Source organism: Myxine glutinosa, chromosome 4, assembly GCF_964187855.1.
Source record: "Myxine glutinosa chromosome 4, kmMyxGlut1.1, whole genome shotgun sequence".
Classification (NCBI taxonomy): domain Eukaryota; kingdom Metazoa; phylum Chordata; class Myxini; order Myxiniformes; family Myxinidae; genus Myxine; species Myxine glutinosa.
In genome coordinates this window covers 57,964,797-58,108,975 of record NC_136264.1, presented here as the reverse complement: position 1 = coordinate 58,108,975, position 144,179 = coordinate 57,964,797, and the positions used below count along the sequence as shown (strand labels likewise).

At 44.1% G+C, this 144,179-nt stretch overlaps 1 protein-coding gene across 1 annotated transcript; it reads left to right on the top strand.

Annotated features, from left to right (window-relative positions):
• The first annotated feature begins 25,162 nt into the window (after positions 1-25,162).
• Positions 25,163-127,633, top strand: LOC137425846 (voltage-gated potassium channel subunit beta-2-like). Its single transcript, XM_078775739.1, has 14 exons — positions 25,163-25,659; positions 57,024-57,067; positions 62,357-62,394; positions 78,557-78,636; positions 95,441-95,485; positions 95,912-95,956; positions 107,093-107,136; positions 111,014-111,100; positions 111,571-111,656; positions 113,632-113,752; positions 113,946-114,040; positions 123,032-123,152; positions 123,803-123,891; positions 124,085-127,633. Exons 1-14 carry the CDS (start codon positions 25,451-25,453, stop codon positions 124,172-124,174), a joined length of 1,194 nt encoding a protein of 397 aa, XP_078631865.1. The 5' UTR covers positions 25,163-25,450; the 3' UTR covers positions 124,175-127,633.
• The last annotated feature ends 16,546 nt before the right edge of the window (positions 127,634-144,179 follow it).

Sequence of the window (144,179 nt, the reverse complement as noted above, 5' to 3'; positions counted from 1 at the left end):
TGTTGACTTCTTGCTACGACAGACAATCAGTGACATGGTTCTTTTAACAAATAAATCACAAAATTGTAAAAGAAACTTACCAGATTGATATACTGAGTTAAGAATGTAAACCCAAGTCAAGAAAAAATAAATTCCATATTAAATGCCAAGACTGTGTATATATATATATATATATGTATGTATATATATATGTATATATATATATATATATATATGTATATATATATATATATATATATATATATATATATATATATACATATATATATATATATATATATATATATATATATATTGTTGCGGATCTCCAGGTCGGCCTTTCCCCTTACCAAGGGGGGATTAGTCCCCTTGTCTTTTACTAGCCGACGGGATCCGGGGCTATGACGTCACTTCCAGACAACGTTGAGTAGGGTCATAGGACTAATCGCTAATACCTAATTACCAACGCTGCCCAGGAAGCAAGGAAATAAACCCCGCCCGAATCACGGTTTTTAGTGGAAACGCCAAGCGATAGCGAACCGCGACCGGAGCTGTTAACAATGACTAAACCCGATCCGAGCGGTTCTAATCGTACCACGCTTACCCAATGGAGGAAAACACTGATACGGTCGAATTAGGAAAGACAGGAAGAACAGGTTGGTTTATTCACGATGTACAATGATCAAGAAGAAGAACACACAGTGCAGCCTTATTACAGTCATAACTTATCCCAGGACACAGGCCCGTTTCACACTCAGACACTCACACGGGGATTGCAGATGGTCAGGTAGATGGTCCAGGGATGATGGCGTCCAGCCAGTTCGCTCCGGTCCCCGACTCGCACCGCAAAGAGGATGGTCAGGGTGGCAGAAGCTCCCCGCAGGTCGTTGGCGCACACGGGATTAAATGCGGGGCGAAAGGTAAGCTGGCTGGGCGGTTGCTTCCGGCTCAGCTGCATACATAATAAATGAAACGGTGCTATATGCGCTCCCAATACAGTTCATATGCACCCCCAATACAAATCCGTATGCGCTCTCAATACAAGTCCCTTACAGTGCGCTCTCCCAACAAGTCCTCTTCAGTACAAAGCGCAAAACGTGCAAGTCCTCCCAGCACGGTCCTCTCGCATAAGTCCTTCGCTCATCAGTCCTGTTCAAGGGCTTTGTGCGTGCGCGTATATAGGCACGCCCTTACCACGCCCCTCACACCATGTCACCCAAGCCCTGATTGGCTGGCTCTTACCGTTGCCCGTTGCCGCTCCCCGACCTCAACGCCGGCCCCACCCTCTCTCAGGCCTACCTTGTGTCCCTTGACTTGTGAGCATCCTAATGCGAGGTGCAATAGCCAAAAATTGGCACGGGATGGATGCTGCCCAACGAGGTAGATATGGAGGGTGGAGGCAAATTGAACGGGGCATATACTTATTTCTTTTACACAACGCAGATGATACTAGGGAAATGGCCTTATACTCACATATACTATGACATAACTAATCTATCTATAATTGCAGTAATCTCTGTGTGTCTGTCTGTCTGTATGTATGTATGCGACCGCTGTTTCTCGACAACTACCAGTCCGATATACTTGAAACTTGCCAGGTATATTGCTGGGGACCCGAGGATGTGCCTTTTCAAGGTTTGAAATTAATCGGACAAGTGGTTCCCAAGGTATGGTCACCGTACTCGCAAGCCGTTCGCTTTGGCTTTGCGAATGGACCAAACCATTTCATGTAAATAGAGGGGGGGGGGGGGGGGGTTCGCAAGCCGTTCGCTTTGGCTTAGCGAATGGACCAAACCATTTCATGTAAATAGAGGGGGGGGGGGGTTCGCAAGCCGTTCGCTTTGGCTTTGCGAATGGACCAAACCATTTCATGTAAATAGAGGGGGGGGGGGGGGGGGGGGGTTCGCAAGCTGTTCGCTTTGGCTTTGCGAATGGACCAAACCATTTCATGTAAATAGAGGGGGGGGTTCTGTGGTCGTTACTGCCACGTGGTTTCAAAGTTTTTTTTTGTTGTTGTTGTTTGCACGCATGTTTTTTTGCACGCACGTACGGGCAAGCACTTACGGGCGTGCCCGTACGGGCAAGCACTTACGGGCGTGCCCGTACGTGCGGGCACGCCCTAGTATCCTAAATGGGCCTACGGGTTGCTTGTGGACTAACTATGGGGGCAAACTTTTAACCTTTAATGATGTTATATGTGTTGTGGAAATCAACCAGATTCCAAACGTGTTCCATATGTATGGTTTAATCTCAATCAGATCTGTACATCATCCTGTAAAGTACATCATGCAACATACATGTCAGGATCTAGGCATCATATGAGAAAGATTGAATATATCAGTCAATGCAAGCAAACCTAGAATATAGGCGGGTACGTACCATTCAATTCTACATGGCATTGTATAATGATGTCGCAGGAGTGGCCTCGAGTCGCGGACGTCCGAGGTCTTATAGACACCGCCCAGCGGTTTAAGGGAGCGCCACACCTGGGTTCAACTTTGGTACAATTTCACCACATTCTCCCCACCGTTAGAACTATACTGCCGCTCGGCAGGAAGCGAGTGCGCGTCAGCATTAATGGATTGAGGAAGTCATCATTTTATTATTGGGGTGTTAAAGACATATTTCCCTATAAAGTCAGTCGGTCCATCCATAGCGGTCAGGGTGGCGAAATTACCCTGCCAACACAGGGTCGGAAACTACCGGGTACGACATCCCCAAGCCCGGAGTCCCCCTGCTTCGGAGTAGCCGCTGGAGGCAGGTGTCGGAGGGGCACCTCAGTGCCTTCACTGCTTCAGGCAGGGGTGTATCAGGCGAAGGGAGGGACGGTCACGTGGATCACAATAGTCTAGTCTTACAGCGGGGTCGTCGGCACAGTAGCTAGATAGGATACGTTGTACCTTGGCGAAGAGTGAATGTCCATTCGTCGCAATGCAACACATGTGTAAATCAGTAAGCCTCTTTACAGTAAGCTGTAACCGTAAGTAAGGTTACATGACAGGAGGCCATTACAGTAAGTCCATTGCAGTCTGTACCTGCCTAGGCTCCCAAGGGTACATGATCGATCCATGTTAGGTCCATGTCATGGAATTACAGTAAGCAAGTACAGTAAAGAATTACAGTAAGCTGTAACAGTAAGTAAGATGACATGACAGGAGGCCATTACAGTAAGTCCATTGCAGTCTGTACCTGCCTAGGCTCCCAAGGGTACATGGTCGATCCATGTTAGGTCCATGTCATGGAATTGCCGAGGGAGAGAATCGATGAGAGCCATAACGAGAGTTACTCGACACCGGCAGCGGCCCTGTTGAATCACGAGACTCGAGCGTCCTCTGACGGCAGCTCATACGCATTACAAACTCTTGTTTCGGCACGTGAATCTACCGTTGGCAGCGATCCTTCGCACGAGACACGAGCGGCCTCTGAAGGCTACCTGGACGACCGGCATGGCTGATTACGACGACGCACAAAACGACCGGAACGCGCCTCCCCAGCGAAGCGTGCAGAACCTCCGCGATGCATACGGCAATCCCGTCCTGCAGTACAGCGCTCGGAGGATCGGAGAAGATCGGCTTTACCGGCTGCCGAGAGAACGTCCCGGATGGACGACAAAAACGACCGCATCCCCGCCTCTCCAGCGAAGCGCGCAGAACCTCCGGGATACATATGGCAATCCTGTCCTGCTGTACAGCGCTCAGAGGATCGGAGAAGATCGGCTATACCGGCTACCGAGAGGATGCCCCGGATGGAAGGATTGTCCCATTCAAAGCGAATTGAATTGTCCCCTTCACAAACCGAGAGAGAGTCCTGGCTGGACAAACCTTGTTTGTCTCAGCGTTGTCCCGGATGGATTGTCTAGATGTCGAGATGATTGTCATGCTAGATGTCCCGGATGGATTGGCCATCCATGGATGTCCGACCGATCCATCCATTCAACGCCTTCATTGCATGGCACGGATCCAGCCGGATCGCGGATGGATCGACCATCCACGGACACAAAGACTCAGAGACCCAAAGACAGCCATCGCCCCGGATGGACTGTCCATCCATGCTAGATGTCCCGAATGGATTGTCCATCCACTGATGTCCGACCGATCCATCCATTCAACGCCTTCATTGAATGGCTCGGATCGACCATCCATGGACTCAAAGACTCACTCAAAGACACAAAGACATCCATGGACGTCATCCTGGGTCCCCACAAGGGGCGAGGTGGGAGTCGTTATACCGAACGGCATCCGAATCGCGGATGGATTGTCCATCCTGGGTCCCCACAAGGGCGAGGTGGGAGGCGTTATACCGAACGGCATCCGGATCGCGGCATCCGGATCGCGGATGGATTGCCCAACCTCCTGGGATCCCCCCCCCCCCCACCGAGGTTGCAGCGGCGCGCTGCATACCAAAGTCAGACGACCTTCACAGTCTGGGTCAGTCTGAGGCACAGTCAGTCAGGGGCAGAGGGAAAATGGAATCAGACGAGGCGTCTCGCAGTCTCGAAATGTGCGTGGATACGAGCCAAGAGCTCTGTCCGATAAACAACAAGCCCAGAGTCAAGGGCGAGCAGGCAGTACGGTGCCCCCGTTACTTGCGCAGGAGACAAGGGAGTCGGGCGCGACGCTCAATGTCACCATTTCACGAGGTCACCGTGTACTCCCTAAACGGCGCGGGCGCACAACCTTGAGGTAGCGCCGCGTTACGTAGTTTACGTCGTTTACGTAAAGGACATTTGGTACGTAGTTTACCAAGGTACATGGAAATGTAAACGAATCCCCGATGATGAGATCGCGTGAAGCACGCAATTACGTTAATGACACCGTAGAGCAAACGCGTGATTAGTCGGTGACGTCATCAATTGGTTCGGGCGCGTGCGGTTCGTTGGCGAAACCGAAAGTCGTCCTCGGCCTGTCGAGCCAGCGTGGCATGCTGAGACGAGAGGGCGAGCATGCTGGGCCGCAATAATTTGCACGGCCTGAAGTAGCGTCTCGTTCGATGGCTTTCGGGCAGGGTTTGTCCGGGGTTGAAGCGGGGAATAGCGGCAGCAGTGCGGTAGTTATCAACGGTATCTAGCATGATACGATACATCACGCCAACACAAATCACATTTCACAAATCACATTTCACAAATCCCCGAGTGCCGTGAACCCCTTAGAACCCTTTAAGATTGTTTATTAAGGTTATGACAGCGGAAGAAGATGAAAGTTTAGGAAGACCATGCTCGGCGAGTCCCCGAGTGGAGCCAAATGAGCCTCACGCGTTGAGGCGAGTCCGGGCAGTGGTGTTCGCTGGCCTCGCTGAGAAGCCATGCGTAGGTGGGATTCCGACCAGCAGCAACGGGGCCACAGAGTAGTGCCAGCGAGGGGAATCGCATGCGCTTCGCGTGAAGAAGGGGTCCATCCAGCGAAGATGCGGCGCGCGCGACTGGCGCGTCGTGCCTAGTGAGGATGCCATCCAGCGATGGTGCAGCGCGTGATTCGTGCGTGAGGAGGTGATTCCGGCGAGCAGCGATAGGAATCGCCGGCCTCGCCGAGTAGGGCCCGCGAAGGGAGCAATGTGCGGCTTCGCGGCGAGGAGGTGATTCTGAGCAGCGATCGGAATCGTCGGCCTCCCAGAGTATTGCACGCGGTGGGTGCAGTGCACGATTCGCGCGGAGGAGGTGATGGCGCGGGCGCGCGACTGGCGCGTCATGCCTAGTGAGGATGCCATCCAGCGATGGTGCAGCGCGTGATTCGTGCGTGAGGAGGTGATTCCGGCGAGCAGCGATAGGAATCGCCGGCCTCGCCGAGTAGGGACCGCGAAGGGAGCGACGTGCGGCTTCGTGGCGAGGAGGTGATTCCGAGCAGCGATCGGAATCGTTGGCCTCCCAGAGTATTGCACGCGATGGGTGCAGTGCACGATTCGCGTGGAGGAGGTGGTTCCACCGAGCAGCGAGGGGATTCGCGTGGAGGAGGTGATTCCACCGAGCAGCCGGAGTGAGCCGGCCGTGTGAGGCACAGCGTGATTCCGACGAGCAGTGCGTGATTCGCGCGGAGGAGGTGGTTCCACCGAGCAGCGAGTGGTCAGGGAGAGCTGGCCGTGTGAGGCACGGCGTGATCCCGACGAGCAGTGCGCAATCCGCGCGGAGGAGGCGATTCCACCAAGCAGCGAGTGGTCGGAGTGTGCCATCCCGCGTGGAGGAGGCGATTCCACCGAGTAGCGAGTGGTCGGAGTGTGCCGGCCGTGTGGAGGCATGGCCGACATGGGAGTCGTGATCACTCGCGTGGGAATCTCATCTCGGGCCGAGGCATGCAAATCTAGGATGATTCTCTCGGACGGAGCCGTTAGCGTTTCGAGCAACCGAGGCTAGACTCGTACCTTCGGCGCCAAGCGGGTCCGTCGTTCCGACGGGGTTGCGGCCCAGGACATTTCCCAGTGGCCTCCTTCAGCAGGCGCCTTGCCGGAGTCCGTCACGCCTGCTCCGGCGTCCGGACCCCAGGAGAGCAGTTCGCGCTTTGACGGCGCGGTTCCGCAAAATGCTTGCGCATCCGGTCCCGTCGAGGTAGACCGGCAGCGAGAGTCGTCGGAGCTCCGTGGCTGGAGCTGGCTCGATGGGCCCTCAGCTGGTCATTCTTCTCCGAGGTGGGCCGCGCAGGATCATGGAGAATGTCGGGAAACGCTCGTCTGAGATCAGCGTTCATCCGGCCATCGCCAGACTCGTGTCCCGCCATTCCCGAAGATCTTGATTGAGATTAAGTGTTGTGGAAATCAACCAGATTCACAACGTGTTCCATATGTATGGTTTAATCTCAATCAGATCTGTACATCATCCTGTAAAGTACATCATGCAACATACATGTCAGGATCTAGGCATCATATGAGAAAGATTGAATATATCAGTCAATGCAAGCAAACCTAGAATATAGGCGGGTACGTACCATTCAATTCTACATGGCATTGCATAATGATGTCGCAGGAGTGGCCTCGAGTCGCGGACGTCCGAGGTCTTATAGACACCGCCCAGCGGTTTAAGGGAGCGCCACACCTGGGTTCAACTTTGGTACAATTTCACCACAATATGTACACTCTCAAAACTGCAACACTGCACCCCTCCTTCGCCAGGCTCATCCCCGAGCCGAACCCACACAAGTGAGTACGACTGGTTCTGATGCAAGGGTCAGGACTACTTTTTTAAACTTAGTGTGACACTTGGGTGTGGTTTCCCTCTACATTTAATCTAACACCCTGTGTGTGACAGTTTTAAACACTAGATATGTCCCACCTGCTGCATTGTGTACTAACTATCAGACTCACACCCACAATTAACCGAATTACAGAAAGAATTCTCAAACTACACATAAAGCCGGGGGGAGCATGTTATTTACAAGACTAACCTAATTATTTACAACACTACAACCCAGGACCTGTTCTTTTGTGGGACAGAATGCACTGCACTGCACCAATACACCATACACCAATATGCACAAAAATGCACAATTCAAAAATGCACCATAATCATGACACCATAAATGCACAATCATCAAAATGCACATTCGTATTTCACAATAATCAATGATGTCTTGTGCTTGGCTGCTGGGCTGCTGCATCTTGGCTGCGTCTTCTTGCTTCGTCTTCTGTGTGCCATCATAAAAAACTTAAAGTCTTCTTTCCTGACACACCAAAGGAATTAATAAAAAGGCACAAACCGTGTCTGTTTTTATTTCGGCCAGCAGGGCCAACTTAGGTGGTCAGACTGCATGGCATCGATGCCACTTAAAAACAGTGGTCCGCAGGGCACAAGGCCACGTTTGCAGCGATTGTCTGCCGCAGCAAAGGTGCCAGGCCACAGAACGTGTGGTCCATAGGTGTACCGGTGCAGGCAGCGGGTAGCAAAGTGCAGCTGCACAGGTGGAGCAAAGTGCAGCCACGCCGCTCAGGGTTCCTGCACACTCCCTTCAACAAAAGATATGGGTCCATGGGTGGGGAGAAAAGACAAAGCAGAGTGTTTAGCGGGGGCAAGGGCGCAAATGTACACACAATGCAAGGCAATGCAACATGAGGGGCACGGGAGAGCGAGCGGAGAAAGCTCGTCCCTAACCGTTCATAACCGCCCCCCCCCCCCCCATGTCAGCCTACACTACCCTTGCCCTTCACTGTATTTACACTTTACAATTCTGTCTCTACCGTCTTGTCTCCCATATCTCCCTCTAAACCAAATTCGTTTCCAATCCCTCCCAAGAAGGAAGAGATGGAATATCACAATGTCACACTTACATCGAGGTGCGTCTTACATTCCAAACATTTGCAAAATCTGGTGTGGAGTTCTGTCACCTTGGTGAGTGGATGTGGATGGTGCGAAGAGACTTCTCAATTCCTAACTATCCTCTAATGACTTTAACTCTTTTAAACTACCTGGGGTCTTGCCCTGCCAATTGGCATCTTTAAACTATGTGGTTCTAAAAATCAATTCCCATTGATCCACCCTGTGGTGCTCTTCCACATTTGGAGTCTCACTCCCCCAATTTTTCTCACTGTGCCTTCGCACAATTCCGGGGCTGGGTCATGTGGCTCTACCAGCAGGTCTACCTACCTGCGCACCTCCGTCACTGAAGTCGCCACCCGAGCTTACCATGCTCCTTCAACTACCCTAACTCGGGGAAGGCCCTCCTGGCTCTCTCACCCCTCTGATGCCCTCTCCGGCATTGGGCTACCCGGGTCCTCTCTTAGGATCCTTGGGCCCCACTGAACTGTACACTGAATGCTACCTGGCTCCCAGAGCCTACCTGCGGCCTCACCTGGCCGACAGACTCCCAGTGGCGGAGTGCCCATTTAACCATACTCACCAATTAAGCCCACACGCCCAGCTATTCCACTCATTCATGCACCTATCCAAGCACTTCTTTCTACTACCTGCACCACAGATGTCAACATCCCAAAATTTACCTAAACCCTCTACCTAACTTTAAACTACCCTCCCCGGGTATTCGTGAAGGGTCCATCTTCCCCCATCCACTCCTTCGCACCATGCACTCCACACCACTCATTCCACACCATTTACTCCACTCCATTTATTCCACACAACTATTCTCCACTTGCACACCATGCAAGCCAATTCACTCAACAGCATTCAACTTGTCCACAATACTCCAGTTACACACACCTCGGGTCATCCCCGACCCTTGCCTCATTTCACCAAGTTCAACAATAACCAGATTCTCACACACACAACCATTCTCGACCAATGCCCCATTTCACCAAGCCCAAGAGGCACCCACAATTACACACACAAAGCATCATCTAACTATCTCCTTCCCTCTAATACTTGTGCTTTCCCGTCTTCCCTTACACTAAGCACTTCCCTCGTCATTATCATCCATCTAATCTGACTACGTCCCCTCTACCTGTACAAATGTCACTACTTAAATCTTGGTCTCCTATGGTCATATTTCTAAATCCCTAACAATATCCTAGCCCGCCCTCGGCTAGCTTACTCTGCCATCCCCATAAACTATAGCTCATGTGTCCCATTCGTGAATGGTAAACTACCATTCGCCATCACTATCGCCATTTGTCCACTCCACTCGAGCCTCTCCATGCGGCAATGCATCATCCCAGCTTGGCTTCGAAAAGCCGAGCAATGCATGCGGGTGGTTGGTCTCCTGTTGGTTGAGTCCGTCCGGCATTTTCGATTCTGGGGAGGAGGCATACTTGGGCCGAGGTTCCAGGCGCCATCTCGGCGCGGAGCCTTTTGGTCTCCGGCATGATGGCCCAACCTCCCCCAGTCGGAGCACCGCGCCCGCCAGGGGGCGAAGGTCCGACCTCGGCTTCCTCCCTTCAAACCGTGCCGGTCGCCTTTCCCGTGAAGGCACGACACCGACCATACAGGGCGGGGCCCGGCCCGAATCGTGCACGCCTCCGCGGCAACGATCCCGCCGGCTCCCGCAGCACACAAAGCACCCCGCGCACCGAGGGCTCGCGTCGGCTGTACGTCGCCCTAAACGCTGCCCCGGTCTGCGTCGATGCTTGAGCCGCATTCTCACACCACGCGACCCTTTCCATACTCACACATCCCATACACTCCCTTAATTCGGTTATTGCACTTTCTTGTGCACACCACCCAGGCGCACTCACGCCGCTCACACACTCCATTATCACATACTCCTCTGTTACACACTCCGTAACAACCACGGGTGTGCACTCCTGCACACACCCAATCAGTGCACACCTACCCACGAGTGTGCAATCTCCTGTTGCACATCCAATCACGTGCTCTGGTGTGCATCCCCGCACACTCTCTCCCACATGCTCTGGTGTGCATTCTCGCACACTCTCTCCGGCCAACTCACACTCTGTGTCGCACTCTTCATACCCTCCATTGTGCACTCACTCTCACTCTCAGTTTCATACTCGCGCTCCGGCGCCGTTCGCACACGCGCGCCATTCATCTTCACACAGCGCACCATGGAGCTTCTATGAGTGCCCAGGTGACGTCGCGATCCCAAGCGCGCGAAAAATCTTTTCGCGCCAAACACTTTCGCGCCATCCATTTTCATGCCATACATAGCCCTACTCCCCTTCGGGACCCTTTTCCACAGCAGCGCCTGCAAATTCTCATTTTGGTTAGGCAGCACGACATCACAATGTGAATACAGACTTTGAGTACATTCCATTTTTTCCTCCCGCGATTGATTTTCTAAGTCTGCTGTCTCCTCAACATCAATTTCCACTATGATTATTTCTTTTTCTTTTTCCTCGACGACCGCCAGTGCTAATAAAATAAAATTTTCTAATTTGGCGGCCGTTGGCTTTTCCACACCCCGAGTCGCGACTTCTACCCCGGTCCACTTGGCTGTGCTTTGCTCAGGCTAGCTTTCCCCGCGTTCCTCGTGTTCCTCACGTCGCGCTACCCCGTCGCGTACCAATGCGACTTTCCCGCCTGAGCTGCGATCTATGTCTTTCCCCATCTCTTTTATGTTCCGGGTGAATTTGTCCCCAAATTCTTTCATTTCTGCCCTTGATTTGTCCCCCTCCACTTTCAATTGGTTACTTTGCGCATCCATCTTTTTTTCTTGGACGTCCATTCTCCCATTTATTTTATTCATGTCACTCTTTTGGGCATCAATTATTTCCCTCTTTGATTTGTCACTCCGGGCGTCCAATTTTTCTGTCAATTTACCTAATTCTTCTCCCATATATGCCCGGAGTTGCATCCTAAAAAGGCCCATATCTATTGGCGCTGTGGGCTCGGCCCTCGCCACCACATGCGAGGCGCCGCCATCTTCTGCTTTTGCCACCCCTACTGCTGCACCCTCTTCAATGTTCTCCTCCTCTTCTCATTCTTCCCGGGGGTCCTGGGTTATTGACTCTAATTCCTCCTCTACCGACATCCATTTACCCCCACCGGCATCCGCCCGTCTTGGCTATCCATGGCACGAATACAATTTGGTTGTTAATAAAATTTCGGCCGCTCGTAATTTTGAGTGCGTTAGGCGCACTTCGGGTCAAATCCCACTCCCCGACACCAATTGTTGTGGCCAATATGCAAAATTGGTGTCCAAAATTTGGTCTAAAAAATTTAGTCCCAGGTTCCAAATCCCTACTCCTGACTACCAATTGTTGCGGATCTCCTGGTCGGCCTTTCCCCTTACCAAGGGGGGATTAGTCCCCCTGTCTTTTACTAACCGCGGGATCCAGGGCTATGATGTCACTTCCGGACAGCATTGAGTAGGGTCATAGGACTAATCGCTAATACCTAATTTCCAACGCTGCCCAGGAAGCAAGGAAATAAACCCCGCCCGAATCATGGTTGTTAGTAGAAATGCCGAGCAATAGTTAACCGCGACCCGAGCCGTTAACAATGACTAAACCCGATCAGGGCGGTTCTAATCATGCCACGCTTATCCAATGGAGGAAATCACTGATATGGTCGAATTAGGAAAGACAGGAAGAACAGGTTGGTTTATTCACTATGTACAATGATAAAGAAGAAGAACACACAGTGCAGCCTTATTACAGTCTTATCTTATCCCAGGACACCGCCCGTTTCACACTCAGACACTCACACGGGGATTGCAGATGGTCAGGTTGATGGTCCAGGGATGATGGCGTCCAGACAGTTCGCTCCGGTCCCCGACTCGCACCGCGAAGAAGATGGTCAGGGCGGCAGAAGCTCCCCGCGGGTCGTTGGCGCACACGGGATTAAATGCGGGGCGAAAGGTAAGCTGGCTGGGCGGTTACTTCGCGGCTCAGCCGCGTACGTAATAAATGAACCGGCGCTATATGTGCTCCCAATACAGTTCATATGCGCCCCCAATACAAATCCGTATGCGCTCTCAATACAAGTCCTTTACAGTGCGCTCTCCCAACAAGTCCTCTTCAGTACAAAGCGCAAAACGTGCAAGTCCTCCCACATGGTCCTCTCACATAAGTCCTTCGCTCATCAGTCCTGTTCAAGGGCTTTGTGCGTACGCTTATATAGGCACGCCATTACCACGCCCCTCACGCCATGTCACCCGAGCCCTGATTGGCTGGCTCTTACCGTTGCCCGCTGCCGCTCCCCGACCTCGACGCCGGCCCCACCCTCTCTCAGGCCTACCTCATGTCCCTTGACTAGTGAGCATCCTAATGCGAGGTGCATTAGCCCCCACCCGAATGTGTGTGTGGGATCTGTGGGATCAACGTGTGTGTGTGTGTGGTGGGATCAACGTGTGTGTGTGTGTGTGTGGGATCAACGGCCGCCATGAATGGAAATGGTGCTTCAGCTTCCTGCTGAAGCACCATTTCGCGCGCCTTTAACTCCCTTTCAGCTTTTTTCTCCTCTGCTTCGAGTTCCCTTGCAACTCTCCTTTCCTCTGCTTTCATCCTTTCTAACCTTTCCTGGAGTTCCCTTTCAATTCTCCTTTCCTCTGCTTTTTCCTTTTCTACCCTTTCCTGGCTCTGCAATTGCATCTCCAGTTTCCGGAGCTCCACATCTTCTTGTTCCTCTGGTAACCAATCCAAGACTACCTCTGTCCATGTTCCTAATCCCACCAGAGATTCTAATCACTGTTCCTAATCACCACTGTCTGCATCTCTGCCTTCTTCATATTACTTCGGACCTCCAAGCTAAAATGTTTGGCCAATTTAAAGAGTTCCGATCTTAATAATGCTCTGAACTGTGCCTCACTAGGGGTCACTGCAAACTTCCCTGCGTCAAACTCCATGGTGACTATTGTTAACACCTGTTAATCTTCACACAAGAAATCTCAAAAATATATATATAAAAATTTGGGAATGTTGGGAAAAGTTCCAAATTTGGGAATTCTGGGAATGTTAGGGAATTCTTTCCCGGACTAAATTTAGGGAATTGGATATCCCGGACGCAGACCCAATTTCGAGCTCACGAGTCAATTCGACGAGCCCCCAATTTGTGTTACGTGTTCCTCCCCGACCGTCTGGTCTCGGTATACCACCGAACCCCGAGAGGAGTCACGGCAGAAAGAATAGTTATTCAGTTGCAAAATCAATCACTAATGAAACCATCCATGAAACCATCAAATGAAACAATCAAATCGATAAGGAAACCACACCAATGGTTGTCAATGAACAAATAATATATTAAAAGCACACAAGAAGAACCATACAACAATGGTGGCAATCAACCATACAATCAAGATCTGAAGATGGTAACCTAGCTCAAACTCACGGCACCCCCAGGGACTGAAACAGAGCCCTTCTCAATGTCTCTAGAACACAATGGTGCTCCCGGCGAAGAGGCGATCAGGCGATGAGGCGGGTAAGGAGATGTAGGCAAGGCGGGGACCGTCACGTGGTCCCAGCCAACCCCAATTGGCGGTGGAAAGAGGAATCCCAAAGACGCGATCCAAACGTGCACATATCCTGTGCAGTTGCGAACCGCACCGTATTCTTCAAAGGCCGCTGTCGCGCACACACATCCTCGGCAAACCACCGGAGGGCGGGACCAGTGGACGCGGCTAAACAAGGTTCCGCGAACGACGCGCGAGGTCCCCGAAATGGCGGACGGCTCTTCCTCGAGCCACAGCCTCGAGGCGAAGATTCTCCGGAATCTCACACCTGTACCTGGCTTCACAGGCTTTTCCACAACTCCAGCGATAACAGCAATCGCACGAGATTCCTTTCAAGGACTCAAAGTTCACTCGGCATGTACGCTCGACCACGCTAGGTACGGAGCTTTTACAAAACCCGCCGTTTCACCTCTGCCTCATGCCCTCTTCCTCTTCGCTCGACCTCTTCCGGTGCACTATCCGATTTCCGGTATCATTTTTATCATGAGCGCTTTTAAACCTTTTAACCACCATAACCCTTTCCCTTAAACCACAATAACCATAATACTTAGAACCAACAATAATAATAATAACAACAATAACTAGAACTGCCACTTTAAAACTGCTGGCAGTGATGACCGGTTTACTCGCACCCACTTTTGATGCAACCCCACTGTTGATACAACCCCACTTTTGATACAACCCCACTTGTGATACAACCCCACTTTCATTGGACATGCTTTGACACAACCCCCTTGGATACAACCCCGACACACACACACACACACACACACACACACACATCCCCCCTACCCACTCCCACACACACACCCACACCCCTCCCCCCACACACACACACATCCCTCCCCCCCCACACACACACACACATCCCCCCCTACACACACACACACACACACATGCACACAAACAACACACACACAAACACATCCCCCCTACCCCCACCCACATCCCTGCTACTCCCACCCACACCCCTCCCCCCAAACACACACACACACCAACCCCCCCCCCCCCCACCTACACACACACATCCCTCCACCCCCACACACACACACATCCCCCCTACACACACACACACACACACACACACACACACACACACCTCACCCCCAACACACACACACACATATCCACACACACACACACACACACACAAACACGCGCACACCACTCCCCCCACACGGTCACACATATCCAGACAAACGCACATCCCCCTCCCCCCACCCCCCAAGACACATCCCCCACACAATCCCCCGACACACAACCCCACCCCCCCACCCCCCACACACACACATCCACACACACACACACATCCCCACACACACATTTCCCCTACCCCCCACCCACATACACACACACACACACATATCCCCCCACCCCTAACACACACATGCACACATCCCCCCCACCCCCACCACACACACACACACACACACACACAAACACACACACATATCCCCCACCCCTAACACACACACAAACACATGCACACATCCCACAACCCCCCCCCCCCCAACCCTAACACACATGCACACACACAAACACCCCCACACCCCTCCCCCCACACGAACACCCCTCCACACATACACCCCTCCACACACACAGATATCCACCCGCCCCCCTCACACCCACACACACACACACATACACACACACGCACATCCACACATCCACGCACACAAACACACGCACACATCTCCCCACCCCACTCCCAACACACACACACACACACACACACACACACCCCTCCACACATACACACACACACACACACACACACACACATCCATCCCCCCCTCCTCCACATGCACACCCCAACCCCTCCACACACACACACATATCCACCCCCCCCCCCCCCACCCACACTAAAGCCAAGGAGCTGGATTTAATGAGAGAACAGGGAGAGGTACCATCCATGCCGACTGGTTCGACAACTAGTCAGAACACCTGGGATGTTGGCAGACATGTGAGGCTGGTTCCACCCTTCAATGAAAAGGAGGTAGCCAATTTTTTTTTCACACTTTGAGAAAGTGGCTCAACTGCTAAAATGGCCTTAGGAGTCCTGGACCATATTAGTGCAAAGTGTTCTGGTGGGTAAAGCTCAAGAGATTTAATCGGCTTTACCGATTGACCAATGTGCAGATTATGAGATAGTGAAGAAAAACATTCTCAAAGCCTATGAATTGGTCCCGGAAGCTTACCGGCAAAAATTCCGGAATGCCAGGAGGAGGGAGAGTGAGACCCATGTGGAGTGTGCCAGAATAAAAGAAACCATGTTTGATAGGTGGTGTGATTCAAAAGGGGTTGGGAAAGACTTCGAACTATTGTGACATTTGATCCTGGTGGAGGAATTCCAACAGTGTGTCCACGAGGACGTTAAAATACATCTGGAGGAAAGGAAAGTACCAAAGTTGTATGATGCAGCAACCATGGCAGATGACTATGCCTTAACACACAGGATGGGGTTCAGCAAACCTAACTTCTCGCCGAGACTTAAACAGGGGAGCTATGGCATATCCGGTGCGGAGAACGAAACTTCATGGGTGCGACCTCGCGATGACTATGAGGACCACTCTGATACCACGACTTCTAGAAATCTGAAGACACCAGTTGAACAAATACATTGCGCCAGTTGGACAAATCCTCCCGATCACCCTTCTTGTGCACGAGGTTTACCACGCCCCGGCGCATCGAATCTGGAAACCTCGCAGAGGTGGCTAGCTCCCTCACTACCTGCAGATAGACCTCGCCAAGGATGTTCCAAAGGCGGCGATAAAACTCCACGGGCAGGCCGTCGTCACCCGGGGTTTTATCACGGCCAAATCACTAACAGCGGAGGTCAATTCCTCCAGGCTCACCGGCTCCTCCAACCGCTCCCGCTGTTCGGGGCTCAAACGATTCCTCAGATTGCCGAGAACGTCGGCCATCTGGATTTGGTCAACCGGTCGTTTTTCAAAAAGCCTGGAGTAATAGTCCTCCACTGCTTCAGTAATTTGGTCCAGATCCGAAACACGGCCTCCCCCCACATTAACCTGGGCCAAACTGCCCCTCTGTCTGGCACATCGTTGGAAGAAAAATCTGGTACACTTTTCGTTCCCCTTCAATGCCTGCACCTTGCTCCGGAAGATGATGGCCCTTGCCCTGGCTTTGAGGAGGCTAAAAATCCTCCCCTTCACCCGGCGGATTTTTTCTGACACGTCCCTCCCTTCGCAAAGTTTCTTATGCAGGCGCTGGAGGTACGCCTGCATGCGCTTCAAACGCTCTCGTTTCCCTGCGGCCCTCATTTGCCCGGCCGTATGGGAAAACACTATGGTCCTACGTTTCACCTCCTCCCACCAGGCTGCCGAGGTAGGGAAGAGGCACCTAACCGTTTCCCACTCCCTATACTTCCGAACGTAGGAACGCACTAAACTGTCATCCTGCAAAAGGCGACAGTTAAGCTTCCAGAGTTCAGAGCGCCGTGGACGCACCCCATTTAATTCAATACCCAGAGACAGACGACAGTGGTCTGAAAATGCCACAGCGTGAAGTACCAGGTCCGGGTCACCAAAATTTGGTGTCAAAAAGATGTAATCAATCCTAGCCCGACTGGTACCAGCCGCATCGGTCCGGGTGATTTCATTCCTCCCCGCACCCGTGTCCCTCAACCTAAAATCCTGAACAAGCCCTTTAAGGGCCCTCTCCGATGACTCCAGGGGCAACCTGTCCAAACTTATATTAAAATCTCCCCCGATGATCACGGGGCCAGAGGTGGAGAGGAGGGGCCCCAACATGGCGCAGGAGCTCCACGCTTTCTCCCACCATCGTAGGGGCGTACACATTGACCAAGGTCAGTGGGGTCGACGACACCACCACCCTGAGCGCGGCCAATCGCCCCGGAATAATTTCTTCTAGACTAAGGACCTCGACATTCAGGCTCTTAATAAGGAACCCTAATCCTGCCGCACTGTTAGTGTTGCTTCCGGACCAATACAACTCTCCGTACCGCCAATTTGCACGGAGGTATCCATACTCACCATGCGGAATATGGCTTTCCTGCAACAGGCAGACATCCCATTCAAAATTGCGCAGTTCTTCAAAAATAGCGATCCTCCGGACCGTGGTACGGACTCCCCGTACGTTTAAAGACGTTAATTCCAAGCTCATAGGTGTTAGTGTATTAATCACCAACTCCAGTGCAAACCACGAAAGGGGAGTCATTGGACTTATGAAGCTCCTCCCTCCTTGCCAAGACACGACGGGCTACCATTCTTCCTCCTCCTGCGGTTCTTCCCGCAGCCGGGAGCCACGAGGGTGCCCGGGAGCCAGACTCCGTCTATGCAAACATTCTCCCCGGGCAGCAGGGCGAGGTCCTCCTCCTCAGGGGTCAAAAAGATTACTCCCCCTCGCCCGCCTTCCGGGGAAGAAAGGCACAAGTCCTCCGCAAGCAAACCCTCGCTTAAGCCCATGGCCGCAGCTGCCCCCGGAGGAGGGGTAAGGTCAAGGGGTGGGGAATGGCTCACGGGGGAACGGGAACGTGAGCGTTCAGGGGAAGCCTGGCAGTGGGGCCTCCCCCGGTGACCTGTTGCAGCCAATCCCGACTGCTCCCCACCCCGACCAGGAGCAGGCGATCCCCCAGACCTGGATGGGTCGCTTGATGCATGGGGGGCTCTACGCCCCACAGGAGTTTTTGCCTTTGCAATTCTTGCAGTCTTTCCCTGTGGGGCTTTGCCCAGAGGAGCTTTTCCTTTGTCCAGGCCCCTCCTCAGACTCTTCTTCTCGATCCATTGTCCAGGGTCACTTTGCTCATAGCCGGAGGAGGAGCCGTCACTTCCAGCCTCCGGGAGCAGGGTTTCTGGTACCGAGGATGTTTCTTCTGACCCCGCTACCGGAGCCACCATTCCTTGTGCTTCCTCCTCTCCCACCGCAGTGGGCCCGACACCCAGCGAAGCCACATCCAGGTCCTGATCTGGAGGAGGTGCAGGAGCTGCCTCTCCCTCCTCCTTGTCCTCCACCCCCTCCAATTCCTCTCCCTCCAACTCCCTCCCTTCACTTTCTGCAGGGCGGGGGGCTGACAAAAAATCAGGCCCATTAGTCCCTCCTTCCCCAGTCCCAGAGGCAGTACCCACCCCTGTCCCAACACCCTCCCCGGTCCCTGGGGCCACACCGTCCCCTGTCCCTGGGGCAACACCCCCACTCCCACCCGCAGAAGCACGCATCCTACTAGCGTAACTCTGCGGGCAGGAACGGAAAGTGTGCCCTGACGCACCACAGAGGTTGCACCACACCACTTGGGTGCAGCGCTCCCTCAAATGTCCCAACTCGCCACACTGAGTGCAGATGTTCACTGTACACCCAGTAATCAAGTGACCAAGTTGACCACATCGGCGGCATAATTTTGGCTGCCCCGCGTAAAAGACTTGTCCTCGATCCATCTCAACCATAATCCCATTGGGGATGTGGGTGACCGTACCATCCTCCCTCGTCCGCAGCTTTACCCGGAACTGCCGAGTCCCGGTCCAAATACCGAGGCCGTTCCGGACGAGCCGTACTTGGCCTTGGATGTCCGCGTAGCGACTGAGCCAAACCTTGACATCATAGTCACTTACGCCTTTGTTATACAGGCGGACGGTCACGACTCTCTCCTGGGTTTCTGAGAGAGCCTCGACCGCCCAATCTGCCAGTTTCCCAGCAGACTGAGCGGTAACCCCCGGCGCCAGAACTCGGCAAGTCCCTGCTCTGTTTGAAAGGACACGTCGAAACCACGGTCGAGAGAGATCAGGCAGAAAAAGTCAGCAGCCTTGAACGCCAGCACACCCAACAAAACATCTCGACCGAATTTTTCACTAGCCGGCACACTGCAATCCACTGCAACCAACCGAAACCGGACACAATTATGGCGCCTGCTCACCATACCGGGGTTCTAGGGATGGTGGAGGACAACACTCGGGGTGAGAGAGGGGAGGAGGAAGGGAGGGAGTGATGGGAAACGAAGGGGAGCGCAAGGCTCCCCCCTGTCTGGTGGGCAATGCCCCACAAACAGGAGGAAGGCTGGGGAAAAGCAGGAAGGGAAAAGGCGAACGAAAATGCAGGACAGACAATAAATAATAAGAGAAAACGAAAACGACAAAACGGGGAAATGTACACGTGCAGGACAAACACAGGAGAACACGGGAAACGATGGCAGAGCAAAACAATACTGGTTCACTCCAGCTTTCACTCCAGAATCCACAGCACCAAACAAACATGGTGGAACACTCAAACACCCACCTATATACCCTTCACCACTCACCAACAAAACACACCAGAGCATTCATACACACATCCACACACATACACACACAACACCAACCAACCACCTACCCTTACAACCTACACCACTCAACATACAAAAACACACACACTCATGCAAAAATTCATTCATGCAAAAACACACCCTCACCCACTCACTCACTCACATACACAAAATAAGAAATAATAATAGTAACAAAAACAAACAAACAAAAACTCACACATCCTCCTTCTTTGTGTATCACACACTCCAAGCCGAGCAAGAAATGCAGAAAAGGAATTTCCAAAATACCTTCTACACCCCACCTCAAACGGCTGACATGAAACTCGCCAACCCTTCTCCCGGCACTCTGCCTCCAGCTCACTGAACTTTCCTCTCTTCCTCTCGTGCACCTCCTCCATGTTCTCTTCCCAAGGTACAGACAATTCCCCTAAGATGATCTGTCTTGTTGCACCTGACCAAATGACAATATCAGGCCGCAACCTTTTCACACAGATCTCCTCTGGGAATACCAATTGTGGCTTTAGGTCTGCCACCACCAGCCAATCACAAGAATCTGACAACAGCCCTCATGCTTTCCACCTCCTCCTCTATATACGTACATACAGGGTGAGTCAAAAGTAGCGCCCGATTTCTGTATCAGTACCAAACTCTCAGCAATAACCTGCAAAACAAAAATAAATAAATTAAGAAAATTAATAATCTGCAAGACAATTATAAACAACATGACATCCCAGAAAGAATCTGACAGCCGAAAAAACAGAAATCGGGTGCGGGCGCTACTTTTGACTCACCATATCTATCTATAATTCCAGTAATCTCTGTCTGTACGTTTGTACGTTTGTCTGTCTGTGACCGCTGTTTCTCGACAACCACGGGTCCGATATACTTTTAACTTGCCAGGTATATTGCTGGGGACCCGAGGATGTGCCTTTTCAAGGTTTCATATTAATCGGACAATTACTTACCGAGCTATGTCCAAAAAACGATTCAACCAATCAGAGAGCAGCGAACGATCGCGTGTGCCGAACGTGGCGGGCACACTCTGCCTCGGATGGCACATTTGAGAGCGTATTCATTTATTTCACGTTTGCAAACTATGTTGGCGTTAAACTATGTTTTACAACTAATAAAAACGAATTTGCGATTCATTCGCTTTCCTGCGCGTTTGTGCACGCGATGGCGATTTCTTTACCAAACTCCGGAAGCCGTTCGCTTTGGACCAAACCATTGCATGTAAATAGAGGGGGGGGATTGTCACCACTCGCAAGCCGTTCGCTTTGGACCAAACCATTTCATGTAAATAGAGGGGGGGGATATAATTTTAGATATAGATATAGTACGGGCATGCCCTAGTATATATAATGTACATAGAATATTGTATCCACCAGAAGTCTTTCATTCCTACAAAACATTTCACAGTTGTCGGGAAATATTATCTATCAGTAGTGGATGAACATGAGGCACGAGAAATGGATTTTATATTCCTGAGATTATAACGAGTAATAAATCTAGAATGTCTGCATTTTTAGCAGTTCGGCCTATTATGAAGATATGTATGGGACAAGAGTTGTCAGAGCATTCTTTTTTTATCCTGGGGCTATATTTTGTCGGACATGTGAACACGAGATCACATTACCATAAAAATTCTTCATAAATATTGGCAGAAAATGCAACATATGGGACATTCACCTTTGCTATGGATAAAAGTATGCCATGCCAAAATACTGAGTTTCCATCCAAAAAAGCCTGCAAAGCGTCCGTTTTGATTTTTTATCAGGTCATGTAGACGTGTGAAATTGTATATCATAAGGGCAGATCATTGTCATTTGACTGCTGTTTCCTAACAACTAATTACAGTGAAGATAGGAACTGCCGAGGTCACTGATGGACAATGTTTCAATGCTAATTCCCAAGTTCCCCCGTATCTAAATTTACTTTATAGACAGTCATCTATCTATAATTCCAGTAATCTCTGTGTGTGTGTTTGTCTGTGTGTATGTCTGTGTGTTTGTCTGTGACCGCTGTTTCTCGACAACCACAGGTCCGATATACTTTAACCTTGCCAGGTATATTGCTGGGGACCTGAGGATGTGCCTTTTCAAGGTTTCATATTAATCGGAGAAGTAGTTACCGAGCTATGTCCAAAAAACGATTCAACCAATCAGAGAGCAGCGAGTTATCACGTGTGCCGAACGTGCCGAACAGACTCTGCCTCGGACGGCACATTTGAGAGCGTATTCATTTATTTCACGTTGGCAAACTATGTTGCCGCTATGTTGGCGTTAAACTATGTTTTAAAACTAATTAAAACTAATTTGCGATTCTTTCGCTTTCCTGCGCGTTTGTGCACGCTATGGCGATTTCTTTACCAAACTCCGCAAGCCGTTCGCTTTGGACCAAACCATTTCATGTAAATAGAGGGGGGGGGGGGGGGGGGGATTGTCACCGTACTCGCAAGCCGTTCGCTTTGGACCAAACCATTTCATGTAAATAGAGGGGGGGGGGGGGGATTGTCACCGTACTCGCAAGCCGTTCGCTTTGGACCAAACCATTTCATGTAAATAGAGGGGGGGGATATAATTTTAGATATATATATATAGTACGGGCATGCCCTAGTATATATAGTACGGGCATGCCCTAGTATATACAATCTTTATACACTTTATATACAATATATATGCATATGTGTGCATGTATCCTATATATATATGTATATACTGCATATATATATATATTGTAAAGTATCCTACGAGCCCCTCTGTGATTATAATACTCTAATACAATACTGTGTATGACATTTTATCATGCTCAGTTTGTAAAATGTGCTTAAAAGAAATCCAGGCTATAGTTATTTAATTGAGAATAGCACTGTATCTGCACCAGAATGCTATTTTAATCACTAATTCTAACCTTCGCAATTATTCTTCGCTCTTGACTCGTGGGCGGCGCCTGAGAACCGCTTTACCTGCCCATTAAAGTATCTTGTCTTTGTTCCATTGTGCCGACCTGGTTTGGATCTCACCTGCTGCACTGCATCTTAAAAAGCGGCATCTTTTGGAATAGAAAAGCACTTGATCGTTGGGGTTTTAAAATGCCACATTGATCTACATAATATGTGCGCATGCACAGCGCCGTAGCGTGGACCGCAGCGAAGGCTTTGCTCCGAATTCCGAAGCAGAGATTGATAATGTAGCCATGTCCCAGAGGTGAGCGCTGGCAGAATGGACAGCCGGCTTAACGTCTTCACCCAGCGTATGACGTCATCTCTACTACAATGTCCCAGCCTGCAAAGCAGCAGGATATCAGTTTGTAGTCAGCTAGTATTTAATAGTTAGGTTAAGGATTAATCATAAATACACTTGGCGTTTTTAAGGAACCGAACTCTTTTGATGTTTATTATTATTTTCAAATTGATGGTTGAAAGATTCAAAATGCCATATTGGTACGAAAGCCGTTCAAGGTGAACTTGCAATTTATTTTTCATGCAAAGGAAGAATTTTCCAGAATTTTCCAAAAACGGTAAAACTGTCACCGTTTCTCATCTGAGCACTTTTTTTGTTCTTCCAGCTGTGATTTCAGGTTCATGAAGTCTTTGGGACGGTGCGGAACTCATCACTACCAAACTGGATGCCATCCAACTGTTTCTTAAGTGGCCCAAAGAGGTCAAAGTCACAAGGTGACGGATCTCGTCTGAAAGATGGATGCTTTACAACCTCCCACCCTATCTGCATGAGTGTTACCACGAATGGTGACATTTGCTGTGTGAGGTCTGACTTTGTCATGCGACAATACGTCACCACTCGAGAGCATTCCTGGCAGCCAACTGCGCATTGTGAACGTCTTTGTGTAGGAGGTCCCTGTAATAAGAGGCATTTATTGTCGTTCCACTGGCGAGAAAATCGACAAGGACAATTGTCCTGGGAAGTCCCAAAACACTGTAGCCATCACTTTTTATGGTTGTTGACACGATCTTGAACATATTAGGTCATAGGAGGCCGCTGTGGCACCACTCCATCCTTGGCCTCTTGTTTCCGACGTGCTTTGACAGCATATGGGTACAGGTCATCCCAAAAAGGACCCCAAAATAGATGTGTATCTTAGGATCTTGAGTTTGAGCCCCTGTCATTCCATTAAATAACACCCTTTATTCAGCATACGTCACAATTGTCTTCAGAAAGTCACCTCCTCTCTCTTCTGGGATGTGGAGGTTTTGATGCCACTTTCAGGCGGGTATCCCTCTGATCAAAGGAAGATTTTTCAGCACCCATCTTCCACTCACTTTTGAGAACTTGAGGTGTGTGTATGTGTGTGTCAGGCTGACCAGGTGTCTGGTATTTAATTGGATCGCCCCATTTTTTGGAGGTTTTTGTCCTTATGCCAGTTTCTCGCAATCCCATTTCATACCTCTTCAGGATGCCATTTGTCCCATATTTTAAGTATTTTATAATATTTATTTGTGCTGTGATGCCAATTACCATGACAAACAATATTTTGAAAGGAAAGGACAGGCTGCACGCATTTTTTATACAAGGTCTAGGCTCGTGGAAGAGTGAGGAAACAGATCAGATCAGAACACAACATAGCAAAGGTATCAGCAGGAGAAACGGGAAACACCAACAGCAGGGTGAAGGGAGAAGGTAGATGGAGACTGATAACCAACAGATGCAGGTAACGATGACGGTTAGGGGATAAACCGAGGGGTGGACAAAATGAATAATACAGTTAGCAAAATTTTGACAGGGGTTGGGGTGGTTTAACGGGTTTAGGAAAAAAAACATGATTTTGGATTGTGCACGAAAAAACAGCAAGATGTGCACACGCATGGACGTGTACACCACGACGATGATCAGCATTTGTTGAAGGGGAAAAGATGTCCATGTTGTAAAGATGGAGTTTTTAGAGCCCCGAACGACCATGGACGTAGGTAGAGCTGCAGTATCCCACGCATCGGAATGTTTAGTGAAACGAGAATGACGGTAAAGGATCGTGCGAAGGGCTCCGGGTTGAAGGAGAGCGCAGAGAGGCAGTGAGGAAGAGGTATAAACGGAAGGTATGCAGCGCCAGGGGTGAAAACACGATACCGAAGGCAGCAGGGGGGGGAGATGGAGGGGGGGGGGAGCGGTGCAAGTGGGGGAGTCGACTTGGCGAGGGGAGGAAGGGGTGGTGGTGGTGGTGGTGGTCGTGGTCGCACGTCGACAGTGCGCGAAGTTGATAAAGAGGATCACAAGGTGGTTACACGAGCACCAAGAAACTTTCAGGCAAGGTGTCTCAAGGGCCTGGCGTCTGTCAGACAGAAAGCAAAGTAACCTCGTCTTCTCGAGGAAGACGGAGGCGGTCGTAGGAAGATCGGGAATCCGATCACAGTCCCGTGCGTTGTGATCCGCGACCGTGCGGGCCGGCAGCGAGCGGGCGCGCGTGCACCATGCAGGTGTCCATCGCGTGCACGGAGCATAACCTCAAAGGCAGAGAGGAGCGGCGACAGGCGGCGCCGACGAGCCCAGCGCCCGGCGCGGGCACCGGTCGACCGCGCTTTCGCACAGTGGCGCTGGTGGCGCGCACCATGGGACATGTGGGCACACACGGTGCGCCACGCCGGGAGCGCGGCGGAAAGCACACGGGCATGGTGTACAGGTGGGCGTCTCTTCCTATCACACACATTTTAATGTATATACATACATATATATATACATATATATATATATATTATATATATATATATATATATATATATATATATATATATATATATATATATATATATATATATTGTACATGTATATATATATACAGTATATATACATGTACAGTATATATGTATACATGTACAGTATATACATGTACAGTTTATAAATACATGTACAGTATATGTACATGTACAGTATATATACATGTACAGTATATATATATACAGTATATTCACACATCTGAAAATCCACAACTCAAGAAACACCCTTTTTGGAGAAAGTTCACATGAAACATGTAGTCTATACGACTTGCAGATGTATGTGTTCAGAATTTAATAATGTTTGAAGGACTGGTAAAGTATGTGCTCTGATCTGATCTTTATTTTATCTGCAACAGTAAATACACTATAAATGACATCACCACTTTAGTTAAGACATACGACTTGGAAACTCATTATACCTGATTAATATTTTGTGTGCTGCACAAAAATATACTGTATATGTATGTATGTATGTATGTGTGTATATGTATATATGTATATATATATATATATATATATATATATATATATATATATATATATGTATATATATATATATATATATATATATATATATATATATATATATATTGTTGCGGTTTTGAGAACCCACACTTGTTGTAAATATGACATTATTAAAGGGTTAAAGGTTGCACCCCATAGGTAGGCCACAAGCAACACGTCGGTCACCATAAGACTGCAGTTATTTCATTAATATGTGTTTAGATAAGGCCGTGTTTCCAATAGTTGAATCTGCGTTGTGTCAATCAAATAAGGAGTAGGCCCCATTTCCTTCATTTAGCAAGCCTCCCTCTCCAAGCGACACCATTACGCGCCCTCCAGTCTGCCCCATGGCTCTTCCAAATTGTTACGCGCCTCGGCCAGCAGCAGCAGCCTTCGCTGCCCGTGAGCTTGCTAAACGCCGCCATAAGCCACGAGGTGAGGCCCGAAAAAGGGGGCGGAACGCCAGGAAGAAGGTGTGGCCATGTCAACCCACCATCAGGGCGTGGTAAGCGATATCCAGCCAACCAGGGCTGAAGTGACATCGCCGACAGGCGTGGCTTTGGGGCTCGCGGAGTGATCGCTTGGTTGAGATATAAAAGTGAATGCAAAGCCCTTTCACGGGACTTATGAGATATACGGCGCGCTTGATGAGAGAATTTACCGGAGGACTGATGCAGTGGCGCTGATTAAAGGAGGACCTTATTAAAGGAGGGCATTGCCAGCGAGGACTTACAGCGGCAGTGTGTATTAAGAGGTCTGGTTGGAAACACGCTTTGCAAGAGGACTGCGAGGACTACTGTGATTAAAGAAGGACTTACTCGCTGGCATTGGGAGTTAAAGGCAGGACTTTGGAGAGGGAGCATTTGGCGCGAATAGTACGCATATTACGTATGCAGGACAGCAGCCTACTCCCCACCCCCCCCGTTATATAATTGTCCGGTCGCGTTCCACTATACGCGGAGTTGCCTGCCGGGTTTCGCCCGCTGGACCGGAGCCTGGACTGGAGCTGACTGGAGCCTGGACGAGCCGGTGACCATCAACCATCTACAATCCCCGTGTGAGTGTGTATGTGAGATGGGCCCGTTTGTCCTTGGTATTAAGAATAAGACTGTCTAAGGCTGCCCTGTGATCTTCTTCTTCCTCTTCCTATCCTGTACATTTCTTTCGTTTCCGCTTTTTCTTTCTTGTACATAATTAATAAACCCATCTGTTCTTCCTATTCTCTTGGTTTCCTCTCCATCCGATCGCATGTCTTTTCTCCATTGGGTAAACGTAGCACGATTGCAACCGCTATAATCGGGTTTAGTCCCTGTTAACGGCCCGAATCGCGGCTCGCTTCGCTCGGCGTGTCCACTAACGCCGTGGTTTGGGCGGGAGTTATTTCCCTGCTTTACGGTCGGGGTTAGTAATTAGGTATTTGGACTAAGTCGACCGATAACCCTACCTAATACCGACTGGAAGGAGCATATAACTTCCAGGACTCGGGTCGCCCAGATAAAAAGACAAGGGGATTAACCCCCTCTTGGTAAGGGGAGAGCCGACGTCCGAGATCCGTAACAATATATATATATATATATATATATATATATATATATATTTATATATTTATTTATTTATATATATATATATATATATATATATTTATATATATATATATATATATATATATATATATATATATATATATAAATAAATATAAATCGGCTCGCTGCGCTCGCCTCACCAAGCGTCGATACTGAGGAACGGGCTTATTTTAGCTGAGGCTAATGACTGTACCTGAGTTGCTGTGTTGTCATGATTTTCACCAATCATAATACAAACAATTACTTTGCACAAATGTATTTGTTGTGTTTGTGATATTACATTTTTATAGGCAATTTAGGTTGAAGATTTAGGTTGAATGTTTTTTTTTTCAAGAAAGAACCCCTCCGCACAGACATAGGGGAGGGGTAGGTGCAGACTGGAAGTTTGGGCCAATTACACCTCACCACCACTGAATTCAAAACACCTCACCACCAAGTAATTCAAAACACCTCACCACCACATAATTCAAAATACCTCACCACCAAGTAATTCAAAACACCTCACCACCAAGTAATTTAAAACACCTCACAGCCATAAAACACGTAATAAAAACACCTCAGCCACGAAATTAAAAACACCTCACCACCACGTCATTTAAAAACACCTCACCACCATGTGATTTAAAAACACCTCACCACCAGGCCATTTAAATACACCTCACCACCACATAATTCAAAATACCTCACCACCACGTGATTCAAAACCACCACAACGTTATTAAAATCACTTCACAACCACGGAAACAAAAGTTTGAGGGAATCGTTAAGTGACAACACAGACACTGCCCAGATGTGTAGATATATAGATAAATGACTGTACCCGAGTTGCCGTTTTGTCATGGTTTAAACCAATCATAATTCAAACAATTATTTTGCACAAATGTACTTGTAATATACGTGATATCACATTTTATAAACAATTGAAGTTGAAAAAAAAAAAATTCCCCCCAAAAAAAAAAAATTGGAATCTTTTTCAAAAGGAATACCCTTAGGACATACCGACGGGAGAGATATGTGCATTCCAGAAGTTTGGTACGCTTTCACAAAAGTTTGAGAAAGTAGTTCAGTGATAACACAACACAAGACAACACAGGACAGGACAGACGCTGCACAGATATATATATATATATATATATATATATATATATATATATATATATATATATATATATATATATATATAAGTTCAAAACACACCTGGTCACAAGTGTGCCGCAATGACCGGGTCCTCAGTCGAGGTCCTCAGCATCATCCCGTTCGATATATATACATCGATTTGTTAATAAATTAACACCCATGCTCTTCTAGCTGAAGATAGATACTTAAAGTAACCAATAAAATCTACATTTGCTGTTCAATCTAGATGTGCCCTTTGCTGTTACCATCCCTAACCGGGTTCCTCAACAGTTGCAGACATTCACTAGTAGTACATACATGAGAATCCCATTGCTACGCACCACCCACAGCTGCTACACCGGTTTCATCACTTTTTGGGGAGTCGTCGACGACAGCGTAGACATAAGCGCGCATCACCGAGGCTCCCAAGCATGTACCACGTGCAATGTCAAATAGCAGTCAACATATAAATAACAAGACCCAATCACATCCCTCACCCGCAATTTGAGGGAATATCCCATGAGCTCACACCTAATCAAATACCTCAGATTGTTAGAATTATCAAATAGATGAACTCCCATGCTCTTCTCGAAAAGAAAGCTGCATAAAGTAGCCAAGATAAGCTGCACAAGGTAAGCTCTTTGCTTATACAAACCCTACCCAGGTTTCTCTACAGCTGCAGACATTCACAAGTACAGTGGCCTACATATATGAAAAACATTAGCTTTTTTTTTTGCAGATTTATTTGGCTAGAAGAGCATAGGCGATCAAACCCGAGCCACCTGGGGTAATTGTGTAGGTGAAAGCTGATTGTCTATTCCCTCCAGTTACCGGTGAGAGACGTAATTGGGTCTTGTTACATATGTATGCCGTGACGTCACCGCCACGATGTCAACACTGTCTACAGCTCAAGAAGAGCTATCTCACATCGCTAATTAAAGACAAGTGTATGGAGGCTCGCCACGTTGCGCTGATGATGGATGCCTCAAGAAGTGCGAAACTGGTCGGTAACTACAGGTTCCATGCACTTAAGACAGTATCTGAAATTACATCTTTAATTAGTGCTGCGAGATAGCTCTTCTGAAGCCACAGACAGTACGGACATTGTGAGGTAGACATCACGGACGGCATTTGTCGCATGTCGGAGAACGATGTATTGATTTTAATCATTTCCCCTGCCAGCATCCAGGATGACTCCAGATTGTGCTTCGTGAAAGCAGGCGATAATGTTGTGCATGGCAGGTACCGTACAGGTACAGCCCATATGGGATGCGATGCTGGCGCTTTCACCACTCACAGTATGTCCCCTTCACCTATGTCCCCTTCACAGTATGTCCCCTTTTACGATCATTGTGGTGGACCCTGGTCTTGGCCACTTGTGGACCCTGCTTGTTGGCTTACAGCAAAAATCTCCATTGCAGCAGTGATGTTCCTTGGAAGCCGCGTAGTACCTTCCGCCCTGTTTTGCATGTGGGGCAACACTAACTCTAACACAAGTTCTTTGAGGACCAAACATCACTTATATGTAACACCTTGGTGAAATTTGGGATGCTGTGTTGTGAACGGAATATACTATGCATTCAGGCAAACCACATCTGCAACATTGTAGCACATGGCCATAGTCCACCTATCGGTTTATCATTTGCAGGAGTAGTTGCGAACCATTTGGGCCATGCAATCGACACCCCCTTTTGTGTATTTGTAGTAGATGACCATCTCAGGTTGCACCCTTGCACGACGACTTTGTCATGGTGCATTGTACTCGACGAAATGAAAAAGCACACAAAGATAAACCTCGTAAAACCTCATAAGTTAGGAAATAATGAGAATAAAAAGAAACTTACCTTTGCCAAAGGGAGAAACACGGTGGTAAATGATTTCAAAATGGAAAAATACCAACAATAAATCACAAAACAATGTCGATGAATAAGGATGCAGCAAAGGTTTGTACAATGCTCTCAAAAAGCAGAAGACGCACATCACAGATCATGTGATGCTTTCATTTGAAGAAAATAAAAATCATGTTTTTATCAATATAAATCAATATAAATCAATATATAAATAACAAGTACAAAAAGTTTTAATTAAAACAAAACCCGCGTCGATGTTACACAATGCCTAGATGCAGCTGTGCCTATAACGTCGATGTTATAGGCACAGGACATTCCTATTGATTCGATTAATTGATGTTATTTTTGTGCAAAGTGAAAATATATCTCGGCAATTTCCCGTGTGTGGCGACGAATTTTTAATATATCTCGGCATTTTCCCGTCTGTTATTTCAGGCGGTGTATGACTGACCATGCCGCGATTAAAAATATATATATCTCGGCAATTTCCCGTATGTGGCAACACGTGAACGAAGCTATGCTCCTCTCTCCACATTATTGTGACGACGTATAAATTAAATATTTCATCGTGACGATTGTCATCAAATGGACGAATTTTTAATATATCTCGGCATTTTCCCGTCTGTTATTTCGGGCGGTGCATGACTGACCATGCCGCGATTTAAAAAAAAAAATCTCAATGGACTTGAAGTTACAGGCCTATGAGAATTCATTTCATTCTATAAAGGGCAACTTTCATCGGATTTTCTTCACGTTTTTTTTCAACCGAGTCTAAAACTATGTTAGCGACTGTGAAAAATGAAATGATATATCGAATTTGATTTGAAAGAAAACTGTGTGAGAGCGCAAGACACCACGGGCCTACAAAACAGGCCTCAAAGCTATGCGAGTTAATAAAATGGTGGATATTTGTTTATTTGAAGCCTCTCCCACAATGGGTGGAGCTATGGTTCCCAGAATGGGTGGAGCTTTGAGGTTTTGTCTTCTCTGCAAGAACAACAACAACAAGAAGAAGAAGAACAAGAAGAAGAACAACAACAACAGCAGAGGGCACTCTATGAGCAGCGTCTGCGACGTGGCTAAAAATCAACCACGGATTAACCTAGGTTTGGCAGATGCCAGGAGAACGATACCTGCCCGAATGCATAGTGCCAACTGTAAAGTTTGGTGGAGGAGGAATAATGGTCTGGGGATGTTGTTCATGGTTTGGGCTTGGCCCCTTAGTTCCAGTGAAGGGAAATCTTAACGCTACAGCTACAATGACATTCCAGATGATTGTGTGCTTCCAACTTTGTGGCAACAGTTTGGGGAAGGCCCTTTCCTGTTTCAGCATGGCAATGCCCCCGTGCACAAAGCGAGGTCCATACAGAAATGGTTTGTTGAGATCGGTGTGGAAGAACTTGACTGGCCTGCACAGAGTCCTGACCTCAACCCCATCAAACACTTTTGGGATGAATTGAAACGCTGTCTGTGAGCCAGGCCTAATCGCCCAACATCAGTGCCCAACCTCACTGATGCTTTTGTGGCTGAATGGAAGCAAGTCCCCGCAGTAATGTTCCAATATCGAGACTCCTGTGGAAAGCCTTCCCAGAAGAGTGGAGGCTGTTATACCATCAAAGGGGGGACCAACTCCATATTAATGCCCATGATTTTGGAATGAGATGTTTGATGTTTGGGTGTCCACATACTTTTGGTCATGTAGTATATATATATATATCTTCTGCAGTATATATACTCTTCAGCATTGTTATAGCTTCATGAAAACAATGTTTATCCTGGTCCTCCAAAAACCTCTCTACAAGAGCAGTGACAGCCTCATCAGAGTCAAATTTCTCTTTAGCTCAAATGGCCGCCTGTGAAAGAGGTTGAAGTCTGGTTGAGCTAAACCAAGTGAAATGAGGGTGCTTTGGTTTTTCTCCGATTCCTTTCTTCTGCCTTTTCATTCCAATGAAGGGTTGACACCTGAAACATCAGCTCCTGCTAAGAAGGCCTGTGGATTCAATTGCATTTCAGAAAGAATTTGATATGAAATTTGTATATATGGTCTTTTTCTGTTCTGGTGTTAAATATCTGGGCACCCATCTTGCTGAAACCTCGTTCATCTTTCGCTGTTTGTCCAAAATCCCTTCTACTGATCTTTTTAGTATGCCATGGAGGAGACAAGCTAATTTCCTAATGGCCATACTCCTGTCTGCCATCATAGATGTGCCATGTATAGCATGTTCCATTTCATCAGATGTCACCTCAGTGGGCCCTCATGACCTTGCCGTGTCGCCCGTGCTCCGTCTGCCACTCAGCGACTCAGTAGACCACTGTTGTCCTGTATTATGGAGGCATCGCGACTGACTGTTTACACAATATCAGCGTGAATTTCCTTTGCAGTCATTCCTTTGAGATGTATATCTTTTGTCCCGGCTCAATATTCGACTCGTCCCATTTCATTACTGGCAAGACACCGAGGGAAACTCAGTCACCATGTGAAAAATTGAAAAGACAACAATTCAACAATTTGTCATTATTCATCAGTAATATTGTAGGCCTACACCATATTTACCAAGTTCCATCTGGTTCTGCTGCTTCGTTGACACTCAGGTCGGACGCTCATGGGAATCCCCCTCAGATGCATTACATCAGGGCAGGAATTTATGATTCACCAAAGATACCTTTTTTAAAGGCACCTTGGGAACTTTCACAAGTAAATGCTAGGAGTTTGGCCAGGTGGATTGACGTCACCACCGGATGATCATGTGGTGTACTCTGATATAACACCACCCAACCTCTGAAGTATGGGGCACACTTCACCACCATGAGATGTACTGATAATTTGATATGGTGGTCTTCATTTCGTACCATGAATACTACTGGACCTTCATTGGCAATTTGTTGGTGGCTTGTAGCAACAAGTCTGTGATTGAGTGATGAGACCCTTATCCTTGGGCCCTTAGTTGCCATTAATTTCTTGTGATCATCAATCTACATAGATTTCAATAATGTTTGCACATTTATATAAAGCTGCGTTGACCATTATTTAATTAGAAGAGTTTTCATATACAGGTATTTGCAGTGCATTCAGAAAGTATTCAGCCCCCTTCCCTTTTTTCACATTTTGTTATGTTGCAGCCTTATGCTGAAATCGTTTAAATTCATTTTTTCCCTCATCAATCTACACTCAATACCCCATAATGACAAAGAGAAAACAGGATTTTAGAAAGTTTTACAAATTTATTAAAAAGAAAAAACTGAAATATCACATTAACATAAGTATTCATACCCTTTGCTATGACACTTGAAATTTAGCTCAGGTGCCTCCCATTTCTCTTGATCATCTTTGTGATGTTTCTCCACCTTGATTGGAGTCCACCTGTGGTAAATTCAATTAATTGGACATGATTTGGAAAGGCACACACCTGTCTATATAAGGTCTCACAGCTGACAATGCATATCACAGCAAAAACCAAGCCATGAGGTCGAAGGAACTACCTGCAGAGCTCAGAACAGGATTGTGTCGAGGCACAGATCTGGAGAAGCCTACAAAAAATCTCTGCTGCATTGAAGGTTCCCAAGAGCACAGTGGCCTCCAGAATTCTTAAATGGAAGAAGTTTGGAACAACCAGGACTCTTCCTGGAGCTGGCCGCCCTGCCAAACAGCAATCGGGGGAGAAGGGCCTTGGTAAGAGAGGTGACCAAGAACCCGATGGTCACTGGCTGAGCTCCAGAGATCCTGTGTGGAGATGGGAGAAACTTCCAGAAGGACAACCATCACTGCAACACTCCACCGATCTGGGCTGCATGGCAGAGTGGCCAGACGGAAGCCTCTCCTCAGTGAAAGACACATGAAAGCCCGCTTGGAGTTTGCAAAAAAACATGTAAAGTACTCTCAGTCTGTGAGAAACAAGATTCTGTGGTCTGATGAAACCAAGATTGAACTGTTTGGCTTTGGTTTGAAACCGACCGCGATTGTTTCACACTTTCTGTGGGGTCGGACCCGGTGGGCTTTTGGCCGAGATATATCAAGATCTGGACTGGTCAGGCCTGACGTTTAACTGGATCTGATTTGGGCAGAAATTTGTAATTTGTTCAGGTGTGTGTATGTGTGAGTGTGTGTGTGTGTGTCTGTGGATGTATCTATTTGTGTGTCTGTGAGTGTGTGTGTGTGTGTGTGTGTGTCTGTGTGCATGTGTGTGTGTGCGTGTGGGAGTGTGTCTGTGTGTGTGTGTGTCTGTTCGTGTCTATGTGTGTCTGTGTGTGTCTGCGTGTGTGTGCCTGGGAGTGTGTCTGTCGTGCCTGTGTGTGTCTGTGTGTGTCTGTGCCTGTGTCCGTGTGTGCGTGTCTGTGCCTGTGTGTGTGTGTGTGTGTGTGTGTGTTTTTCTGTGCCTGTGTCCGTGTCTGTGTGTATCTGTGTGTGTGTCTTGCTGTGTGTCTGTGGGTCTGTGTGTGTGTCTGGGTTTGTGTCTGGATGTGGGTCTGTGTGTGTGTCTGTGCGTGTGTCTTGCTGTGTGTCTGTGTGTGTCCGTTTGTCTGTGTATGTACAATAACTTGCCTCGTCTTTGTGAAAGTCATCCTGAGTACTTTAACGTCTACTGGCTAACGTTAGCAAATGGAATACCCAGCTTGACGTCCCTCTGATGCGCTGCACATTTTCTGATGAATGCTGTTCCTGTGAAACATCAGTGCAACAGTTTGTAAGTGGGCCAAGAATGAAACCCAGGCAAGACAGCTCAAGGCTAAGGGCACTGACTCTGCTCCATACTGTCAGACCCCTGTTGTGCCTGGGTGTGAAAATAAAATAGGACGATATCCTGGGGTTCTTCAGATTATTGTTTTAGAAAATACAAGGGTTTTGCAACGAGAAAGAGCAGGTGTAGGTACATCAACGGTGTTATTGTTTAATTGCTAGTGTACGTGCCAGGAGGCAATCTATACTATAAGAGAGCCCTTTGTCTGTATGTGTGTGTGTGTGTGTCTGTGCCTGTGTGTGTCTGTGCCTGTGTCCGTGTGTGTGTGTGTGTGTGTGTGTGTGTTTTTCTGTGCCTGTGTCCATGTCTGTGTGTATCTGTGTGTGTGTCTTGCTGTGTGTCTGTGGGTCTGTGTGTGTGTCTGGGTTTGTGTCTGGATGTGTGTCTGTGTGTGTCTGTGCGTGTGTCTTGCTGTGTGTCTGTGGGTCTGTGTGTGTGTCTGGGTTTGTGTCTGGATGTGTGGCTGTGTGTGTCCGTGTGTCTGTGCGTGTGTCTGTGTGTGTGCGTGTGTCTGTGCGTGTGTCTGTGGGTCTGTGTGTGTGTCTGGGTTTGTGTCTGGATGTATGTCTGTGTGTGTCCGTGTGTCTGTGTATGTACAATAACTTGCCTCGTCTTTGTGAAAGTCATCCTGAGTACTTTAACGTCTACTGGCTAACGTTAGCAAATGGAATACCCAGCTTGACGTCCCTCTGATGCGCTGCACATTTTCTGATGAATGCTGTTCCTGTGAAACATCAGTGCAACAGTTTGTAAGTGGGCCAAGAATCAAACCCAGGCAAGACAGCTCAAGGCTAAGGGCACTGACTCTGCTCCATACTGTCAGACCCCTGTTGTGCCTGGGTGTGAAAATAAAATAGGACGATATCCTGGGGTTCTTCAGATTATTGTTTTAGAAAATACAAGGGTTTTGCAACGAGAAAGAGCAGGTGTAGGTACATCAACGGTGTTATTGTTTAATTGCTAGTGTACGTGCCAGGAGGCAATCTATACTATAAGAGAGCCCTTTGTCTGTATGTGTGTGTGTGTGTGTGTGTGTGTGTGTGTGTGTGTCTGTCTGTGTGTCTGGTGTGTGTCTCTGTGTGTGTCTGTCGGTCTGTGTGTATGCGTGTGTCTGTGTGACATTGCACTCTTACAGCATGTACACTCAAGAAAACGTGGGGTGTATAGCTGCACCTATGCATCCTCGATTTTACATCATCTCTACCAATCAAATTTGCTGCTTACAGAGCCCCACTCCATTTCACATCAACTCGACCAATCAAATTTGCTGCTCACAGAGCCCCACTCCATTTCACATCAACTCGACCAATCAAATTTGCTGCTCACAGAGCCCCACTCCATTTCACATCATCTCTACCAATCAAATTTGCTGCTCACAGAGCCCCACTCCATTTCACATCAACTCGACCAATCAAATTTGCTGCTCACAGAGCCGCACTCCATTTCACATCAACTCGACCAATCAAATTTGCTGCTCACATACCTCACCGCATTTTACATAATCTCTACCAATCAAATTTGCTGCTCACAGATCCCCACTCCATTTCACATTCATCTCAACCAATCAAATTTGCTGCTCACAGAGCCCCACTCCATTTCACATCATCTTGACCAATCAAATTTGTTGCTCACAGATCCCCACTCCATTTCACATCATCTCTACCAATCCCATTTGCTGCTCACAGAGCCCCACTCCATTTCACATTATCTCGACCAATCAAATCTGCTCCTCACAGATCCCTACTCCATTTCACATCATCTTGACCAATCAAAATTTTTGCTCGCAGGCCCCACTCCATTTCACATCATCTCGACCAATCAAATTTACTGCTCACAGACCTCACCCCATTTTACATCATCTCTACCAATCAAATTTGCTGCTCACAGATCCCTACTCCATTTCACATCATCTTGACCAATCAAATTTGTTGCTCGCAGACCCCACTCCATTTCACATCATCTCGACCAATCACATTTACTGCTCACAGACCTCACCCCATTTTACATCATCTCTACCAATCAAATTTGCTGCTCACAGATCCCCACTCCATTTTACATCATCTTGACCAATCAAATTTGCTGCTCACAGAGCCCCACTCCATTTCACATCAACTCGACCAATCAAATTTGCTGCTCACAGAGCCCCACTCCATTTCACATCAACTCGACCAATCAAATTTGCTGCTCACAGAGCCCCACTCCATTTCACATCAACTCGACCAATCAAATTTGCTGCTCACATACCTCACCGCATTTTACATCATCTCTACCAATCAAATTTGCTGCTCACAGAGCCCCACTCCATTTCACATCAACTCGACCAATCAAATTTGCTGCTCACAGAGCCCCACTCCATTTCACATCAACTCGACCAATCAAATTTGCTGCTCACAGAGCCCCACTCCATTTCACATCAACTCGACCAATCAAATTTGCTGCTCACATACCTCACCGCATTTTACATCATCTCTACCAATCAAATTTGCTGCTCACAGAGCCCCACTCCATTTCACATCATCTTGACCAATCAAATTTGCTGCTCACAGAGCCCCACTCCATTTCACATCATCTTGACCAATCAAATTTGCTGCTCACAGAGCCCCACTCCATTTCACATTCATCTCAACCAATCAAATTTGCTGCTCACAGAGCCCCACTCCATTTCACATCATCTCTACCAATCAAATTTGCTGCTCACAGAGCCCCACTCCATTTCACATCATCTTGACCAATCAAATTTGCTGCTCACAGAGCCCCACTCCATTTCACATCATCTTGACCAATCAAATTTGCTGCTCACAGATCCCCACTCCATTTCACATTCATCTCAACCAATCAAATTTGCTGCTCACAGAGCCCCACTCCATTTCACATCATCTTGACCAATCAAATTTGTTGCTCACAGATCCCCACTCCATTTCACATCATCTCTACCAATCCCATTTGCTGCTCACAGAGCCCCACTCCATTTCATATTATCTCGACCAATCAAATCTGCTCCTCACAGATCCCTACTGCATTTCACATCATCTTGACCAATCAAAATTTTTGCTCGCAGGCCCCACTCCATTTCACATCATCTCGACCAATCAAATTTACTGCTCACAGACCTCACCCCATTTTACATCATCTCTACCAATCAAATTTGCTGCTCACAGATCCCTACTCCATTTCACCTCATCTTGACCAATCAAAATTTTTGCTCGCAGGCCCCACTCCATTTCACATCATCTCGACCAATCAAATTTACTGCTCACAGACCTCACCCCATTTTACATCATCTCTACCAATCAAATTTGCTGCTCACAGATCCCTACTCCATTTCACCTCATCTTGACCAATCAAATTTGTTGCTCGCAGACCTCACCTCATTTATATCATCATGACCAATCAAATTTGTTGCTCACAGATCCCTACTCCATTTCACATCATCTTGACCAATCAAAATTTTTGCTCGCAGGCCCCACTCCATTTCACATCATCTCGACCAATCAAATTTACTGCTCACAGACCTCACCCCATTTTACATCATCTCTACCAATCAAATTTGTTGCTCGCAGACCCCACTCCATTTTACATCATCTTGACCAATTACATTTGTTGCTCGCAGACCCCACCCTTGTCATTTTTCTCAAGATTGCGTGGGATAAGGTGCTCAAAGTGCCATGATGTGGGAGTCAATCATAAACCTGACCCACAAAATCAATGTAAACTTTAATTAGTACTAAGAGTGATATACTTTGTCGTGAAATAATGTATTGAATGGATTACCATCACGTGTGTGCTTCGTAGATGACATTGCTAGCTTGGCGTCCCCCTCGGTTTCATGGTGTGTCCGACAGGATAACGCAGAGGGCGTGTACACAGAGGGCGTGTACTTGCCTTTGAGCTGTTCCTTCTGGGTTTGAGTTTTCCACCCGACTGCAAACCGTTCGATTGGAGTTTCGCAGGCAGGGTGTGCTCTCCCTCAGATGGGATGTTATGCTGGGGACGGTGGACGTAAGAGGTCCCACGGTGACTTTTGATGAAGAGGAGAGTTATTGCTGGCACTGTGGACAAATTCCAACCATCCAGCATAATACTTGTCCTGAAATTGTTTTGGCAGGGCCGATGCTTTGTCAGCAGAATGTGGAGCGAGAGAGAAAGTGTGTGTGTATGTGTGTGTGTGTGTATATATATACGAGTCTGTCTGTCTGTTTGTCTGTCTGTCTGTCTGTGCACAGGATATCTCAAAAAGTTGTGGACGGATTTGGCCGAAATTTATTGGAGAGGTTGGGTGTGCGACAAGGGCGGAATGGTTTGATTTTAGTGACGATCCAGATCCGGATCTGTATCTGATCTTTTAAAGTGATTCTTCAACATTGAGAGCTAAGGCAAGAAACGATATATCGCACGATATCTCAAAACGTTGTGGACAGATTCAGATGAAGCTTGGTGGACATATTGGGTGTGTGACAAGCAGTAACTGATTCAATTTTAGTGACGATCCGAATCTGGATCCAGATCAGAGAATTTAAAAAGTGATTCTTCATCATTAAGTGATCGGGCTATAACCGATATGAGGAATATGCACAATATCTCAAAAAGTCATGGAAGGATTCAGACGAAATTGGTGGACAGGTTGGGTGTGTGACAAGGACAAATCGATTCGCTTTTGGTGAAGATCCGAAAATGGATACGGATCAGAGAATTTTTCAATTTTTAAAGTGATTCTTCACCTCTGAGAGATATGGCCAAAAACAATATATAGCACGATATTTCAAAAAGTTGTGGACGGATTCGAACTAAGTTGGTGGACAGGTTGGATGTGTGACAAGGATGAATCAATTAGATTTTGGTGAATATCCGGATCTAGATCTGGCCTATCAGTGGGATACAAAATGTAAAGTGTTTATCCCGGTGGAGGTTTTCCCAAATTTTCCCATCCCAAATTTCCCCATCCGATATCCTTTTCCTATTTTCCACCTGCTATCCTCCCGATTGGTGCACTCCTCACACTTTCACCTTTTCTTTCCTCTGTACCTCACATGTTGTACCTTACTCCCTTTGCTAACTCGCTTTCTATTCTTCCTTTTTTTAATACCACTCTCCCCTCATCCTCTTGGTCCCATACCCTGCTGCCCCACCATGAGTGCACACCTGAAGCCGTGAATTGTGACAGTGCTGTCGAAGGCGAAAGGCAACACGAGGATTATCCATTCATACATACAACAAACCCATCCTTTGCAAAGAAAGATCCAGCTCCGATGAGTTACGGGGTCTCTGTCAACTCCCATATTAATTGCAACAATAGTTTATTTCACTAATTCACTTTTTACCCACACACACTTGGAAGTTTTTATTTTCATTTTTTTCCAGTTATAACTGAATATGAATAAATGTGCGGGTATCTAAATAAATGTGTGAAATTGTTCATTCAGGACGGCTCGAACGACTAAGGCCCAATGTGGGGAGCACCCTCCTGTTGAAAAATAATATCAGGTTGCAGGTCTTCAATCTGTGGGAAGGCAAATCCTTCCATCATGTTCATGTAAGTTATTGAGGTGACTGTATCCTCCGCAAAGGAAACCGGACCCACCAAGCGGTCAGAGAGAAGGCCACACCACACATTGATATTTGGACTGTCACGTATGTGTTCAATGACCACATGGGGGGTTTCAGAGCCCCAGATCCTCATATTGTGCTGGTTGACCTTCCCCGATACATGAAAGCAAGCTTCATCTGTGTACATGCCCTTTTTCGGGTAATCTTCGTCATCCTCTATGTGATTGAGAATTTCCTAGGCAAACGCCTTGTGTTTGGGTCCATCATTTTGTTTGAGTTCCTGCAGAATCTGCACCTTATTGGTATAAAGCTTCAGTCTTTTATTGAAAATCCTTGTGTGCAGTGGTGGTTACTAGTCCCAGTTCTCTGGATGCACGTTGGATTGATTTTCTCGGACTTTGTTGAAATGATTCACGCACTCGTTCAACGTCTGCTGCACTTGTGCTTGGTCGACCAGTACTTTTCTGTTTCTGCCAACTTCCAGTCTCCTTAAACCCCTCATACCACTCTCTGAAACAAGTTCGTGATGACGGATTTCTTCCACACCTTGTACGGAAATTATGCTGAACTTGCATGTTGGATCTCGTCTTGATAAACCATTCGACACACGGAGCTTTCTCCTGTGGAGTCGCCATTTTCTTTTACATTAAACCACCAGACCTGAAAATAAAGAAAACTATGGGTTTCTGTATCATATAAAGCAAATTTATCATTGGAATCTCCCGCGATGAAGCTAACTCCGAGGGGCTTTCACTCACTCACCGCAGGCAGGTTGCTGGTTGGTGGTCTTTCTCTCTTCTGCCGACTCCTCTCTGGCCTTGCTCCCCCAGCTCTGTCTGTGCTCTGTCCCCCAAATATTCCTCCAGGTCGCACAAGATCTGCCTGCAACCCTCTTATGGTGAAATTGCCAAAATCAAGACTCTCTGTTCACCTTCACTCTTTCATTCCTCTTTTCTCCCACCCCTGGAACAAACTCCCTCACTCCCTACAATCCCACTCCTCCCTCCAGGTCTTTAAAACAGCTGTTCACCACCATCTCTTATCTTCCCCCATCCAAAACCTTGATCTTTTCTACCCCCGTTAATTCACCCCAGATACACTTTTTTGAAATACCGACTTCTTTCCTGAAAGTCATAGCAGTGTCCATGTGTTTTATACCTCTCCCACCCCCCTACCCATGCCTCCTCCCCACAAGCCCTCTCCCTCCCACAGATCTCCCGGTGTCCCTGCTCTCAAATGTTGTACTTGTGTGCTTCCCCCTCTCTCCCCCCATCTTGTCTCCCGCCCCTTTATCATATGTTTTATGTGTGTTTGTCTTTTTGTGATCAATGTTAGCTCTTACACGAGCCTCGATCTTGTATACAAAAAAAATAAAAAAAATAGTATTGTTCATTTGTGGTGCTAAATATATTAACAACCAAAGTTGTCCAGGACACCTTGTACACTGATCTAGACTTGAAGGGCAGAGCTAGAGTTTTACCTCCACTATCCACAGCATTGTCCTGGCCTCGGAAGATTTTATTTTTTTGCCATATTTGAATCACGTGCAAGATCTAAAGGATTGCCAGTCAATATGGGTCTTTTGAAATTATGCAATCTGCCTCAGAATGTTCAGTGCACATGCGTATAACTCCGTAGCAGTAAGATTGATCAGGAAATGTTTCCATATTCATGTGTGAGAGACAAAGATTGTTGCCTGAAATGGCTCACCAAGCTTCTGAATGAAACCGAAAATACTTCGGAAAGTACCTGAGAGAAATGGCTGTGCATCGGCACAAAGAAAGAGTTGGATACCTTTCTCAGTTCGCCCAAAGGACAGATTTTGCATCTACCTGTACTGCAAAATCCCGACAATGTGGGCCGGTGTAAGGCCTGGAGGATTGTAGACGGGCACGTTCTACGCAAACCCCTGACGGATCGCTACCAGTGAATGGACTTTGGACCTTGCAGGAGTCCCGTATTGGGAAAAGGAAAGGAGAGGGAGGAAGATCAAAAGGAAGGACAGAAGAGGTAAAATGTTTCACGTGTGTGTGTGTGCAATTAAATGTTGCCCAGAAGTAAACTACAGTAGTTAAATAAATAGCACCACAAAGCGGGCATAACCCCTCAGCCCATGCATGGTGAAAGGAAGCCGTGGAGGCCATATTGAAAATCACAGCGTTCCCATTTTCGAAAGGCACCTTCCTCTACTCAACCCCAACGCACACTGCAAACATGGATTTAATCGGACAAGCCGTTCTGCTCGAAATTGATGGAAACCAATTTCAAGATGGCTACCGTGGCGGCCATATTGAAAATCGCAGCGTGCCCATTTTCGGAAGGAACCTTCCTCTACTCAACCCCAACACACACTGCAAAAATGGATTTAATCGGACAAGGAGTTCTCCTTGAAATTGACAGAAACCAATTTCAAGATGGCTGCCGTTGCGGCCATATTGAAAATCGCAGCGCGCCCATTTTCGAAACTAAACTTCCTCTACTCAACCCCAACACACACTGCAACAATTGATTAATCGGACCAGCTGTTCTTGAAATTGACAGAAACCAATAGTTGACGGACGCCCGCCCGCCCGGACGACATCCCTGACGACAATACCCCTTAGCCCATTGGGCTGAGGGGTGAAATCTGTCATGGAAAATACATACCACATCCTTATAGAGCATCCTACTATTCATTTGCAATTGCCAACTGGCTTCGACACCAATACAGATTTTTAATGCAGACCCTCGGCATCAAAAAGCTACAAATAGTCAAACAAAGTTTCAAATGCAGCACCTCGTCGCCATTGGAGGAGTTAAATTACATCAGATGTCGCAAGAAATATGAATTGTTGCTCCCAGCTTTCCGGCTGTTGACAGAAGGCATCATTTGCATTTTTGCCATCTCCATCCCTACCCTGTTTAGAATCCCCTGTGGGTTTGGGCAACTTGCTAGTATGCACAAAAGCAGAAATAAAACTTCAAGAAATTGCATGTGTACCTAGGTATTCTGCATCGAGAAGTAGGCAAACTGTTCGTGTGTGGCTTCATGTTTTTAAACTGGTAAGGCAGTGTCAATATACAGTTTTATATATGTAAGAAGAGAGGTTTAAAATTTGGGAAAACACTGAAAAGGAAAGGGAGACATGCAGAAGAGAGGAAATTAGGGAGGGTGTTCGATTTGGGGGAATATGGGGAGAAAAGGAAAAAGGACAGGGAAGGGGAATGTCTGACATCCTACTTTATTTAATAATGCAATTATCTGTGTGAATGTATGTGTGTATGTCTGAAAATCATTTTAAAAAGCAGGGCTGGGCCCATCTCCACCAAATTTTGCATACGTGTTTGTAGTATCCAGGGTCAAGTCACAGACACAGCCCCTGCCCCAATGAGGGGTGGGGGGGGGGGGAGACGACTTACGATGTTCATCTGCATACTTGCTACAGTGCAAGTTGTTGACTGACCCCTGCTGCAGACATGGGGGATTATTAGCCATGGCACAAAATATAATTGCCCCACATCCCCCACCATCCCTCCTCAAACCCCCCTTCCCTCCCCCAGGCTGCTCTCAAAGGGAGTGGGTGTTTCTAATGTAAAAATAGAAGGGAGGAAGGGGTGGGGGAGTACAGTCAATAGAGTACTTATAAAAGGGTTATTTACGACTTTTTGTACTTAATATGTAGATGTCTTTTCATATTTGATTGTTATAAATAGAAAGACCAGGTGCGGGAACTGCACAGACGGCTGAAGAGAATCTTACTTTAATCTCCGATGACATTTCCGAAGAATTTGACCAACTGATTTGTCTTTAACAGCTGGAGTCACAAGAGGTACCGGAGGATTGGAGAGTAGCAAATGTAACACCGTGATTTAAGAAATAATCCAGAGAAGAATTGGGAAACTATATACACCTGTTAGCTTGACTTCAGTTTTTGGAAAGTTGTTGGAGACGTTAATTAAGGAGGGGGTAGGGAAGCATTTGAATAATTTCAAATTAATTAAAGGCAGTCAGCACGGATTTACCAAAGGTTAACAACTTTTCATGTTTAACAGAGACCATGTTTAACAACTTTATTGGAGTTCTACAAAGATGAGGTTTGGGTGGATGAGGGAAGTGCAGTGAATGTCGTGTATATCTTGATTTTCAGAAGGCATTTGATAAGGTACCTACCTAATAAGAGGTTGTTAGCCAAGGTGATCAGGGCTTGTGAAGTGACTGGTCGAGTGAAACTAGATTAGATACTGCACTCGTGATAGGAAGCAAAGAGTGCTGTGAGTGGGAGGATGTCTAACTGGGAGGTTTAATATAATGTAGTGGGGTGACTTAGGGTTCAGTACTACGACCATTGCTATTCATCATTTACATCAATGATTTGGATGGTATGGTTAAGAAGAGTCAGCTTTCTAAATTTGCAGATGACACAAAGCTTGGAGGTAGAGTAAGATTAATGAAGGTCTAGATACCTCATCAAATTGGGCAAAAGTTTGGCAGATGCAGTTTAACATAAAAAAATGTAAGAAGGTGCTGGGGTTGAATAATAATAATAATAATAATAATAATAATAATAATTAAAAAAAAGAAAAAAAAAGTGGGATTACATGATGCAAGGGGCAATCTTGGAGCGCGTCACATATGAGAAGGATCTGGGGGTGATTAGGGTTAAGCAGACCGGACAATACCAGGCAGCTATAGGTAACGCTAACAGGGTTTCAGGTTGTATACACAGGGGGATAAATTACATATCAAATGAGGTAGTGTTTTTTGTTTGTTACTCCCACCAGGGAGTAATGCATTCGCTCGTGTCCGTCCGTCCGTGTGTGTGTGTGTGTGTGTGTATGTGTGTGTGTTCGTGTGTTTGTGAACAAGATATCTGGAAAAGTTCTGAACGGATTTGGATGAAAGTTGGTGGGATGATTGCCCTTGGGATAAGGAAGAATTGATTAGTTTTTGGTGAAGCTCAGGATATTATTCCGGATCCAGGAATTTTTTGAAGGATTGTTTACCATTGGAAGATAGGGCTCATTTTTTTTTTACATTATGTTCTATATATTCTATATTTAACATTGTGATATGAAAATAGTTTTCATATTTGTTGTAAATGTAGTTTAAACTTGTGGTTATGCGTTAGAGCGGTGTATTTTTTTTAGCAGCGTCGTCTGCAATGTTCATTTTTTTTTTCCTAATAAAGACATATTCTGTCATTTTAAAACAACCAAAGTGTGTATTAGGTTTCCCCATTTCATAAAATGTATTGTTTGATACGTATAATGCTTTAAAACTGTTTTTTTTTTCTTTTTCTTTTTTTACTTCAGAAGAGATATCAACATTTACCTCAGCGAATGTCAATCGCGGTGTCAGTATTTGATGAACTTATAAAGACTTAGGTGACTTATAAGTGTGACAAGTATGTGCATGGGATTCTTCCCAGAAGAATGAGTGGTCGCATTAGCTTGTACGACTTAGAATGAGCGAGTTTTGTTTTCACGTTTGGGCCAGTTTTACATGTTGTATCCCTACAGAATGAAACGAACGTTTTTCCTGGCTTTCAATTTTATTTGAAGTCACACATGCCTCAAAATACACTCACTTATATAGAATTGAACGCTGAATCGGAAAATGTAAGTGAAATTGCCTTGTTTTTTTTAGCCGCGTCGCAGACGCTGGTCATAGAGTGCCCTCTGCTGTTGTTCTTCTTCTTCTTGTTCTTCTTCTTCTTGTTGTTCTTGCAGAGAAGACAAAACCTCAAAGCTCCACCCATTCTGGAAACCATAGCTCCACCCATTGTGGGAAAGGCTTCATATAAACAAATATCCACCATTTTATTAACTCGCATAGCTTTGAGGCCTGTTTTGTAGGCCCGTGGTGTCTTCCTCTCTCACACAGTTTTATTTCAAATCAAATTTGATATATCATTTCATTTTTCACAGTCGCTAACATAGTTTTAGACTCGGTTGAAAAAAAACGGGAAGAAAATCCGATGAAAGTTGCCCTTTATATAACGAAATGAATTCTCAAAGGCCTGTAACTTCAAGTCCATTGAGATATTTTTTTTTTAAATCGCGGCATGGTCAGTCATACACCGCCCGAAATAAGAGACGGGAAAATGCCGAGATATATATATTTTGTTTAAATCGCGGCATGCTCAGTCATACACCGCCCGAAATAACAGACGGGAAAATGCCGAGATATATTAAAAATTCGTCCATTTGATGACAATCGTCACGATGAAATATTTAATTTATACGTCGTCACAATAATGTGGAGAGAGGAGCATAGCTTCGTTCACGTGTCGCCACATACGGGAAATTGCCGAGATATATTTTTTTTAAATCGCGGCATGGTCAGTCATACACCGCCTGAAATAACAGACGGGAAAATGCCGAGATATATTAAAAATTCGTCGCCACACACGGGAAATTGCCGAGATATATTTTCACTTTGCACAAAAATAACATCAAGTAATCGAATCAATAGGAATGTCCTGTGCCTATAACATCGACGTTATGGGCACAGCTGCATCTAGGCATTGTGTAACATCGACGCGGCTTTTGTTTTAACTAGGACGTGCCCGTACGTGGGTGCCCGTACGTGCGTGCAAAAAGCATGCGTGCAAACAACAACAACAAAAAAAAACTTTGAAACCACGTGGCAGTAACGACCACAGAACCCCCCCCTCTATTTACATGAAATGGTTTGGTCCATTCGCAACGACCACAGAACCCCCCCCCCCTCTATTTACATGAAATGGTTTGGTTCATTCGCAAAGCCAAAGCGAACGGCGAACGGCTAAATCGCCATAGCTCGGTAACTACTTCTCCGATTAATTTCAAACCTTGAAAAGGCACATCCTCGGGTCCCCAGCAATATACCTGGCAAGTTTCAAGTATATCGGACCGGTAGTTGTCGAGAAACAGCGGTCACAGACAAACACACACACACACACACACACAGACACACACACACACACACACACAGACACACACACACACAGAGATTACTGGAATTATAGATAGATTATAACTTTTTGTACTTGTTTTAACATTATCTTCTATATATTCTAAATATATATCTGTGCAGTGTCTGTCTTGTGTTGTCTTGTCTTGTGTTGTCACTGAACTACTCCCTCAAACTTTTGTGAAATCGTACCATTCCAACTTGACCCATGGCAGGAGTATGCGCTCTACTGAGTGGCGTTCTAGTTTGTTGTTTTTTTATGGGATTTTGCCCGCCACAAAGCCTACAAGGCCACTCGAGGTGGGGGCTACGCAAAGGAAAGAAAAGTATAGATATTAGACAGAAAGGAAGAATCTATTTACATTCTTCTTGAATTGAGGTACCGGTAGGTTGTGGTAGAGGGGAAAGAAAGATGCAGGTAAACTGTTCCAGAGTGATGAAGTACTGGAAAAAACTAGAGGAATACCTCATAGTCTCACACCTCGGGACAGATACAGTGTATGAATGGGGGAAAAAACTTTTACAGTTAACACAGTATAGGAATTTATTGAGGCCTCATCGAGAATGTTGTGTACAGTTTTGGTCACCTCATCTGAATAGGGTTATAGCTGCCATAGAGAGGATACAGCGTCGAGCAACTCTATGATTCCAGGGTTAGCTATAGTCGAAGCTATGAGGAGTGGTTGAAGGAGACGACGTTATTTCGAGGGGATCTGGTGGAGAGGTTTAAGATAATTAGGGATGTGGACAAGGTAGGTGAAGGTGCGTTTTTCAGCAGAGTGGACAGTGGTAGGACCAGGGGCTATAGCTTGAGGGTAGAAAAGACGAAGAGTTAGGATAGTTTTAAGTAAGGGGTCTTTCAGTTGGGAGTGGTTAATACTTGGAATGGTCTCCCCCAGTGGTGTAGTCTACGTGATACGCAGGTATACGCCGTATACCCACTAGGAAAGGTCCAGGATTTCCGTATACCCACTTAAAAATGCGCGAGGATACGTAACAACATAGTTTCGTGACAGAACTTTCACACTTTCATTCATAAAATGCGCTATATAAATAACTTTCATTCATAAAATGCACTATGAATAAAATTTGATTTGATTTGATAAAATTCACCCCGTCTGTGTTAAAATATTGAAAATAAATTGATGTTGATAACACATAACCAGTCTTTCAGAATGCTCTCAATTACGTGTAGATGCATACTGTATGCATTAGTGAGTGTGGTGGTGCTTATGGGGTGTCGCTTCAGGACGGGTGTCGCTCCGGGGCGCGTCGCTCTGGGACGGGTGACGATGAGGCTGGAAGGGAAAAATCACAGTATACCCACTACAAAAAACTACACTACACCACTGGTCTCCCCAGAAAGGTAGTGACAGTAAAGAGGGTGGATATAGTTTAAATGGGATTTAGATAGGTACCTGGATGCATTGGATAGAGAGGGGTATGAAGACATCAGCTTGTGTCGATGGTAGCGAGGTAACGTGTACCTGGATGGGTGACAATACTGGGGTTGGTGCAGCGCAAGCATGATGGCCAAAATGGCCTCCTCCTGCGCCAAAGTTCCTTGTGTAACATTTATCCCAATACTTTCAAATTAATGAAGAAATAAAGTAAATTTGGAATCGTAAATTCCAGTAAATTTACGACCACGTAATTTTCAGTAAATACCGACCCCACGTGATGCATAGATTCAAAGAAAAATAAACATTTAAATTACTGCTTGGGTGATGGACTACCAGTTGTAAGAAATTTGTTCAAAATCATTGTACAGTAAACACTAAACACTTGTACCTGCTCTGTTTGGTTTTGGATTAAGTAAGGAAGGTGATTTACAGCAAAGACATTTCTTTCATAACAATATGAGATGTAAAGCACGCACATTTCAGATTTATTGGCAGCTGCTAAAAAGGTGAATCCAACCGAGTCACTCCAGACTCACACAGAGGAAATTTATGATTCCTTGGTCATGAAATTCAGCAATGCTATAAAACTTGCATTTACAAAGTGGTTCTGAGGTGGCTCAATTACTCATAATATGACAGGAACATGTTTCTTCAGTTGTTCACATAGACATGCATATTGTCACATAGACAATATGCATGAGGATGTTGGGCACACTTATAGAGAGCTCAAAACAACATAAAAACAACAATAGTAATATTTAAAAATAGAGGACCACACGTACAAACACACATACATTGTAGCTCACCTGGCTGATTGCCATAAAGTGGAGTAACGGATGGATCATGATAAAACTAGAAGCTGGATGTAGAATACACCTTTTAGATAAGGAATTCTTGACATGATGTTTGTAGTAGTGCAACTTCCTGCTGTCTTTGAGCCTTAGTTTGTGAGCTATTGCCCACTTCTAGTATTCCTGTTGTGTCAAAATTATCCCTATTTTTGTAGGTGCATATCCAAGGTGTCGATAATTCATATTTTTCCAGACATTGCCCACTTTCTGTATTATGATGTCACTGTTGGCCGGTCATATTGTGTTTCGGATGAGCATATTTTAATCAAACGTTCCCATAGATAGTCGATAATATATTTTAAGTTTTGCATTGATTGTTTAAGCGGTTTCAGGGAAGGTGAATTTTCAATGTTTTCACTTGATTCACTATGGCCGCCCAACCATGTGACCAATAAGGTCATTGTTATCAAATTATATTTCCTACCTGTGATCGATAACAGATGTAAAGTATTGAATCAATTAGATAAGAGGTTTCAGAGAGGGATTTTTAAAGGTTTTCTTATGATCCAAGATAGCTGCTATACCATGTGACTGATGATGTCATTGTTAACAAATAATGTTTCTCATGGGAAGTCTGTCACAAATTTAAAGTTTCGCACCAATCAGTTAAGCAGTTTCAGATAAGAAGATTTTAAAAGGTTTTCTTATGATCCAATATGGCTGCCCTGCCACATGACTGATGATGTGATTGTTAACAAAGTATATTTTGCCTGGGTAGTTCATGGGCGGATCCAGGGGGTGGGGCACCCGGTGCATGCCAGCCCTTCAAAAGCAATAGGTTTTTTCATATATATTAACGTGTATATACAGTGCATTCAGAAAGTATTCAGACCCCTTCACTTTTTTCACATTTTGTTATGTTGCAGCCTTATGCTGCAATTGTTTAAATTCATTTTTTCCCTCATCAATCTTCACTCAATACCCCATAATGACAAAGAGAAAACAGGATTTTAGAAAGTTTTGCAAATTTATTAAAGAGAAAAAACTGAAATATCACATTTACATAAGTATTCAGACCCTTTGCTATGACACTTGAAATTTAGCTCAGGTGCCTCCCATTTCTTTTGATTTTCTTTGAGATGTTTCTTCACCTTGATTGGAGTCCATCTGTGGTAAATTCAATTGATTGGACATGATTTGGAAAGGCATACACCTGTCTATATAAGGTCTCACAGCTGACAATGCATACTTGAGCAAAAACCAAGCCATCAGGTCGAAGGAACTGTCTGCAGAGCTCAGAGACAGGATTGTGTCGAGGCACAGATCTGGGGGAGCCTACAAAAAAAAATATCTGCTGCATTGAAGGTTCCCAAGAGCACAGTGGCCTCCATAATTCTTAAATGTAAGAAGTTTGGAACAACGAGGACTCTTCCTAGAGCTGGCCGCCCGGCCAAACTGAGCAATCGGGCGAGAGGGGCCTTGGTAAGAGAGGTGACCAAGAACCCGATGGTCACTCTGGCTGAGCTCCAGAGATCCTGTGTGGAGATGGGAGAAACTTCCAGAAGGACAACCATCACTGCAACACTCCACCGATCTGGGCTCTATGGCAGAGTGGCCAGATGGAAGCCTCTCCTCAGCGAAAGACACATGAAAGGCCGCTTGGAGTTTGCAAAAAAAGCACCTAAAGGACTCTCAGATTGTGAGAAACAAGATTCTGTGTTACCATTCTACCGAGAAAGTTCTCACCATTTAGTGGGTGCCCGGAAACCTTGCTGCCATTGATAACGACCCTGTCCCTCTCCCCTCCTAGCGAATCTCATCCTCGTCGCCATCTGTCGTGGGTTTTACAAGCACCTCGTCTCAAACACTCGGGGTGTGCATGAGATTTATTAATTATAAAAATAATACATGCATGGAAGATGCTGAAGTGGCGTGTAGGACAGTAACACCAGTATGGATGACATCACAGTCATCACAATCATGCACAGCCCGCACCAACATCTCAGTGAGCCAGAACCCGTATTCGGCTTAATATACTTTCCCCTAGGGTCTGGATAACTCCAAACAACATCTCATGTCCCTCCCCACGGACTGCCGTCTCAAAGAGAAATTTGTACAGAGTTGGAAAGTCAAAGCCTCATCGGGAAGGAATGTTTTGCAAGGTCAAACATGCATAGAATATTATGATAACAGATCCTTCAAAGTCAGACAGTCAAACGCCAATCAAAATAGGTCACAGTGTGTTGCTGCTGCCACCATCAGCATAGGGAATTCAATGAAATCCCCCACATGTATGTGTGTATGTGTATGTATATGTGCGTGTGTATGTGTGTACGTGTGTGTTGTGTATGTGTGTGTACGTGTGTATGTGTGTATGTGTGTGTGTATGTGTATGTGTGTATGTGTGTGTGTGTGTGTACGTGTGTGTCTATGTGTATGTGTGTGTGTGTGTGTGTGTGTGTGTGTTTATGTGTGTATGTGTATGTGTGTATGTGTGTATGTGTTGTGTGTGTTTTGTGTATGTGTATGTATGTATGTGTGTGTGTGTGTGTATATGTGTTTGTATGTGTACGTGTATTTATGTGTGTATGTGCATGTAATCATATTGCAAAGATACTACCGACATCACGCCAAAAAACACACTACATAACCACATATCTAACAGTTTGTTATGCTACGCTGTGCCAACCTCTACAATGTTCTACAATTCTGTGTTTCACTGTGTCATACCTTGCTGCATTGCCCAATCTTATAATACTCCAGTATGTTATTACATGCTCTGCTATCGCTCTCTAATATGCCATGCTATGTTGAAGACATGGACTATGCTGTACTGGCTCGCACTGTCCTGCATACACTGATATATTGTGAGTCATACATACTCTTGTGTACTGTACTTAGTTAAACCAGGGTATCCTATGTTAAGTCCAAGTCAGACACACATACACAAACACACACACACGAACACACACACACAAACACACATACATAAACACACAAACACACACATACAAACATACAAAGACACACACACACACACACACACACACACACAAACACATATGCACACATACACACACATACGCACACCCACACACACACACACACACACACACACACACATACACACACACACACACACATATACAGTATGCATACACATACACACTTGCACAGATGCATCCCATAATTTATCCACCAATATTTTAATTTTTATTTTATAATCCACCACCATTTTATTTCCTGTATTTTCACCTTCCACTTTTTGTCATTTTCCTCTTCCATAGCCTCAGGAATTGTATAAAAAGTCGGATATTAATAACAAAATTGACAGTGGACAAACGAACACAGTGTATGATATTTGAATCTGGGGTTACAACATCAATATGGAGGCAAGTTCTCATATGGCAACAGAAAACAGTCCGACGAAGAATCACGTGTTCTCCGAAGATAAGAGTTCAAAGACACCATTTTATGTTAACTTGTTTCCATTGTCTCATCTTGAAATGTTGAGTTGATTTTGTTCTGAGAATCTTTTTATTCTTTCTCCTGCTCTTCTTGAAGGTTTTGTTGATGTTCTGGTTGCTTTTAATGTCACCTAAACTCACCAATGCTTCTTTCTATTTCTCTCCTAATGCTTGTGCTTTTATTGGCATGGCCCCTGTTGCACGTGTTGTAATGTCCTGTGATCATGTTCTTGTTGTTGCTTGTGTTGCTGCTGTGCATTGCATCACCACATTCTGCACACCCCACATAGAGTTGCTGGCACTCACCAGCAGGCGACCTCTCACCATTACTGGATGTCCTGAAACGCTATCCGGACCACCTACCACCCACAGATAAGCTAAAATTGGACCACATCTTCATCCAAGCTGCTCCACTGTAACACCCCCTCCCACCACGTGGCCCAGAGCCGCATTAACTCAAATGGTTGGCAGTGAAGAGGGAGCTGCATGGGGGTAAAAAGACAGCTGCGCATAATGAGCACACACTTTGCAGGATTAATTTGCTATTTCACATTTGGCAATTCCATGATATGCAGAGGACTCTCGTCTTACCTTCAATATTTTTATAATCCTCTATCTATGTTTAACAGACTCATATAAGCAAATCAGTGCAGTGTTCCTTTAATCAACACACATGTGTGCCAACAAGATGCATGAATTGTTTTGAATATAAAAGGTCATTCTGTGGATTTCTATGCAATGTGGTTAAAGGCAACCACACATCCAGCTTGATCAAACTGATGGCAAGCAACTATATAACCACATAATCTAGCAATATGTTTTTAATTTGGGGAATTTAGTTGATGCTTCCTTTGCATGGGTAGCATATTAGTGCCCATCCCACGTTACCCCAATAGCTAAGCAGCTATAGTTATTATTTGCAAGGTCAATTTAATTATTAACTGTTCATTATTCGGGTGAATAATGATGTTATTAATGTGTTAATTTAATTAATTGAATTATTAAAGCTAATAATTCACACATCATTAGGGTGAATCGTTCACATTGGAATACAAGTATGACATTTGGCAGTTATGCTCTTATGTAGATAATGTTTAAATCCAGTCAATTAGCCAACTCGAAAATTCAACATGGCGGCCATGTTGTTTTAAATTCAACATGGCATCCATGTTTTTTTCAAAATGGCCACCAAAATTGCTGAAATGTGCCATAAATGATCTGATTAAGATTAGGCTGAAAAAAAATATATTGCTGGTCTCTGGTCAGACCAAAGTTCCAGAATTGATGCGGCGATGCGGGTTTTTTTTTCTTTTTCTTTTTTTTGAAAAGCATGGACTGCACATATAGAGGTGTTGTTTTTTGTCCCCTCATGCCTTGCGGTCCTCCTCATCTGCTGTGGCACCGTCCAGAGAGAAATTAAAGACAGCCAATGGGACTGGTAGGCCTTTGTAAATAATGAACACAAGCTTAAGTTATTTTAAAATGTATTTATTCTGAAAATCATTAAGTTCTTCAAGCATATTATAGACTGCCATTTCGTTCTCGAGATCGCATCGCCGTACCGTCAAACATTCCAATGCGTCTGTCGCGTCAACACTGCGCATGCGCAAGTGGTCTAACAGGCCGATGGTCTCCCACGATCTCTTCTTCCAGTCCACCAGATTATCACAGACACCTACAACTTCATGACAAACGAGATAGGATCCAGGCCTAACTAACGAGACCACCCGCATCTCTCTCGGCCTACTGGTTGCTTCAAACGAACCTGACAAAGAACTGTCTTGGTTTCAATAAATGACAATATCCAGCCGATTGGATTCATGACGTCATGGCACACAACACTACTCATATCTTTGGAACGGCTGGTTGGATTTGGACAAACTAAACGTAGTTTTGTAGGGGAGAACCGTGCGCGAACGTCGATACCAATGGCGACCCGACAAGCTGCACATACCCGTATTTCCCGAGATAGCGCGCCGGCCCGGAAACAACAGGCGCGCATTGTTGTAGGTACCGTTGGATATTTGGAAAAATTTTTTTGTTGATGCGCAGGGTCAAAATCGATGCGTGCGCTGACCAGAGACCGGAAATATATTTTTCTCGGCCTAATGCTTACTTAATTAAGATAAATTGAAAATTTTAACGACCTCTTATAGATAATATGTAGTTCTGTGATTTTGTATTGATACTCGTACATCCTACATTCAATTATCAAAAAGTTTATGGCACTTTTTAGCAATTTTGGTGGCCATTTTTAAAAAAAATGGACGCCATGTTGAATTTTTGGCCATGCATGTTCATGAATGCAACACTGATTTTGAAATGCAATAGCAACATTGATTTTAACTGTCGATAAAATGTAAATGAACACCTTTTCGTTTCTGAAACTTGACACACTGCAGTTCAACCTGTTTACTGCAACTATCGGGGATGCCGCGGGGGCCAAATCCCCATTCTTCCCTGCTGTCCGGATTCTGTAGAGCAGCGTGGTCACGTTCAGAGTGCCGATCAGTCCCCATGGACCGGCCCTTTCTTCTCTCTCTTTCTCTCTCTCTCTCTCTCTCCCCCCCCCCCCCTTCCTCCAACTCTGTTGTGGCCCCAACTTTGTGAAGGCATCCTGTGGCAACCATCCTGTGTGCGGGGATCTCTGGATCACTCCTGGGAGATCAATCAGCTGTCTCCTTGCTGCGGGCCTGTTCAAGGGAACTGTCTGGGACTATACAACAACAACAAAAACAATAACAACAACAACATCAATAACGACCTGTTTACTCTCTTCTGCCCAAAATGCTAGCAAGTATTAAATCTCAAAAGAACACCCAGACAGAGGATTCACTGCCTCCGCAACTTTGTCTTCCTCAGTCCTACAAGGGGCTGTGAGTGTGATGACATCATTCTATTTATAGGGGACGAGATGGGAAAGAGTCACTTATATGTAGGTTGCCCTTCATATTTGAAGAAGGCTGTTCACATGAAATATGTGAACTACCTGATTAATTTGTTTATACTGGTGCAGAAACTGCGAGGACACTTCAAGGACCTGGTCGAAGGTGCAGGTTTCCTTGCGTAAGGCATGGTTTAAGGGAATAAGCTGGTCCACAACAGGAACAGTTTGTGGTGCGAACCATTAATATCGAAATCTTTAATATTGCTGCCTTCATTTAGATTTCAATCTGCAATACTATGTTATGTGTTTATTATCGGCCTGGCATCTACCTCATTTCTGACATTAGCAACATTGATGTGCCTGTTGTTCCATTGTGCATAGTTGTTCCTGAAGTAGTGCTCACACTAGTACATTGCCATCCTTCACTGAAGGTCGTATATTTTTACTGCCCACAGGAACCTTGGAAGGTCTGGCCTCAGAGTATCATGTCTTGGACTGGGTAAGCCTGGATTGTCCTGTATTACTTTGTGTATTTAAACTCTTATGTCCATATGCATTATTGGATAATACATGTTCAATAAGGGACCATATATCTATCATGTATGCATGGGGGGAGGAGGGTTAAAGGGGTAGTGGGCTGGGCTAAATTTAGAAAAAGAAGAGAAAGGATGATGATAGGAGAGAGAAAGGAGAGTGAGAAGGTGAGAGAGAAGTTTTTTTTTCTCTGCTGAATGAGACTCGTGGAAGAGCAATGTTGAAATGCCAGTGAGAGAGCAGGGAAAGAATTGGTCACAGCCAGCAATGAATGAACGAACTGGAAAACAAAAGAGAAAGAGGAGAGAAGGAAACACTGAAACCAGCAAGTAAGATGGTTCAGTTAGAAGGGTTCATGGGTGAGGGGGGACAAAGATATTTAGCAGTGCAATACCTGCTTGACGCCCTGGAGAGAAGAGTGGGAATGAATGGCTCTTGGAAGGCAGTTCCATAGATGGGAGAACTGAGAAACCAAGGAGTTGAGGTGTGCAGTCAGCATGGATTTAGGAAGTTTAATCATGAGAGTGTTTCTGGAAGAAAGTGTGTATCCTGGTGATGCTGGGGAGGATCAGAGGATTGATAGAGTAGAGTGAACAATATCCTGCCTGCGATGTGAAAGCTTGTGATTCTGCCTCATCGCGATAAGTTCCTTTGTCGAGAGCTTTCAATTTATACATGATGCAGGAGAGACAATTATGCGATGCTGGGGCACCAGCACAGATGGGAGAGCAGTACTCCATTGAGCTACAGACAAAGGCTTTCTAGGCTGTAAGCAGCTCTGATTTTCCAAGGAAAGACTTGGATTGATGGAGGATGCCCAGTCTCTGGTTGGCTTTGGAGACCAACTTTGCTAATTGGTTGGCCCAGGAGAAGTCATGGCTGATGGCGAAGCCAATAAGTTCAAGATATTGAGCCTCTTCCAGTGGCAGACTATGGAAATAGAGAGGTGGGTGAGTTTCATTTTCTTTCCAGAGCTACAGGCTGAGACGGTGAGGTTTTCCAGGATTAAAGGACTTGTTCCATTTAACAGACCAGCATCTAACCAATTACAGACAGGCAAAGAGTGATGCAGTTGCAGTCTGCCGAGCAGTGGGATGGGACACTGTATATCACAATGTGGAGCTGTCTGCACAACATAGAGGGTTTTCCAGAGCATCGGAGAGATCGTTTATGTAATTGACAAATACGACTGGCACAAAAACACTGCCTTGGAGTACTCCAGTCTCGAGGAAGGACATAGATGGAGATGGATAGACAAGGGATAGGTGTAGCGATGAGGGGTATGGGAGGGTGAATGCAAAATGGACACAGAGCAAATTTGGGGGGGGGGGGGGGGGGGTGGGAGGTGGTTTAATGGGTGTAGAAATGATAATGGTTTTGAATGGGGGATGATGTGAAATGGTGGTGAACAGCTGTCTTGAAGACCTGGAGGGAAGAATGAAATTGAAGAGAATGTATAAGTTGGTTCCACAGGTGGGGAAAAAGAGAAACAAATGAGTTGAGGTGAGCAGTAATTCTGTATTTTAGGAGTTTTACTATAAGTGGGCTGCTTGTGGACAATGTGCACCCTGCAGATACCTGGGGGAGGGTGACAAAGCATGGAGAGGGCAGAGGGTGCATGACCAGAAAGGAGGTGGAAGAAGACAGAGAGACCACTGGCCTGTCTGAGATGGCAAAGTGATAAGCCCCAGCTTCATTGTGGGAGATTCCAGTGATCTTGGAGGCCTTGGTTTCCACAGCGTCAAGCTGAGAAAAGTGTGAGACGGGGTGGGGTGTCAACCAGTATGGGAGAGCAGTATTCCATCAAAATGTGGATGAAAGCCTTGTAGGTGGATAGGAGTTCAGGTGTGCCAAGGAAGGACTTTGCATGATGGTGGATGCCCAGTTAGCGACTGGCTTTGGAGGCCAACTTTAAAATGTGGTTCGCCCAAGAGAGATCATCGCTGAGGGTGAGACCCAAGAGTTTGAGTGACTGGATTTCTTTGAGAAGGATGTTGAGAAGTAGATGGGAGGGTTTGCTTTATGTTCTTTTCAGAGGGAGAAAGAGAGAGAGAGTGAGAGAGAGTGAGTGTGTGGGATTTCTCAGGATTAAAAGACATATTCCAAGTGGATGACCAGATTGTGATTTTGTCAAGGTCTGAAGAGAGGGAAGAGGCTGCTGCCTGTCTGTCTGAAGGATGAGAGTGGAATCATTAGCAAACAAATAAAGAAGATTTTCCAGAGAGTTAGAAAGATCATTGATGAAGATTAGGAATAGGATGGGCCTAGAACAGTGCCCTGGGGCACTCCAGCATTGACAGGGTGAGGAGGAGAAGAAAGAGTTCCGTTGAGAGCTACTCATTGGCTACTAGAGTGGAGGAAGTCAGTAATCCCAGATTGGAGTTGGCCTTGGATTCCTTTTATCTCATGTCTGACATCGTGGGCCTCCATCCATTGTTGGGAGAGTAGAAGCAGAATGTCCAAGGTAGAGTGACTGGGTCTGAATCCAAATTGATGACCTGGGATTCGGTCATTGGAGAAAAGGAATGATTTTATGTGAACTCCTATGATGAATTCCATGATCTTGTTGATGATTGCAAGTAAGCTGATAGGTCTGTAGTTAAGGGGATCAGTTTTATACCTTTTTATATAATCCAGTGATGTTGGCTGATTTACAAGCAAATGGACGATGACCTTGGGCAAACGACAGGGTGAAAAGGGCAGAGAGAGAAAGTGCAGGAGCAGCAAAGCAGGTTTTAGGACAAAAGCTGATGCCGTCTGGTCCAGTTGCAGAATCAGAGCTGATAGTCAGGTTCACTATGTTTTTTCGTTCAAAATCATGGTAGATTAGCAAACCTATACATTTTTGGAAACGTTATTACATGGAAAATCTGAAAATCAATGTTTACATTTGCCAATTCCGACCAATTCGATTCGACCAATTCGACCAATTCGACCAATCGACCAATTCCATTCGACCAATTCGACCATTCGACCAATCGCTTCGATCGACCATTCGACCATTCGACCAATTCGATCGATTCGATTCGATTCGATTCATCGAATTCGATTCGATCGACCATTCGACCAATTCGATTTGCCAATCAATTTGACCGACCTTTGCTTGTGTGGAACGGACTGTGAAAACGATGCGGACTATATTGTCGGATACGACACACAGGACAGTGATGACGAACTCTAAATGGCATATTCTGTAATCGTGTATGTTTGATGCCATTGACTGCCTGTGTATATTTTGTCATTGACTGCCCGTGTAGACGTGAAGTTATACCGACTGCATGTGTATATATGATTTTGCTGACTGCCTGTGTATGTTTGGTGATATGAATTATTGTGACACATTTTGATGTTATTAACTGCCTGTACAAAATGATAACATGTATTTGATTATGCAACTTATCGCGAATATAAAGACAGTATTTTGCAATTCAAAACCTTTGATTCGTGTCTTTCCATTCCCCATAGCACTAATTTGATACTTTCATTGGATTCCTTGTACCTGAAAATATAGGTTTAGTATATTTTAAAAAGTTTTTAGGGTAATTAGAGGCAGAAATAGAACAAAATATGTATTTTACAGTGGCCATTTTGAAAATCCAAAATGGCCGCCATACAGGTATCTCTCCTTGATTTTTAGTTTCCTTATGCTATAACCTTTCCAAAAATGTATAGGTTTGCTAGTCTACCTTGATTTTGAACGAAATAGAATTTATTGACATAGTGAACCTGACTATGAGGGTTGCCTGAAATTTCTTCACCTTCTCAGCTGCAAAAGACACAGCCTAGGAGCAGTTGGTTGTGACTAGGAAGGGTAGGTACAGAGAGAAAAACGTTGGGGATGCAAGATTTGTAAGCAAACAGAAGTGAGGCATTCTGTCTTCTCACGAGCGAAGTCCGCCATGGTGCCATTTGAAGTGGGAAAGGGGAATGAGGGGGAGCATACTCCAGAGACAGACCAAGGCATCACCAGGATATATAAGAGGGAGAGAAGTTTGAAATTTCAATCTTGAGGTTGGACGGATTTTGGTGTCTGACTCTCCTGAGAGTGGGCACACACTTGTTGCAGGCCTTGTGGAATGATCTGATGTTGATTTTGGTCGGGTAGGCTTTCTATGTTCTTAAAGCAAGCCACTTGACTGCAACCAACTCTCCACACGATTCAGAATACCAGGGACTAGAGGATAGATAGGAAAGCTGCAGATGGGATGGGACTAACCGGTGTACGAGTGAAAGGGATTTTTGTGAAAGTATTCTCAAGGGGAATCAATATCAGTTGCTGGGAAGATGCTAGCCCAAACCTTTTTTGAGAGGGATTGTGAGAACATAGGAGAACGAGAGGTTGTTGAAGGCGTTCGTATGGTTTGGGTGTCATTTTCCCTATTGTAAATGCATTTATGGGTAGGGGTGGAGGCATGGGCATGTCCGGAAAAATAACCTATTTCTGAATACTTTTTGTCAACAAATTAAAATTATTTAAAACATCAATAAAGTTATGTCAAACCTCAGCGTCATCATGACATTATTGAAATATTTTAAAGGCAGCGTCATCATGACATTATTGAAATATTTTAAAGGTAAAATGTAACATCATTAATCTTCCCAGTTAAAAACCTCTAACTGATGGCATAATAGAGATTTCATCTAAACCCGTAAAACGGGGTGAATAGGGACAGCCATAAAAATCCTATTTAACCCATATATGGGGTTAATAGGGACTATAAGTTGCTTTTTTAGAAAACAAGAGAAAACTTTCAACCCAAATATCAACAAATCAGTATGGTTATCAGTTTTCAGCGAAAAAAGTTTCCGAACTTTTTTCAGTTTGTGTCCCTATTCACCTTGCTGTCCCTATTCACCTTGCTGTCCCTATTCACCTTGCTGTCCCTATTCACCTTGCTGTCCCTATTCACCCCATTTTACGGTATTGCCATTTAAAAAAAAATCTACAACAGTGTAAAAAAAGGCCCTGCATTGTCACGCCAACGTGACGTCATCACTTCCCTCATTGTCATTCCTTCCTCACTTGTTTTGTTAGCTTTGGGGGGAATTCATCCCTCCATGTTTATTCATTTTTTTTGACTTTTTTTGACTGTATTTGACTGTATTTTTGACTGTATGTACATTAATGGTAATGTACATACAGTAACACTAAAGAAATGTCAATCGATTTGTAAGCACATCTTCATGACCATTATTGGTTGGAAGTATTGAAACTCTTCCAAACCATGTATTTTTCTTGTTTTTTATTTTTCAGGAACATGGGTGACATTCGGAAGTCAAATCAATGAAGAGGTATGGGCTGTGAAGACAAGAACATAATTAAGGTCACACCACTTGACATTAGGTTTTAAAACGTTTCAATATTTGTTTACCATTTTATTCCCATGGCTTGACGTCAGACTTATTACTTTTGAAGCAACATACATATTATTTGTGCAAAATGGCAGAATTATGACCCCTCCTTGTGTTTCTCCCATACATTTCTCTTGATCCCAAACTTTTGCACATTTTTCTTATCTTGCTCTTTTAAGACCATATTTTGCATGAGATATTCTGTATTACTGCAAGGATGGGATGAAAATTCCCTTAGGGGAAAAATATGACTTCTCAAACAACCCGGTGTTGGCCTGGTGTTGGCTTAGTGGTTAGGATCCTTGGGTTCGAATCCCGGTCGATCTCTGAATTAACGCCATGGGGGTTGACTCAGCCTGTCATCCTTCCTAGGTCGGCAAATTGAGTACAAGCTCACTGGTAATTCCCTGTGTGTAGCAACAGGTGACCATCAGGGTTGGTTGCTTCAAAAAGCAGGGGTTGGTGGCAGGAAGGGCATCCGGCAATAAAACATTGCCTCAAAAAGGGGACCACGGTGCCCGATAAAGGCCAACCCCTGCTCTGCGGGGAAAAATGGCCTCGAAAGGTGTTTTTTTTTTTTTTTTTAAACAACAAATTATGATGATTGGGCCCAAAAAATGAATTCGCAGCTTCCTGCCGCCACCCTTTTTGTCACAACTGAGTCTTTATTTTAACAAACCAAATTGTTTCATGAAATTGACAATATCTTCCCCCTCCCTCCCTCCTTTCTCAAGTGTATACTTAAAAAATAATTGATTGACCCCTACCTGCATACTTGTCCCAACTACGTGTGTCCTAATTTATCTGTTTAGCTTCTATGTGCTTATCTCATATATATTTTAAAGATTAACCTGGTCTAATATCAGTACTTGGGCTGGCAACTGTGACCCGAGAGATATGTGCACTTACCTCTGAGCTGTCTAGCCTCGGTTCGACTCTCGGCTGAGATATAAATTTTCATCCCGGTGTTTCACCTGCAAGGTGAGGCAGCAATGCGTGTACCGTCCCTCGTATGGATGTTAAACTGGGTATCCCGCCTGCTAGCATTAGTTGCTAGTTATTAACCACATTAATTAGTTGGTTGATGTTAAACATCCCAAGGTTTCTTTCACATAAAGGAAGCAAGTTATCACTGCCACCCTGGACAAATTACAACTTGCTGCACATGCACAGGAAATATCATCCAGGTCAATCCCTGGTGTTGGGCTAGCGGCTAGGGTGCCGGCTTAGGATCCAAGGATCCTGGGTTCGAATCCCGGTCGATCGCTGAATTAACACCAGGGGGGTTGACTCAGCCTGTCATCCTTCCGAGGTCGGCTAATTGAGTACCAGTTCACTTGTAATTCCCTGTTTGTCGTTAAAGGCGGCAAAAAGGGTTGGCGTCAGGAAGGGCATCCGGCCGTAAAACATTGCTTCAAATAGGGGACCGAAAAACAACAACAACCACGGTTCCCGAAAAAGGCCAACCCCCGCTTTGCGGGGAAAAATGGCCTCTGAAGGTGGTTATTATTATTATATATTGTAGCTATTTTTTGCTTCGGTAGAACAGACACTGTGTAAAAGAGTGATGTGATGATGGTCATGACTTTGACCATACCCATTCTAGCAAACTGTTATACATATTACATGTCTTTGTTCCCTTTGGAGCATGTAACTCATGATTCCGTAATCCCCAAGGTACAAATTCCATCGAGTAAATTAGCCCAGTGCATTATCTTGGCATTCATAATTTTGTTTCCTATTTTGTTTGTCCATAACCAATCTAAGCCATTAATATACACAGGTTGAAACCCCCTAACTTGACTGGGAAGCATGGCACAGATTGAGTCTCTTCCCAGCAATTGCTGCAAATAGACAAAGGCAAACATGTTCTGCAGCAATTGCTGGAGTGAGACTCAATCTGTGCCATGCTTTCTGGTCAAGTTAGGGGGTTTCAACCTGTGTATATTAACGGTTTAGATTGGTCACAAATAAACAATTTACAGTATGTAGTCCTGATGAGGGAAAAAAAGCCCTCGTCGGGACGGCAGGGTGTTGAAGTCGTGGGGACTCACTCCTATGGAGGAGGGGTCCAATTGTATGACCATGCATTCTGGCCCTTCGGGGTCAGGATGCATGTGTTTTGATTGACCATGTGCTTCAGCCTTTGGGTTGAGGCGCATGTGTACGCCAATGGGACAGTCTTGATAGACGGTGTGCCTTGGCCGTGGGGTCAAGGTGCACGTCCAAGGCTGTTTAAATGTTTGATTTTTAACCTTTTTTTATTATAAAAAGGCAGGCATCATAAGGCCCATAATGAGGGCGAAATCTAGATTGACATCTCTGCCTTTGTCTATTTGTGACCAGAGAGCTTTGAGTACCACACGGATGCCTCCTAGTTTGGAGGTGATGTGTTGGTATAATTTATGCACATGATGTCAGCGTCATGTCAAAAGGTTAGTGTGCTTCTTTAGTTATGTATGTATATATATATATATATATATATATATATATATATATATATATATATATATATATATATATATATATATATATATATATATATATATATATGTATATATATATATTCCGTTGGCTCAACGGATCAGTGGGCTTTCACCGCTGCGAGTGGGCCATGAAAGTGTCACTGTCCTTGGTGATGGAGGTCCTTGGTTCGAGTCATGGGTTGAGTCAGGATTTTTTCCCACTAGCCCTACGCAGGAATTGAATTCCTGTTTATTAAAAAAAAAACAAAAAAAAAACTTATATTGTTCTATAATAAGGAAGCTAGAATTCAATGCATTGCTGCTCTTAGCTTCCATTCAACGTTGTTGTTCTATGTTCAAAAATGTGAAAGGGCCCTTGCATTTGAGAAACTTGTAAAGGTTTTGAACATTGTTTATTACAAATATTATGGCTTTCTCGTGTCTCATTCGCTGACTAATCCTGACATCGCTCAGCTCATCTTGGTAATAATTTTGCCTGATACTGTATATTCATTACCTCTGCCAACAAAGGTGGATGGAGGTGGTGTTATCACCCCTGTCTGTTTGTCTGTTTCTTTGTGAACAGGATATCTCAAAGTAGTTGTGGATGGATTTAGATGAAATCTGGTGTTGAGGTTGGGCATGTGACAAGGACGAAATTATTTGATTTTGCTGAAGATCCGGTTCCAGATCTGGATCTGAGAAGTTTAAGTGATTTTTCACCATTGAGTGATCGGGCAAAAACCGATATATAGCATGATATCTCAAAAAGTTATGGACGGATTCGGATGAAACTTGGTGGACAAGTTGGGTGTGTGATAATGAAGAACTAATTCAATTTTGGTAAAGATCCGAATCTGGATCCGGATCAGAGAATATTTTTCAGTGATTTTTCACCGTTGAGTGATAGCGCCAAAAACGATATATAACATGATATTTCTAAAAGTTTTGGATGACTTAAGGCAAAACTAGGTGTATGAGTTGGGTAAGTGACAAGATCAAGCTGATTATATTTTGGTTCATGTCCAGATCCAAATCTGACCTATCAGTGGGATACAAAACGTAAACTGATCAGCCTAGCGGAGGTATGTGCTCCACCGAGTACCGTTCTTGTTATCAAATGTAAACAGTATCTTATAAATAATTTTTATAAAATCGAAATAGTGTCTTGTAAATAAGTATTACTAAATGTAAATAGTTGTTAGTATGCTCTCGACCCAGTACCATTCTATTTTTTTTTGCATTTGGTGATTTCTGGGGAAGAGCTTGGAGAAATCTATGTTCCCTCCTGCATCATTGCCAGGAAGTACTCAATGCAATTCCACTGTGGCATATTCTGTTTTTTCCGTCTCTACCTATGCCAGATTGTCCCAGCATGAACGGCCTTTGAATTCTAACAAACTGCTCAACACCGATATTGTGAATGCCGACCTATAAAAGTCCTGGTATCACCTGTAAGCATGTGTGACTCAAGATGCACCTTTATTGTAGCTGCTAAAAAAAAATCAAGAGGCTTCATGGAAATACTTGCTTTGGGATCTCCTCGTACTCCTCGTCCATCCCAACCAACTTTGTTCAACATAAACAGCACACTAGACGGCATTATTTGACAACTATCCCTTGCTATCATTTAACTACTCACATAGTTGTTATTATTATTATCATTATTATTATTATCCCGTTCTGTGCACATCAGGAGACGGGGTTTTGGAATCACTTCTGTGTCTGTCTGTCTGTCTGTGTGTGTCTGTGTGGCTGTCCGGGCCATAACTTTTTCACCATTTTAGCTATTGTCATCAACTTTTCAATAAAGCTTTATTATGATGATATGGAGAAGAGAAATCAATAATTGTGTCAAAAGGTCAAAAGGTTAAAGGTCAGTGTCACATAAATCATCAATTTTCATCCAATTGACCTGAAATTTATATTTACCTTTGGAGTTTTCTGATCAAATTTTCAACAAAGCTTTATTATGAGAATTCGGAGAAGGCAAATTAATAATCTGGTCTAAAGGTCAAAAGGTCGAAGGTCAATTTTCATCTGATTGACCTGAAGTTTCAAGAAGTTGCATATTGGGTCACTGAATTGGTTCACCAATCAAAATCTACAAGCGGATTGTTTTTTGTTTTTTTTTAGATCAAAAGGTCAAAGGTCAAGGTTGCATATAATCACCAATTTTCTCCTGATTGACCTGAAATTTAAAGAATTTCCCTATTGGGTCACTGAATTAGTTGACTAATCAAAACGTAGGAGTCGATTTATTTTTTGATCAAAACGTCAAGGGTCAAGGTTATATAAAATCATCAATTTTCTTCAACTGACCTGAAATTTCAAGAATTTGCATATTGGGTCACAGAATTGGTTGACTAATCAAAACGTAGGAGTCCATTTTTTTTTAGATCAAAAGGTCAAAGGTCAAGGTTGCATAAAATCGCCAATTTTCACTTGATTGACCTGAAATTTTAAGAATTTCCATATTGGTCACAGAATTGGTTCACCAATCAAAGCCTAGAAGCTGATTATTATTTTAAATCTAAAGCTCAAAGGCCAAGGCTGCATAAAATCATCAATTTTCATTTTGTATTTTAAACTCAACTGGACTGCCGTCCAGTTGAGTTCATCACATACTGAACCCTCCGGCGTCCGTCGTCTGTCGTCGTCATCGTCGTCTGTCGTCTGTCGTCCGTGAACTTTTCGACGTTAACACTCCAGCGTCCACAAATATCAACCGATTCTGATCAAACTTGACATGCAGCATCCTTACCCCATGAACCAGGTTGGTATTACATTTCAGCGTGAGCCGTTGAAAAATGGCGGACTTAGGCGTCCATTTTGTTTTTGGTCATGAAAACGATGTTAACACTCTAGCGTCCACAAATATTAACAGATTTTGATCAAACTTAGAATGTTTAACCCTTACCACACAAGGTAGGTTGCTATTGCATGCCAACCCGATCCGTCACAAAATGGCCATTGTAGGTCGCCATATTGTTTTCAGCTCCGAAACGACGTTAAGACCTTAACGTCCTCAAATATTTATGAATTAGGATTATGGAATATTTCATTTATCTAACAACTGACCTACTTTAAAGTTGTCCAGTCAGTTCAGTTGAGTTCTGCTTCCCTGGAAGCTCTAGTTTAAAACTGTTTTCGTTATTTTGAGCAATTGAAGGAGAAGAAGAAGAAATCTGAATATAAACGGATGCCTTGGGCTTTGCATTTTCAGATGCGTTCTAGTTTCATACTTGTTTAATTCTCTGCCTGTTTTGGTTAGCTCTGGTAGTTGTGGTTATACGTTCTCTTTTCTCAGTTGACTCTGCAACAGTATTTTGGTGGTGCTGTTTTACCTATATCACGAGATCAACTAGGCCTAGCTACTGGCCATTTCACCACAAACGATGGGTGCTTGGCTCCATCATCTGTTAGGCAAAGAGTGAATGGCGAACACCTTTCCATCTCAATTTGCAACCCCTCAACCCCCCCCGCCCCCCATCCCAGCTATTTTCCCCAAACCTCTTTCTGGAATTATCAGATGACCTTGAGCATTGTACACTTTGGCAGGATTCAAATTTCTGTACTTGCACTCTGCAATTGTTGGTAAATCACGAACTCTGCAATCTGCCATCACTAAAACCATAACTTTTGGCATGAGGTAATGTAAATAATTTTGGATGTTTCACTTGCTTGCAGACACCATGCTTCAATTATCTCCTGAGGCACAAAAGCCTCCTGACCTCATCGCTCCCTTGCACCAAAAAGTCCGTCCTCACGGTGATGTGAAGCTCTTAGTGTGGAATGTGAAAACCACTCTGAAGTCCCCTCTGTGCGGGCACCAGTGAATACTGAAAAACCCAGCATGGAACGAAATTGCAGTGGAATTTCCTAGCATGAATGGTGCAACAAACAACAACACAACAACAACAGGCATTTTAAGGCCATTTTCCCTGCTAGAGCGGGGGTTAGCCTTGCGGTCCCCATTACAATCTTCCCCATTTTGCCGTATTTTCTGCATCTCCCCTTGTTAACCCCCTTGCCCGCATTTCTTCTTCCACCATCTTTAGCCAAGTCTTTCTCGGTCTTCCCCATCCTCTACTTCCTTCTACATTCCTTTCCATCACTCTTCTCTGCCAGTCACTTTCATCCTTCCTCAACACATGACCAAACCATCTCAACCTGTTCCTCTTCACAGCACCCATCACAGGCTCTATTCCCATCATCTTTCGCAATTCATCATTTGTCTTCTTGTCTCTCAACGATACTCCGCACATCCACCGAACCATTCGCATTTCCACCCTTTCCAGCCTTCGTTGCTGCTCTACGTTCATTACCCATGTCTCGCTCCCATAAATCATAACACTTCTCACACATGCAGCATACACCTTTCTCTTCAGCTTCAACGACACTCCCCTCATCATCAGCACGCCACTCAGTTCCCGAAACTTCTTCCATGCACATCTCACTCGAGCAACCGTTGCCGAATCTGATTCACCTTCTCCATTCAGCATGTCTCCTGAATGGTGTAACCTGAGATGGAATTTGTCATCCTAAAGTACCGATCACAAAATCAGCCATCCATTCTACTCCCCTTTGTGAATAACAAATATTTGACAGAAAAAAAAGGTTTTTGGTGATGTTAGAGTTTCCTTTTAGCCTTGTGCTCTTGCTGCCAAAGTCCTTTTGCCAAATGGCATCTAGTATTACTGGAGGCCTTGGATCTGCGTTCATCATATTTTACCCACATATTCATCTAAAGGTTCAGCCAAATTTTTAAGAGTAATAATTGGCACCTACCCGCCTCTATGTTTTCCTCCTTTGAAACCAGAGCTGCAACTGTTTTAGTTAATAGGAAAAAGCAGGGAGCGTGATAGATGTAAACAGCAGGGAGAAAGAGAAACAAGCTAACACATATGTGATTAAAATTAATAATTTGGGACACGAAAAAGGAACAAGTAAACGAAAAAACATGTTTTATGGCTACACACTTTTATTCTGAAAAAAAGTTTGAAACCTATTTTTTATTTATTTAAAAAAAAGATATATATTTTTTAAATAAAAATTTTCCAGATGAAAATGTACCAGAAAAGAGGACGGTGGACCAAATTTCAGCTCTCTAGGACGTATGGAACCTAGAAAACGAATGGCTCAAAGATTTGAAACGGGACAAACAAAAAGTTCAGATGAAGTTAAATAAAAGTGTGTAATAAAAATAAAAGTCTTCAATTACGGTTTAAAAATGGCAGACATTTAACAACTATGGTGGTGGTTCAAAGTTAACCTACACTTATTGATCTTAAAAGTTAACCTGCACAAAATGTTGGTGTTTCTTGAACTGTTCTAGAATGTTCTAGAATGGTTCGGCCCAAACTGAACTGGGAGGTTTTGAGCTCTCCCTGACGCGTGGGGATGGGAGGAGGAGAGGTGGAAGGTGGGGGATTGCGGGGCTACTTAGCCCCCCCCCCCCTCCTCAGATCTCGGCCATAGATTATCCGATGAACTTGAATATTTGCATGCGCATAAATTATCATGTAATACAAACAATGCTGTAATAAATTTGTTCATAATATGTTAATTTTTCTAATTATCACCGAATTAATTTTTCTAAACGCTAATTTTATCCATTTTTCAGAGAAATCTACAATTCTGCTCATTGGATACATGAGATTGCAGGAAAAGTGCATGATATTTAAATAAATATTGTTTCTCAAGCTGAAAGTCATGATGTTCAATGTTTATTTTGGGTAGAACAAGTTTCATATTTCATGAATCAAGATTTCTGAATGTAGCTAGCATAATTTTTTTTTTTTAAGGGGACATAATCAACTGTCTGTGTGTGTTCACACTGGAGAACATTGTTCATGAAATGCTACAAGTTTTACAAAACTTTTCAGTACTGTATTGTACACCACTCCTTTCCTATTCCATCTCCAGGCATAGGGGGCCCGGTGATGACGCACACTGAAAGGGAATACGTACTCAGTTTTCACTCTGGTTTCAGCAATGTCTGAGACACCTTTTGAGCTAGGAAGCTGATATTCGGACACAACAGTGACCAAGTGATGTGGCTATAAAGGATATTTTGATTAATCAGTTGATTGATTATTTATTGATTAGTCAATTAATCAATTAATTATTTAATTATTCGATTAATGACTTAATTTTTTAAGGTACAGATTCGGATGAAACAGTGGTGGTTTAGGTATTTTAGTAGCCAATTGATTAATAATATAATTATTTGACCATTATTATGAATTTATTTTCATTATTGATCACTTATTTATTTTCTTTATCATCTGGACAATATCTCAGGCACCTTTTGGCCTAGGAAGCCGATATTTGGACACGACAGTGACCAAGTGATGTGGCTATAAAGGATATTTTTGATTTATTGATTAATAAATTAATCGATTTATTATTTATTGATTAATCAATTAATTATTTAATTTTTGATTAATTGATTTAATTAATTTTAAATAAGTTCCAGCTTCAGATGAAACACTGGTCGTCCATGAAACACTATTAACCAATTGATTAAGAAATTATTTTCCGATTATCATTAATTGATTTTAATTATGCAATTAATCAATCAATTATTGTACACCTCTCCTTTCCTATGCCATCTCCAGGCACTGCATGACGTCATTGCCGGGCACCGAAGGGGGCCCGGCAATGATGTGCGCTGAAAGGGAGTACTCGGTTTTCACTCCGGTTTCTTTCTTGTTGTACACCGCTCCTTAACTATGCCTTCTCCAGGCGCTGCATGACGTCATCGCCGGCACCGAAGGGGGCCTGGCAATGACTTGCTGAAAGGGAGTACTCAGTTTTCACTCCGGTTTCTTTCTTTCGTGTTACTTGCAAAATCGAAGATTTTTCAAGTATATTGGTCGGTTGTGTTTGTGGTTCTGTCTGTCTGTCTGTTTGTTTGTTTGTCTGTTTGTCACTGGTCTACAGGTCACAATTTTCAACCGATCTTCACCAAACTTCACCAAATGGTAGAGTTGGTCAAAAGCAAGAAGCCTATTGTTTTTGGTGTCAATAGGTCAAAAGGTCAACATAGGCCAAAGGTCACCAAATTTGCTAAATTTCTAAAATCCTCAATGTTCATCCGATTGACTTGAAATTTGAAGACCACTTGTATATCTGGTCACTGAATTCAACCACCAAGTAATTTTGAGGTCAAGATAGGCCAAATAGTCAACATCTAGGCCAAATTTCTAAAATCCTCAATTTTCATTCAATTGACTTGAAATTTGAAGAGGACTTGCATATCTGGTGAATGAATTCAACCACCAAGTATTCTTGAGGTCAACATAGGCCAAAAGGTCAACATAGGCCAAATTTCTAAAATCCTCAATTTTCATCCAATTTACTTGAAATTTGAAGAGGACTTGCATATCTGGTCACTGAATTCAACCACCAAGTATTCTTGAGGTCAACATATGCCAAAACGGTCAACATAGGCCAAAAGGTCAACATAGGCCAAATTTCTAAAATCCTCAATTTTCATCCAATTGACTTGAAATTTGAAGAGGACTTGCATATCTGCAAGTCATGACTATCATGGAATCCATCATTGCTTCGGATATCAAATCCTTCCTCTTCTCCAATGGCTTGATCTCCGATCAACAATTTTGATTCAGACCAGGTCATTCTACTCTGGACATGCTGCTTCTGCTGTCTCAAAATTGGATGGAGGTCATGAATGCCAAACAGGAAATCAGAGTTGTCTCCCTTGACATATCACGTGCCTTCGATGCCGTCTGGCACCCCGTTGTGCTCACCAAACTATCCTCTTATGGTATCCATGGAAATCTCCATGCATGGCTTGCGGACTTCCTCTCAGGTCGTAGACAACATGTGGCCCTGAATGGATTTCTCTCATCTCCCCTTCCTGTTCAGGCTGGAGTTCCCCAAGGCAGTGTTCTGGGCCCTGTGCTTTTTCTGGTCTTAATAAATGATCTCTCCGACTCTCTGGAAAATCCTCTCTATCTCTTTGCTGATGACTCCACTCTCTGCCGCTCCATTCCTCTTCCCTCAGATCAGCAGTCTGCAGCCTCCTCACTCTCTGAAGACCTGGACAAAATCACAGACTGGTCAAACAAGTGGAACATGTCTTTCAATCCTGACAAATCTCACACTCTTACTATGTCTCTCCGAAAAGATCGACTGGACAACCCTCCAATCTACTTTCTCAGCAATCCTCTCCAAGAAGTTCTGTCGCTCAAGCTTTTGGGTCTCACTATCTGCCATGATCTTTCTTGGGAAAACCACATTTCCAAGCTGGCCTCCAAAGCCAATCGCCGACTGGGCATCCTCCGTCGTGCGATGTCCTTCCTCGGCACACCTGAGCTCCTCACCACATACAAGGCTTTCATCCGCAGCTAAATGGAATACTGTTCTCCCCTATGGGCCGGTGCTCCTGCCTCACACCTAGCTCGGCTTCATGCTGTTGAAACCAAAGCTTTCAGAATCATTGGAATCTCCCGCGATGAAGCTAACTCCGAAGGCCTTTCACTCACTCACCGCAGACAGGTAGGTGGTCTTTCTGTCTTCTACCGACTCCTCTCCGGCCTTGCTCCCCCAGCTCTCTCTGTGCTTTGTCCACCAAATATTCCTACAGGTCGCACAAGATCTGCCAGCAACACTCTGATGGTTAAACTGCCGAAATCTCGGCTCTCTGCTCACCTTCACTCTTTCATTCCTCTTTTCTCCCGCCTCTGGAACAAACTCCCACACTCCCTTCAATCCCACTCTTCCCTCCAGGTCTTTAAAACAGCTGTTCACCACCATCTCTTATCTTTCCCCATCCAAAACCTTCATCTTTTCTACCCCCACTAATTGACCCCAGATCCACCTTGTTTGAAATTCCAACTTCTTTCCTGGAAGTCCTGGCAGTGTCCATATGTTTTATACCTCTCCCACCCCCCCTTCCCATGCCCCCCCCCAAAGCCCTCTCCCTCCCACAGATCTGTCGATGTCCCTGCTCTCAGATGTTGTGTTTGTGTTCCTCCTCCTCTCGCCCTATCTTGCCTACCGCTCCCCATGTTATATGTTTTATGTGTCGGTTTGTCTTTCTGTCTGATTAATGTTAGCTCTTTCACGAGCCTCGATCTTGTATACAAAAAAAAAATATATATATATATATATCTGGTCACTGAATTCAACCACAAATTATATTTTAGGTGAACATAGGCCAAAAGGTCAACATAGGCCAAATTTCTAAAATCCTCATTTTTCATCCAATTGACTTGAAATTTGAAGAGGACTTGCATATCTGGTCACTGAATTCAATCACCAAGTATATTTGAGGTCAACATAGGCCAAAAGGTCAACATGGGCCACATTTATAAAATCCTCAATTTTCATCTGATTGACTTGAAATTTGAAGAGGACTTGCATATCTGGTCACTGAATTCAACCACAAATTATATTTTAGGTGAACATACGCCAAAAGGTCAACATAGGCCAAAAGGTCAACATAGGCCAAATTTCTAAAATCCTCATTTTTCATCTGAAAAATCGTCACTTTTCAGCCTGTTGACCCGAGCTTTGATCAAGATTGTAAATTTTAATCTTCATGAAATGGACAATTTGCTCTATCAATGGAAAACTTTTGGGGGAGTGGGGGAGGGCGGATTTTGCAAGTATCGTGCTACGCATGACGTCTTCTTGTTTGTTTGTTTGTTTTTCTTATTTGTTTCTTTGTCCGGGCGATATCTCAGCCATCCTTTGAGCTAGGAGCTGAAATTTCAAAACAATAGTGAACGAGTGCTTCGGCAAAAACTTATTAAACTTAAATTAAAATTAAATTAAATTAAATTAAAAATTAAATTATTAAATTTAAAAAACGTATTATTAAACTATAAAATATTTTTTCTCTTGTGATTAATCAATTAATTGATTAGTAACTTAATTATTATCGATTAATTAACAACAACACACACAACATGCATTTTAAGGCCATTTTCCCTGCCAGAGCGGGGGTTAGCCATTATCGATTAATTAAGAACTTATTTATTTCCTTTCTCCTCTGGGCATTATCTCAGGCACCTTTTGAGATCGGAAGCTAATATTTGGACATGAGTGACCAAGTGATGTGGCTATCAAGGATATTTTTGATTTATTGATGAATCAATTAATCGATTAATTATTTAATTCTTCGATTAATTACTTAATTAATTAAATATTTTTATGTTACAGATTCGGGTGAAACGGTGGTGGTTTACGTATTCTGTTAGCCAATTGATTAATTATTTAATTATTTTATGATTATTATTTATTTATTTTCATTATTAATCATTTATTTATTTTCTTTCTCATGTCGTCAAAATCTCAGGCACATCTTGAGCTAGGAAGCTGATATTTGGACAGGACAATGACCAAGTGATTTGGCTGTAAAGGGTATTTTTTGTCCCCCGTCGCACCGCGGAGCGAAAGGGAGACTATGGTTTTCCCCTCCGTCCGTGTGTCCGTCCATCCGTCCGTCCATCCGTGCGTGCGTAAGCGAAGGACCGCATTTGAATTTGGTGTGTGGGTGCAACCCACGTCAAAATCCAAGATGGCCGCCGCCATGTATGTCTGATGCCATGTATGTCTGATGCCATGTATGTCTGAACCTTGTGAGAGGAATATCTTGAAAAATAACCGAAGTACCAACTTCTAATCTGGTGTGTAGGTGTATCGAGGCATAAGGAAGAACCCTATTGAAAATTGGGTCGCCACGTCAAAATCCAAGATGGCCTCCACCATATATATGTCTGAACCTTGTGAGCGAAATATCTTGAAAAATAAGCGACGTACCAACTTCTAATCTGATGTGTGGGTGTATCTAGGCATAAGGAAGAAGCCTATTGAAAATTGGGTCGCCACGTCAAAATCCAAAGATGGCAGCCGCCATGTATGTCTGAACCTTGTGAGCTGAATATCTTGAAAAATAAGCGATGTACCAACTTCTAATCTGGTGTGTGGGTGTATCTAGGCAAAAGGAAGAACGCTATTGAAAATTGGGTCGCCACGTCAAAATCCAAGATGGCCGTCACCGTATATATGTCTGAAACATGTGAGCGAAATATCTTGAAAAATAAGCGAAATACCAACTTCTAATCTGGTGTGTGGGTGTATCTACGCATAAGGAAGAATGCTATTGAAAATTGGGTCGCCACGTCAAAATTCAAGATGGCCACCACCATATATATGCCTGAACCTTGTGAATGAAATATCTTGAAAAATAAGCGAAGTACCAACTTCTAATCTGGTGTGTGGGTGTATCTACGCATAAGGAAGAACGCTATTGAAAATTGGGTCGCCACGTCAAAATCCAAGATGGCCACCACCATATATATGCCTGAACCTTGTGAATGAAATATCTTGAAAAATAAGCGAAGTACCAACTTCTAATCTGGTGTGTGGGTGTATCTACGCATAAGGAAGAACGCTGTTGAAAATTGGGTCGCCACGTCAAAATCCAAGATGGCCGCCGCCATGTATGTCTGAACCTTGTGAGCGGAATATCTTGAAAAATAAGCGAAGTACCAACTTCTAATCTGGTGTGTGGGTGTATCTAGGCATAAGGAAGAAGGCTATTGAAAATTGGGTCGCCACGGCAAAATCCAAGATGGCCGCCTCCATGTATGACTGAACCTTGTGAGCGAAATATCATATCATAGCATGTTTTCTGCGTCTTCCACTTTGTCAACTCACATCACTTCCCCGACGGGGGACCTAGGCGTAACGCTTGTTATTTATTGATTATTCAATGAATCGATTAATTATTTGTTGATTAATCAATTAATCGGTTAATTACTAAATTTTTGATTAATTAATTATTGAATTAGTTTTCAAAAAGTTACACATTCGGATGAAGCACTCGTGGTTTCGGTATGCTATTAGCCAATTGATTAATAAATTAATTATTTTATTATTATTATTTATTTATTTTATTTTCACAATTAATCAATTAATTATTGTACTCCTCTCCTTCCCAATTCCATACCCATGTGCTGCATGGCGGTATCGCCGGACGCCGAAGGCCCCCCGGCAATGCCGCACGCTGGAGGATGGTATTCATTTGGCATGGGGGTGGTGTACTTTGAATGTATCTCTATTTGTTTCTGTTATATTTCAATCACAAAGTATAGAAATTGTGTGAACAGTAAGGCTGATTTAGACATATTTGCTATCAATACATGCGCATGACTCTAGGGAAAGTGAAAGGAGAATTGTAAAGGTGAAGTTTTTTTTAAAGTGGTTCCCAAATTACTACACAATCTGTACTTGATGACTTTTCAAACTTTTGTCACCCTCCTGTCGATCTGGCTGACATTTTAATCACTTTGAATGCCTGGGTAGATTGCCAATAACCTCCTATTTTAATGGAAACAAGTGGATGCTAACAAAGGTTGTGCTGATGCAAAAATAATAATAACAGTGAAGTAGTTGTTATTGGTTGTTTTTCTGTGTGTTTTCCCGTTATGAGTCGACCCTTGGGGGCTGGGGCTATGCAAAGCACCTGGAAATTATAAGCTATACTGTCCGATACCTGGGAGCTATATCGTCTCCATTAGGTCATCTTATCTTGATTCTCCAAGAGATGAACTTATAAAATGGGTGGTGATGTTCCGATATCTGTCCGTCTGTTAACTTTTTGCTATGTTTGCTACTCCTCCCTTATCACCCGGCTGATTGCTCTGAAACATGACGCATGAATACAAGACAGTAGACCGCACAATCACTCAGGCTTATACTGTATATCGTTCGATTTTGGATCATGGGGACAGTAGACCAAAGGGGGTTACCCCTGAAACTTTGGATCCCTACTCATCCATTATTTACCAATTCATTGCTCTGAAACCCGATAGAACCTTCGACTCGATGGTCCACCTGATTGCTCTGTCTTAGATTTTTTTCATTTTGGATCAGGGGGCCAAGGGGTTCCCAAATTAGCAGAGGTCTGAACGACAACCGCAAGAGATGACCACCAGCCCACTCACGGGGCTATTTTCTCAAAGACAGATTCACCAGATTGGTTAACAATAATTGTAAAAGTTATTGACATAGCTTCTTTCCATTACATGTCAGGGGGTCTATAAACTGCACTCATTGACTGTTATGATCCTTCTTTGGTACTTTCCTCATAAAACAAGGATGAGATTTGTAACTGCGGCAAATTATTCCGCTGGGTGTACCACTGGATGATCCCATAGGCCATCTTGGCTCCCAGACTATTTCTGCAATTCTACACGTGATCACTTTGAGGTTTCTGATGTTCGCCTTGGTGAAGTTTGAGTTGTTTATGCTGTGAGCAAAATGGCCAAAAAGAGGGGTGTGTGATTGGGGTTAGAGGGGGAAGGGGACAGGGGTTTCTAACAACTGCTTCAGTGGGGAGTGTCGTTGGTTGGCTGTCTCCATCCCCTCCATGTTGTAATTCCGTTATGGCGGTGGAACTACAGCGTAGGCTGGATGGGCAGAATTTGCCTTTCCATGCATCTCCTCATCATCCAGTGTTATTTGGTAATTGGCAGCTCTAATATGCAGCATACTTTGTCTGTTTTTGTAAAACAGATTCAAATACAACACATGAGACTATATTTGATGAGGCAGACGAATGAATCTTCATGTGACCGTTTCTTCTTTCATTGCAGACAGCCGAGCAGTTGATGGCGGCAGCTTATGAAAACGGCATCAATTTCTTTGACACGGCGGAAGTGTATGCTGGTGGAAAGTAAGGTCCAGAATTCACACAAGTTTGTCACCTTCTCACTTCAAGAGGTTTTGAATGAGAAACCTGGTTGCTCAGATAATGATCACTTTAGGCTAAAAGGGAAGAACACACACTGAACGTATCCTAGAACTACATATATTGTGTTCATATAGCATCCACCATTGTGTTCATATAGCATCCACCATTGTGTTCATATAGTGTTCACCATTGTGCTCAAATAGTATCCGCCATTGTGTGCATACAGCATCCACCATTGTGTTAATATAGCATCCACAATTGTGTTCATATAGCATTCACCATTGTGTTCATATAACATCCACCATTGTGTTCATATAACATCCACTATAGTGTTCATATAGCGTCCACCATCATGTTCATATAGCGTCCACCATTGTGTTCATATAACATCCACCATCATGTTGATAGAGCGTCCACCATCGTGTTCATATAGCGTTCACCATTGTGTTCATATAGCATCCACCATCGTGTTCATATAGCGTCCACCATCGTGTTCATATAGCGTTCACCATTGTGTTCATATAGCGTTAACCATTGTGTTCATATAGCGTTCACCATTTTGTTCATAGAGCGTTCACCATCGTGTTCATATGGCGTTCAACATTGTGTTCATATAGCATTCACCATTGTGTTCATATAGCGTCCACCATCGTGTTCATATAGCGTTCACCATCGTGTTCATATAATGTTCACCATTGTGTTCATATAGCGTTCACCATTTTGTTCATATAATGTCCACCATCGTGTTCATATAGCGTCCACCATCATGTTCATATAACGTTCACCATTGTGTTCATATAGCGTTCACCATTGTGTTCATATGGCATTCACCTTCATGTTCATATTGCGTTCACCATTGTGTTCATATAGCGTTCACCATCGTGTTCTAGCATTCACCATTGTGTTCATATAGCATCCACCATCATGTTCATATAGCATTCACCATTGTGTTCATATAGCGTTCACCATTGTGTTCATATAGCGTTCACCATTGTGTTCATATAGCGTTCACCATCGTGTTCATAAAGCATTCAACATTGTGTTCATATAGCATTCACCATTGTGTTCATATAGCGTCCACCATCGTGTTCATATAACGTTCACCATTGTGTTCACATAGTGTCCACCATCATGTTCATATAAGGTCCACCATCGTGGTCATATAATGTCCACCATCGTTTTCATATAGCATTCACCATTGTGTTCATATAACGTCCACCATCATGCTCATATGGCGTCTACCATCGTGTTCATATAGAGTCCACCATCTTGTTCATATAGCATTCACCATTGCGTTCATATAGCGTTCACAATTGTGTTCATATAGCGTTCACCATCGTGTTCATATAGCATCCACCATCGTGTTCACATAGCATTCACCATTGTGTTCATATAGCGTCCACCATTGTGTTCATATAGCGTTCACCACTTTGTACATATAGCATTCACCATCTGTTCATAGAGCGTTCACCATTGTGTTCATATAGCGTTCACCATCGTGTTCATATAGCATTCACCATTGTGTTCATATAGCATCCACCATCGTGTTCATATAGCATCCACCATCGTGTTCAAATAGCGTTCACCATTGTGTTCATATAGCATTCACCATCGTGTTTATATAGTGTTCACCATCGTGTTCATATGGCATCCACCATTGTGTTCATATAGCATCCACCATCGTGTTCATATAGCATCCACCATTGTGTGCATATAGCATTCACCATTGTGTTCATATAGCATCCAACATTGTGTTCATATATCATCCACCATCGTGTTAATATAGCATTCACCATTGTGTTCATATAGCATCCACCATCGTGTTCATATGGCATTCACCATTGTGTTCATATAGCGTCCACCATCGTGTTCATATAGCGTTCACCATCGTGTTCATATAGCGTTCACCATTGTGTTCATATAGCGATCACCATTGTGTTCATATAGCATTCACCATCCTGTTCATATACCCTCCACCATCGTGTTCATATAGCGTTCACCATCGTGTTCATATGGCGTTCACCATCGTGTTCATATAGCGTTCACCATTGTGTTCATATAGCATGCACCATTGTGTTCATATAGCGTTCACCATCGTGTTCATATCGCGTTCACCATCGTGTTCATATGGCGTTCACCATCGTGTTCATATAGCGTTCACCATCGTGTTCATATAGCGTTCACCATTGTGTTCATATAATGTCCACCATCGTGTTCATATAGAGTTCACCATCGTGTTCATATCGTGTTCACCATCGTGTTCATATACCATCCACCATTGTGTTCATATAATGTCCACCATCATGTTCATATAGCGTTCACCATCGTGTTCATATAGCGTTCACCATCGTGTTCATATACCATCCACCATTGTGTTCATATAGCATTCACCATCGTGTTCATATACCATCCACCATTGTGTTCATATAGCGTTCACCATCGTGTTCATATAACGTTCACCATCGTGTTCATATAGCGTCCACCATTGTGTTCATATAGCGTTCACCATTGTGTTCATATAGCGTTCACCATCGTGTTCATATAGCGTCCACCATCGTGTTCATATACCACCCACCATCGTGTTCATATACCATCCACCATCGTGTTCATATAGTGTCCACTATTGTGTTCATATACCATCCACCACCATGTTCATATAGCGTTCACCATTGTGTTCATATACGATCCACCATCGTGTTCATATACCATCCACCATCATGTCATATACCATCCACCATCGTGTTCATATAGCATCCACTATTGTGTTCATATACCATCCACCATCGTGTTCATATAGCGTGCACAATTGTGTTCATATACCATCCACCATCGTGTTCATATACCATCCACCATCGTGTTCATATAGCGTCCACTATTGTGTTCATATACCATCCACCATCGTGTTCATATAGCGTCCACTATTGTGTTCATATACCATCCACCATCGTGTTCATATACCATCCACCATCGTGTTCATATACCATCCACCATCATGTTTGTATAGCGTCTACTATTGTGTTCATATACCATCCACCATCGTGTTCATATAGCGTGCACTATTGTGTTCATATACCATCCATCATCGTGTTCATATAGTGTGCACCATTGTGTTCATATACCATCCACCATCGTGGTCATATACCATCCACCATCATGTTCATATAGCGTTCACCATTGTGTTCATATAGCGTCCACCATCGTGTTCATATAGCGTTCACCATCGTGTTCATATATACCATCCACCATCGTGTTCATATAGTGTCTACTATTTTGTTCATATACCATCCACCATCGTGTTCATATAGCGTCCACTATTGTGTTCATATACCATCCACCATCGTGTTCATATACCATCCACCATCGTGTTCATATAGCGTTCACCATATAGCGTCCACTACGTCTGACGGAAACCGAGCACATCTCATCACCCATTAACACCATCCCAACAGTGGAGCATGGTGGTGATAGCATCATGCTATGGGGATGCTTTTTAGCGGCACGGATTTGGAGACTTGTGAGGAGAGAGGGAACAATGAATGGAACCACATACAGACAAATACTTGAGGTGAACCTACTGTACTTCAGAGTGCAAAGGACCTTAGACTGTGGTGAAGATTTACGTTCCAACAGCACAATGACCCCAAGCATACAGCCAAAGCAACACTGGAATGGTTTCAGAACATGAAAGTCCTTGAGTGGCCAAATCAAAGCCTGGACTGACTTGAATCCCATTGAGAATCTGTGGAAAGATTTGAAGATTGTTGTTCACTGATGCTCCCAATCCAACTTGACAGAGCTTGAGCAAATCTGCATGGCAACAACATGGCAGATTCACGACAACAACAACAGGCCATGGCAGATTTGCAGAACCTCCCCAAATCCAGATGCTGAAAGGGGCTTTTACGAAGTATTGACTCAGGGGGTTGAATACTTATGTCGATTAGATATTTCTGTATTTCCTTTTTAACTGTTTTATGAATATTTCTAAAAAAAAACGCCGCTTTGACATTATGTGATATATTATGTGTAGATCAGTGACAAAAAAATCTCAATCTAATCCATTTTAAATTCAGGCTGTAACACCCCCATCAAAAATCATGATCTTTTATACACCAGTTAAACCACCCACACCCTCACAAAACTTTGCTTATGTATCCATCTTATCCACCCCTTGTATTCTCTCCTACCCCTCATTGTTACCTGAAAGCTTTGTTTGTCTGTCTCTGTCTACTTTCTCCTTCCACCCTGCTGTTAGCGTTTCCCCTTTCTCCTGCAGTTCCCTTTGTTATGTTGTGGCATGACCTGTTCTTTGTCCTCGCTCTTTCACGAGCCTAGGACATGTATAAGAAATCAAAGGGACGTGCAAAGCACCCCTTCCTTTATATATGGGATCTTTTCTCTGTATGCAGCTTTTACATTGTGTACTGAAAATGTGTTTCTCGGGTTCTACTAGATTAAATCGGCTGCAAATCTCAGAAGTAAATGCTTTGTACGTTCAGGTGATATGTCCCAAATTTCAGCAACGTCCCGTTTATGCATTATTGAGTTTTATTTAGAAAACCCTCAAAATCACGTTGGTGTCTGTCCGTCCATCCGCCCAAAATGTATTGATGCTCATATCTCAAGGACTATACATTGAAACTAGCTGAAACTTGGAATATACATCGGCCAATACGTCTAGTTAATGGCTTTCGAAACAATTCTGCCTAATAGTTTTTGCTTTGATTATTAAATATATAAAAATATATAAATACATAAATAAATATATAAAAATATATACACATTTTATAACTCTTCAAAATATTATTACAAAATCTAATGTGCTGTCCCAATGGCCTAATGGATAAAGCATCAGACTCCCAAGCTGGTGCTGGTGATTGTGGGTTTGAATCCCATCTGGTTTGAATATTTTTTTTTCCTTACTTTTTCAAGTCTTTCATATCATCTTGAATAATGAGCAAATAAACATCTTGTACAATGAGCAAATGCATTTTGTTCGTATTTAAAACATAATTATTCTTAAACCTAAATTTCAGCATCATTATGAGCATTGTACCACATCAAATTGCTTATTATATGGAAATCAACGGAGGAGGCGCAGGGCGCCCCTTCCTTTTTTTGGGACGGTTTCTCTGTGTGCAACTTTAACATGGGGACTGAAAATTCCTTTCTCGGCTTCTACTGGTATATTGTATATACAAATATACATATATATATATATATATATACTGTATATACGTATATACAGTAGTGGCTAAAAATATTGGCACCCTTGCACTTTTTTCAAATAACTCCATAAAAAAAACTCGAATTTTCCATAAAAATAAATTTAAATTCACAAAAGTATTTGGTCTCCACAATTCTTTTTTTCACTGTTAATATTACAGAACCTTTGTTTTTGATTCAGAACTTTATTTATCCTTTTAATTCAGAAAATAAATAGAAATGGCATTGACAAAATTATTGACACCCTCCACTTAATATTTGGTAGCATGGCCTATGGACAAAATAACTGCAGTCAAGTGCTTCCTAAAGCCATGAATGAGCGTCCTCCACCTCTCTACTGGCAGTTTGTCCCACTCTTCTTGTGCAAACTGCTCCAGTTCTCCCAGATTTGAATGGTGCCTTCTCCCAACTGCTGTTTTCAGATTTCCCCACAGGTGTTCAATGGCATTTAGATCTGGACACATTGCTGGCCACTTCAGAACAGTCCAGCGTTTTGTCGTAAACCATTCCTGGGTGCTTTTTAAAGTGTGTTTGGGGTCATTGCTTTGCTGCAAGACCCATGACCTTCTACGGAGACTCAGCTTTCTGACACTGGGTTCAACATTGTGCTCCAAAATGCCTGGTAATCTCTGATCTCATGATGCCATGCACACATTCATGGTACCCAGTGCCAGAGGCAGCACAGCAACCCCAAAACAACACAGAACCTCCTCCATGTTTGAATGTAGGGAAGGTGTTCTTTTCTTTGAAGGCTTCATTTTGTTTTCTGTAAAGATAGAGATGATGTGATTTACCAAAAAGTTCTAATTTGGTCTCATCTGTCCACAGGACATTCTTCCAGAAGGATTTTGGCTTGTTCATGTGTGTTTTGGCAAACTCCAGTCGGGCCTTCTTATGTCTCTCTCTCAGCAGCAGTGGGGTCCTCCTGGTCTCCTTTCATTGAGGTGGTGACGGACGGTGCGAGTTGAAACTGTCATACTTGTGTCTGAAGGTCAGCTTGAATCTGTATGGTAGTTGATTGAGGTGCTTTCTCCACCATTCGAACAATCCTTCGCTGCAATCTAAGATCAAGTTTTCTCTTATGGCCATGTCCAGGGAGGTTGGCTACAGTGCAATGGGCCTTAAACTTCCGGAAACATTGTGTACAGTGGATTCAGGAACATCATGTTCTCTGGAGATGGACTTGTAGCATTGAGATTGTCCTTGCTTGGCTACAATCTTGTGTCTGACCTGCTCAGACAATTCTCTGGTTTTCGTTATTTTCTCCATGCTCATTGCGGTACACACAGTGACACAAAACAGCAGAATGACTCCTTTTCTCTATTCAAACTGGTTGAATGAGTGATTTTTATATTTCAGGCACTTGCAACTCACCACAGGTGAGTTCAATTCCAAAGTAAAGGAGAATCACCTGCTTGAAATCTAATTATTTCTGACAACTTCTAAAAGATGCCAAGAATATTGTCTGGGCCATTTTAGGATTCGTGTGTGGAATAAGCTAAGATTTCGTGATTTTTTCAGCTTTTCTTTGTTTTGTTCCACTGCAAACCAAATAATTACATATGTGGATACCAAAACATTTTTTTTTCTCAACAATTTTCGTGAAGAAATGGTGAATTATTTGAAAAAAGTGCAAGGGTGCCAATATTTGTGAAAAATGCAGTGGTGCAAGGGGTGCACTACATCTGGCAAATAAAATACATTTACTTCTTAATGCAGCTGTATGAATCAAATTGGCACCCCTTTATATTAACGTTTCCAGAGCATTACTTTGTTCCTCCTGAGAACACAAGGGTAGTCCAGCATGCACACGAGAGTTTTTGAATGCCCCTTATTTTGTATTGTTTGGCATTTTCTACAAGCTATGCAATGTCCCTTCTTTTTAATACTTTGCCACATGGCACATACCCTTATATAAAGGGGCTTTTTCTATACCCCTGGCATTTTACCCAAAATATAGGTATACTTCCCCAAGGATCGTCCAAATAAAGCTGAGACTAGCATTTGCTTGTGTGGGAAGGCAAAAGGTGGGAAGACGTTTCTGAGAAATAAAGATTTTATTTGGGGAAAAGGATCAACAGGATGCTATAAATAAATACGGAAGGAACGAAGCAATTGACAGACACAGATTGGGATGAGGGGGGGAAAGGAACACGATCTTATGTGCATGAATAAATATTCCATGCTATTGTGCCAAAATACCGCCAGGAGGCGAGGGAGTGACGATGAGGATTAATGTCTTCGCAACTCTCCAAAAACTACACTTTTGTAGGGAGTGACAAAACAGAGAGGTGTTATCTCCACTAAACCAAAATGTGATCTGTATCGTACAGACATGGTCTTCTTCATCTCTGGGACCGTCCTCATGCACAGTGGATCCCTCTCATTGGCTGCCATCCAGTGTGGGTGGCACCATCTTTTTGGCAGTTCCACCATATGGGTTGGCCCTGTGGTGATTGTGAAGAAGAAGAGTAATTGAAGGTGTCGACCGCGAGGGACTTGAGGCTATTAAAGTTCTAGCTGTGGTAATGCTCAGGCGAGACTTGGCCTGCTGTGAGCTTGTCAGACAATGATTCATGCTGGTAAGATTGAGATAGTGTATGCTGTGAGATGGCTTGATTGTATTACCTCGCTTAATATTCATAATCTATTAGCTTTAATATACTCTTGTTGTATTTGCATGTGTTTCTTAGAGCCTGCTTGATTCAAGTTTAATAAAGCCTGATATTGACCAAAGGCTTCTCCATCATTCATTACAATTTATTAAACTTGAATTCTGATCACAATGAACAAGATGCTACAACTGAAAGAGTTTGATGTGGATCCGAACACTGCTAATGCCGGCAAGGAGTGGGCTCACTGGATTTGCGTCTTCAGACGATACTTTAGGGTTTACGAGTCTGATGAAGTTACGGATGCAGATAAGCTCAACGCACTCATTAATCATGTGGCACATCCCTCTATTGGTATTTCGCCCATTGCGCGAGCTACACCGACGCGTATGAGGTTCTCGAGACTTTGAATGTCAAGGCTCGTGGAACGGTCTACCCTCGTCATCTATTAGATACCCACTGTCGAGAGCTGGGGGAGACTTTGGAGCAATTATTGCAAGCTTTGAGACACCTGAGTAGAGATTGCAACTTTCAGATTGGTACGTTGCAGGAATTTCAAGATGATTTCATGCGTGATGCTTTTATAACTGGTCTGCAATCGCCTCATATACGACAACGGCTATTGGAGAATGACTTGGTGAATCTTCATGATGCGTATGAACAGGCTTGAACCTTGCAACTCGCTCAGACGTGTTTGGACTTGTACGTGCAATCTTATCTACATGTGAATGCTTCGACGTCAGAGGGACGACGAGGGGAGATGCAGACACTCACTCAATCTCAGGATACTCTGATCAATGTCTCCGCTACATCACTCCCACTCCAGGATTCGGAAGGAATGGTCGATTGTGAGCCATCATCAGCAGAGGAGTCAACTCCCAAGTTAATGACGACCACATCAGCTACTACCAAATGTTATTTCTGCGGATATCGGAGACATCCGCGTATTCAATGTCCGGCTCGCAATGCCATCTGTAATAATAATTGTGGGAAGAAACGGCATTATGCCAAGGTGTGCCGAGCTGTCAAAACGGTCGGACCCACTTCTGCTGGTATGCAGTTAAAAGCCACTGCGCTCTCCGCTATTTCGCCATACCGTCTAGCTAAAGCGGTGGTCAAGATTACGGTTAATGGTGAGGTCACCGATGCGCTGATCAGATCGACACAGGGAGTTCAGACAGCTACGGGAGTGCTGCATTGGTGAAGCGCCATGCTTGGCCGATCCTCCCCATGGGGAAAACAGTGTATATGGCATCATCATCTTTACATCAAAATATATGGGGATATTGTGTTGTGGAACTAGGAACTAATGAGACTAAGTACAAGAACGTGTAACTGATGTTACTGAGAGACTTATGTGCTGATCTTCTCTTGGGTCATGATTTTTTACAAAGGCATGCTGATTTAAACATGCATTTTGGGGATACTAACCCTACCTTCTCAGTCTGTAGTCTGGCAGAGGTAGTCGTCGATCCGCCATCGCTGTTTGCCAATTTAACTGTGGATTGTAAACCGATCGCTGTGAAGTCAAGATGACTTACCCGGGAGGATGCAAAGTTTGTTGCTATGGAGACCAGGAAACTTCTCAACGAAGGTATTATCGAGCCGAGCGAATCACTGTGGCGGGCCCAGGTATTGGTGACAACCAGCGCTAATGACTGGAAACGAATGGTGATAGACTATTCCCAAACTATAAATCGTTTTACGCAACTATACGTGTACCCATTGCCACGTATAGACGAAATGGCAGGAGAGGTGGCTAAATATCAAGTATTTAGTGCATTGGATTTGTGTAGTGCCTACCATCAAATCCCGATCCGAGAGTCTGACTATCTGTACACAGCATTCGAGTCTGGTCAGCGACTCTATCAGTTTTGTCGTATACCCTTCGGGGTAACGAACGGAGTCACGTGTTTCCAATGAGCAATCGACGAGATAGTATCTCAAGAGAATCTCAAAGGCACCTTTGTTTTTGTGGATAATGTCACTGTTTGTGCACGAACACAGAAGAGCACGACAATAACTTGAAACGATTCATGGAAGTAGTTTGCAAGTACAAACTGACTCTCAATGCTAACACTTGCACATTCTCGGCTAAAACTATCAATCTTTGGGATATACCATTTCATAAGGCTCGATTCGTCCTGATACGTCCCGTTTGCAACCGCTATTAGAAATGCCACCTCCTCGTGACTTAGCCGCACTGAGACGAAACCTGGGGCTGTTCGCATATTATTCCAAATGGATCCCAAAGTATTCTGAGAAAATTCATCCTTTGGTTGAAAGCAAAAAATTTCCGCTGTCTTCAGCTGCCAAACTGGCTTTTCACAATTTGATTAATGATATTGCTCAAGCGGTAGTAATGTCAATTGACGACAGTGTTCCCTTCGTTGTTGAGACTGACGCCTCCGAGTACGCAATCGCGGCTACCTTGAATCAGTCAGGCCGACCCTTCTTCTCCAGAATGTTATCCCACAGTGAGAGGCGCCACTCGTCTGTTGAGAAGGAAGCTTACGCCATAGTGGAGGCCTTGCATAAGTGGAAACACTTTCTTCTCGGAAAACACTTTCATTTGAGCACAGACCAGCGATCTGTAGCTTTTATGTTTGAGGGTCAACATTCCCAATAAATAAAGAATGAGAAAATCGCTAGGTGGCGTATAGAGCTTACAGAATTCGGCTACGACATCGTGTATCACTCTGGCAAGGACAACATAGCCGCTGATGCATTTTCTCATGCTTTATGTGCGACCGTGGGATCCGAGAAGGGATTGCGGGAGCTGCATGATTCGCTCTGTCATCAGGGAGTCACTCGCCTGGCTCATTTTGTACGATGTCGAAATCTTCCCTATTCCGTTGAGGACATAAAGCGAGTGTGTAGTTCTTGTCCTGTTTGCGCTCAACTGAAACCACAATTTCATAAACCACATCAAGGGGTTTAGATCAAGGCCACCCAACCGTGGGAGCATCTGAACATTGATTTTAAAGGTCCTCTCCCTACGGCCACCTCTAAACGTTACATGCTCACCATCGTAGATGAGCACTCACGCTTTCCATTTGCTTTTCCTTGTGGAGATCTCTCTTCAAATTCAGTGATTAATTGTCTCTCTGAGTTATTCGCGCTGCTTGGTTGCCCAGCGTATATTCATTCGGATCGGGGAGCCGCTTTCATGTCTCGAGAGATCAAACAATTCCTTCATGAAAGAGGTATAGCCTCCAGTCGAACGACCAGCTATAATCCGCAAGGCAATCGGCTCATGGAACGTTACAATGGGGTAATCTGGCGTGCTGTTTCGATGCGGCTCAAATCACGTGATCTTTCGGTTGGTCAGTGGGAAACGGTGCTGCCTGACACGCTACATTCAATCCTGTCTTTATTGTGCACGGCCAATAACGTAACCCCGCATGAACGAATATTTTCCTCTCATCGTCGGTGTTCTAGTGGACACTCGTTACTGACCTGGTTGTCAGAACCAGGACTTGTATTGCTACGTCGATCTATACGTCAAAGCAAATATGAGCCGCTTGTGGATGAAGTGAATCTTCTCGAAGCTAATGAGGAATACGCTCATGTTCGCTTAGCCGATGGTCGCGAGACCACCATGTCAGTTTGTCATCTCGTGTGGGGAGGTCGTGGATAGAATTTGGGAACCTGAGTCGCAGGTAAACTCACCTGAAGGGTTTTCCGAGAGCATTGCGGTACCTATCAAGGGTTTGCTAGAGATAGTGTCCATGTCTTCCACTCTGAAAAATCTCCCGACAACCGAGGAGATGGCACAAGTGGAGGTAGAACATACTCCACATACTCCTGAGCCGGAGATTTACCGAACACGAAGTCATCGGTCTTGCCGACCTCTGAATCATTTCAATATGTGATCTGCTTTAGATTGTTGATATTCTGCTTTGTAGTCGAAACCATCCTGGTGCCGTTTAGTTTGGCATTTATCGAATATTATTATTTCGGTTGATTGATTTGATACTATTAGGAGCTTCATTTTTCCAGTGGGGAAACTTGTGCTGATTGTGAAGAAGAAGAGCAATTGAAGGTGTCGACCTCTAAGCACTTGAGTCTATTTAAGTTGTAGCCGTGCTAATGCTCGGGCGATACTTGGCTTTCTGTGAGCTGAAGTCAGACAATGACTTATGCTGGTAAGTTTGAGATAGTATACGCTGCGAGATGGCTTGATTGTATTACCTCGCTTAATGTGCATAATCTATTAGCTTTAATATACTCTTGTTGTTACTCCCGCCACTGCCAGGAGTATTGCATTCGATCGTGTCCGTGTGTGTGTGTGTGTGTGTGTGTTTGTGTGTTTGTGAACAAGATATCTGGAAAAGTTCTGAACGGATTTGGCTGAAAGTTGGTGGGATGATTGCCCTTGGGATAAGGAAGAATTGATTAGTTTTTGGTGAAGCTCAGGATATTATTCCGGATCCAGGAAGTTTTTGAAGGATTGTTTACCATTGGAAGATAGGGCTCATTTTTTTTAACATTATCTTCTATATATTCTATATTTAACATTGTGATTTGAAAATAGTTTTTATATTTGTTATAAATGTAGTTTAAACTCGTGGTTATGCATTAGAGCGGTGTATTTTGTTGGCAGCGTCTTCTTCAAGTTTCTTTTATTTTTTTCTAATAAAGACATATTCTGTCATTTTAAAACCACTAAAGTGTGTATTCGGTTTCCCCGTTTCATAAAATGTATCGTTTGATATGTATGCTTTAAAAAATTTTTTTTTTTTTTTTAACCTCAGAAGAGATATCAACATTTACCTCAGCGAATGTCAATTTGGTAGTCAGTATTTGATGAACTTATAAAGACTTAGGTGAGTTATAAGTGTGACAAGCATGTGCACGGGATTCTTCCCAGAAGAATGAGTGGTCGCATTAGCTTGTACGACTTAAAATGAGCGAGTTTTGTTTTCACGTTTGGGCCAGTTTTACATGTTGTATCCCTAAGGAATGAAACGAACGTTTTTTCTGGCTTACAATTTTATTTGAAGTCACACATGCCTCAAAATACACTCATTTATATAGAATTGAACGCTGAATCCGAAAATGTAAGTGAAATTGCCTTGTTTTTTTTTTTACATTATCTTCTATATATTCTAAATATCTATCTGTGCAGTGTCTGCCTTGTGTTTTGTCTTGTCTTGTGTTGTGACTGAACTACTCCCTCAAACTTTTGTGAAATCGTACTATTCCAACTTGACCCACGGCGGGAGTATGCGCTCTACCGAGTGGCGTTCTCGTATTTGCATGTGTTTCTTAGATCTTGCTTGATTCAAGTTTAATAAAGCCTGCTATTGACCAAAGGCTTCTCCATCATTCATTACCGGCCCCTCGCAAAAGTGACCGTGGTGACCAAACTTTTCAAGCATAGTGTAGTCCAATGGGGAGTATAATAGGGGTGGAGGGGTGGATGTTTTGGCAAGAGTGGGGGGTTTAGCTTTGTTTGTTGTCTTGAGAACAGTAGGGGCATAGCACATGGACCTCCCCACCTCTATATTTGGCACTTATTATTACAGTACGTACTATTATTATTATTATCTCCCGTTGGACTTAGTTTGAAACGGGTGCTTATGGATTGGATGTCGTCCGTCCCTCCTCAACCATACCAAGGAGATATATGGCCCGATTTTGTTCATACTTGGTACAAAGACAAAACATGAGGGTATAGGCCTACATATGCACATCAATTTGTTTCACGAAGCAATCAAAGATGGCCAACTTGCAGCCATTTTAGTTGTAAAAAAAAACTGATAATGAACATGTCGTCAACCATTTCTCAGACATACGAGTACATTTACCGATGTTGTTCAAACATTGCAAACAGATAAGGAATTATATAATTGAGGATGATAAGGAATGGCACATATGCACGTCTTTTTTTCGAGATCAGATCCAAAATGGCTGACTGGCGGCCATTTTGTTACTTAGACATGTTCTCAACGATTTCTTGAACATGCATGGTCTGATTTTGTTCAAACTTGGCAAAAACACAGTGCATGATGGCATACACGTGCACCTGACTGTATTTTGCGAACTGATCAAAGATGGCTGACTGGTAGACTGGCGGCCATTTTGTTACTTACACGTGCCCTCAACCATTTCTCGGCATGCATGGACCGATTTTGTTCAAACTTGGCACAAAGACAATACATGAGTGTATACATATGCAGAAGATTTTGTTTTGTAATCCATCCACAGATGACCGACTGACGGCCTTTAACTCCTAGAGCAAAATTACTAAAACCATGGGGGTTGTGCCATTTTATGTCTTTTTCTTCTTCTTCTTCTTCTTCTTCTTATTATTATTATTATTTTAGTGTTATTATGTATACAACCATTCAAATTTTGGCATTTCCTGGACTACGATGACAATCTTATTTGTAGGACCGTTTGAACACTTGGCGTATCTGATGTAATCTAACCACAAGTCGTCTTGCTACTCTAAATTTGAAAATTTATAGCGATCTATTTTGCATTGGAATATTATGATTTCACTGCTAAGTTGAGAGCTTATTAACTATTACCATTCCACTGCTAAGTTCATAGCTTATTAACTATTATCATTTCACTGCTAAGTTGATAGCTTACAAACTATTACCATTTCACTGCTAAGTTGATAGCTTATTAACTATTACCATTCCACTGCTAAGTTGATAGCTTACAAACTATTACCATTTCACTGCTAAGTTGATAGCTTATTAACTATTACCATTCCACTGCTAAGTTGATAGCTTACTAACTATTACCATTTCACTGCTAAGTTGATAGCTTACAAACTATTACCATTTCACTGCTAAGTTGATAGCTTACAAACTATTACCATTTCACTGCTAAGTTGATAGCTTATTAACTATTACCATTTCACTGCTAAGTTGATAGCTTACAAACTATTACCATTCCACTGCTAAGTTGATAGCTTACTAACCACAAGTTATCAACAGTAAGTTGATAGCTTATTAACTATTACCATTTCACTGCTAAGTTGATAGCTTACTAACTATTACCATTTCACTGCTAAGTTGATAGCTTACAAACTATTACCATTTCACTGCTAAGTTGATAGCTTATTAACTATTACCATTCCACTGCTAAGTTGATAGCTTACTAACTATTACCATTTCACTGCTAAGTTGTTAGCTTACTAACTATTACCATTTCACTGCTAAGTTGATAGCTTACTAACTATTACCATTCCACTGCTAAGTTGATAGCTTACTAACTATTACCATTTCACTGCTAAGTTGTTAGCTTACTAACTATTACCATTTCACTACTAAGTTGATAGCTTATTAACTATTACCATTCCACTGCTAAGTTGGTAGCTTACTAACTATTACCATTTCACTGCTAAGTTGATAGCTTATTAACTATTACCATTCCACTGCTAAGTTGATAGCTTATTAACTATTACCATTTCACTGCTAAGTTGATAGCTTATTAACTATTACCATTCCACTGCTAAGTTGATAGCTTATTAACTATTACCATTCCACTGCTAAGTTGATAGCTTATTAACTATTATCATTTCACTGCTAAGTTGATAGCTTACAAACTATTACCATTTCACTGCTAAGTTGATAGCTTATTAACTATTACCATTCCACTGCTAAGTTGATAGCTTATTAACTATTACCATTTCACTGCTAAGTTGATAGCTTACTAACTATTACCATTTCACTGCTAAGTTGATACCTTACAAACTATTACCATTTCACTGCTAAGTTGATAGCTTATTAACTATTACCATTTCACTGCTAAGTTGATAGCTTACTAACTATTACCATTTCACTGCTAAGTTGATAGCTTATTAACTATTACCATTTCACTGCTAAGTTGATAGCTTATTAACTATTACCATTTCACTGCTAAGTTGATAGCTTACAAACTATTACCATTTCACTGCTAAGTTGATAGCTTATTAACTATTACCATTTCACTGCTAAGTTGATAGCTTATTAACTATTACCATTTCACTGCTAAGTTGATAGCTTACAAACTATTACCATTTCACTGCTAAGTTGATAGCTTATTAACTATTACCATTTCACTGCTAAGTTGATAGCTTACTAACTATTACCATTTCACTGCTAAGTTGATAGCTTACTAACTATTACCATTTCACTGCTAAGTTGATAGCTTATTAACTATTACCATTCCACTGCTAAGTTGATAGCTTACAAACTATTACCATTTCACTGCTAAGTTGATAGCTTATTAACTATTACCATTTCACTGCTAAGTTGATAGCTTACTAACTATTACCATTTCACTGCTAAGTTGATAGCTTACAAACTATTACCATTTCACTGCTACGTTGATAGCTTATTAACTATTACCATTTCACTGCTAAGTTGATAGCTTACAAACTATTACCATTCCACTGCAAAGTTGATGGCTTACAAACTATTACCATTCCACTGCTAAGTTGAGAGCTTACTAACCATTATCATTCCACTGCGAGGATTAATAGCTTACTAACGATTAGCAATTTACTGCTAAGTTGATAGCTTACTAACGATTACCATTCCACTGCTAAGTTGATAGCTTACTTACTATTACCATTCCACTGCTAGGTTGATAGCTTACTAACTATTACCATTCCACTGCTACGTTGATAGCTTACTTACTATTACCATTCCACTGCTAAGTTGATAGCTTACTTACTATTACCATTCCACTGCTAAGTTGATAGCTTACTAACTATTACCAATCCACTGCTAAGTTGAGAGCTTACTAACTATTACCATTCCACTGCTAAGTTGATAGCTTACTAACTATTACCATTCCACTGCTAAATTGATAGCTTACTAACTATTACCATTCCACTGCTAAATTGATAGCTTACTAACTATTACCAACTAAAATAAAATGTTACTATTTCGTACGAATGTTGTAATTTACAAGAATGTAAAAGAATCCATTGTGCATGGCAGAGCCGAGGTGGTGCTCGGAAATATAATCAAGAAGAAAGGATGGAGGTGAGAATATAATTTCTGTATTTTTCTTTCTATTCAGTTAGGATGGGGCAATGGAGATGGGGGTGGGGTAAGGGGGGTGGGGACAACACTTCCCTTTCACAGGTATAATTTTTAGTACCCATCTGAAGTTTCCTTGTTTATTGTCCTATCTTGCTGTTTGGCTGCTGCCATGACAAGGATGAGACAAATGGAAGTAGCCGAGCTGTTCATCACTCTTGCAAAAATGACAGATTTTAGGTTTTTGTAACATAACAATGTCTCTGTATAAATTCCTTCACGCTTATAATTACCATTGAGTGATTTGTCATTGTTTGTGTTCATGGACACGTTTAAACAAAGCAGCTGGAAATCAAGAACAAACATTTTATTTGTTCCCTAAAGTTATTTCTGTTTGAATGATTGTTTTTTGTTTCTTCGACCAAACAGGCGATCAAGTCTCGTAATAACCACCAAAATCTACTGGGGAGGAAAGTAAGTCCATCATTCCTTGATTCCTTTAGTCCCATATAATAATGATTTGACATCTTTGGGAAAGAATATTGTTCTTCACCAGATGTTTTTTTTTTCATTTACAGTGATTCTTTCTTTCTTTTTTCCAAAGTGATTATTTTTTCTTTTTTTCCAAAGTGATTCTTTTTTTCTTTTTATCTAAAGTGATTCTTTTTTTCTTTTTTTCCAAAGTGATTCTTTTTTTCTTTTTTTCCAAAGTGATTCTTTTTTCTTTTTATCCAAAGTGATTCTTTTTTTCTTTTTTTCCAATGTGATTCTTTTTTTCTTTTTTCCAAAGTGATTCTTTTTTTCTTTTTTTCCAAAGTGATTCTTTTTTCTTTTCTTCCAAAGTGATTCTTTCTCTTTTTTCCAAAGTGATTCTTTTTTTTTCTTTTTTTCAGTGATTCTTTTCCTTTTTTTCCAAAGTGAGATGTGGCCCAAAACGATATATAGCATGATGTTTCAAAAAATTATGGATGATTTGTGACAAAACTTTGTGGTTGAGTTGGGTAGGTGACAAGAACAAGCTGATTACATTTTGGTTAAAGTCCAGATCCAGATCCAGACTATCAGGGGAATGATAAAATAAAGATAAAACAAAGTTCTTTTTAGATCAGCCGGCACTCAGCTTGCTCGACGAGACTTTTAGGAGCTTGCTGGTTGTTGAAGTCGAAGCCCCACAGGCGGGAAGCGCACAAGATGGCCGTTCCTTGGTGCCACGAACGTGAGGTCCTTTGTGAGCGCAGTCCACCCTCGGGTCTGTCAGCCGTCCGGGGAAGCACAACACAGAGACACAAACCACCACTAACACCTCCTTCTCACGATCGCAAAAGTTCCCCCTGGGCTCCAAAAGTTCTCCTCACGATCGCATACGAGAAAACGTGACCACCCACCACGAAAGCCAGAACAAGAGAGAGAGAGAGAGAGAGAGAGAGGGAGAGAGAGAGAGAGAGAGATAGTCTAGTAGGAAGACTAGGTCCCCCTGCACCCCCCGGAGATATACTTCTAATCAGTGTTTCTAGATTGGAAAAAATGTGTAGAAAATGACTAGCTATGGCCCCAAGCTGAAAAAATGTCCCACATACCATTTTTATGCAAATTACTGCTGCAAATTTTATGCAAAATTATGCAAATTTTATGCAAATTTTTGATGAGGAGTAGAGTTGAGGGGTCTTTGAGGGCTTCATCGAGGTGCTCTCGGTTGCAAGACTGGGTCATTCTGAGAAGCACAGCAGGGTCAGAGATCATGATGTTCTCCTCCTCAGTGAATCTCTCCATCAACAGCCTCTCCATTGCCTCACACACTGTTTTGAGGCAAAAGAGGGACTTTGCGTAGGCCTTTCCACTGAGAACACCTTTGAGAGATCCACTTGTTACTAGTTGTGCCTCAAAGAGAATCTCTGCATATCCTGAACCACGCATCTTGTGTCCAGTGAGCATCCCGATGTAGTTCATGGATGTGTGGAAGGGTCCAATCGTTACTACATGACTAGCAAATTCATTTGGCCAGCGCCAGATGATGGGAAGGGCTTTCATGCAGACACCCAGATCAAATGTATTCAGGACCCATCTCTGACCCACCTCAGCAGTTGCTGCCTCGGAACGCTTCAGTAGCTCACGAACAACTGCGTTGTCTGTGATCGGTTGGTGGATAGGCGTGCAGTAGTCGACTGTTGATTTGCTGGGTGGGGGAGAACCAGTTGCAGAGGTGAAACCCCCTAGCCCAGGCACAGGCTGCAGGCCATTGCCATGCCATGCAGGCACCAGGCACAGACCGATCACAGACAACGCAGTTGTTCGTGAGCTACTGAAGCGTTCCGAGGCAGCAACTGCTGAGGTGGGTCAGAGATGGGTCCTGAATACATTTGATCTGGGTGTCTGCATGAAAGCCCTTCCCATCATCTGGCGCTGGCCAAATGAATTTGCTAGTCATGTAGTAACGATTGGACCCTTCCACACATCCATGAACTACATCGGGATGCTCACTGGACACAAGATGCGTGGTTCTGGATATGCAGAGATTCTCTTTGAGGCACAACTAGTAACAAGTGGATCTCTCAAAGGTGTTCTCAGTGGAAAGGCCTACGCAAAGTCCCTCTTTTGCCTCAAAACAGTGTGTGAGGCAATGGAGAGGCTGTTGATGGAGAGATTCACTGAGGAGGAGAACATCATGATCTCTGACCCTGCTGTGCTTCTCAGAATGACCCAGTCTTGCAACCGAGAGCACCTCGATGAAGCCCTCAAAGACCCCTCAACTCTACTCCTCATCAAAAATTTGCATAAAATTTGCATAATTTTGCATAAAATTTGCAGCAGTAATTTGCATAAAAATGGTATGTGGGACATTTTTTCAGCTTGGGGCCATAGCTAGTCATTTTCTACACATTTTTTCCAATCTAGAAACACTGATTAGAAGTATATCTCCGGGGGGTGCAGGGGGACCTAGTCTTCCTACTAGACTAAGAGAGAGAGAGAGAGAGAGAGAGAGAGAGAGAGAGAGAGAGAGAGAGAGACTGATTCTTCTTCTTTTCTCCTCCTCGAACCTTCACTCTAACGTCACACCGACGTCTCCCAGACCAATTGCCGCATTCCACTCAATCGCTCTATGGTCGGCTCGACCAATGACGAAACTCGGTGCATGGTCCGCCGGTTACGATAGTTTCCATGCCCCTCGTCCCACTCTGGGGGTGTGACCTTGTTCCTTAGTCGGTTGGTGGGGTGGGGTTAATTGTCCGATCTGGAACGTTCGGCCCTGTGTGCGGTGGTGGTTCATGGTTAATGGACTTAATGGACGTTTTAATAGACGTTTTGTATGGCCGGCCTCATAAAGATAAAAACATCGGCAAAAATCACAGGGAGCAACCACATACTGGGAGAACTACCCTTGGGCCCTCCCTAATTAGCATGACTTCACCCTCCGTGTGAAGAACAGATTTAAAAAAACTTAAGCTGACAGTTTTTCTACTTACATACATCGAGATTGGCTCCTATGCGTCCCTGGTCCATGCTACCCTACACAGTTCTATCTCCACTATGGTATTTCATTACCTACCCCCACAAACATAACAATATTAATATTCCAAACTGAACTGCTTCCTTTTGACATGGGTGAGGTTTTTATTATTAACATTAGAACACGATTTTTTTGCCAAAAACATTTTTTGGAAGGTGTTTTTTTTGCAAAAAAAAAAAGTTTTTTGTCTCATTTGCCTTAAAAAGCGGGAATTGTTTTTGGTGATGTTGTTTCCTTGTTTGACATCTTTAAAAGAGGTTTTTCTAGATTTTGCAAATTTTACTTTGGGAAAGTAGCTTATCAGTCAGAGTCCCTTAAAAGCTGCGAATTTTAGTGAACGTAGTCAAGAGACAGTGATTTTCCTTAGAACCCCCATATCCCCACTACATTTGAGCCTTGAGGCCTTGTAGTATACCATTAACCATGGGCAGTGCTGGCAAACACAAATTCAGTAACGGGTGCGGATATCTTTGAAATAATCCATATTCAAAGTATAAAATTAACTTATGGTTATATTGACAATTTTGTTGAACTGCACATATTTAAGGCCTCTTGGGGTTGAATATTAAAGTAGACTGCCTGTTTGCATTGGAGTGAGGGTGGTCTCCACACAAGTCAAATCTATATTATATTCTCCGTAGGTGATATGCTGTCCGGGGGTGTGGCTACACCCGGTCTGGCAGGGGCTTGATAAACAAATATCCACCATTTTCTTTCCTCACATAGCTTTGATGCCTGTTTTGTTCGGCCCGTGGTGTCTTGCTCTCTCTCTCTCAGTTTTATTTCAACTCTAATTCGATATCTCATTTCATTTTTCACAGGCGCTAACATGGTTTTAGACTCGGTTTAAAAAAACGGGAATTAAATCCAATGAAAGTTTCCGTTTACAGAATGAAATGAATTTTCAAAGGCTTATACATGAAGGCCATTGTCTCGCGCCATTATCCATGATCTCTCACGCCATTATCTCTCATCTCATGCCATTCGTCACATCACGTCACGTCACGTCACGCCATAGAACACCATATAATCATGCCATAGAATCACGTCACGCCATAGAACATCGTCACATCACGTCATCTCACGCCATTCTCATCTCATGTCATTATCATCATTATTATCTCTCACGCCATTATCTCCAATCTAACGCACCATCTGATTTCATTTTTATCGATGGTTTTAGACTCGGTTTCAGCAATAATTGAGAACATAAACGCACACACGGGAAATTTGCTGAGACATTTTAGAAATTCGGGAAATTGCCGAGATACCGGGTATATTAAATAATCGCGGCTTTTCACGACGCGATATATCTTACACCTTCCAAGATGACACAGACAGGAAATTGCAAAGAGATATTTCTTCGTTCTTATTTGATAAGTTATGTGCACATACACTTGAAATAAGTTTATTTGAAATCTTAAATTTTACAGATGTCATATACTTGCCATTTGATGATTACGTGCCGACACTCCTCTTCCTCCTCTTCCTCTTGGGGATCGTGAAAATTCATGTGTTGTGTGGAAACTCCCATTCCCGAAATTAACAAGACAGTCGATGAACGGCTTGATGAACGTCAACGCGGACTTTAAAAATGTCATTCACTAAAAATGTCAAGTGTGTGTGTGTGTGTGTGTGTGTGTGTGTATAAGAGAGAGACAGAATTGTGAGGAACAGAAATGAAAAAACGAGATGTGTGTGTGTGTGTGTGTGTGTGTGTATGTGTGTGCGTGTGTGCGTGTGTGTGTGTGTGTATGTGTGTGTGTGGGTGTGCATGCACATGCATTCACATGTTATCAGAAGTATATATGTTGGAACCCATCTGTGGATCGGTCCCATCGGCCGATGGGTCTGACCCGTTTGCGGATCCGCAGATGGGTCGCCCATTGGCCGATGGGCGACCCATCTGTGGATGCACGAGAAATGACAATGCAGACCCATCGGCCGATGGGTCTGCGCCATCTGCGAATGTGTTGTTCACCTTGAAGGAATGTGTTGACAGAATGGTGCTCTTCAATCAGGTACACAGTCATTGGAATTACATGTGGTAGGAATTTAACAGAGATGATTTTACAATGTTTTATTATCTATTTCTACCCATCTATTTATACATTTTGTCGTGTATAAATTGTCATTGTCATTTCTCGTGCATCCACAGATGGGTCGCCCATCGGCCGATGGGCGACCCATCTGCGGATCCGCAAACGGGTCAGACCCATCGGCCGATGGGACCGATCCACAGATGGGTTCCAACATATAAATTGTGTAGATTACATAATTTGTGCATCTGATAAATTGCCAGTAACCATTTTGTGAAACTGAATGTGCAGCATCCAAATGAAGATGTCCAAATGTCACACACGTCCATGCCCGTGGGATTCCCACGGGTGACTCCACTCGTCTTACTATAATTCACCAAATGTCCGTCCATCCGTCCGTTCCCAGGCACCGCAAAAACAGCTGAACCGATCGCAACGAAATTTTGGGTGGGTAATCCTTGGTCTAGGGTCTTTGGGGGTCTTCAGGGTATTTTGGGTCTTCAGGGGTCTTGGTGGTCTGAAGGGTCTTGGGGGAATTAAAGGGTCATCAAAAGTCTGAGGAGTCTCAGCAGTCTTAACGCAATTAAGATGGTTAAATAAGAGGGTGGTTATTTATCCTGTTTTTTGGGTTTTTTTTGGGTTTTTTGGGTTTTGGGTTTTTGAGACCTTATATAGACCCCTCAAGCCTTTCGTAAAATAGGCGATTTTTTTTTCAATTTCAGCTTTGGTCTCCAGCATTTTCAGGTTTGGACTCCCGCCGAACGTTATTGTCCCGGGTACCGTTATTGTCCCGGGTACCGCAAAAACGGCTGCACTGATCGCAACGATTTTTTGTGTGTAAATCCCGAACACCCAAAACACCCCGAAGACCCAAAACACTCCGAAGACCCAAAACACCCCGAAGACCCAAAATACCCTGAAGACCCAAAACACCCCGAATAGGGTGGTCCAAAAATTTGAAGATTGGATTTTCATTTCTCCACAAGCCTGCTCCTATTCCTATTGAAGAAAGTAGTTTGTGGTGAAAATTTGAGCTTGATTGGACAATATTTAGAGGTTGCTCAAAATGTTGACAAATTTTAATGAATAATAAGATGCAGAATTTTTAGCGTCATACATCAATTCATAGATAATTATCTATTTTCAATTACTCAAATTATTTATTATTGTTATTGTTGTTTGTTTGTAAACCAATAAATAATTTTGTACAATGTACATGTATGTTCAATTGTTCATTGTTCATTGTTCAATGTTCATTCATATAGTCAAATTAATATTAAAAACAAAACAGTGGATTAAACATTCATGTATTAATTTGACAATAAATCATTTATCAGAAAAAATTAATCATCCATCAGAAAATATAAAATATCTATCAGAGACAATAAAACAAATCTATCAGAACAATTAAAACAAAGTAAACATCAGAATACACATAATTTGAATGATTTTACTTGACATTGTTTTCAGAAACTTGTGTTTCAAAACATTGCCTACTTCTTTGACAAGATGGCTTTGGTTGACACTGGAAAGTTTTCACGATGAAGTTTCACAACTCTAAACACAAATGGCTTCTGCTCTTCATTATTGGTCAGAGTGTCATGGAAAGTTTGGATGAGAGGAACACCTCACTCAGCACAGTCATTGATAACCTTCATGCTGCGTATCTTCTTCTCAAGCTCTCGGTATGAGTTGACTGTGTTCCAGAGGTGTGGCTCCTTTTACAGAAAACTCAGTGATACTTCTTTGTCAGACTCTGAGATGACAACACCAAATAATTCAAGAGATCGACTTGTAATGTAGGTGTCCCCTGAGTCAGAAAGCCTGAAGGCTTTAGCATCTATCCCATGAAGATTGTTTGGCTTTGGAGCCCGCTTGAAGTTCTTCACCATCTTTGCCTTTGTCTCATCATCCACCCGGCTATCAAAAAGAGCTAATGCAACAAGGTGTTCTGACAAATACCAGAGGTGTCTAGTGAATGCTTTGACAGCAGTTTCACGGACAAACACATCTGGGTAAGAATCAAGGGTTGAAAGAAGAAGCAAATCATTGAGAGGTGCCTTTGTGGGTAGCGGCGCCTCATGCCAGAATCTCGCATACACAAGTGCAACAAAAAGAGCAATCTATGCGATTCCCTTCAATTCACGTGATGTTAGCTTTATTTGGTCTTTGAAGAGAACCATCTTGAGAGCATATATGGCTTTCATCATCCAGCGGGCATTGTGCATAGCTCCTGGGGAACGGAATTTCACCTCTCTGGCCTCACATCCACCCAGAAATGTATGGCATAGTCTCAGAAGTTCTTCATAGTCATCACGTCGGTGTTGTTCTTTGAGTGCAGCTGCATAAAAATGTATCATATTCTGACGTTCAACAAGGTTATCGGAAAATATTTTATCTTCTCCTACTTGGAACCTCTTCTTGTCAATTAAAGGCCACTGTTTCTGAAACCTCTTGAACAGTCTGATCTCAGGTCCGCGAGTAGAGTGGGTCCTATGACTTTAGTTGTAACATCAGAGAGCATTACTTCAAACACATGATGACGACATGCAATCCAGACAAGCTTAGCATCCAAAGCTGCTTCAATGAGGGTACATGCTCCGTTTCTCAGCCCTGTGTTGGATGCAGTGGTGTCAAACACTATGCCTTTCACCAACTGTTTGACATTCCACTCCTCAAGAAGTTGTATGCATGCATTTGCTTGTGCTACACCAGTGCCTTGGGGAATTTTTGGGACTCCAAGCAACTTCTCGGTATTCATACCTGTTACAAGTATCGCTACCCGATCAACAGATTCTTTGTGATTGCCAGTATAATCAGGGAGCAGTTTCCCATCCCAGTGTAGTATGAGTGGGCTATTCCATGAGAAATTTGCCTTTTCTTCAGTGGCCATTATTTCCCTTCCACGAATTCGAGCACGACGAATTCCACTGTGTGACAGAGAAATGTCTTCAATGGTATGACCAAGAGATTGTGCAAAAGCACTGGCCACAAACATAGCACGTCGATCTGAGAGATTTACTCTGTCCAGAGTTGCCACTATTGCTGGAGTGATCACCTTGATGGGAGCCTTTTTCACCTGTTTGGCAGAAGATGGACTTTGGAGTTTGAATTCATTGTCCCCTGAATCGGAGCTTTCAATCTCAGACTCATCATCATCATCAACCACAGCTGATGTTGATGGAACAGATTGCATTGCTGTTAGTCTCAGCAGCATGTTTCTTCTTTCTTTTATCTTCATTCTCAAGCCTGATACGCTTTCTGTTCTCCTTCACTGCCAGAGTGTTGTCCACAGAACCCATACATGAACTTGAGAGATCCTCACGCTGCATGATAAGGAATGCTTTGTCTTCTTCATTCGTCATTTTCTCAAGCGCATCATTTGGTGAGATATCGAAGAGGGATTGAAGATCATCTTTGAACATCTGCTCCTTCACTCTATAGTTTTCGAATGTCTTGGTTCTATTTTTCTTTACCAGTTTGTAGGCATCATACAACTTCAAAAGTTGGCGCTCACGGGAATCTACTCTCTGCACTGGAATTCGTGCTTTCTCCCAGTATGCACACACAGCTTGAACACTAAGTATGGCACTTTCACGAACTGTATGGTGTTCTTGTATGTGATGGTACACCATTTTCTGCAATGTGTGTCCTTTGGTTGGTAGTCCCCCACATATTATTTCCTTTTCAGACTTGCCCAGCAACCAAACTGTGGAAGAGCTGCGAGTTTCTGCCATCTGAAAAAAACAGGATAAATTAACAATGTTATTTTTTGAGCAACCTCCAAATAAGTGCCAATTGACCTCATATTTGGTTCATGTGATCATTATAAACACAGGAACAAGGGCAGCCTTGTGGAGCATGGATTCTTAATAGTATTAAATATTTACATACATCTGTGGACCACCCTAACCCCGAAGAACGAAAAGACCCCGAAGACCCAAAAATACCCAGTAAACCCAAAACACCCCAAAGACCCAAAATACCCCAAAGACCCAAAAGACCCCAAAGACCAAAAATACCCCAAAGACCAAAAATACCCCAAACACCAAAAATAACCTGAAGACCCAAAAGACCCGGAAGACCCAAAATACCCTGAAGACCCAAAACACCCCAAAGACCACAAAGACCCTTGAAGACCCTGAAGACCCAAAAGACCCAAAACACCGCAAATACCCAAAACACCCCGAAGACCCAAAATCCCCGAAGAGCCAAAATACCCTGAAGACCCAAAACACCCCGAAGGACCAAAAGACCCCAAAGACCCAAAAGACCCCAAAGACCAAAAATACCCTGAAGACCCAAAAGACCCTTAAGACCCAAAACACCCCGAAGAACCAAAAGTCCCCGAAGACCCAAAAATACCCGGAAGACCTAAAAGACCCCAAAGACTCAAAATACCCAAAGACCCAAAACACCCCAATGACCCAAAACACCCCGAAGACCCAAAATCCCTGAAGACCCAAAAGACCCTGACGACCCAAAAAACCCAAAATACCCCAAAGACCAAAAAGACCCTGAAGACCCAACAATACCCAGAAGATCCAAAAGACCCCAAAGACCCAAAATACCCCAAAGACCAAAAAGACCCTGAAGACCCAAAAGACCCTGAAGACCCAAAAGACCCTGAAGACCCAAAACACCCTGAAGAACCAAAAGTCCCCGAAGACCCAAAAATCTTATTATAATAGAGCAAAGGTATATGGTTCGCTATGTATGTATGTATGTATGTATGTATGTATGTATGTATGTATGTATGTATGTTTATATGCGACGAAAACATCTTCTTCTTCAAATAAAATAACCGCCCTCTTATTTAACCATCTTAATTGCGTTAAGACTGCTGAGACCCCTCAGACTTTTGATGACCCTTTAATTCCCCCAAGACCCTTCAGACCACCAAGACCCCAAATACCCTTCAAGGCCCTGAGGCTCAATAAGACCCTGAATACCCAAAGACCCTGAATACCCAAAGACCCTGAATACCCAAAGACCGAAAACACCCCGAAGACCCAAAACACCCCAAAGACCCAAAACACCCCGAAGACCCAAAACATCCTGAAGACCCAAAACACCCCGAAGACCCAAAACACCCCGAAGACCCAAAATACCCTGAAGACCCAAAACACCCCAAAGACCCCAAACACCCGAAGACCCAAAACACCTGAAGACCCAAAACACCGTGAAGACCCAAAACACTGCGAAGGCCCAAAACACCCTGAAGACCCAAAACACCACGATGACCCAAAACACCCCGAAGACCCAAAACACCCCGAGGACCCAAAACACCCCGAAGACCCAAAACACCCCGAGGACCCAAAACACACCGAAGACCCAAAACACCCCGAAGACCCAAAACACCCCGATTGTGTGTGGGTAAGGTGTTCTTATAAACTGTCAAGTTGGAGATGGGTTTTTGTCACTATTTATATGCCATAGTGAAAGATTGTTGCCTCCATCAACGAATGTGGATGAAGGTTATGTTTTCACCCATGTCTGTTTGTCTGTTTGCCTGTGAGCACGACATCTCAAAACGTTAGGGACGGATTCAGACGAAACTTGGTGGACAGATTGTATGTGTCATGTATGACAAGGAAGAATTGTTTTGATTTTGGTGAAGAACCGGATCGGGATCTGGATACCACCATTTTAAAGTGTTTCCTGCAGCCTTGTGTTGCATATGAATGAAGAATAGGAATATCAATTGCATAATTTATCACATGTTTGGAGCCCTATTGCATCCGTTTTGTTGTCATATCCAAATCATTTTAGTCCATCAAATCCGTTTTATAGTGTATTTAAATGTCACATATTTATGCCCATATGCATAAGTTCAGTTTCGATTGAGAATCCAGAACCAGACAACTCAAAGGTGAATATCAAGCTGCCTTGTCCACCCTCAAAATCGCCCTAAATGAGTACCTGCTGTTTGACCTTTCCAAATACATTAATAAGATCATTAAACCTTTGGAAAAGTTTTGTGAATACAGTATTTCACTTTGTTAGTCATTTGCAGAGGGCCATTTCCACACTCCTCCATGATCAATCAGTGTTCTTGTTTGGCAGAGCGGAAACGGAGAGAGGACTCTCCAGAAAGCACATCATTGAAGGTAAAAAAAACTTGAGTCCCAATTTCCATTGTTTGGTTTCACCAAGTATTTAACAGTTAGTCTTGATACTCAGCCAGTCCTTTAATTTAATTGGCCAAATTGTGCAAGCTACCATTTATTGAGCAGTATTCATGTCTAAGGTGAGGCATATAGTATACGCACAGATCTCACCAAGGCAAAAGGGAAATTATTCAATGATCATGGAAGTTTGCCTAATCACCAGTCTTTGGCAGTGCTGTTTCAGACTTAATATTTACACCATCAATCACATGCAGAACACCTATCCAAACAGCACAAGGTGAACTCCGACAAAAGCAGGCACTTAGCAAGCGATGCACCGGATGATTTGCCATTGACGTTCCAGTTTGCATGCGAAGCTGCAAACATTTGGCGCTCAGAGCCTATTATTTGGCCTATTGAGCTCACCCAGACTCTAACAAAGCTCACGTTAATAAAGTGCTAATGAAACTTGAAAAATCTTGAAAACTTGAAAAAAAACTAAAATGGCCTCACTGCAGCAAAGACTTTCTGAAGTGAAGCTCTTTGGCTCCCTCGTATGGAAGAAACCCACAAAATAATGATAAATGCTGTTTTTCCTGTGCATCGTTTGAGGGAATCGATCCTGTGCATCGTTTGAGGGAATCGATTTATAACATACAGATGAATGGAGAAAGTTAATGGACAACATTCAAATTGAAATAAGGAAGAGAAGTTGTAAAAATCAGAAAGCGATGGTTGGTTAGAAAATGGAGCTTGGTTGGAGATAATGTCACGGGAGAGAAGGGAATAGATGATGAATGAGGTTTTGTGGGAGACTTTCAAATTCCCCAATATTTTTGCATTAATAATAAATAAATGGTCTTTTCATGAAGCATTATTACAGAACATTATGGTACATCAAAGAAACTATCTGGAGTCCTGTCATGATTCTTGATCAGGAAGATGTGCATAGTCACCAATTCTTTCTGGATTGTTTTTCCACCGCTTCATGCATTGCTAATGTTTCATTTTGTTTAAGTTACAATTTTCTAGACTGTTCTCGCCGCTTTGTGTGCCTATGGTTGCCTGTGTATATGAGGCATGAGGTACGAACATTGCTGTCTTTTTATGGGCAGTGCCTCTGCCCACTCGCTCCGCCGGTCTTGCGTATGTGTTCTCACACAGTACTGAATGATCACACGCTGATATGCCATGTTGAGGTGTGATGAAAGGACAACAAGAAAAAGAGCAATCATAGATTGCAAACCCTCACCAGGATGTATTTTCAGTGGTTTTTAAGGCTTTTGTGTTAAAACCAATATGGCGGCTGAACCACGTGACCGATGACATCATCATTATTTTTTTCTAAACTCATTTATTCCTAGATTATGCTCAAGAAATTTCATCTTGATCGGTTGAAGTTTTGTACTTGTCGAATTATGACGTCATAATGGAGGCACCTATGACATCATCATTGACATATTCTATTCCCCATGGAGAGCTCTTTACAATGAGCCATGTCTCAATTTTTTCTATTCAGCACTTTCCGAGATATAGAGGTGCAAAGTTTTTCGATTTTTCCAAGATTGTGGCCGAACCACGTGACCTATTATGTCATAATTATCATTAAAAAGTGATACAGGTGGAGTTGCACCTATGGTGAACATTTCCTGTCAATCGGACCAACGGTTGCAGAGAAAATCATATTTATTCTGTGCGGACAAACAGACAAACAAACAAACAGACAAACAAACAGACAATCAAACAGACTCAAATGCAATACCCTCTCCTCTGGCGAGGGTAACGAGGGATGTTTTTAGAATCACACAGATGAAATATGTGGAGAAGAGACGGACATGAGTTTGAGGGTGACAAAGAAGCTAAGTAGTCATCCAATTCTGGTCGATGCTAATTGAGGTTTACAAACACTTATGCTGACATTCATTAAAATATAACTCATGAATAATTAACCCCTCAACCCCAGTCACACATCACCAACAGTCCAAGATTTGCATCAAACTTATTTTTACCCTCGCCAGACGAGAGGGTATTGCATTTGAGTCCGTTTGTTTGTTTGTTTGTTTGTTTGTTTGTTTGTCCGCACAGAATAAATATGATTTTCTCTGCAACCGTTGGTCCGATTGACAGGAAATTTTCACCATAGGTGCAACTCCACCTGCAGATTTTTTTAAATAATAATGATGACGTCATAGGTCACGTGGTTCTGCCGCCATCTTGGAAAAACCGAAAAACTTTGCACCTCTATTTCTCTAAAAGCACTGAATAGAAAAAATTGAGACATGGCTCATTGTAAAGAACTCTCCATGGGGAATAAAATATGTTAATGATGATGTCATAAGTGCCTCCATTATGACGTCATAATTCGACAAGTACAAAACTTCATCCAATCGAGATGAAATTTATTTAGCGTCATGTCGGCATAAACTGTTATACAAAAAAAATGATGATGATATCATCGGTCACGTGGTTCGGCCGCCATCTTGGAAAAACCGAAAATCTTTGCACCTATATATCTCCGAAAGCGCTGAATAGAAAAAAATGAGACATGGCCCATTGTAAAGAACTCTCCATGGGGAATAAAATATGTTAATGATGATGTCATAGGTGCCTCCATTATGACGTCTTAATTCGACAAGTACAAAACTTCATCCGATCAAGATGAAATTTCTTGAGCATGATTTTGGAATAAATTAGTTTAGAAAAAAAATAATGATGTCATCGGTCACGTGGTTCGGCCGCCATATTTGTTTTCACACAAAAGCCTTTAAAAAACACTGAAAATACATCCTGGCGAGGGTTTGCAATCTCTGATTGCTCTTTTTCTTGTCTGCATTTGTTTTTTTAATATAAATTTTACCTTTTCACGTTCACTTTTGTTTTCTTTTTCTACTTACACAAGCCACATACTCACTGATAAATACCCCAGCATTGCTAGAATCTGGCATCACACTTCATATCTTGCATTTGCTATCTACTTTATTTATCCTGTATAAATTTAAATAAATCAAAAATAATAATAAACTTTTGTGCTAAGTGAATAGGTGAGGCATAGTAAACTTTGTTAGCCTTTATTTAACGAAAGGATGACCACAAAAAACGGTAAACATTCAATTTAATAAACCTTATTTATTTTTTATTGAAAATGGCACGTTTTTGGTACAAATTTGTTTAACATGATGCATGATCACTATTGGAAAATTTCAGATTGATATTTTGAATGTTATTGATTTGATTGAGGTTAGAGCACATGGTCCAGTTGTCTGCCTCTACGCTGCAACCAAAGTTATTTTACAACCACTCAATTCCATGTGAAAAGCAAGCTTCCATCTACTTTTAGAATGCAATGGTTGTTTTGCAAACAATATGAGAGTGTGCAATCTTAAAATGGAGATAAAGGGTCTTCTCCACTCTCCAGCTTCAGTGGTGAATACATCCCATGATCAAGAAGATTCACACAAACTTATACCACAGTAACCACAGGCTGATGCATTACGCAAAGCAGTGCCACCTTTCCATCGTTTCCAAATGTGCTGGAATATGTAGAATATTTGCCTTTCCTAAAAGGTGCTTTGAAAACCCACCAAGGCCCCACATAGGATGTGCATTATGTCAGCCTACTCTTCAACAATTGTGGATTTGAAGTCTTAATTCAAGAATGTGCCTTTATAATGTAGTAGTTCAGGTTACTTCCGCAAGTGTAGAAAAGCCTATACTCTAACAATGGGCAACAATTGATAGGGACTTATCAATTGCTTTGACTTCATGGAAATGGTTGTTGTGATTGCAGACAGCTTTTCCTGAACATTGTGGAATTCTTTTTCTGTTGGGGACCATTTTTTATTGTGTAAACTTGAGAGAACACTTTTCTCCTCGGCAGGGCTTTCGGCCTCGCTGAAGAGGTTGCAAATGGACTACGTGGATGTAGTGTTTGCGAATCGACCGGACCCGAACACACCCATGGAAGGTAGTCACAGTATACAACCCAGCTAACACAACAACGTTGGGGCAACGTTGCAAAATAGACGTCGTGTTTGCAACGAATAAACAACGTTGGACCAACGTTGGAAAATAACCTTCGCGTTTGCTACTAATAAACGTCACCCTGACATCAACAATGCACTTGCAACCAAATGACCAAATGCCAATGTTGGCCCAACGTTGTTGTGTTAGCTGGGAAATCACACGTACGCTGACGCCTCAATTCAGCACATTAAAATCACTGTCTTGGCCAATCAATGCATAGGAACACTTTGGGGTTAAACTCTTAGATACTTACACATAAAATCCACTCAATGCAGCACGATGCATGCAGTGAGAGCTTTCTCTTTTCTGATCTTTCTAACAACGCTTGCAGCATGATGACGTCACACTTGCGCACAGTTCAATTGTACTGTGTGCTGAATGTCGAATGTGTGTGTGTGTGTGCATGGGCAGAAATTGTGCGTGCTATGAGTCACTTGATCAGCAAGGGCAGAGCTATGTATTGGGGAACATCACGCTGGAGCGTTGCTGAAATCATGGTATGTTCACCATGATTTTTCTCACTGCTGCATTCGCATCTGTGATAAATTATCAACCTTGTTGAAGTTCAGAAAACAGTTTGTTAGTAACATGCTCAATGTGATAATGGAAGGCATATTGAGATGATTCAGGCAACGATTGGCTTTTTGTACACTGTACACGATTTGAGGCTTGTGGACGATATGTCATAAATAAAGGTCATCACTGTTTTAACTACAACGGCACCCAGTAGAGGGCATAGCTCCACCAGGCTGAACAGTTTACGTTTTGCATCCCACCGATAGGCCCGATCTGTGCCCGGATCTTCACCAAAATCGAAGCAATTCGTCCTTGTCACACACCCAACCTCTCCACCAAATGTCGTCCGAATCCGTCCACAACTTTTTGAGATATCTTGTTCATAGACAGACAGGCAGGGGTGAAAAGATAACCTCCATCCACTTTCGGTGGCTGAGGTTACAATGGCTGTAAATTAAATGAAATACTTATGGTATCAGTGAAACCGATAAATAGAAGCTCCAGGTGTAAAGTACAGCACAGTTAACCATTGATTAGTCAGGTGAAACACCAAAGAACAGATCGTTTGAATGGCTCGAGTGAAGTAAACCATTGAATCAGTTACAAAGCTTTTACGTATACATTCAACATCCAGAAACACTTGTTTCGAGGAATTGTATAACATGTAATGTACTAATTTTATTCGCATACGAGCAGAGTACCCACCTCCTGGGTTTGAGTTTGCACATAACTTGCTGAAAAAAGTATCGTCTGTTTTTTCAAGAAGACTATAGATGTTTGTGTGGTGTAAACTTAAAAGGTTTGAGATGGTCTGAAGGGTACACACAGTACGTTCCAATAGTAGTTAGTGTCTAAGCTAAGGGGTCTAAAGGTTCTAATCTCTCAAGCATATAGGAAGGGTCTAAAAAGGTCCAAGTGGTCTGAAGGCTGAAAGGCTTCACGGATCCCACCGGCGACTTTTTACTCTTGAACGCCTTTCGTAATTTGGCTCGTGGTGTCAGAATCATAAAACGTGGCACCCATTGGTGGAAAGCAAAATAGTGTGTGGAATAAGCTTGGCTTCATTCGAATATCTTCACCTGTTTTGAAGAAAACGAAAAGGAGGCATTACTTTTCAACATACCTTTGTAACAACCTCCACATTCCTTTATTAAGGTGTCCTCCACCATTAGGTAAGGAGCTCAACCAGGGCATCTGTACACAGTAGCCACTCTGTTTGAGAGACATTGTGGGTCTTTCATGATGTGTCCTCAGAGCTTCAATGCCCACAACCCAAATGCAAAAGAGCAGACGGTCTTACACCGTAATCCGAAGGACAGAATTTTTTGAGAGACGACACCCTATGGCAGCACCCAAGACAACTTTGTTTTAATTCAACAGCTCAAACCTCAAAATCAAGATCAGACAGCTCAACATAAGCAGGTTACGAATTGAGCTATCCTGCATTTGACTACAACACCCGGGCCTTCCATCTCAGTAATAGCCGAGTTCGACTCTCCTTAACTTGCGAGATCCGACAGAACCGGTTGCATTCAAGTTGAAAAGTCATCCCTGGAGAGTCTGACTTTGTTATGCGTTAGTTGTGGATTTATAATTCAGTCTTTCATGGAAGACATGGTGGATACAGATGAGGTTCTTGCTTTCATGCTTCGGACCATATTTTGCTTTTATTACATTTGTTTATGGAAAGGTTGAGTTTATAGGCCTTGCCTTCTCTTAGAGCCAGTCCATCTGAGGCAAAGGGAAGGAGAGAAGAAAACACATCAGATGTACTTACATAAAAATTGTTAAAAATTTACACTTGTTTGTCACACATCAACTTTTTCTTTTCGTAAATAACTTCCTCAATTGTACTCCATAATGCAGGTCCCGTCCTCGGCAACCCTTCCCTCCTCAGATGTGTGCCACACGAGGTGGTGCGTACGTGCCCAGATTTGATTTCTCGGCTGTTTGCAGGAGGCCTACTCAGTTGCACGGCAGTTCAACCTGATCCCGCCTGTGTGCGAGCAAGCAGAGTACAACCTATTCCATCGAGACAAAGTCGAGTTGCAGCTGCCTGAACTTTACCACAAAATCGGTGAGGTCACACTTGCCTGACTGCCATGTTGAATGAAAAATAGAAACGATATCAGGGAAAGAAGCACATTCGAAAATGTAAACTTGATGAAGGGATTCTTTTGCATTCATGGCACTGATTTAAATCGTTATTGTACCTTTTGAACCGAGTCTTGCCTGGTAATGAGAAAAGGGTTCTTTCCTTCCTGGTGCAGGCATCGGGGCCATCACGTGGTCCCCACTAGCCTGTGGGTTATTGACAGGGAAATATGATCATCGCATACCGGAGGACTCCCGGGCTTCTCTCAAGGTGCGTCCGAGGACAACCTTTGGTTTTTATTTTGCTTTGCCCAAAACCTTAAGAGAGCAATCATCTTTGGAACCCCATGAATATATCCATTCTACCCAAAAGCACAAATGAATGATAAAGAGGGCTTTGTATTCTTGCTCTTTCTTGCTTCGAGTAAGGTGGGGCAAATGCCCCTGGCATGAAAGGTGGGACGAGCTGTCACCCTTCTATATATTATATATATATATATATATATATATATATATATATATATATCCTCCTCTTTCATTTCATTGAATGTACAGTGCTAACAACCATCAATCAGAGAGACTTTTGCTGCAGACATTCAGGAACATGTGATCAGGACCAATGAGGTCATACAGGGTGGTTGGGTGGGGGTGTTCTGGAGGGAACAGAGAGTATCTTTCACCTACTTTTCCCAAAAGGGGAATCCTTATTAAATATGAATCCATTGTATTAATAATATTTATTTGAGAAATATCTCAATTTATTTCACACAGTAGCAAATACACAACATTATTGCCATCGGCGTGATTTTAGTCTCCCACTCCTTACCCTCCTTCCCCCATCTCGCATGCTTCCACACCTCCACCTTCCCACCTTTCCTTTTACAGCTATCTTCTCCTAAGATCCTGCATCTTTTTTCCTTGTCCATCCCTCTTCCATTATTTTTCTGCAATATTTTCTTCCCAATTTATTCCCTTCACACACCTTGCGCATATAGTGTGGAAGGTCGGGTCATTATTTGAATTGAGATATAGACCACCGTTTTTATTCCCATAGAGTATAGGACTTTTCTCCTTGTATTAAGGACATGTGGATAGGGACAGTCGTCCTGTTTTTTGTCTGCCACTGCAAGACGGTGTTTAACCTTCAGTACTCTTGATTAGCAACGAGAAAGGAGGCACACAATTGGACTGCACTACTCAATGTCCACGGCACCAATAGGGTCAGGGTCGACTCCACTGATTGGATCGCGATGCTGTCACTAGGTGTGAGGCAGCCCATGATCGGTAAGGAGGGATGTCGTGGATCCCTTCAGGGGTGCAAGAGGTGCATGAGGTGGCGTGCTCTCTCGCTGCTGAGTCTGAGAAGCACAGAATGAGACAGTCTGAAGGAGAGATGCTCTCCTATCGTATGCGTGGCTGGCAAAACTCAAGGCATATCCTGCTGTTCGCTCGCTGCTGCTACTTTGGAGACGTGGCAGTTTCATGCCTGCCTAATTATTTTCTATCTCGCCCGGTTTTAGTGTACATGGTCCATTAGGGGGTTTGAGTTTCACTGTCTGTAAAGTGGAGCTATTTATCACCCCATTGAAGGAGCGGTGCTCCCACGTCGATCGGAAGAATGGACGCGACAAAAAACTGGAATTCGTCCGAGTTGCTTTATTCAAACAAAACAGCTCAGGTACTCTGAAAAGCCCGTTTATCGGGCAGCAATATATATACACACATTATCCCGGAGCGTTTGCCCGGGAACGGCGAGAGGGGGCGTGGCCGGGCGTCCTGGCCACGGCCTGGCAAGTCGAGAGCGGGCGTGGCCGGGCGTGCCCGGGCATGCCCGGGCGTCCCGGCCGAGGCCTGGCAAGTTGAGCGCGGGCCTGCCCGGGCGTCCTGGACGAGCCCGGCATGGTGATCGCTCCGCATCCTTGGTAGGTGCAAGGCGATTGTGAAAACCCAGCGGTAGCCGCTACACACGTTCCCCCAGAATCGACCTGCACCGGCAGGGTCAATTTGAGGGGGGTCTGGATGACCCGGCCGAAGCGACCCCTGGCGGGACATGGGGGGAGGGGGGTCCGGTGTGGTGGTGGGCGGTCGAGTGGGGGGCACCGTGGACGGTGGGCGGCCTCGCCGCGGCGGAAGGGCCAACCGTGGCGGTTGGTCGATGTCCACGTGCGCCGGCTTGGGGCGGTCCACCGCAATCCGGTCCGACCTGCCGCCGATGTCGATGACGAACGACTTGTCGTCCCGTCGCAGGACCCGGAAGGGCCCGTCGTACGGTGGCCGGAGTGGCCCCCGATGTGCGTCATGATGCACAAAAACATACTCCGCTGTGCGAAGTGCTGGGGGGACGTAGGACTGGTGGTCACCGTGGTGGGATGTTGGCACGGGAGCAAACCGTCGGGCGGCCTCCTGGAGGTCCGAGCGCTGGCGAGCTGTGGACCAGGGACTGGTAGCGTCGGGCACGAACTCGCCCGGGACGCGTAGCGCCTGGCCGAAGACAAGCTCGGTGGTGGATGCCCGGAGGTCCTCCTTGGGGGCCGTGCGGAGGCCCAAAAGGACCCACGGCAGCCGGTCGGCCCAACCGCCGTCCTGAAGGCCGGCCATGAGCGCGGCCTTCATAGAGCAGTGGAATCGCTCGCACAACCCGTTGGCTTGGGGGTGGTAGGCCGTAGTACGGTGGAGCTTGACCCCCAGGTTGCGGGCGACCGCGCCCCACAGCTCGGAGGTGAACTGTGGTCCGCGGGCTGACGAGATGTCCGCCGGTGTGCCGAAGCGGGCGAACCAGGTGGCGATGAAAGCCTGCGCCACGTCGGCGGTAGTGGTGGAGACGAGGGGAACGGCCTCCGGCCACCTGGTGGTCCTGTCCACCATGGTGAGCAGGTGTGTGAACCCCCGTGACGGGGGGAGGGGGCCCACCAGATCCACGTTGACGTGGTCGAAACGTCGTTCGGGCACGGTGAAAGGTGCCAGCGGGGCCTGGGTGTGTTGGTGGACCTTGGCCTGTTGGCAGGCTGTGCAGGTGCTGGTCCAATCGTGGACGTCCCGTCGAAGGCCGTGCCAGACGAATCGCGCCGACACCAGCTTCTGGGAAGCTTTCCGGCCCGGGTGGGAAAGGCCATGGAGGGAGGCGAAGATGCGGCGTTGCCAGGTAACGGGCACGATGGGGCGAGGCTGGCCTTGGGAGATGTCGCAGAGCAGGACAGTGTCCGCGAAGGGGATGTCGGCCAGGCGGAGGCCCGTGTCCGCCGCCCGGAGGGCTTGCACCGTGGTGTCGGTGGTTTGGTCCGCCGCCATAAGTGCGAAGTCCACGCCGAGGTGGACCACGTTCGCGCTGGCCCGAGAAAGACAGTCGGCCACGGCGTTGTTTTTGCCGGCGAAGTGCCGGATGTCCGTGGTAAATTCCGACACGGCGGAGAGGTGGCGCTGTTGGCGGGCCGACCACGGCTCCGTGACCTTGGCCATTGTGTAAACCAACGGCTTGTGGTCGACGAACGCCGTGAAGGGTCGGCCCTCCAGGAGGTGGCGGAAATGGCGAATGGCCAGGTGTAGACCGAGGAGCTCACGGTCAAACGTACTGTATTTGAGCTCGTTCGGCCGGAGCTGCCGGCTGAAAAAAGCGAGTGGCTGCCAAACCCCGTTCACCCATTGCTCATGTACGGCGCCTACCACGTAGTCGGAGGCATCAGTGGTGAGGACGATGGGAGCGTTGAGCACCGGGTGAGCGAGCAGTGTTGCATCGGCGAGGGCCCGCTTTGAGCTTTGGAAGGCCGCGTCCATTGCTGCGGACCAGACGATGTCGTGCTTGGCCGGCTTGCCCCGGAGGGCTTCGTAGAGGGGCAGCATGAGTTGAGCAGCGCGGGGCACGAAGCGGTGATAGAAATTCACCATTCCCAGGAATTCCTGCATGGCCTTTATGGAGCGTGGACGCGGAAACGTGGTGATGGCCTCGACCTTGGTTGGCAGCGGCACGGCCCCGTTCTTGGTGATGTGGTGGCCCAAAAAATCAACGGCCGTCGTGCCGAAGTGGCATTTGGCCGGGTTGACGATGAGGCCATGCTCGCTGAGGCGCCTGAACAGTGTTCGGAGGTGGAGGAGGTGCTCGGCCCGGGACGTGCTGGCGACGAGGATGTCGTCCAGGTAAACGAAGAGGAACGGCAGGTCACGCAGCACGCCGTCCATCAAGCGCTGGAACGCCTGAGCCGCGTTCTTGAGACCAAACGGCATCCGTAGGAATTCGAATAAGCCGAACGGTGTGATGACTGCCGTTTTAGGGACGTCGGCCGCCCTGACAGGTACCTGGTGATATCCCCGTATGAGGTCGATTTTTGAAAAAATGACCCGTCCCGCCAGACGGGCGGAGAAGTCTTGGATGTGCGGGATCGGATACCTCTCGGGGCTGGTAGCGTCGTTAAGATGGCGGTAGTCACCACATGGGCGCCAGCCGCCCCCTGGCTTTGGGACGATGTGTAGTGGCGAAGCCCACGCGCTATCGGAGCGCCGCACGATGCCGAGGTGTTCTAAAGCGTCGAACTCGGCTTTGGCCACGGCGAGCTTGGCTGGGTCGAGGCAGCGGGCTCTGGCATAGACCGGCGGGCCCATGGTTGGTATGTGGTGCTCGATCCCATGTCGTACTGCGACGGCCGAAAACGTCGGCCGCGTGAGGGCCGGGAACTCCGTGAGCAGGCGAGCAAACTCGTTCGCCGCCGGGAGGGCGCATGCCAGCTCAGTCAGAGCGGAGCTGCTCAATGTGCATACCAGGGAGCTGAAGGTTTCGGCGTTGATTAGGCGACGCCGTTGGACGTCCACCAGCAGTCCGTGTGCGCAGAGAAAGTCGGCGCCTAGCAGAGCCATGGGCACGTTTGCGGTTACAAACGTCCAAGTAAAGCGTTGGCCGCCGAAGCAGAGGGTGACGTTGCGCGGGCCGAAGGTGCGGATGGCCGATCCGTTGGCCGCAACCAAGGAGGGGCCGCAAACCACAGACTGCCTGTCCTGGTCAGAGGCGGGTATGATGCTCAGTTGGGCGCCGGTGTCGCACAGAAAGCGCCGTCTGGACGCTTTGTCCGTGATGAACAGTAAGTTGCCCGTGTGGCCGGCGCTCATGGCTGGTAATGAACGCCGGCCCGGCCGTTTCCCGGCCTGCCGAAGGTGCACGGGGGTCGGCATGTCCGGGCCTTCTGTCCGAACCTGGCATGATAGTAACACCATGCTTGGTTAGGTGGAGGCCTCGGTCGTCGTGCTGGAGGTGGTCGGCTCGGCGTAGTGGTCGCCGATTGCATCGGCAGTTCCGTCGTCGACCGTGCCGGGTGCTCGGGCGCCATGGGTGTTGCGTCGGACGGCGGTGGGCCCCAGGTCGCTGCTGCAATGCGTTGGCCTGCCGCGGAGATCTTGTCGGCTTCCCTGGTGAGGGCACGGGGATCCGTGATTGTCGTGCTTGCCAGGGCGAGGCGTACCGGGCTAGGCAGCTGACGGAGGAACAGCTCCCGGAACAGGGATGCCGGAGAGTGCTCGCCGAGCAGCGAAAGCATGTAGTCCATTCGCTCGGACGGGTGCTTGTCGCCGAGCTCGGGCAGGTCGAGCAGGCGCCGTGCGCGTTCCACCGATGGGAGGGCGAAAGCGTTGAGGAGGAGCTTTTTAATCGCGCCGTATTTGTCAGCGGCTGGCGAGGAGGCTCAGGGCGCGGGCCGCGGTGGCTGAACCGAGCGCTGCTACCACATGGTGGAAGCGGGTGTCATCGGCCGTGATGCCTCGCAGGGCGAACAGGGAGTCCGCCCGTGCGAACCAAACCGCCGCGTGAGCCTCCCAGAAGGTAGGCAGTGTAAGGGCAACTGCCGTGTCCATGTCGGTAGGTCACCAATGAAGGAGCGGTGCTCCCACGTCGATCGGTAGAATGGACGCGACAAAAAACTGGAATTCGTCCGAGTTGCTTTATTCAAACAAAACAGCTCAGGTACTCTGAAAAGCTCGTTTATCGGGCAGCAATATATATACACACATTATCCTGGAGCGTTTGCCCGGGAACGGCGAGAGGGGGCGTGGCCGGGCGTCCTGGCCACGGCCTGGCAAGTCGAGGGCGGGCATGCCCGGGCATGCCCAGGCGTCCCGGACGCGGCCTGGCAAGTCGAGAGCGGGCGTGCCCGGGCATGCCCGGGCGTCCCGGCCGAGGTCTGGCAAGTTGAGCGCGGGCCTGCCCGGGCGTCCTGGACGAGCCCGGCATGGTGATCGCTCCGCGTCCTTGGTAGGTGCAAGGCGATTGTGAAAACCCAGCGGTAGCCGCTACACCATGAAGTGAAAAGCTGTTCATTTGTCTAAGTACTGTTTAGCAGTATTTTGATAAAATATTACTGCTTTTTAGGTCATCACAACCAATCAAATTTGCCGCTTGCAGACCTCATACATGTCCTTGTTTCTCAGTTTCTCAAGACTGCACGGGTTAATGTGTTACGTGAACTCTCTAGAGTCTCGTTCATTGTGTCCGCAATTTTCGTTTGTGCTGTCTTGTGCTAAGTTTTTATTTCCCCCCTAAGTCCTGCGTGTATCTGCCTGCCATCCATCCTGCGAAAATGTTTCGGTGATTGGTAGTCCCTGGAGGATTAAATTGGGTTAATTGTAATCCTGATAACGAACATGGGTAGACACGCTTGCTACATCAAGCACCAACTCGACTTGCGGTGTTACATGTCAAAATCAGCCTTAGACGGCCATCTTCGAGAAGAATGACCTCGGCATGTACGATTCCCACACAACGTTGCTTGCGGTCTTGGGAAGGGGTCATCTGTGACCACGATTCCCACACAACATTGCTTGCGGTCTTGGGAAGGGGTCATCTGTGACCACGATTCCCACACAACATTGCTTGCGTTCTTGGGAGGGGGTCATCTGTGACCACGATTCCCACACAACATTGCTTGCGTTCTTGGGAGGGGGTCATCTGTGACCACGATTCCCACACAACATTGCTTGCGGTCTTGGGAGGGTGTCATCTGTGACCATGATTCCCACACAACGTTGCTTGTGGTCTTGGGAGGGGGTCATCTGTGACCACGATTCCCACACAACGTTGCTTGCGGTCTTGGGAGGGGGTCATCTGTGACCACGATTCCCACACAACATTGCTTGCAGTCTTGGGAGGGGGTCATCTGTGACCATGATTCCCACACAACATTGCTTGCGATCTTGGGAGGGGGTCATCTGTGACCATGATTCCCACACAACGTTGCTTGCGGTCTTGGGAGGGGGTCATCTGTGACCACGATTCCCACACAACGTTGCTTGCGGTCTTGGGAGGGGGTCATCTGTGACCACGATTCCCACACAACATTGCTTGCGGTCTTGGGAGGGGGTCATCTGTGACCACGATTCCCACACAACGTTGCTTGCGGTCTTGGGGGGGGGGGGGGGTCATCTGTGACCATGATTCCCACACAACGTTGCTTGCGTTCTTGGGAGGGGGTCATCTGTGACCCCTCCGTATGTGACATGATATTCTTAAAAAGCATGCTTTCAGAGGTGCTTTTGTGCTGTGAGATTGATGTATACAGCTCCTCTTACTCAAACTGCTTATAAATGAGTCTGAGCTTGAAAGGTCATTTTCTCTTTTTGACCACCTTGATTGCCTCATACTTGTCCTGAATGAACATGCGTATATGAACCGTCTTTAGAGGCCATTTTTCCCCCACAGAGCAGGGGTTGGCCTTTTTGGGCACCATGGTCCCCTTTTTGAAGCAATGTTTTATAGCCATCTGGCATAAGCCATTGGGAGGCATATCCTGCTGTACGTTATTAGGCAAATTGCAAATAAGAATATTATTATCAATATTATTATCCCAATAATATATTATAAATAAATATTATATAAATAATAAACAATAATAATTATAGACAATATAAAATAACAATATAAAACAATATAAAATAATAATTATAAACAATATAATAATAAATAAACAATAATTATAAATAATAATAATATAATAATATTATTATAAATAAATAATAATAATAATAATATATTATATAAATATTATAATAATAAAAATATATTATTATATAAATACTAAATAATAATTATAAATAAATAAATAATAAACATATATTATATGAATAAATATTATTATCAATTGCAAATAAGAGGCAAAAATCAGGCCCTTCCTGCCACCAACCCTGTTAGTCACCTCTTGCAACACAGTGAATTACCAGTGAGCTGGTACTCAATTTGTCAACCTCGGAGGGATGACAGGCTGAGTCAACCCCCCTGGCGTTAATTCAGCGATCGACCGGGATTTGAACGCAGGATCCTAGGATCCCAAGCCGGCACCCTAACCGCTAAGCCAACATCAGGCTTGAATGAACATGTGTATGCGGCGTATAAAGTATTTTTTTTATATGTTGCTTAAATCAGAGTTCAAGCCACAATCACTGGGATACCAGCCCAGAGTCCTCACAACAAAGCCACCACTTTTCCTACTTAATGGTTCATACATATCATATTTTTAAAGAGAATCACTGTGGGAATGCAGAAAACAGTTAGCAAAGTTTGAAATCACTACCATGAAATATATGAATGGTCATTTTAAGGCCATTTTCCCCACTAGAGCAGGGGTTAGCCTTGCAGGCCCCATGACAATCATGGTTCCCTATTTGAGGCAATGTTTTTATGGCCAGATGCCCTTCCTGACGCCAACCCTTAGTCACCTCTTACAATGCGCAGGGATACTGTGTACCTATTCTAAACCGGGGTACACACCATGATCATTCATCCCAGGAAGCTGGTACTCAATTTGCCGACTCAGAAGGATGACAGGCTGAGTCAACCCCCCTGGCGTTAATTCAGCGATCGACTGGGATTCAAACACCAGGATTATATCTCGGATCCCAAGCCAGCACCCTAACCGCTAAGCCAACACCAGAAGCATTGCTATGAAATAGTGTGATTTCAAATTTGTCCCCTCTTACTTGTTCGTGTCAGTGTTTCCTCCCATCTTGTGTCTCTCTTCCTTTTCTGGGTGTTTATTCCCTTCCTTTTTGTGCCCAATTGTTCCCCCACTACCCAACTGTCAGTTCATCCTAACTCTTCCATGAGCCTTGCTCTTGATGTGCATGGTTGTGATGAACTATCCAGTACAATTAAAAGTATTGCTGATCTGGTACAGCAAATAAGAGGCAATGGTTATACCTTCTCTCATTACGTACAAAAAGGATGCTGAAGGGAATTTGGGTTTTCGACATGAATATGTCATACCTGTTCGGTTAAACTCTTCACTCGATGCAGGGATATCAGTGGCTCAAGGAAAAGGTGCTCAGTGAGGAGGGAAAGAGGCAGCAGGGACGTCTCAAGGAACTACAAAGCATCACTGAAAGGCTGGAGTGCACAATGTCACAGCTTGCCATTGGTTTGTTGCGTGTGTGTACACACGCACACCTGTGATAGTCACGTTTAAAATGTAAAAACTTTAATTTGTAAGAAAGTTTCATTAAGCTGTGGGTACAAAAGATTTTTGAAATTCCAGTTTTGTTGTGATTCGTTTTTTTATACCATGGAGTTTGCACATGCCGGTGTGTGTGTGTGTGTGTGTGTGTGTGTGTGTGTGTGTGTGTGTGTGTGTGTGTGTGTGTGTGTGTGTGTGTGTGTGTGTGCGCGCGCTTCCAAAGGCTCATCTAGGAATGAATTCCATTGCATTATTCATAGTTTTGAGGTTAGTGCTGTTTGCAGCCGTTGTTAACTCATTCGCTGGCACGAATAATGCCGATCACAGCAGACGTTAGCGAGCTAATACAACGCAGTAACCCGGAATTTGACACAGGTACCAACACTCCGTGAGATACCTTGGCATCTTAGCCTACACAAGTGTACATCTTAGCATCAACACATCTTAGCCGACGTGAGAAGTTAACCCTCGGGCATGATGTCAGAGACTCAACCTTTTACCATAGTAAAGCGATGTTCTCATTTTATGGATGTCATACAGAGCCATCCTTACGTTGTGTGACAATTACGTGAAGTCAAAAGTCTCATCTGATGCTCAATGTCTGGTGCCATTAGCATGGTGTCTTCACAATGAAGGTGTGAGTTCGGTGCTCCTGGGGGCTACCAAGGTGGAGCAACTCATCGAGAACCTCGGAGCTATACAGGTAGCGTAACAACCAAATATTATGGCCCTGAGACGTATCGTTTTCATTCTGCTTGTTCAATTTGTAAATTTAAAGATGTAAATTTCAATTTCCCGTTCAATTCTCTCAACATTTCCCCCAATATATCGAAATGCACAATTATTTAAATTTCTTACAGGAGGTTAACTTGAAAATTGTTGATTGACCTACACAGGTGCTTCCTAAGTTGACAGCTGCGCTGCTGGCGGAGATGGACAACATTCTTGGAAACAAGCCAGCCGGACGGAAGGAAAGCCGTCCTTAGGAAAGTTTTTCTCGACTTTGTCTCCTGAAACATTGGCTCCACATCACCCTTTCTCTCAGGCTTGGGTACCACCAAAGTCAGCGAATTTATTTTTACGAGTGAGCTTCGTCCTTGAGGTGAAAACGAGGTGTTTCAGAGCATTCAAATGCTCTGTGGAAGACTTTCGTGACATATTTAATTGTAATCAATAATCCTACTTTTTAAAGCCTTTCTAACCTTAATAAAGAAATGCCCGTGGATTATGTAGCTTGTACAGTTCTTTCATTAAGACAAATACTCAATAAGATGATTTCAATAAGGCAAATGCACAAAAATTTATCAATAAGTAAGTCGGGAGGTGCAATGGGGATTTCAATTCTGATTTTGCCTAAATATAACACCTCGGCTCAGCCAATCATAGTGTATCCCCACCATACTGTGCATTTATTTATCTTTGTACTTCACACGGATATGTTTCATCTATATATTGAAGAAGCCAGATTTGTCCGTCTGTCCGTCTGTCATGGTCTTTTCCATGCACGTCATCCCGGCATGCAACACTCAACCCATCCCATTGTTTTGTTGATGGCAGTTGAACAACATAACCCATATATGTGACTCTACCTGATATCCATAGGAGATGGGCTCAATGCCAGACGCTGGCTAGCCTTCTGTATGACGGATTCAGTAAGACGGTGTTATGTCTGGGACATTATTACGGTGTTACGTCGAGCGTTAGGTTTGGCTCGGCCTTTACGGCAGTGACTTCAATTCAGCAGACATTCATGACTCAATAAGAATTCAGCGGTGTATAATTTCAGAAACCACTTCTGATAACTGCTCGCAAGCCACAACCTATTAGTCTACGTTTCTTAATAATATCGTTTTCATAATATTGTTTTTTTGATGAATTAGTTTGCGTATTACTAAAATTAACACTGGGTTGTTGGCAATAAACCAAATGTTTATGGAATACATTTTTTTTGCAAATATTGACTGTCAATGAACTAAAATATCACATTGGTTGGGGACATGTATTGCAAAGCAATTCTCCCTCTTGGTATCTCTGGGTTTTATGGACTAAATAGATTTATCAACTTTCAAGCAAGCAACAACCTCAATAATCTTTCACGGTTTGCTTCCTGTCTTGACGAACTTTTGAAAGATCCCCAAAAGGCACGGATGAGTGCCAATGCGGAGAAGCGTGGCATGCTTGGAAATCAAGGTGAACAAATACATTGTGACGCGTCTTTGTTACACCTGTACTACAAATGGTAGAGGTACAAGCTCATCAAGGAGCCTTCGAGAATTACAAAAAATCTTTGTAAATAATCCAGAACTTATGATATCAAGTTATTTTGTGGATACTTGTTAAAACAAGTGGTCTCCAGAAGAAAAAAACAATCATTCAATTCATTTAAATTCATTTTAAAACCTTCAGATGTGAAAAACTTAAAATGTGAAAAACCCGCTTTAGAACGTTGAAACAAACTGATTTGTCCACTGTGACAGAAACTTGCACAAATAAAATTTCTGAGGCTTCACTGGAGGCTCATGCATTTTTCCATTTCATGGTTCTTTCTGAGATGAAAGCCTCTCATCGGAGCTCTTGCGTCGAAGTAATTGCTAACGCGAATGATTTCTGGTCGATAAAGCCTCACTCAAACTCTCTATTTGTGAATGGTCAGAAGCTAAATGATGGCTGAATTTGTCTGCTAGCATCACTTGGGGTTACAATTGCGTGAGACCCATGAGAATGTGCTTCCTGCCCACGAGTCCTCGAAAAATGAAAAAAGTTCACCTGAGTCTCATGGGGTAAACCATGAGATTCGACGTGCCTGAAAGTCCATTGATCCGAACAAGGTTTATTGGGTATTTGAATCTTTGTATGGATAGTTCAGATCAATGCAGAGCATGACTAAGCTGTGCAAATCGCATTTTTCTTTTTTCTTTTTTTTCTTTAGAAAATTTCAGAGATTGTGAGAAATTTATAGTCTGGCGGAATGGTGCATAAAATCAACCGAATAGCGCTTTTTGTGTTAAATGCATATAACTTGGCATGGTGATAGAGCAAAATCTGAGAATTATTTTTGGATCTGGGGCCACTTGAAAAAAAATCCAAGATGGCCGCCATTTTCAAGATGGCCGCTACATAGTGAAAATGATAATTTTAACAGATATGAGTTGTTTTGTTGTCATCCCTGGAAATGATGAATTACATAAACAAAACTAAAATACTCAAATTTATAATACCTGTTTATATTTTATTGCATTTTTTTTTTGCATATTTTTTTTTTTGCATACCAGTATCTTTTTTCATACCTCACTGGTATTTGTCTATTATTAAACAAACACGTGGATATTCTGTTTGCAAATAATTTATTGTTATTATTCCTTTATCTCTTTACAGTACTCAAGTGTGTCTTCATGGTTACTACATGTTATTTAAAAAATTTTGAAATAACCTTAAGGACCTCCTTAAGTCGAAGTGGAAAAGTCCAACTATTCCATGACACTCTTTCACAGTCAGCACCACACTTGTATAATGCAGTATGCAGTATACCGTAAATTACTTTTCACACATTTCCAGTGTCCTCTGCAGCCTCTGTCTGGAGTACACGAACATCTGATCAGCTGTCGATCGGACTTTTATGCCTCAGAAATACTTGTCCAGAGAGGTCCCCATGTTCTTGTTGGTGACCCTTTCAATCCCAAATCACTGGGACCTAGAGGTTTTAGAGGTGCTGTTAATGCCTGTCCCCAAACGTATCCAGCCTGGTATGCCACTCTCTTTGTGTGTTGGATAAGAACTGCTGACATTGGAGGTAATGCCTCCATGGATCTGACTTTCTTGGTGAACCGTTCTTCATGTGCCTTATTGATGCAGGTACTTGCATGATCATACATGAGAACAACAAAGAGTTCAAACACATGGGATTTATCAACCAAGACTTGTGCCTCCGGTTCCTCACTAAGTGCCACAAATGCTGTTGTGACTTTGTCATACATCTTCCATGTCTCCCTTGCATTATTCGTCCCTCTGCCAACAAAGAAAGATGTTTGGTCACATCTTATCAAGGCGTAGAATAATGGTCGTGCTTTGGATTTCTCAGGGCCGAAAGACGTTTCTATTTCATGCACAGCTATGTACCTTAAGTGCTTTCCCATGCTGAATGTTACCCAAAACTCTGTTGTTGGAACATAGCTATGGCTAGGGCAACTATATCTGTGTCCACCATCCTCATCAAGATTCTCGTATGTCCTTCCCTGACGCAATCAGCGGCATGAATTACCAATCTAGTATCTGCCTCTTCATGCGTGCATGGGGATAGGAGTCCAGATTACATTCACGTGTGGCTAGCTACTTAGTATGAAGTTCCCATAGCCATGTACAACTTCTTTATTCTTGCTCTCTATTGTCAGGCAAGGTACAGGAGCAGTTTGGTCTATTTATTGTCTGAATAAAAAGCTACAATAATTATTGCTAGTTTCTCGGAAGCTTTGTTGTTGCCTCGACACAGCGCATGACACATTTGCTTAATTTACTCTTTGGTGCTGCTTTCAGGCTGTCTTTGATGTATTCATCCCACACAATATTTCTTCTGTTGACATTTTGCAACCTGGTTTCCAAAACCTTCATGAACATGGTCTGGGCAGACTCACAAAATGTTTTGGCAACACCTGCTTTGAACATGTTTATGATCGCAGCACCGTCTGTAATTGTGGCTTTAACATCAGGTGAGTTTTTTGGCTAGGACTCAGCTTTTCTAGACATGAAACCAAACTTTATTTGGCACCTGATCTAAGTGTCCCAAATTGTGAAAGTGCTAGTTCGTATGACTGATTCTTATGACAAAATAACTCATCGAGATCACACCCATGTACCTGGCAAGAGATACCTACAGATGAGAGAAGAGAGAACAATTCTTCCCTGGATTAATCAATCTGTTGCTTCTTTTTTTGCAACTCTCGGTGAAAGACAACTTATCAATGGAAACGTGTTTCTCTTTAAGGGGACAAAGAGTGTTTCGGTTCTCTTGACTATTCTGCTTTCCACAAAGTCATCAAACTGTTCTTACTCTTTCAATGTTTCTATGTTGCTGCCACCTCTTCATCTGCAATGTCTCTGGTAACAGGTACAATTAAGTCCATGCTTTATTTCAAGAAAAGGTCTCCCATTCTATCTATCACAATAAAAAGTGATGTTATAATGTCACTGAACGTACCATTAGCAGATTTGGTTTGTTCGTGAAGCTGGATACTAGAACTCCTGTTTCTAGTAAGTTGAATTCTACTTCTGTTATAGCTGTGGTCCATACACTGTCTTCTATCCAGTCACTGATAGTCTTTCATACTGTAATCTCCATATGGAGTCCTCCAAACAACAACAACAACAACAACAACAGGCATTTTAAGGCCATTTTCCCTGCTAGAGCAGGGGTTAGCCTTGCGGTCCCCATGACAATCTTCTCCATTTTGCCCTATTTTCTGCATCTTCCCTTGTTTACCCCCTTGCCCGCATTTCTTCTTCCACCATCTTCAGCCAAGTCTTTTTCGGTCTTCCCCGTCCTCTACTTCCTTCTACATTCATTTCCATCACTCTTCTCAACCAGTCACTTTCATCCTTCCTCAACACATGACCAAACCATCTCAACCTGTTCCTCTTCACATTATCAATCACAGGCTCTATTCCCATCATCTTTCACAATTCATCATTTGTCTTCCTCTCTCTCAACGATACTTCGCACATCCACAGAACCAATCGCATTTCCACCCTTTCCAGCCTTCGTTGCGGCTCTACGTTCATTACCCATGTCTCGCTCCCATAAATCATAACACTTCTCACACATGCAGCATACACCTTTCCCTTCAGCTTCAACGACACTCCCCTCCTCGTCAGCACGCCACTCAGTTCCCGAAACTTCTTCCATGCACATCTCACTCCAGCAACCGTTGCCGAGTCTGATCCACCTTCTCCATTCAGCATGTCTCCGAGGTAGCAAAATGTTTTCACACCTTCCAGCTTCACGCCGTCTCCAAGATCCAACTCAACATTTCCTCCATCTGCAGCTCCCTCAGTGCACACCTTACATTTGAATGTAGCTGCCACACTGGTTAATGACCCTCTCAGACCACTACATTTTTGATGAACCCACTCATCTTTATTATTATCTTTATCCTTAACTCATATTTATTTGAATTATGGAGTCCTCCAAAGATAATCACAAATTTATACTCTTTGCAAATTAAATTGTATCATCTTTTGCAGAGTTCACAGATTTTTTTTTTCTTTTGTATACAGAGTCGAGGCTCGTGAAAGAGCTAACATTTATCAATCAAACAAACAAGCAAACAAAGTATATAAAAAAGGGAGCGGTCGACAAGATGGGGTGAGAAGGGGAGGAAGCACACAAACACAACATTTGAGAGCAGGGACATCGGGAGATGTTTTTGGAGGGAGAGGGCCTGGGGGGAGGCAGGATAGGTATAAAACGCAAGGACACCAAGGACTTCCAGGAAAGAAGTCTAAAGTCACCTCAAAAAAGTGTATCTGGAGTGAATTAGTGGGGGTAGAAAAGATCAAGGTTTTGGATGGGGGAAGATAAGAGATGGTGGTGAACAGCCGTTTTAAAGACCTGGAGGGAGGAGTGGGATTGAAGAGAGTGAGGGAGTTTGTTCCAGAGGCGGGAGAAAAGAGGAATGAAGGAGTGAAGGTGAGCAGAGAGTCTTGATTTTGGCAGTTTAACCATAAGAGGGTTGCAGGTTAGTCAAAGGTCAGAGGTTAGTCAAAGGAAATAACAAGAGTTTAACCTGTGTTGAGAGAAATTCACATTTTGTCATATGATATTCATGGCCAGTCTTATCATTGCAGGGGATTTTGATGATAAAATGGAATGTTATTTATATCATAAAAAAGTGTCATCAATAACTTCGAAGAATCAAGTTGTTGATCATATCTTTTACATGTCAACAAACATGCCTAATTATATAAAGTTGGTTTGTTTAATTGGTTATTTTGACATTACAAAATGTCCCCAATTGTGTAATTGTGTGTAATATGTGTAAATAAGCAAATATAATGAAAAACTGCAAGCTGCATTGTCATTATAATGTCACTATATCAGAAATTTAAACCAATGGCTGCCATCTTGGAAATGGCTGCCGTTTTGAATTTTTTTGAGTGGCCCCATGTCCAAAATTAATCAGTATGCGGTGGTCAACCACTGTGCCAAATTTGCTACTTAAAAAAAACCCCACAACGGCTTCTCCTATTCTGCCGGACTATTATGCCTCTGTGGCCACAGAAAGGAATTTTCCACAGTTGCGGCCGATTGGTCCATACTTTATTGTCACCCAGGAATCCAACTGCAGAACCTCCAAATGATAGCAGGGTTTTGACCGCATGAGTAAAAGTTTATACTGGACTACCAAAAGCCTTCCGTGCTTATAGAAGGAGGTGTTTTGGTTTTTATAAATTTAAAAGTTCAAGTTTTTTTGTTCAGTTTTGTGTATTTAATTCATTAGGAGATTGAAGGCCCTTTAAGAAAATAACAAGGTTGTTGATTGATCATTGTAAGTGACCACATCATGTAACAATGTTGCAACAGGTAATGTGAGTCTGTGTTTTCACTAAATGATGAATGACAATCAGAAATGTAGTCAGACAAAGCCATAAGTTGTCAGGTACTTGTAAAGTATGATAATAAACCCTGACAACTGTGAATAGCAGTATCAGACAGAGAGCACCTCACCGCTGCTTGGGAATTTCGACCAAAATCTATTATCTGAGAAAAGAAGTATCAACTGATAATTTCTGATCGGTGTTGTTTTACCTGTATTATTTATTTTATTTTCAGGCACATGGGAGAATTATTGTAGTCCTTCTGTTAGAAAATATGTATGGGAGTTTTGTTTGTCGTTGTTTGTTTGTTTTTGGATAAAATGACTCCATGGACATAGTTTGGATGGGAGTTTGAGAAAACAAATTGCGTAGTTTGTACACATGGTTTATACTCTTATTTATGCATTTAAGAGATTTATTGTGAGATTTTGTTGACTCAACATGAGCGCTGTATTTTTGCTGCAGCGTACGCGCCGCACAGCCTGTGTTAAATAATTCATTACATACAAAATAAACAGATGAGGCTCCTGTAAAAGGTACTGCACTTGTTTTTATTTCATGTGAAAATATTTTAATTTCTATTTTATGTGAAATTGCTGAAATTCACCCAACTGGCGCCATGAGTGTACCAGAATGGATTTTCATGCACAACGCAAATGCACTGTACAGCATGACGAAACCATCACAGGCCTTGTGAAGATAGGCCTCATCGATCGATGCAGCAGTATGTTGTTTATACACTGCCCAAATAATTATGTGGCATTCTTTCAAGCAGAGATTTTACCGTGGAGGTTACGCAGGTCCAAGCTATTATTTCCGACTATTTTTTTCTTAATCAGTATTTATAAAACCCATGTCATTATAGAGGTATTTGTTGACGAATTCTGGGAATATCGCGACAATTTGAAAGAAAACACCCGTCGTTATTTATTTGGAAAGATGTGTACACAGCATAAAGTTGTGGCTAAAACTATTGGCACCCTTGCACTGTTTTTCAAATAATGCACCATTTCTTCCAGAAAATTGTTGAAATTAAAAAATATTTTGGTATCCACATATGTATTTCTTTGTTTGCAGTGGAACAAAACAAAAAAGCTGAAAAAATTACTAAATCTTAGCTTATTCCGCAAAGGAATCCTAAAATGGCCCGGACAATATTATTGCCATCTTTTATGCCTAAGTCACACATAGGCGGATATTTTGGCGACTGCCGGCGATCAAGATTTTTTGGCGACCACTGGCGATTTCGGGCGGTCAAATATGGTCAGGCGGCAGTATGGCGACTGCAGGCGGCCACATTGCGACTGCATTGCGACGACGCCCCGAGTGGGATGGCGACTGTTGAAGATCGAAGACGACTGCATTGCGGATGCACGGCGGCAGCATGGCGACAGTCTGGCGGCTAGATTACGACCGATGGCGGATCGCGGCGACTGCATTGGGGCCGGGTGGCGGTTTACTCCGACGTCCGCAAGACTGCAATAAGACCGCCGGCGATTGGAGACGATTCACACAACTTTTTTAATCTTTATTTCTCTATTTTACATTTCCCTTTATTCATTTCAATGATGTATGACATGAAGCATAAAGATGTTTGATGTGCAATAACAAATAACAAAGATGTATCATTGTAATGTAATAATCAAACTTTTCTGCAGGGAGAGAGAATGAAAAGAAAGTCCAACACATTCTTTCCACTGGTCCCAAGTCCAATAAATAAAGTTTCCAAAGGACCAAAGTCCCAAAAATAAAGTTCCCAAAAGTCCCAAGTCCAAACAATAAAGCCATATCCTTGTCGGCACCACATGACCTCACTCCACGGAGACCCTCACACCATCCTGTCTTGCCATGGAATGGAGCTCAGCATGAGCCAGCAGTAGGTCATTCGCAGCAATATCTTGGTCCAGTGCTGCCACGTCATTCAGAAGGACCGGCTTCATCCTATGTTCATCATCCATGATAGATGTTGGTAGAGAGACCCTTGGTAGACCTTGACCATACTGCAGTGAGCTGAAATGTCCACCCCTATTTATACCTGGCCTGAAAATCGTGGTATGTCGTAATGCAGTCGCCAGGCAGTCGTATCTTTGTCGCCAATGGCCGTAACTCGGCCGCCACTAGTCCTACTGCTGTCGTCGTCAGTCTCCCATAGCCGCAGGGGAGACGTGGTAGTTCTTCTGTAGTCGATATGCAGCTGCAACAGTGTCGGCCCGGGTCGGGAAGATGCCGCAGGAAGGCCGTATGGCATTCGCATCTCTGCCGTGCTAGCTGGTGGGGCGATTGCGGAAGACTATGAGCGACTGGGTTGCGGCCGCTTTACGCTCTTATTACGGATACCGACGACAGCATGGCTGTTCCATCACGACAGCATGGCGGATTTTTTTCGAGTGCGACTGAGCGCGCCGTTTTTAAACATTTAAAAAAATATTTGGCCCCTTTGCGGCTCTTGCCGACTGCAGCCGACCTGGGGAGGATAACCACGACTACAGGCGACCGTCCATTACAGTTTCATTACGATTGTCGGTGGGTGGTGGCGATTTTTCCAGTCGCCAGTAGTCGCCGACAAATCTGCCTATGTGTGACTTAGGCATTAGAATTTGTTAAAAATAATTACATTTCAAGCAGGTGATTCTCCTTTACTTTGGGATTGAATGCACATATGCTGAGTTGCAGGTGCCTGCAAAATAAAAATCACTCATTCAACCAGTTTGAATGGAGTAAAGGAGTCATTCTGCTATTTTGTGTCACTGTGTGTACCGCAAAGAGCATGGAGAAAAGAAAGAAAACCAGTGAATTGTCTGAGGAAGTCAGACACAAGATTGTAGCCAAGAAGGGACAATCGCAAGGCTACAAGTCCATCTCCAGAGACCTTTATGTTCCTGTGTCCACCATATGCAATGTTATCAGGAAGTTTAAGGCCCATGGCACTGTAGCCAACCTCGCTGGACGTGGTCGCAAGAGAAAACTTGATCGAAGATTGCAGCGAAGGATTGTTCGAATGCTGGAGAAAGAACCTCGATCAACTGCCAAACATATTCAAGCTGACCTTCAGACACAAGGTACGACAGTTTCAACTCACACTATCCGTCGCCAACTCAATGAAAGGGGTTCTATGGGAGGAGACCCAGGAAGATCCCACTGCTGAGAAAGCCCAACTGGAGTTTGCCAAAACACACCTAAACAAGCCAAAATCCTTCTGGGAGAATATCCTGTGGACAGATGAGACCAAATTAGAGCTTTTTGGTGAAGCACATCATCTCTATGTTTACAGGAAACAAAGTGAAGCCTTCAAAGAAAAGAACACCTTCCCTACAGTTAAACATGGAGGAGGTTCAGTGATGTTTTGGAGTTGCTGTGCTGCCTCTGGCACTGGGTACCTTGAATGTGTGCATGGCATCATGAAATCAGGAGATTACCAAGGCATTTTGGAGTGCAATGTTCAACCAACCCAGTGTAAGACATCTGGGTCTCCGTCGAAGGTCATGAGTCTTGCAGCAGGACAATGACCCCAAAACACACTTCAAAAAGCACCCAGGAATGGTTCAAGTCAAAACGTTGGACTGTTCTGAAGTGGCCAGCAATGAGTCCAGATCTAAATCCCATTGAACACATGTGGGGAGATCTGAAAACAGCAGTTGGGAGAAGGCTCCCTTCAAATCTGGGAGAACTGGAGCAGTTTGCACAAGAAGAGTGGGACAAACTGCCAGTAGAGAGGTGTAGGAAGCTCATTCATGGCTATAGGAAGCGCTTGACTGCAGTCATTTTGTCCAAAGGATGAGCTAACAAATATTAAGTCCACGGTGTCAATAATTTTGTCAATGCCATTTCTATTTATTTTCTGATTAAAAGGATATATTAAGTTCTGAATCAAAAACAAAGGTTCGGTAATATTAACAGTGAAATAAATAATTGTGGAGACCAAATACTTTAGAGTTTAGACAATTTCAACTTATTTTTAGAGAAAATTGTGAGTTATTTGAAAAAAAGTGCAAGTGTGCCAATATTTTTGGCCACGACTGTATGCAACAGGAAGAAGATAACTGGTTTCGGGCCTCATTGTCACATGACCGCTGCAATTCCATGAGGTTTCCACACTTCTCGTGGGATTGAGAACTAGACATGCGACAGTGACGGGCCATAACATGTATGAGCCATTCCAATCGTGGTTTCTGTGACATCAGTGATGACATGAAATAGGGGGAGGGGTGGGGGGTGGAGGTGAGGTCGTTAAATATTCCACTGTTTTGATGTGGGAATGCACGTTTGCTTTTAAGAGTGGGGTGAGGAGCGGAGGACAGAATTGAGGTTGGAGGGGGGGGGGGGGCGAAGAAGGGACAGAGTTGGGAGGGAGAGGTCGAGGCTTTGCAGTTGTGGTGGGGGGTAGGGGGGGTGATTGAGGAGTAATGGTGAAGAGGTGAGAGGGGGGTTGAAGGCTCGGAGTGGGGAGGGTATTGAGACCTTATGGTTGAGAGTGGGAGTGTGAGGACTTGAGGTTTGGGAGTTGGAGAGTGGGGGGGGGGGGGGGGGGGAGGTTGAGGAGTAATGTTGAAGAGGTGAGAGGGGGGTTGAAGGCTTGGAGTGGGGAGGGTATTGACACCTTATGGTTGAGAGTGGGAGTGTGAGGACTTGAGGTTTGGGAGTTGGGGTGGGGAGAGTTGAGGACTTGTAGTCACATTTCACATTGCGGACTGGTGGGACGGAATTCCCCAGGACCGCATCAGACGCCTGGTACAGATCATGCATCAGAGGTGTACAGCCTGCATCACAGCTCAGGGAGGACACACACGATATTGAGGACTGCTGTCATTCTGTCCTTGCCTATTAGGAGTGTTGCGTCCATTCCTCTGTCATTTTGTTTTGACTGTATTCAGGTGCGTGCCTTTGTGTTGCAGTGCTGTGACTTTTGTTGCACCACCCCTTGTGATGTTCATGCTTTTTGCTTTTTTGTGATTGAGGCAACCTCTTGTTTATTGACATGTGTTTCGTAAAGATTGCTGAACTTACCTCTGTGTTCAAATATTTTTCATTTTTGCGTGGAGGATTTCAATGAGTGTCCTTCTGAAGATTTGATAAGTTTCTTTTGATGTTGAGTTTACATGTGTACATATATATATATAGTCATCTTCTCTCTCTCGACCTCAGCACCTTTTGTTGCACCATCTGCACCACCACCGCCAGCACCTGATCATGTCGCCACCTGTATCGTCCTGCTGCCAATGCTACTGAGCATGCACTCAGTGCATGCTGCACCGTTCCCAAACCTCCACACAAATAACATCTCTCCTCCTGCAACAACCCGCACAATCTCAAGTTTACTGGTGACGGAAGCACATCATACGTTGCCCGCAACAGGAAATTCAACAATATTGGCTCCATCCTCCAAATCTCTTGCCACTTATATATATATATATATATATATATATATATATATATATATATATATATATATATATATATATATATATATACAGTCACGTGAAATAGTAAGTACACCCCATGTAGTGTTGACTTTTTCAACATATTTCAACATACAGCTATTTGATCTTCATTTCAACAATATTGATGGATAAAGGTGATATAATAAAACAAATATCATGAAACATTTACATTTTGTAGTCCATTGTATAATTTCAATAAACATAAATGCAAATTTCGCATGTGGAAAAAGTAAGTACACCCCGACATTTATCACTACTTCAAATACCTAAAATTAGAATCAGGTGCACCAGCTCAGGTGCAAATGATTAGAACATCGTTAGAGAGGATCTTGGAGGAACCTGTCTTATTTAAACCTCAGACATTTAGTTTGGTTTGCTCTTTGTTGTTGAAGTGTGCGGCGTCACCATGCCTCGATCAAAAGAGCTATCTGAGGCCTTCAGAAAGAAGGTTATAGATGCCTACGAGTCTGGGAAGGGATTTTAAAAGATCTCCAAACAATTTGAAATCAATCATTCGGCTGTCCGGAAGATCATCTGCAAGTGGAGAAGATTCCAAACAACTGCCAACTTGTTCAGGCCAGGCCGCCCCAGCAAGTTCAGCCCGAGAGCAGACCGCAAGATGCTGAAAGAAGTCTCTAAGGACCCCAGAATGTCATCACGGGACCTACAGGTAGCTCTTGCCACTGTTGATGTCAAAGTGCACGAGTCTACCACAAGAAAGAGGCTGCACAAATTTGATCTACATGGGAGGTGTGCCAGGAGGAAACCTTTGCTGTCCAGAAAGAACATCAGGGCAAGACTAAAGTTTGCCAATGAACACCGAGGCAAAGCCCAGCACTTCTGGAACAATGTGCTCTGGACAGATGAGTCAAAGGTGGAGCTATTTGGCCACAGTGAGGAAATTGGAGGGGAGGGGTGAGGGTGTTTGTTTGAAGACATGTTTGGCGAAAACCCAAGACAGCATTTGACCACAAGAACCTGATACCAACTGTAAAGCATGGGGGTGGAAATATTATGGTTTGGGGCAGCTTTGCTGCATCAGGTCCTGGGCAGCTCACCATCATAGAATCCACTATTAATTCTTCATTGTACCAGAGGGTGCTTGAGGATAATGTGAGGCCATCTGTCAGAAAGTTGAAGCTCAACCGAAGGTGGAACTTGCAACATGACAATGACCCTAGACATACCAGTAAATCCACCAAGGAATGGCTGAAAAAAAAAATTGGAGGGTTCTGGAATGGCCAAGTCAAAGCCCGGATCTAAATCCCATCAAGATATTGTGGGGGGGGGGGGGGGGGGGGTGTGAAACGAGCTGTGCATGCAAGAAACCCCTCAAACATCGCACAGCTGAAAGAATTCTGCATGGAGGAGTGGGCGAAAATTTCTCCCAGTCGATGTCAGAGACTGGGAGACAGTTATAAGAAACGCCTACTTGAGGTTGTTTCTGCCAAAGGGGACAATACCACCTATTAGAGTCAAGGGTGTACTTACTTTTTCCACAGAAGGGAATGGCATCTCTGTTAATTTTTTGTTGAATAAATTATTGCAGACAATTTGTCATTGTTTTTTGCTCAATTAGATCACCTTTATCTATAGTTACTGTTTAAATGAAGATCAAATAGCTCTATGTTGAAATATGTTGAAAAAGTCAAAACTTTACATGGGGTAAACTTAAATTTTTCACGTGACTGTATGTAGGTATTAATATATATTGTTACGTTTATGGATTATGGGATGGGGGTGGTTGGGGTGGGGAGAGTCAAGGACTTGTAGTCACATTTCACATTGAATGGATGGTCTACGGTTAGTACATACAAATTTAGCCTTATTTAATGTTGTCGCATTTGACTTGATTTTGTTTATGAACACAACTTTAAATTTTTAATATGTAAACTTGATTATGAATTGTGATGAATATCAGCAAAAACTTCCAGATGATAATAAATGTCGATAAATTTGTTTTTCAGATGGAGAATCAGCGTATTTTTGTATGGCTTGTAATACCACCTTTCACCAGGAGCAGTGCTATACAATACACATTTGCATAGTGAGAATTGCGGTCCTGAAATGCCAGACGATTATTTTTTTTTGTTTCCACTTTCCAGGCACTGAGTACAACCACCATTTTTCAACCCATTCCAGCCAGCAGTTCAGGAGTGCATAAAAGTCAAACACACAAACAAATACACAGAGACTTTTCAAATTATAAATACTACAATAAGTTCAGTCATCTGACATTGTCTCAGAGTATAATCCAAAGTGTTTTTTTTATATATCATACATTGATGACCATCTTGCTAAGATAAAGTATTGAGATGCCTTCCATCAATATATCTTACCACCTGGCACCCACTTAATGCCATCCATTAGTAGAGGAAGAATGGGGGTTCTAGGACACATTAAATTTAACATTGAAGTCAATGGGGAAAATTATGGAAACTTATTGACTCAAACCCCCTCTCTTGAAAAATTACACCATTTTTCTCCCTCTTTTAACTTATTAACTCCCCATTTTTCATTATACTCGTACAGAGACCCAACGAATATTTGTGTTTAATTTTTAGGTAATAGCTTAATTTTCTTAAAAGCAGAATCACCATCTAAAATATTGATAAATATTATGTTAGAATTTGCTTCTAGATGTCGCTGTTTTTTTTTTGTATTTTTTTTTTGTATAAAAGATCGAGGCTCATGTAAGAGCTAACATCAATGACGAAAAAAAAAAACGGACACACAAGACGAAATAAAGGGAGCGGGAGACAAGATGGGGAGAGAGGGGGAAGCAAACAAGTACAACTTTTGAGAGCAGGGACATCGGGAGATCTGTGGAAGGTGGAGGGCTTTGGGGGAGGTGGCGTGGGAAAGGGGGTGGGGGGGGGTGGTAGAGGTTAAAAAAAAACACGTGGACACTGCTAGGACTTCCAGGAAAGAAGTAGGTATTTCACAAAAGTGGATCTGGGGTGAAGTGACGGGGGTTTTTTTTTTGTTTGTTTGTTTGTTTTTTGTATACTGAATCGAGGCTCGTAAAGAGCTAACATTTATCTCACAAACAAATCAACCAGACAAACAAAACATATAAAAAGAGGGAGCGGAAGACAAGATGGGGAGAGATGGGGAAGCACACAAACACAACATCCGAGAGCAGGGAGATGCGTGGAAGGAAGAGGGCCCGGGGGGAGGAGGCGTGGGAAGGGGGGGGGGGGGGGGGGAAGGGAGGGAGAAGTACAAAACACAAGAACACCAAGGACTTCCAGGACAGAAGTTGGTATTTCAAAAAAGTGGAATTGGGGTGAAATTAGTGGGGGTAGAAAAGATCAAGGTTTTGGATGGGGGAAGATAAGAGATGGTGGTGAACAGCTGTTTTAAAGAGATAATATGAAACGATAAACCTCTCTTAAGGACCTCATCTGACCCCTTCCCGAACCACATATCATTTTGAGATTATAGTAAATTATTTTCCCATTGATTTCTTGGCACCATCAAAGTTTTCAGTCTACTCAAGGATGTTGCCTCTTAGAGCCTCTAACTTATTCGTATTTAAAAATTTTCGCTTATTTGTTTTATTTACCTTTACCCCCGTTATTTCTTCAATAAGAAATAACGGGAAATAAGAAATAACATGAATGTGATATTTTTCACATTCATGATGTTCTCCATTTTAATACCAAGGTTGTTGTTTTCTCCACTCTTTGGTTTGGTTAATGCTTGGTTCTATCATTTATATATCAGTAAAAAAAAAGGTGGCGGTAGCCCGTTAAAATTCCTAACCCCCCCCCCCCCTTTTTAAAATCTTAACACTTATGGTTATCACTTATATTTATCTTAACACTTTTGACCATAAGGGAGGCTATGAAATCCATTTTCTAAACAGTAATTGAAGAATTTCAATAAAAGCCACATCACTGTAATTCATATCGGTAAATATTATTCCATCATGTTTGGAAAAACTGGAAAATTGGACAAATTGGAAATAGGTAAAATTGGAAAAACAATATAGCCTATTTTACTCCAGGGGGTCCCAGGATTACCCACCCAAAATTTCGTTGCGATCGGTTCAGCCGTTTTTGTGGTACCTGGGAATGGACGGACAGACAGACATTTGGTGAATTATAGTAAGATTTTCAAAGTTTATTGTTTCTTTAATAACATTTTTCTTTATTCCTTTTAACTTTTATCACTCTTTTCAATATTATTATCATTATATTTATAAGCAAGGTTCACTCATTACCTTACCCCCCAATTCATCCTTAAACTTTCCAATAACCTTTTAATTCTCTGAAGAAAACAACTTATCACCTGACTTATAATTACTTGTATCATATATATATCAATATCATCAATCATATCTGAATAAACATTTTCGGTATTAATTTTCAAAAGAAAACTACATGTATCCATATTAATTAAGTTAAAAATTATTATTAGGTTAAATAAAAACCAACCGGAAACCAGGCATCGAACACTACCGCTGGTGCCGCAGCCGCTACATCACCACCTCAATCAGGCAGGGTCCGTGGGGCCATGCCTCGAGGAGCGGTGGTTGGTCCGGGATTTGATTGGTGCAAGGACTGGTAAGATGGAACTCGCTGATAGGAGCAGACACGGAGACGTCATGAGATGACGTCAGAGACTTGACTATAAAGGAACGCTCGGCCGACATTTTCTCCTCATGCACAAGGGAGATTCATCACGAACAGTCGTGTCCCGACATTTTGTCTTTCTTCTTTCCTCGTGGCTTTCTCTCATCTGTTGGGGAGCTCTGGAGTGAGGGACATTCTTAAAGAACGGGGACATATACAGTGTGCTCTTGAGCGAGGGACATTCATTGGGAGCAGCCACGATTTTGTATCTCTCGGTTGCTGAATCCGGTGGTGAACAGTCGTGTTCCGACATCTTCCTCGTGATCGTGAGGAGGAGGAACTGCGGACGGGGAACTGCGGTTTCCTGTGCATGGACGACGAAGACGAGCTCGGCTGGGCGAACGAGGGTGCGCGAGGCTTAGTTCGCCCCCACGGCAGTGCAGCCTGTGGTTTTGCCACCAAGGACGCGAGGGGTTTTGATGATTTCCGACGAGGTTCAAGAGCAGCTGAGAGCTAAGTGCCACAAATCACACATAATTATTTTCCAGTTATAGTTCCCTTTGTCTGTATTCAGGTCTGTCTGGGGGCACTCCAATTAGAAATACTAGTGAGATACCCATGCTACGCACGGGTGGGAGGCCACAAGCAAACAGGCAATGCAGATACGGCGAATGCTAAAGCATGAAACCAATAAATTCCACATTCCTGAAGCACCCTCAGTCGCACGTCAGACATGGACAGCAAGTTCGTGAAGGACTTCCATGAAAAACGTACCCGTTCGCAAACAAACGGGTACGTTCACGTATAGAAACATCGATCGTGGTTCCGTGGCGAATCTGCATATGGCGATCCGCGAAGTTCACGTTTAGAAAGTAGAAACCATCACGGCATGTCGTCATTTACTTGAACTCGATATCTCTTTTTTCATTCCAAACAACATAACTCCAATCACAAATTAAACTTTTCACAACATTGTTAATGTTTCCTTCATTGTAAAAACTACCAAGTCAACAGTTAAAAGGATTTTGAGCCGATAGGTGTTACGGCCTTGGCAAGATCGATGGAAACAGCGATCTGTTAGCGTATACACCGCCCAAATAGCTATGTGGAATTCTCTCATGTAGAGATTAAACTCATGTCGTTTGAACTTTGGCCGAGGTCATTATTTACTTTTAATGATGTTTATATGTGAATCAAAAAGAAGATAATTGGTTTTGGGTCGGCCTTTCCACACATCTCATGGGATTGTGAGTTGGAGAGATGACCGTGATGGCGGGGAGGGGGTTGGCATTCTCTCAAGCAGGGATTCAACCCATGTCCTTATAAAAGGTCTTTGTCTGAGGTCACCGAGTCCGATCGGTGCAGCCAATCGGGGCAGCCGATCGGTGCAGCCGTTTGTGCGGCACCCGGGAAAATAACGTTATGCGGGAGTACAAACATGAAAATGCTGGGGGCCAAAGCTGAAATTGGAAAAACAATATACCCTATTTTACTGCAGGAGATCCCAGCATTACCCACCCAAAATATCGCTGCGATCGGATCAGCCGTTTTTGCGGTACCTTCGAACGGACAGACAGACGGATATTTGGTGAATTATAAAAGGACTAGCAGAAGTAACCGGCATTGCCAGGCGGGGGAGGGGAGGGGGAGGGGGAAGGGGAGGGGAGGAGAGCGGGGAGGGGAGGAGAGGGGGAGGGGGAGGGGGAGGGGAGGGGGAGGGGAGGGGGAGGGGGATGGGGAGAGGGAGGGGGAAAGGGAGGGGGAGGGGAGGGGGGAAGGGGGGAGGGGGGAGGGGAGGGGAGGGGAAGGGGGAAGGGGGGGAAGGGTGGAGGGGGAAGGGAGGGGAAGGGGAAGGGGAAGGGGTGTGGGGAAAGGGAGGGGGAGGGGGAGGGGGAGAGGGAGGGGGAAGGGGGAAATGGAGGGGGAGGGGAGGGGGAAAGGAAGGGGTAGGGGGGAAGGGAGGGGGAGGGAGGGGGAGGAGGGGAGGGGAACGGAACGGGGGGAGGGAGAAGAGGGGGGAGGGGAGAAGAGGGGGGAGGTGGGAGGGGGAAGGGGAGAGGGGAGGAGGAGGGGGAGAGGAAGGGGGAGGGGGGAAAGGGAAGGGGGAGGGGGGAAAGGGAGGGGGAGGGGGAAGGAGTAGGGGGGAAAGGGAGGGGGAGGGGGAGGAGGGAAGGGGAGGGGTACGGAGGGGAGGGGGAGGGGATAAGAGTGGGGAGGGGCGGGGAGGGGGAGGTGGTAGGTGGAAGGGGTAGGGGGGAAAGGGAGGGGTAGGGGGGAAAGTGAGGGGGAGGGAGTGGGAGGAGGGAAGGGGAGGGGAGGGATATAGATGGTTACTGGCAATTGATCACATCCACAAATGATGTAATCCACACAATTTATGTACTTTACATAACGTTAATAGGAATACATGGCCGTGTAGATGGGAAATACAGTTTGTTTGAAATACAATTTGAAATACAGTTTGTGTCATCTTCTGTCTCTCGCTGCCTGGCCCTCGCCAGACGTTGTTGATTGGCGTTTAGACGTGCCGTTCTCTCGTCTTCTGTCTCTTGCTGTCTGAATCTAGAGACACGTTCTTGATTGGCTTGTCGATGGTGAAAAGTATCTTCATCGGTTTCATGGAGTCTCCGAACAGCGATTTTCCTTGCTCAGGAGGTTGAATGTGACAAATTTCTTTTCTTCAGTGCCATTGCCTTTATCACAGTCAGTCTTCGTCAAGATTGCAACTCTGCGTCGTGTCGTGGGCGTGGCCAACGTGGCCTCATGCTTCCAGGTGATTGGCTAACTCGAGCTCGAGCGAGCCATAATGCGCTACGTTATGGCAAAAAATATGGATCTAAAGATGAAAGAATAAAAAACCTATGTGGTGTGAATGGCAATGTTCCTCACTGAAATGTGAAAAAACGCAATCGCTTTTCGCTCTGAATTACGTGCGAACGCGTAATTGTGACTTTATAGCGGCAAGGTTGGAACATCATGTGATCACTCTGAGCGAATCAGCGCGCTGCTCTGCCACTGGCTCAGATTCTGTGTATAATATTGCTCGCTGAAATGCGCTGAGGTAAAAATATGGTAAAAAAATATTATGAAATGAATTTTTTTAGGTCGGCCATGTTCTTTCCAGGCTCAATGGCCATGTCTATGCCAAATATCAAGCACGTGAGCCTCTCCGTTTAGGAGTCTATCGGTAACATTACACACCCACACACACACACACACACACACCAACTGTGTTTTATATACAGACTTGGCATTTAATATGGATTTTTTTTTTCTTCACTTGGGTTTACTTTCTTAATTCAGTATATCAATCTGGTGAGTTTCTTTTATACTTTGGTGATTTATTTGTTAAAATAACCATGTCACTGATTGTCTGTCGCAGCAAG

What these genes read in the sequence shown, in the direction of transcription:
- LOC137425846 (XM_078775739.1), top strand. Translation starts at nt 25,451, where the DNA reads ATGCAGGTGTCCATCGCGTGCACGGAGCATAACCTCAAAGGCAGAGAG. An exon ending in CAGAAAGCACATCATTGAAG is followed by an intron (nt 107,137 to 111,013) that starts GTAAAAAAAACT and finishes TCTCCTCGGCAG; the next exon opens with GGCTTTCGGCCTCGCTGAAG. An exon ending in GGAGCGTTGCTGAAATCATG is followed by an intron (nt 111,657 to 113,631) that starts GTATGTTCACCA and finishes GGCTGTTTGCAG; the next exon opens with GAGGCCTACTCAGTTGCACG.